Source organism: Mustela putorius, unplaced genomic scaffold (genome assembly GCF_011764305.1).
Source record: "Mustela putorius furo isolate JIRA1106 unplaced genomic scaffold, ASM1176430v1.1 tig00003898_pilon_pilon_pilon, whole genome shotgun sequence".
NCBI classification, from domain to species: Eukaryota; Metazoa; Chordata; class Mammalia; order Carnivora; family Mustelidae; genus Mustela; species Mustela putorius.
The window spans coordinates 20,259,208-20,378,646 of record NW_025422047.1 but is presented as its reverse complement, the minus strand read 5'-3'; the positions used below and the strand labels follow the sequence as shown (position 1 = coordinate 20,378,646).

The window sequence follows — 119,439 nt, the reverse complement described above, 5'->3', positions numbered from 1 at the left end:
CCACTGCTCAGGCCTCACTTTGTAACTTGGGGACACTCTCTGAGCTCCCTGTCCCTGGATACAGAATGAGGAGAGTACCGCTTTTTCTATCTTATCTGGACAGGAGAGGAGAAAAAGCTTGGATGTCTAAAGGTGCTCCAACTGGCCTAGCCGGTAGGCGTTTTATCACATACCTTGCATTGGAAGGGCCTCAAATAGCCAAATCCTCAATTTCGTGCCTTTAAGGTCTGATGCGGCAAAAGGGAGTGGGGAGGGGGGAGAGGGGGAGAGGGAGATTCCTCTAGGTAAATGAGTAGTTAAGACAGTTGGAAAATGCAGACTTGGAAAGGCTCTATACATTTGGTTTTTGCTTTATGCGGTATGCTTTTCTTTCCATTTTGTGAAACTGTCTTTGGTTACAAAGTGAACATATTGGAATTTTCCACAGCTTTTAATTTCAGGTGCAAGAAATGTATGTGCCCTATGTTTTCCCCATTACTCTGTGTATATATATCTAGTATCCCTCTCTTTCTCCCACCTCTGGACATAGTTGTTTTTAACAGTTAATTCTGTGCCTTGCCCAAACTGTAATTTACTAAATGCAGATGTGCTGCTGTACTGATAAACTACTGGAAAACAAAAAACAAAACAAAAAAACCCCAAACCCTTGAGTTTTCCAAGTTTAAACTTTCCCCTTGGCATCAGTGCTTACTTAGGGTTGCCATTGAGTAAGCCTGCCCCACCTAGAACATCAGCTCTTAGCACCTTTCCAAATACCTTTGCCATCTGCAAAAAGAGTCACACGCTGGACCAATTTTGTAAAATTATACTGCTTGGCATTCTGTCTGCCTGCCTCTCTGGGTCTCCTGGCTGCTTGTCTCTTTGACAGCCTATATTTCTACCGTTTCTCCCAAACATAATGCAGCACTCAAAGTGAAAATTATCATGCGAGATAAAAGGGAAGATGAAGTCATCCTGTCTGAATTCTCTTCACATGTCACATTAGCGCACGATGGCAGCAGCAAAAACAGAATTGTGAATCATATTTTTTAGTTTTGAATTAAAGATTCAAGACTGAAGTTCCCCCAGAAAGCTCAGATATTTGGTTGACACCCATCTCTACCCCACTTATGAGAAAAAACAGATAGAAATTCTCGTGTCTGAGCCTGCATGGTCTAGTATGTACCCCAACCCCCCCACCCCAGTCTTATGCAGGAGACCTGGAAATTAAAGTATAACTGATTACCTGACCAAGGACAATGTACTTACTGGGTATAACAGTGACTTTAGTTCCCGTCCCGAAGATTAAGTTGTTGCTTCCATAGTTGGACACACAGTGTGCTAAGTCATTACAAAAACCATTGCACCAAACACTTTAAAGTGTACTGTAAACCTCCCCCATTTCTTATGCCCCCCCCCCCCCCATGCAATGCTTCTATGGCTCAAAGCCACCAGGGACTCTTTGGTGCCTTTCCTGCTGGAGCAACTGAGAGAAACTGAGATAAAAGGCTGTAATTAGGAAAGGCTTGACATGTGAGGTCTGGCTTGATTTTTCTGCCAACTTTTCCTTTGGAGAGAACAGAAATCCTCTTTCTCTCTGTGGGTGCTGTCAGTGACCCCTCAGGTCCAAACCCAGTGATGAGTCTGGACTCCCCTGCTGTCTTGGTCATCTTTACTCCACCCCATATTTCAGTTTTCTCCCAAATCGTCTCATTTTCCTTCTCTAGCCTTCTGACCCATTTCCTCTCAGTTGACAGCTGTCCCCCCCCCCCCCCGCCCCGACTCCATTTGCAGTTCCCGTGGCCTGTGCCACAGAGGTCCGAATCCGAACGTCTCTGGTCAGTGCGGAAGTGAAGGGTGAGCGAGGGGACAGCCCGCTCCCCCTCCCCACCCTCCCAGGGATTTCAGGCTGGGGAAATAAAGACCTGTCAAGCCATAAATCTGTTCTTGGGGTGGAGGGGAGGGACTCTTAGCTGTGTTCCAGAGAAAGTATCCCCGGCGGCAGAGAAAGAGAGGAGCAGACTTTTGACAACTCTTGCTGGCATTTCAAGGCCTTGCTCAACACAATGGTGATGGAAAATTTTCTTTGACTTACTTGAAACGACCGTCAAACTTGTCCCTCTCCCAAAATAGAGCTTCTGGTTACCGGTGTTCCACTGTGATAGGAAGCTCAACAAAAACCGGGCAGATGAGAGAGCCCGCGCTCACACCTGGGGCCCTGCCCGGCTGGCCGGCCCTAGGAGCAGGCAGACTGGTGGGCAGACCATCTCTCTCCCTCGGCAGGCAGGCGTGGGAGCAAAGCTTTCCTGGAAAAGGAGCTTCAGGGCTTTGAGCAGCTGTGACCATGTATTGCTGGAGGGACTGAGCCCTCCAGAGAGGGGATTAGAGGAAAGGCTAATGTGCGTCTTGTGATGCTCGTTGTCTAATTAAAGGTGTAGGCCATTTGTTTTATGCCTGGGCATTTAAAAAATTCTTTTTCTTTAAAGATTTAATTTCTCTCCTGATGATCATATGATTTTGAAGTGAATTTTAATTAGGTCTCTTGATTACATCTTTTGAGTCAGGGAAAGATTTTATTTCTTGGTGAGATTTCGGGAACAATCCATTGTCTCCAGATTAGCTCAGCCTGAGGCTCTGATCATCTAGCTCCTTTCCAACCCTGCTTGTTTCCCTGTACACCCCAGTTATGCACAATCCATTGTCCATCCCTCCACCCCACCTTGTCCCCCATGTACAGTGAGGCTGTGTGGGGAGGACACAGCTTGGTGACATGTTTTTCAAATGGCCATTTGCAAGCCCCAAGCTCTGTATGCTAACTTTTAAGAACTAAAGCTACACCTGCCACTCTTCGACCTTCTTTGGTCTGACTAGAGTTAATATACCTGGATTCTCTGTGTGTGGCCCTCAGCCACCATGCCACCTGCATAGCCCTCTGAGGCACGTGATGACTAGCCCCACCAAACTCCACAGGCCAAGTCCCAAGGAGACTTACTTGGAATGACTGATAAGCTTGTCCCCTGCCCAAATGTCAGCTTGTTGTTAGAGCTTGTCACACAGCCACCCAACCCTTTGCAATAACTGGCAGGTGACTTACAGATCTCAGACCCCGATCTCGCTTTGCCACTTCAAAAGGCATCTCGGTATCTATGGGATGTGTGAGTGTGTGGCCGCAGTTAGGCCATATTCTGTAGGCAACAATAGGAAACTCGCTACCAATGCGTGCTTCTCCACCTTGGATTCCAATTTCTGACACGCTGCCGGTCTGAAAAAGCATCAGTGAGCTCTGGTCTCCTCCTCCCTTCTCTGTCACTGCCCCCTCCACAAAACACCCCAATCTGCATCTCATTTCCATCTCCAAGCTCTAGCCTGGTGACACCAGGTCCTCAGGCACCATCGATCTGCCTTCTCTGAGACAGCATACGTTCCCCAGCACACCGTGATTAGAAGACTGGAAATGCCAGGCTCTCAGAGGCTGAGACGTGGGCTCCTTGCTCCTTATCTCTGGTCAATATGTTGTCCTCATTTGTCTGGCTAATGAAGAGCTGACCTTTCTAAGTGGATGCGTTTTGCTGAGATGACAAGGGCCCGGAGGTTCACAGCCAAAGCAGAGCTCTGAAGGCAATTTGGGCCTTTCGGACCCTGTTGGCATATTTCAGACAAAAGCATCCCCAGCTCAAATGTCAACCTCTCGGCTTTGGCTCCCATACGTCTGGACTTGGAGAAACTCAACAAACCCTGGGCAGTTGGTCCAACAGACTCCCTACTCACTCGAACCAGGCTTCCTTGGGGGCATCTTGCTCATTCAGGTTGATCATACCAACCCGACCCTGTGCCTTAGAATAGCGCCGGCACATTCTAGCTCCAAACCCACCTGGCATGAACAGATGCTGCCACTCAGTGGAGCAGATAGCCTCGGGGCTGTCAGACCATCTTCCCTGCACATGCAAAGCAGGGGCTCTCTGCTTCCTAGTCTACACCTGCACAGAAAAACATGGTCTCTGCTCTCATCCCTTTGGCATGGGGGACCCTGCCCTGGATGGAAAGCCTGGGAAAACAGAGCACCTCGAAATACCAGTGGGAGTGCTGACATCCTTCCTGCTCTTGGACCCACCTCCCCATCCTAGTCTTATCAGGCCACCATGAAAGATATATCCCTACCTGGTTACCTCTCCCCCTTTCCGTCTCTCATGCCTTCCGTTTCTCATTTCTGAGCACCCACATGGCTCCAGACTCGCTTCACTCCATTTCTATTTCTAATGATTCCATTAGAATCCCTGCAAAAAAGACCCAAAAGGCCTAACGTGCAAAAATGCATGGGGGACACGGAGTGTGGGGTCTTTCCAGCTTGCCTGGCTTCACGGTTAGTCTCATCTCCCTCCTAAGTATCGGCTTCTCAGAGCTGTCACGCTTCTCCCTGCAGCAGGGAGTTTTACAGCCACTGACAGAAGGAACTTTATGAATCTCAAACAAAACAAAACAAAACAAAAAAACCCAACTCCCCCAACCAAAAAAACCCCAACAACAAAAAACCCCAACCAGTTAGAGATTTTCCTCTCTTCCCAGTGGGGTGCAACAGCAAACACACCAAAACCGAACCTTTCTATCTGCTCTAATTATCAGCAAGGATACAAGTCACCATGAGGAAAAAGGTATTAAGCCTTGTATCTGAAACTCTTTGGAATTAATTGTAATCCTTTGCCTGGTGGTTTCAGCGATAGGAATGGACACAGTGGCTGTGCAATTCTTTCCATTCTGTGTATTTCTCTCTCTCTCTCTTTTTGTAGTTTTGCATCTACAGTAGCAGTGGGAGACATTCAAAGAACATAGAGGGATTTGAAATAAGACTCAGATTCCCATTCAGTTTTCATTTTTTTCCTCTCCGCTTTCATTTAAAACCCATTCTAAGCTGAATGCCACGTACCTATTCAAACTCTGCTCTCAATTATCCCTCTCCACTGCGGAAGATGCCGGTGGGAATGGCTTCAGCTGCGCTAAGAAGAATTTAAGCTTGATACAAGGAAGAACTTCCTGACAGGAAGCAGTACTGAATGTTAGAATGAGTTACTCAGGGGTGTTGGCTGCAAAGGGTGAACTCCCCGCACTTTGTCCCTAAAGTTGGGCATCATCTCCAGAGAAGGCTCTGAAAGCAGTGAAGATTCTTTTCTACCTTTTCTGGCTCAAGGTCAACTTCACTCAACAGCAGGGATCAGATAGACCTGATAGCTCAGGCGCCAAAAGGGAATCTGTTAATACTGAGATTAAAGAAGGGACAGGACCTTGGAGGCCTCAAGATGACTTCAAGCAAGGTCTGGTGCCCACTCAATATACATTTCTCTCAAACCTGATACCAGGGGTGAAATGCCAGAATTTCCAGTATGCTGCTGGGTCCTGTTACACTTACTCGGATGGACAGTCAAGATGGTCCCTTTTCCAAATGTCAGCTTTCCAGAGCCACTGCTACCAGTATTAACACTGTAACAGAAGACTTTACAAAAACCCCAGGGGCAGATCTGAGGCTCGTAGACATCTTCCTCTTTAACTCTGGGGAAAAGAGACTCACCTACAGGTGACCCTGGACTGCGGGGCTCTTCCTCCCCACTGCGGACCAGAGGAAGCTTTCCATGTCTGGTCCTGGGACACTGGCCTGTTGGATCCCCTGAGGGCCCTACTCCCTCTCTCTCTCTCCATTTCCTCTGGATTCCATCCTGAGGCGTACTGATTTCTCATGTTCTGCATCTCTCTTTCTAAAGGTCTCATTTCCATTTTACTGCATCATTTTCGGGACAATTTCTCTGATCAATTTTCAAGACATGTCCTCCCCTCCCTTTGCGGTGTCACACATTTCTGATGACAATGAATTGATGATAAGGAGACAGGAGGAGAGTGTTCAGCATTGTGGAGGCTGACTAGAATTAGATGAGTTTTAGGCTTTGGCTCTATGGAACACTATCTCCCGAGCTCCCCTTTATGCCCCAGCGTGAGAAATGAAAATGACGGGCACATCTGAGACTTTCTTCACACATGCGGCTTCTCTGTCAGTCTTGAACCTGGGGAGATGTTAGTGGTATCTCACGGAAAGTTTACACTGAACTTTGTTATGGTGACGAACTCTCCTGGGGGCTGTTCTGGGGTTAGCAAAGAAGACCTCTGTCCCCAGAAGACCCTCAATCCCAGTCAAACTGGGACAGCTGATCGCCCTACTGTCCCACCAGAGGTGTCCCGACCTCACACAGAGCCCAGTGGCTGCAGTGGGGTCTCTGTCAGAAACAGGCTCTTGCATATTTACTTGGGGTTGCTATAAATTTCATCCTTTGACCAGACACGGCTTCCATGGCTGACCCTCACAAGCACAGGAAGACCAGGTGTCCCCCTGGCAGTGTGGTGGATGCCACAAAAGGTGTGAGGAGCCAGGTTGGGGCAGTGTCATTATCTGGTACGATGGTAACCAAACTCTATCCTCAAAGAAGATGGAAAACAAATATTTTAGCTCTGTAACTGCATTCAACTTTTTAAGTCTTTCAACAATTTTGACTGAATTTGTGCATCTGTCTAGTCATCTCTTCGAGCAACTAATTAGCAAGGGGGCAGAGATTTAGCTTGCTTACCAATATAGCAAGGGGGAGAGGAAAAGCTACTCTTTAGCTAAGACAGCAGGACAGCAGGTAGGAGTTCTAATGACCCTTCCCCACTCTCCCCTACTTTACAGCCTCACAGAGCTCCCCACACCCTACTTCAGCCGCCCTGGCAGCAGGACATGAGCAAAACAGAGGCCTGCCCTCAGCTGCGTCCTCAGACGGCGCCCAAGCATGGCTGGGGCAGTAATCTCTGCTCTGCTGATGGAAGGAAAACAGAATTCAATCACGCGTCTTTGGATTCCAGCTTTGTTGCCTTGTAGCCCGAGCACAGAAAGAGCGAGACACAAAAGATAAAACCTCCTGTCTGGTCTCCAGGCTGGACTGCCCACCCTCTGAAAAGGGACGTCCTTGAGTCTCCCGGGATGTTCATACGAATCCCCTCCGAGCCTTAATTAGATAGGACCTCAGAGACTCCCGAAGGCATGGGATTTAACAATATCATGTATTATTCATTGTTTCTGTTGTTGTAGGCATGAGCTGGTTTTGTCCCTGCTGAGCAAGGCACTTCTGCGCCTGACAACTTCATGGCTAACCACACTGCGGGTTCCTTAGGCCGGGTCTATCCCAGAACATGCCATGCTGTCTCCGACCAGAGTATGTTAACTCCTTCAGTGCTGTGCACCTTGGATCACTGAATTATTTACACCTCCCCGAACTGGTCGAATTTTCAAGAACTTTCACCAGGCTGCGTTTGGCAACATGTCTTTCCCAGCGCTGTGTCATCTCCTTATCCCAGAAAGCAGAACAGAATCAATGACCCTCAGCAACAGCTTATGTCAAGAGGAGACTGGGGCCCTTCAATAGGTTTTCCCCATTTCCACGTTGCCCCAGTTTTATTACAAGTCAGCCTTCCCAGCACTAGTGCCTCGCACCACTGTCAGCAGCCCACCAGAAACACAGATTTTCAAGTAGCAACCACAGTTCCTTACCTTTCTATGTAGCATTTGAAACTTTTCCAACTACTTACACACACATTACTACTGTTACATAAAGGATGGGCGTATATTTGATGGTGAGAACTTATTGTTCTGTTCTCATGACTCAGGGGACAAATGAATTCCCCCCGCTCTCCTCTGCTGAACTAAGTAAAGTGGCAGCCTCATCAGTAATCTGCGTAACGGAGAGAAAAGTGGGGTTAAATGTTCTGAGTTAACCAGACATTTCCACCCACCGAGACTTCACTGACTGGTCTGGGGACTGAGAACTGCTCCTTTACAGGAGGTGAACTAGAGGTAAAGGTAGAAAAGAAATCTGCCTGTAGAATTTCCTGCATTTGTTAATGAAATCACAGAGTCCCATTATTTCAGGAGATAAATGTAAGGATTTTAGTATCTACGTCAGGAAGATTTATTTTGGTCTACTGAATTTGCATCGTCTCGATATGCCAATTTCCTCTGTATTTTTTGGCAAACATTTCCTGGCTTTAGCGGAATCCCTCAGGATCCTGTATTCAATTTTTCTCCCTGTACCAATAATCTCCTTTAAGATGGATGATAGGAATGCTTTGGGCTGGAGGTAATTTAGTCTTTGTACAATGGAGTGCTAATCTCTCTGATGGGAATCCTATCGTCCCAACACAACATGAGATGTAGAAGATAATCTGGGATTTTTTTTTTGGAGGGGGGAGTGGACAAGTAATTTAAATCCAAAGAAAGAAAGGTTTTGATCTGCCCACCGCACTCCCCCTCTCTACCAGTCCCTTCAAACTTACTTGGATTCACCGTTAAGAGAGTTCCTTCTCCAAAAGTGAGTTTGTAGGTGTCACTTCCTCACTGTCAGGGAAGGCTTTACAAAAACAGGAATAGGGTTGCTCTTTGCAGAAGGGCCCTGGGGCTCAGAATGGTCTTGATCCCTCAACCCTGCGCTAAAACTACACGTTACTGGACAATAAGCCCAGTAGTGGGCTGCTGCAGGCAGAGCCGGACCTCCATGGGGCAGTGAGCCCCGAAAAATATATGCATTGCTTATTTTTAATTTTTTAAATTGCTTTTCTTTTTCTGACAAAGGCGCTGCCTTAGTTTGGGTAATCTGTTTCTTTTCCTTCTTCCTTCATGGTCTCCCCCCAACCTGGCAGTCACATAGTTTCTACTCTATTGTACTTTGGGGCTGTTTTCTCTACTTTTTATTGAAATTGCTCACATTAACTCATTAGATTCTGGTTTACTTGAAACCAATTTGCTAAAGGGAAGGGGAGTCAAGGAGTTTTTCCAGGGACAAATTTGAAGGAAGCAGTCTGAGGGTTTTCTGGTCGTTCCTGGCTTGCTTCCCTGGGATGGGCTAGGCTAAACCAGTGGATGTGAGCTCTGCCAGCCGGGAGCGCCCACAGGCCTGGCCTGAAAAGGAGAGGGCACCGCGTAGCTTCACCTTTCATACTCACTGGGACTGACAGTCAGCCTGGTCCCCTGGCCGAACACCAAATTCTCGCTGCTGCTCCCAGTCACACCACAGCAGACGGCTTTACATAAACTGCACACAGGGCCCCTGCCCCCTTGAGGAGGACACCTGATTTGCTTTTCCTAGCACCCCAGCTGCTGCCGACAGTGGCCAGAGTCTAACTAAAAAACCAGACAAGCTTTGGGGCAGAGTTTCCTTGAGGCTGCCTGTGCTCTCCTTGACGAAGTCTCCTCTAGCCTCCTTTGTAGACATGTACCAGATATTTAATCTCTTTGCCAGTCAAATATTTAACGTCTTTCTTTCTACTTCATAGAATTTTAACATTTTTGTTTTAACCTTTCCTTCTGCCTTTACAGAGCTCCCCCTAAAAACAGCTGGATTAAAAGGATCTTTGAAAACAGAATACGCTAGGTCTCCTGAGTGAAGTCAAGCTGGCTTCCTCCTTAAAATTTCTGGTTTGCATCCTAGGGCCCGATCGCCTGGGACCTAATCCATCGGCTTAAGACAGGAAAGGTTAGGAGGCGAGGCAGGAAATCCAGGGGAAATCCTGCCCTGTGAGTCCTTCTTGTCTCTGCACAATTACTTGGACTCCCTTCTGCCCTCATTCCCTACCCCCCCACCCTCCCCCCACCCCCGCCTCGGGGCAGGACACTGCCAGCACTTGCCACCTCCAGGGAGCCCTCCTCAAGATGGGTTTTAGCAGAAACCCACCCATGTGCCATTTAGTCTGAAATCAGACAGGGTTTCTTCCTTTGCCTGTGGAAATCTGTTGAAAAACAACTTCCAATTTTGCAAAGCGAAGAGGATTACCTCTTGTTTGCCTCTGTCCTCCTCCTCCTCCCCACTCCTCTTCAATAGTTTTTAAACTATTTACAGAAACATCCCCTTTGGGGTTAGAGAAATGTGGCAAGTTTCTAAACTCTTTATCTTTTTTTTTCTTGCTATCTATTTACCGCAGTCATATATTTACAATCTAAATTTACATTTCATTTCCATTTGCAGGAGAATCTAATGCACTTGCCTATTACTTCCAGAACACTGTGTGTAATGATAAACTCTATCGAAATAAACCAATTCATGAGGAGTTTTTAGGGCTGGAGGTTGACATTTCTCTCTTCCTAGGACAGCTCTTATTATTTCTCCGGGCGAACCTAAGATCAGGGCAGTCCAGCCAAGTGAGCAACTGGGCTTGTGGGGTTGATGTGCTTATGTCTAAATAACTATCTACTGATCATTGCTCCTTGGGATTAATTTGGATTTTCTTTTTAATCTAGTTCCAAAATGCCAGCTTCCAATCTTTTTAGCTCTGAGAATTTCTCTGACAGGCAAAGCTTAAGGTAAATCTCCTGGATGTTTTTTTGAATCTCAACCAATATTTCATCTCTGTACACATCACAAATAAAGGAACCAAAAGAAGGATGAATGTAACACCTTTGGGAGAAAATTTATAACAGTTCTCTGGGAGAGATGAGATTATAAGTAAAGATGGAATTGTGTATGCTTTTTCTAATGATCAATTCTAATATCTGGGGGGGGGGTGTTCTAAATATCCAAACGAGTTTGGAAATATAGCTGCTGGTGCACCTGCCCTTTGGGCTCTCATTAGCGACTGGACACATAGGTCAGCATGGAAACAACTTTCTTATTTTTTAAAATCTTACGTTGTTTGATGCATAAGGGACTTAAGGAAGGTCCTCTGGAGCTTATGTAATACTCGCTAGCGCCTCCTGATTCTAGCTTTTCTATGGTAGATAATAATTGGACCACGGAAGTAGAGGTTTTGTTTTCCAATACTCATTGGGTAGTTGGAATCTCTTAGGAATTGTAAACAAAACTTAGCCTCAAAAAATTGTCTGGAATGAGCTTCTTTTGTAAATGGAGACTCTCTCAGGAGTCTCCAGTCTTCAACTACATTCAAGTTAATTGAATTAGGTTTGTTTTGAGAATGGTGGGCACTCCAAATATCCTGGTGGGTATTGCAAGCTGGAGAAAAGGGCCGTTATGACATTTAGATTAGGGAGAGCTTCTCTTCTATTTCCAAGCTCAGCTGCTAGTTTTTCACTGAGGGGCACAGAGACAAGTGGGTGTCCAAAGGGGCTCAACAAAGGCAGGGAGGAAAACGTCCCAGTTGGAAACACAGTGCCTAACAGCGCCTTGAGGCATGTTTCCAGATGTTTATGATCTTTCTAATTTGAATATTTGCTTTCACTCTTACCCTTTCCCTAAATATCAGCTTGCCATCAGTATTGACACCAGAAAATCTGACATGGCTTTACCCAAATAGCTGGGCTCCAAAATTTGGAGAGTTACAAAGATTAGAAGATTCTTTTCCTAGTAGCATGGACAAAGAGGCCTTGGGAAGACAGGGCAGATAATGCGAGAGAGGTTGTTGGCGTTGGTTGTACCCATAGGGCTGCATCTCACTGTCTCCTTTTGGGTCAGGTTGCATTGTACAGTGCCATTGTTAAGTAGTTTGATTTGTTTTGTCTTTCTAGAGAATCTCCTCTCTTTCTTTCTAGATGCTTTCTGCCCCTACACACTAAAACCTTGAGTCCAGTTCCATTTGTTAGACACACAACTCCAACAATAACAATAGCAAGCTCAACATTTCCAAGTTTTTAAAGATGTGGAAGAAGAAAGGTCCTAAAAGGGCTCCATTGGAGGCTGTCCTTGTCATCTTTGTCACCAGAAAGACACAGGGCACCAAGCCCCTGAAGATACTAAGAACTGGGCCAGTAATTCAGTAATTTTCCCCTGAATTTCTAAGGAAATGTTTAAACATAAGTCATCTTTAAAACATACCTGGTTGAACATTCACAGTTGTTCCTTTTCCAAATATCCGCTTATTGCTGCTTCCCACACAGTGACACGCGACCCTACAAAAACTCAGTTGCTCATCACCCCCTTGCTATCTGCTCAAATGTTTACTTGTCACCCAAGACTCCCCCTGATAAAGCCAGCTCTTTAGAGTGAGGGTCTGATGGCAGAGGTTGGGGACCCCTGAGGCATTCCCATTCCTTTTCCTGGAAGTGTGCAGACATCCCCGCACAGCACCCCTGCTTTGGTAGAACAGGGGTAGAGAGGACCTCCCCCATTTCACAGAGGAAGAACACAGAAGCTCTGAGAGTTCACTGATTTCTCAGAGTTCCTGGGAAATCCCACCATTTCTAATAAGCAAGTAAGCCTTCTCTCAGAACGACTCCTTAGTTTAGTGACCCACAGGCACCCTCATTGCCATCTGTGAGCTGCACCAGTCCAGGCAGCAAGCGGCCGCGTCCCGCACGGGGTAGGTAAACACCGGTGGTTGTTTGGACTGGATTCCCTCAACGGACTGCTGTGGTTTGGGCTTAGGTTATAAAACAGAATGGAGAATTTAGGAAGCGGGGTTCCAGAGAGCAGTTTGGAAGCATTCGTTATTCAGACTTAACATGACTTTACTGGCAGTTTTATTTCTTTTCCAAAGAAGAGTTTTTCAGATCCGCCCCGAGGAACACCCCCACAGACCTCTTTACAAACACTGCCAAAGCCCTTACATGGGGCGCTGGGAACAGGGGCCCCTCCCGCTCTCCCAGGGGCGGCACAAAGGCAGAGATACAATGCAGCGCGATTATACAATTGTATGGGTTATTCCTGAAAGGGAGAGGAACCCGTGGAAAAAATGAATCACTCTCTACCTAGCAGCCAGCTAGATGGCTTGTCATTAATTAATTGCTTATTCTAGCTGGCCGACAGTTGCAGTTAATTTGAAATAGCTCTGGCTTTGGGGACCAGGGCAAGGTCCTTAACGTGCCATGCCTCAGTTTCCCTGTCTGTAAAGTGGGGGAGAATAATAACTGCGGGGTGATATTGTTGTGGGGATTAGGATATGTAGGTAGGTCGTGATGATGGTCCTGTTGATGGATCACTGGCTTTACGTGCTGAGAGCATGCTTCCCTGGGCATTATTTTAGCAATGTTAGAGACCAGACATCAGTGACTCCCCGCCTGCCCAAATAGCCCCTCCACTCCCCAACTAGTGAAACATTTAGCACTGGAATCTGAGTGCCAAGAATGACATTCTAGGCCTTCTTTCTCACTGAATCAGTTTAAGCAAGTTATTCAACCTTTCTGTGTTTCTATAAAAACATAAGATATAAAAATATAAAAAGTTCTCTTCTAGAAAATGAGGGTAATAATAGCACCTAACCCACAGAGCCGGGATAAGGGCTGAATGTGCTAATGAGTGGAGAGCACGCAGCCCATCGCCTAACACATAGTAAGCAAGGAAGAAATCATTATTTTTTCTCCCCAGAAGGCAAACACATGTCAACAGCCTCCTTTCGCAATGACCTATAAAATGACCTGTCTTCCTCTGACGGATGGACCAGCAGGGCTTTGAAGGGCAACAGAGGAGCCGCTGGGCAGTTTGATAAAGGGTTAATGATTTTGTGAGAACTTAGGAAAAGCTGCATGAGCGCACCTTCACGGTTGGACCGTTTCCGGGGACGTGGAGAGGGCAGCCTTTAGCCAGACAGGATTAGATTATGAGCAGAGATGGGCCAAAAAGCCCTTTCTTCATTAGTTGGAGTCAAAAGGATCTCAAAGCACATTTGAGAAGAGGATTCAATGCTCCTCCACTTACCAAGATGCACTGTGAGCTGAGTTCCCTTCCCAAACGTCAGCTTAGAACCACTGGTTTGTTGAACACCATGATGAGGGGCTTTGCGAAAACCTGTGTAACTTAATAATGAACCCAGCTTTGCAGAGTTTCCCAGGAATTGCTTACTAACTTCTTCAACTTTAGCTCTAAGACAGGATAGGGTGACAGTCTATTTCTTTCTGGTAGTCCAGGGGCTGAGGGCTATATCCAGAGATAGGCTTGCCACTTTAAGACACCAGAAGGGTTAGCCAGCCTATGCTGTGCACATATTCTGTGGTCCGAAGCAGTTGCCTTGATGGGTGCAATGTCTCATAGAATAAAAACGCCCACTGGGAAAGAAATGAGCTCTGCAGTATTTTTAGGTAGTGTTCGATGGTCATGGTCATTGTCTGAAGACAAGACCAGCATTTTCATTTTGACTTTTTCAGTCCCTGCCCCAGTCTGCAGAAGGCTGAACCTTTCCCCAAATATCAAGTTCGGCTATTGTTCCTACTTCACCTGAAATAGACACCGATGATTTTTATCTCCCTTTGGCAGTTTGGGGTTCTGTTTTGAAGTTCATTAAGTCTTGGACAAAGAATGTCTGGGGTGCAAAAGGGAGCTGCTATGGCCAAAGACCAAGGTGTTTTTTTCTCTCTTGGGTCAGGCCGGGTGAGAGCTATGAGCCGTCTTGGCTTTGCCCTGGACCAGGCTCAGCTGTGTGACCTTGGGCAAGTTTGCAACCTCTCTGAGTTTCCCTGTCCTCATTTGCAAAATTCAAGAAGTGACTTACGTGGTCTTTAAGGGCTTTCTGAGCGAATGGTTTTTGATTTGAGTCTCTGGATTTATCTAAAAATGCTGTGCAATCCTCCCCCCATTACAAGGGTGTCTAGTCCTCCTCCCCACTTCCTAAACAAAATAAATAAGCAAGGTAAGTATCTACTTATTACATAGAGAAATAGCGTTTTCCAGGCCTCCCATCTACTTTAACATTTAATCTTTTTGGAAGTTTATAGTCAGGAGTTTGGAACTGAATCCTCAGGGGAGAAGTATTCTTTCTTTGGAGCTCCCAGATAATTCAGAAACCAAACCAAATAAACCGACACCTTTGGCGCAAAGCTTGTACTTACTAAGTTTCACTCTCACTGCAGTCCCGGTTCCAAATATAAATTTCCTCTTTCCTTTCTTCCCACAGGAGCTGACGACTTTACATAAACTCCAGGCTCCTGCTTCCCCACAGCAAAGGTGGTTTGATCTTTACAGCCTTTTCCCACAGGATAATGGAATTCATCACCTAGCCAAGAGTTTCAGTTTTCTGGGTACTGAGGGGTTTCGGTGCTAACACTGGGTCTGAAATGGAGGTACTTACTCACACTGACAATGGACTGAATCCCCTTCCCCTTGTGGGGTTTCTTAGCATCCTTACACAGTGCCCAGGCCCTTTACCAAAAGTCCCTCCTTAGTGCTAGGTTGCCACTTCCTATTCTCAGACCTGCCTCTAGTGTAATCAGAGGCACCATATATAATGAGGTCATTTAGGGTTGCCCTGTCCTGCTCATGCAGCCCAGGACGCGGGCTGTGAGGAGAGCAGGACCAAGCCTGTTAGGATGGCCCAAAGCTCTTCTCTGGCTTCACGGGCAGCTGGGATCTCCCTATCCTCAACACCTAGCAGGCTGTTCTTTCTTGCCCACCCCAGAACTGCCTGGTTGTTCACTGATGGTTCTGACCTAGAGCTGGGAAGGAGACCCCCATGGGCATCAAGTATGGGAGGGAGGCCAGGCCCCTTCTTTCATGATCAGAAAGACAGAAAATTAGGGAGCCTAATTTCAGAAATGTACAATTCTTAAAAAACTTTCCTCCCAAAGACTTTATAGATCAGCTCAAGATGGCTTACAACTGGGAAAGTAAGCCTGCCCTAGAAAATAATGAAATCATGATCAGAAAGACAGAAAATTAGGGAGCCTAATTTCAGAAATGTACAATTCTTAAAAAACTTTCCTCCCAAAGACTTTATAGATCAGCTCAAGATGGCTTACAACTGGGAAAGTAAGCCTGCCCTAGAAAATAATGAAATACATGCTAAAGCCTATCAGAAAATAACATTTTTGATTACCTCGTGTTTTAGATTTTCCATGCTGTTGTACACATTTTTAAATTTTTTCTTCTGAAGCTCAGCTTCTTACTCAGGTCCACATTCAACCATGCCTGGGTCTCAAAAGTGAATCTGTTGTCACCGGTCATCCAGCCTCTGGCCCATTGATAAAACCCCCTCCTCCCTTAGGGCATTGATCACGTCTTCTCAGAAACGGGCCCAGATGATCCCTGGGAAAAACTCTGGGCACTTAATAAATGTTCGTTAAATTGAATTGTATTAAACATTCATCTTTTGTTCCTAGTCCTCGAGGAACACTTGACTATCTCTCTGACAATTTTCAGATGAAAAAAAATTAATTCTGCCAGATATTACTTGCTGAGTTTCATGATTCTTTTTAGTCTTGGTTCTAAATGTCAGTTTCCTATTAACCCCATTCCCACAGGGGTGAGCACCTTTACAAAAACCAGAAGCATCAGCATGGTTGAAAGGCATGTGGCATCAACTTTGTTCTGTTTCCTCGCTAGACTGAGATGCCTGTCTGTCCCCTGCAGGTGCCCCATCTTCCCTGGGGAAGGTCTGCCCTGCTTCCCTCTTTCAGAGCAGACACAGAAGAGAGCAGAGTAGATTTCAGGGATGAAGATGATAAATAAGATATCAAAATGTTATCACACTATGCAAAGATGCCTCTTTCTTCTTCTTCTTCTTTTTTTTTTTTTTTTGGCCAAATTGATGTTTCTTCCAAAGGCTGTTTTCAGCACTTTCTGTCTCCCAGATGCAATAATAACCAGATTCCAAGTTGGCATCTGGGCCTGAACCTCCAGGCTCTGATGAATCACACATATTGAATCAAGAAATTGTGTTACTCCCCAGTGAAGAAGCCTGCTTTGCTTTTTCCTCCTCGCTGGGCAATGAGGACCTCAAGCAACATGCATGGGAGGACTATAAACTAGTAACTCTCCTAGGTCAGCTCTGTGGCTTCATATTAGAATCCTAGGGTGTGAGACCTGAAAGGGAGCTTAATGACCTCCTGGGCCAATGCCCTCATTTCAAAGATGGAGAAGCGGAAGTCCTGAGAGATAAATTTGCTCAAGGTCATGTAGGTAGGTCAAGGCAGAGCTAGGGCTAAAACTCAGGACTCCTGAGTCCCAGTGCTGCGTCTGCTGCTCCCTTCCTGTGATTCAGGAGCATAAGGATCTCCCCTAGGAATTCTGTGGCCAGCGCAGGTATGGTTATCCCTGTTAAACAGTCGGTAAGCCATACAAACAAGGCAGTTGATTTTGGTGCATAGTTTATAATTTCAAGAAAGAGAGAGAGCATCATAACTCATTAATTTTTTTTTTTTTTAAATTTCTTAGGCTGCAGGCACCAGCAATTGCTAGTAGGGGAAATGGTCCGTGAGATTCCAGGGAAGCCAAAGGGAAGACAGAGATTTAAAAATTTGTTCTTTACCAAAAGGCTAATCCAACAGAAAGTTGGCTCTGATTATCCTTTCTCTGTGGGACTCATTACAGGAATGACATCTAGAGCAAGGTGGCAAACACGAAACCGTGTGGTGTTGCCTCCTGCTCCTGCTCCCATGACATATCTTGCTAATAGACACATCACTCTTTATCTCTGAATCTGTATGTGGCCTCACAGTCCTTCTGAACAGTGTTCCAGAAAGCCACTATTGTGACCAGTCACATAGAACCTGTTCAGCCTCCTCGCCCTGGGGAGTGATTGCTGAAAAGACCCTATAGAAGTCTTGTGAAACCTGGCTGACAAGAGTCAGGTCCCACACCGCCCCATCCCAAAAGGGGTCACTGACCTAGTTGGACCAAGACCGTTCTTCTCACAGGAGGCTCCAGACATGGCAACAGCAGCGCCACAGAAGTTTCGCTTCTTCCTCGCAGCTCTCCTTCAAACGCTGGCTTTGGGGCTCTTCACACCAGTTCTTGCCCAAAGGGCCTTCAGCAAGATCCTTCCCAAAACAGAGGTCCTGGGAGGTCCCCCTGCCTGGGGGTGAACGGCATCTGTGGGACCTCATTCCCTGTCTGACATACTTCCCGTTTTCCATCAGCCCAGGTCTGTCCTGGGGGGGCTTGGAATAGAATGTGGTACAGAGAAAAAGTGATGGAAAAACCCTTTTTCTCTAGACCATTCAGCTCCCATCACCACACATTCAGATGTCTCTAAGCGTTTCCTTTTGATCACGTTTCTATTCTTTCATAAAAAGAGATACATTTGTCCATATCCACCCAAGAACATTTCCCCATGGCCTCTACTGCAGCATTACACTTTTTGTTGACAAGAAAATGCCCATGTACCCTCTTAGGGTACCGTCTTATATCCTTATAGAGGTCCTCTTTGAGTGACTGGGGAGGATAGGCCACCAGAGAAACAGCTGCAGCTCGGGGGGTTGAAGGCGAAACGGGAACAGAAGCAGCAGCTTTGACTTAAGTTGTGAACAAAGAATATTTTCCTCCCCTGACCTGTTTTCCGTCACCATCCCCAATGACCTATTTATGGAGATAGGCTAATTAGAGCAGCAGAGGGCGCTGCAAGGTCAAAAACAGAGCCGCCCACCTAGGCAGAAGCGGGGAGAAAAGTCTTTTTTTGAAGGACTGCAGTGACCAAGAGCCAAGCTGTGGGACAAGAATGGCCTTGTCTACCAAATCCCGCCAGGGACCTCGCCAAGTCCAAGGGCTGCTCTGGAGGTGTGGTTTCAGGCTAATGAAAGGCAGTCTGGGGCACTCATGAGGCCTTGGGGAGCTGCTCAGGCTGCAGGCATCATAGGTTTAAAGGGGCTGCGATAGAGAAATTCAAGGGTGAGAAGTCTGGAATAGGTCATTACATTCTGAGAGTCTCTCTTCTCCTGAAACGTTGGGGGTCACTTGACTGTACTCAGTTGCGCATTGTGGTCTCTCATGAAGAAGCCTGTTGCAAAATTTAGAAAACATACAAGCAGGCTTGGAAGGTTCATTTCTCAGGCTCCCACTGATCTTAAGGATTTGGGAAGAGCCCCGTGGTCTTAGGGCTCAGGAGGGCACGGAGCTCTATGACATGCTTGCAAAATGGGCAAAAAATTAAAGATATGGGTCACTTTTTTTTTTTTGACCATTAATTGGTACAATGTGACTTTCACCAGATTTCACAACTTTTTTTTTAGATTTATTCAGCATCTTTTCTCTAAATATTTTTGAGGTGAATAAATCTCTCAGGAGTTATATTTATCAGTCCATTTAGCAAACATTGCAAGAGCGACAACAAAGCTAATTCCAGATCATTTACCGGCGTCTTGCATACATTATTTCATTTAATATTCCAGCAGTCCTGTGAAAAAGCTAGTACTGTCACCTCCATTTTACAGAGGGAGAAATTGAGGCTTGGAAGGGTTAGGTCACACTTAAGGTCATGGAACAAAGAAATGCTGGAGCTGAGTGAACCCAGGCACCTGCCTCCAGAACCCCACTTCTCTCTTGTTTTTTTCATTAAAAATGAAAAAAAAATTCTCTTACAGCTTTGTTGAGAAATAATGGATATAGCACTGTGTACATTTAAGGTGTACAGCCTTTGATTTGATGTTTTCACATGTTGCAAGATGGTCACCAACACAGTGTGAGCTTGTACCTCTAGCACGTGACATAATCACCATGACTTTTTTTGTGGTGGGAACATTTATGATCTTTTTAAAAATTTTTAAGATTTTATTTGTTTATTTGAGTGGGAGAGAGAGAGCAAGAGCAAGGGGGGAGGGATGGGGGAGAGAGAAAATCTTCAGCAGACTCCATGTTGAGTGAGGAGCCCGATGAGGGGCTCGATCCTGGGACCTGAGATCATGACCAGAGCCGAAATCAAGAGTAGGATGCTTAACCAACTGCACCATGCTGGTGCCCTGAGAGAACACTGAAGGTCTATTTCCTTAGCAACTTTCAAGTATATAATACAATGGTATCAACTATAATCACCAGGCTTTACATGAGATTCCCAGAACTTGTTCATCTTCTAACTGGCAATTTGTACCCGGGGGCCAGCATCTTGCCCTGTCTCCTGCCCCGACCCCGGGTGACAACCACTCTACTTTGTTTCTGTGACAGAAGCTCATTCTTCATCATGACACTGCACTGCTGTTCCAAGAAGTGCCCTTCCTGGAGGGAGGCCTTCAAAGACTGTTGGGAGGACAGCCTGGTGGGGAGAGTCATGACTACACCACCCCAAGGAGGTCTCAGAGTCTGAATGTTCTGGGAGAAGCATTAGGGCATGGGGCGTCCCTCTGTGGGAGGGTGTCTGAAACCGTCTTCTCTGTTGTTGGCTGTGGTCAGGGGGAATAGACCTTGGGCAGCCGGAAGACAAGGAGCAGCTAAATTTGAAAATTGCTACTGTCTAAATTAGGAAGGGAACACTCAGCTCTCTTTTAAATATCAAGGCTGCTGACACCTTTAGGGCAGGGACAGACCCCAGAATCTGGGTGGGGCCTGGCAGAGCTCATGGACCTGGGAGACTTGGAGGCTCTGAGGTAGTCCTCTGCCAGCAGAGGGCTGGGTTCCTGTGGAGGGGACCCCAGCCAGCAGGGGGCAGTGCTGGCCAGGGCAGCGTGGTCACTGAACCATCCTCATACCCCTTCCTGGGGTGTGGGGGGGGGCGGACTGGGGATGCTCATGGTGGGGGACTTGGGGCTGCCCAGTGTTTGCTTTCTTCAGGCCTGGGGTTGCCAGATCGAATACAGGGTGACCAGTGATCAAGCCCTGCATTGGGCTCCTCACTCCTCACTTATCTGAAATTTACAACAATTTTTTTTTTTTTTTTATCACTAAAAGTTCTTTTGAAACCGAACTTAATTGGGTGTCCTGCAAACTGATCCACGTCAATGGTGAGTTTTTAAGTGAAGAATACTGCATTCCTTTATCCCACAAATGTTTACTGATCGATTATTATCCTAGGCGCTGAGGGTATATCAGTGACCAACTGGGAAGGTCTTTGCCCTCATGGAACTGGCATTATGGGGTGTGTGTGTGTGCGTGTGTATGAGGGACGTGAGGTTGGACAGGAGGCAGCAGGAGGACCATTTGAAGGGTGTTACAGGCCCAGGAAAGGGGTCCAGCTGCCACCATCTGATTTATACCCTCGCAAACCCTTCCACAAACACTCCTGAGTTTGGGGCAGTGAGGGAGTCAGTCTTCTCTTTCTCAGGGCAGTGCTTTCCCGCCACTGTTATGTCCTAGCCTATAGAGAACAAGCCATTTGTCTGGCGTGTGGCTGGAAGGGCCGGTTCCAGGGCCTCCCAACCGGCACTGGCCCAGTAAGCTTGGAACCCAGTCACAGCAGCTCCGCCTGTGGAAAGTTCTGCTTTGGGGGAACATCTGCCAGCTGGAGCCCTGTGTGGGCTGCAAGGGGCCTCCTGAAAGATGGAAAGTCACACTGTGTGACATGCAGGAAGCACTCTGGGGCAGGGGGTGTGGGGGGAAGGCAGGGTGTGCATCCAGGCATCAGAGATAGATTTCTAGAATTCAGGGCTGGGAGAGATTTTAGAATCGATCTTATTCAATCCTCTTCCCTCCCTCCTTCCATGGAGGACTAAGAGATAAGATGAACAGCATTTCTTGGGCACAAGTGTGGCTCTGCCAGGTGCTGGGGGACCTGCGCCTGGTCCCCAGTCTGGGCCCGAGTATACAGGCAGGGCGGAAAGCCTCTCATATAGCAGGTGGATGTCTAAGCATGTGATCCTTGGGCTTGCAGGTTCTAGTTCTCTGTGTATGTGTTTAATTAATTCATCTTCTTTGTGTTTTACAGGAGGATTCCTTCAAGATGGATGGAGGACCAAAAGAACAATAACAACAGTTTCTTGGGCGAAGCAGTTGCTGGCAGAGCTAGAGCTCATTCAGTCACATGACCCTCCCGGTGCCTGCCTGCTCGCATTCCCTCCCACCTTCTTCCTCAGAAGCCCTAAGATGGTCTCAGAGACCTCAGGGGCCCCAGTTTATTCTCCAGCCTCGGCCCTGATAGGAGGCGAAGATGATTTTTATTGTGGGCTTTAGCTTTTTGCTTTCCTGTGAGTACACTCACTTGTGTACCTTCCTCATAGCCTACCACCCTGTTTCCCTTTCTCTCACTTTCAGCGCCTGTCCTGTTTCTCTGTATACTTGGTTTTCTAGTTATTCTCCTCCTCTTGCCTCTGCCCACGGAGTTCCCTCCGGATGGGCCCATGTGGGACCCAGTGCCTGTGGAGTGCGGGATCTCACTATATCCTCTTTCTTCTCTTCACAGACAAGAGCGTGCTGTGTGACCAAGTGACCCAGAGCCCCCCAGACCAGATAGTGGCCAGTGGCAGTAGCGTGAAGCTGTTCTGTACCTATTACACTTCAGAATCAAACCCTGATTTGTACTGGTACCGCATATGGCCAGATCACTCCTTTCAGTTTATCCTTTACCGGGATAAAACTCTATCCCACAATGCAGATTTTACTGGGGGTCGGTTTTCTGTGCTGCACAATCCGTCCCAGAGAACCTTCCACTTGGTGATCTTCCTGGTGGAGCCTGAAGACAGCGCCACTTACTTCTGTGCCTTGAACCCCCCACAGTGTCTCAGGTGCCCAGGAAGTCTGAACATAAACCCCGGGCACAGCCCCCTCTAGCTACCTCTCAGGGCAGCTCATGTCCCCAGACATGCGATCCTTCTTCCCAGTTATTTTGTGCTCTGGCCTGGCCTGGCCTTCAGAGGTGCCCCAGGGGGTCTGCTGAATAATAAAAAGCCAGCTTTCCCCCCCCCCCCCCCCCCCCCCCCCCCCCCCCCCCCCCCCCCCCCCCCCCCCCCCCCCCCCCCCCCCCCCCCCGGCTTCAGATGGAGCAGAGCACCTCCCCCCTTCTGACTCAGTGGGCCCTGGTGGTGGCAGAGGGGGAGAGAGATGTCTGAAGAATTCTCATCTTTGCGTCCCCAGTGCCCAGCTCTCTCATGCCTCACAGAGCAGGGCTGACAAGTACGTGCTGTGAGTCCTGTGAAGATACTAGAATGGGGCATGTGAAAGGCCAGGCTAGGGAGAGCTCATCAGGAGGGTCTTTATTTTAGTCTCCATCATTTATCCCTTATTGTGATTCATTCTGTTTTCTTTTGAAGACTCAAAATTAGACACAAAGTTACTTAAAAAATTTCCCAATTCACCTTTTTTTCCTGCGCCTTCTTGTATAGTTACCTTATTTTTCTCGAATGCTCTTTGACACCACCATTTTATTTACTTTATTTGGAGAACATTTTTCTTTCACTGGAGAGCCTTGAGATACTCCCAGCAGGTTGTCTGTGATTCCCAGAACACCAGCTTCAAAGCCCCTGAGTCTGGAGCTCAGGAGTGTCTCCAAGGAAGACCATCATCTTCAGGGAAAGCCAAGTACGTGATGTCAAAATAGAAAAGCCCCAAGCCCCGGGAGCGGGTCCCTCTTTCCTTCATTTCTGTTGAATTCTCTGCCTTAAAACAATGAGTAGAGTTGGGAGACGTAACCTAGGAGAGGGTAGAAGCCTTAGCTATTGCAGCACTGGAGCCCAGAGACATGAGGGACATTCATTCCCAAGGTCAGAGAGAGCTGGTTAATGACAAAGCCAAGGGCAGGTGCCACATTTTAGGGCTCTCCCTCTCAGGGGTGCCCCAGCAGGCTTTACTTCAGCTGTTTACTTCAAAACAGGTGGGTGAAAGACAGTCACTAGAGAGAAGAACATAGAGAGCATGGGTGAGGGAGCCAATGGCAGTGGGCAGCTGACTCAGCCTTCGGGGTCTCTGTTCTGCCCATGACTGAGTGTGTGCAGCCGTCTTCTGGAGGACTCCCTCAGGGTTGCTGTGGGCTTAAATGAGGTGCTGTATGTGGAAGCTCTAGGAAACTAGAATCTGCAGGATGATGCTCCCCAGACCTGAAGACAGCCATGATCCCATGCCCGGCTCCTGCCAATTATCTTTTCTGGAGGCTCCTTTTGGTGGAGGAAATTTGAGATCCTGTGATAAACTAGGATTTTTTTTTTTCTTCACCAAAGTGGATCAGAGGGTGGCTCATTTGTATGCTAAACAGAGGACAACCCTGAAGTCCAGTCCAGCTGAAATCAAATCAACACCTTGTCCTTGCCTTGGGGGTGCTCTCCCTGGTGGAGCCTGAAGACAGCGCCATTCTACTCCAGTAGAATGAACTTCGGGCTGGTGCTCTTGATAATGTGGTTCAGCCCACAGCCCCGTCCTTGCCTCAGTGCATGACTTCAGACAAGGTATGTTACCTTTTCCGGAGGGCATATTTTTTCCATCTAAAAAATGAGGGTGTGATCTTTTTGTTCTTGGCCACTCACAGAAACATGCTGTCCCAGGTAACAGATGGGAATGTTTTGGAAGGAGGTGTTCTTTCCACAGACTAGGGGATGTTGTGTGGAGCCTTTTTAATGGTTTTCCCTGCATGCACCTGCTTATCCACCTAGACAGTCCCACACCCACTGAATCAGAGTGCTACTGCGTCTTTCTTCACTCTGGGCCATGAAAACATAACCTGGCAGTCTGCAGACGGCGATGGCAGGGGGAATTAGTGAGGGTGGCTTTTTCATTTGTGACCTCACAAACCCCCAGTTGGTACCCTACATAGTGTCCTCGGTGCTGAGGAAACCACAGTACTGGGGAGCAGGGGCTCTGCTGCCTGGGCGGATGCACTTGGAAGAAGCTGTAGCTTTGTTGAGGTGGGAGTGGTGCAGCTTATAGGCCACAGAAAGGTCATTGCTGTGAAAAGCAGCGACAGCTGGAAACCCAGGTTAGGGTCCCCAAGGCGGGAGCCTTGTTGTCTCTGAAGAAAACCTGGTTTGGTAGCAGCCATTTATACAAGGCTGCAGGAGGTCGACTTGAATCACCAAGAAGTCAGCAGGTCTGGGGCTCAGGAAGCCACAGCATGACCTATAAGCTCAGTTTGGCTTCTTTTTGCCTAACAGAGAGTTCGCAGCACCCCCCTTACTCCCTGCGGTGGTGTGTTGTGAGTAAAGCTAGAGGCAAGGCACACTCAATGCACTTTAATAAATGCAACAGAGAACAACACCGAATGGCAGAAAACCATCAACAACACGGGGCAGGCAAGAATCATCGTCCCCTGACCTCACATTCCCTGTGCACAGACTGGCAGGCAAACCCCTCGAAAGATAATCTTTTTACAGCCGAAATTGAAGGGTCTCATTCCTCTTCCCTCCCTCCAGAAACACTTGCACAATTCGCTGCTTGAAAGCAGGCCCACATCTTACTTATCTTTGTACCCTCGGCACAGTGCCCGGAAAATAGAGAGAGTTAATTCGCGTTTGTTAAATCAGTTAATAGAAATAAGTGCATTTTCTCTGTATTTTACTCTGATCTTTGCTAATAGCTCAGAGAGCATTTGGATGAGGTTTTAGAAACCCCACCAGCTGCATGGGAATTCAAATGTGATTTTGTTTGTAAAGTACTGGGAAAAGCAGAAAGGGCTTTTGTGGCTGGAAATGCCAGCTTGGGGCAAATCTAGTGCTGGGCTGGGCAGAGCCATCTGCTCTCCGACCCCCAAGGTCTATTTTCCTCAGAGACCATGGAGCTGGGAAGCCTTGGCTCCCACTCTCTACTTCCTAAGGCAAAGAAAGTCAAAGGAACAAAACACCTTTCCCCAAGCATATTAGTTGTAGAAAAGAAAAAAAGAAAATGAGTCCTATATCTCTTTAGAAAGCAGCATATAGAGCTGTTAGGAGAATAATAACCTCCCTAACTCCCCAGAACTTTTGTCTTTCCACTCAGCTGGGAAATGAGCTGGGTTTGTGTCTCTGAAGGAAACCTGGTTTGGTAGCAGCCATTTATACAAGGCTGCAGGAGGTCGACTTGAATCACCAAGAAGTCAGAAGCTTAGGAGACAGCAACCCTGTAGGCTTTTATGAAGACGTAACGTGAGAGTCTCATAATGGAGTCTTCTCATGCCGGTCAGCCTGCAAGTGAAGGACAGTTGTCAGAGTGTCATAGATCATAGACCACCAGGGCTGAGAGGAATCATGGTCCTCGTGTCATCTGGGGCTGGCCAGCACTTTCCAAGGTTATATCCTTGCAGATGTCACTAATCTCTTGTAGCCTGGTTCCCTTCTGCACATGGCCATAATGCAGTCAGTCAGTATTAACCCATCAATGTTGGCATAAGCCATGGAACCCATTTGCTCTCCTCAGTCATAGCTCCTTTGTTTTATGGACACAAATACTCAGGCCCAAAGAGGTGGAGCCAACAGGCTAGGGTAGCAGAGTGTTAGGGACAAGGTCAGGGTGAAAACCCACATCTTTTTTGATTCCTAGTGTCGGGTTCTTTCTAGATAGTCACACCGCCTAGAACCAGTCACCTATTTGGAAGTGACTGGACATTGTTTTCAGGTTGGGTTGGATCAGTCTGACATTCAAAATCCACAGTTGTCCTTAGATCAGGAGTTGGGACTGAGGAGTGTTTGGGGGAGCTGGGAAGGGGCTTTGTAGGCAAACCTAGGCCCCAGTTTGAACTTCGTGTCTGAGATTACCTGAAGAAGGAATATAAGTAGCAGGCAAATAATGTCTCAGCTGTGACTCCATATGCAGCGTGAGTAGCTAGCACTGGGATGGTCACTACTAATAGGGGTGGAGGTTCATCCCAAAGATGGGCTGGTCTACACATTGGAGTCCTGTGATAAAGGAATGGGAGCTGGCATCCCTTTTGTCTAGGCAAAGGCAGGTTCTGGGAATTCTTTGGGCAAAGCTTTACTGACGGCCTTGCCTATAACCCTTGGCCCCTTGGCCAGATAAACAAAATAGTAAATAAAGAAAACTATTTCTCCTTATTTAGCTCTGTAATTTTTTTTAGCTTCTGGGATGGAGGTGGGGATTATTGGCTGGTATCACATTATACTACATAATGCATTTGAGTCTGGCTCTGAAACAAGAGTCAAGCCTCTGAAACAAGAGGATAACAGGAGACGGGGCGTTATGATGAGTATCTGAGGAGGCCCACCTTATTAAATCATAATATGTCCCTATGTGGTTTTCTCTTCCCAAGGCTTCTTGGCCCATTACATTCCTAAACTCCTTTTCTCCCTGTGTAGCATAGTTCATGTAGGGGTAGGAATAAGATATAGCCAATTCTTCTTACCTTAAAAGAAAAATAACTTGGCAGTCAAGAGAAAATTGATGGCAAGACTCTTGGCAAACACCATTCGGAGCCCCAGCACTGTGAGGGACAGCATGTTCACCTTCCCGGCTGTGAACTGTGAGCTCCGGTGAACTGTGGTTGAACAAGAGTAAAGACGGTGGCTTTAGCAAGAGATTAAGTTCCCTTCCAGAGACTGAGCCCACAACACTGCCAAGCAGCCCGCCCCCATCACCAGCATTCTGCCTGGTCTACAAGTCCAGCTCGCTGCCCTCTGGGACCCCCTGCTGCTGCTCACTCCCAGCCAGGCAAGCTCTGCTGAGAGACTCATAGGGAACCTACTGGGCTTGGGTGTGGTTTTTGTTTTCTTTTGAAAGATGGTGACTTTTGGCCCCATCTGACAATGACAGAATTTGCTTTAACCCTCAGTTCTGAAGTTAGCCCTTGGTTACAACTAACCTTCGCGCCCATAGAGGTTCTCTGAAGTTTGCTCCATGCTTCCAGGTTCTGTTGGTTTTACGTTATCTAGAACAAACAGCAGTGGTCAGGGATTTACCGGTAACCGAGAGGTTCAAAGGATTTCAGGTTTTAAAAGTGGAGGAGACTCTAAGTAAGCAAACTGAGGACCGGGGGTATGACTTGGTTAAGTTCAGACAGCTGTTCACATAGCCAGCATTCTTCCCATTCTGGATTTTGTTTTGTTTTGTTACACTGTGAGTGCCACAATCAGGTATGCCTCTAATCTGTAGGAAGAACTAGGATTCTCAATCCCATGATAGGCCAGCCTGCCCCCTTGTTTTGGTATTCACACTGGATTAGACTGTACATAAATTTTTAACCCAGGGTCTAGTAGGAGGACAGTCATCAGTACAAAGTAGACAGTGGTTGATGAAGAAGAAGTGGGGGTGGGGGTGAAATAAGCTGGGCTTTATCTCAGGTTCCAGCTTGGGGATGCAGAGTTCAAATCCAAGTCAATGATGGGCCTAGTTGGGCCTCAGCCTTGTTTCCTGCGTGATGCCATATTGACAGTGATCGGTCAAGAGTTTAAATCTCCAGCTTCCCTTTCCCTTAACGCTTCATCCCTACAATTCCAACCCCTTGAAGCTAGATATGACCTACCTGAAGGACTTTTCTTTGGTTCAAAGTCAGTGGAGCGCACGGTTTCATTGTTGTGTTCAACCGAACAGGTCACTGAATTGGAATCCTCATACCGACCCAGCTTGACAGCGCTGTACTTCCCACTGGGAGAGACGACGATAGCAGGGTCAAATTCTACTATAGTCTTGGGTGCTTCAAGCTTTATGTCTATTTCCTTAGGGTAGAAATCTTTCACCAGACAAGCAACAGTGGAGCCATTTTTCATGGTGAAAACGAATGGTTTGGCAGGAGGCTGGCTTCCTGTAAATATAATCAATTTATTTTGGAAGATGGTTATCCACAAGTGTGGGAGTTAAACAATGGTGTTTACTTCAATTCCGTTGGGGACAAACATTATAATCTAGACAATCGTGCATCCTGTGAGTGACCTGGGGTTCTTAGTGCTCCCATCAAAGTGTGGCCAAGGGAAGTGGAAATGAAAGGCAGTCAGTTTGACTTCTAGGTAGGAGTTGCTAAGTGACACAGCTGAAGCTGAGATGGAAAAGAACAACTACAAAGAAGTTTCTAGATCGTCTGAGTTTCAGTTATCTATATTTTATTCATCAATCCTCTGGACAATCACAGTCAGGCTGAGTAGCTGTCTGCATCGTTGGTTTACTTTAAATGTGTCAGCCCTTGGAGTGAGAGCAGGCTGGGTGCTTGTTCTTGGCATTGTGTCAATCAAAAACACAAGTCTGAGAAGGACTAGCTGACTGGTTCAAATACTCTGAGGATGGTAGTGATGGGATCACTTCAGGGTCTCATCTCCATTTTACAGATCAGAAAGGATAACCGCTGAAGTTAAGGAGTACATCTCTGTGCCTTTAGGTGGATACTTATTCTTTTGTAAGGGACTATCCTGCAGTTTGTTTTGAGTCTTTAATCAGAAATGACAACTGTCATTCCCAGGAAGTCCTTATAGACATAAAACCAGTTTGAACCCCGTTCTTGTTTTATTCTAAGTGAAGCTGTGGAATGTTGGTCTCCATTATTTTATGTGCCCCTGGTCTCCTCTTACATTCACGCCTCACCCTGAGCTCTATGATCTACTTGCCATTCTGTACCCGCATCATTTTCTTTCCTTGAAACTGAAAGTTTTAAAGCTTTGAGGGCGGGGGAGTAATGATTCTTTCCCATCATGACTTACTGAAGTTTCTGAATTATGATAAATTTTGGCCATGGAAACATGGATTCTTAGGCTATCTTTGATAACTGTTTTTGTTTGTTTAAAGATTTTAATTTTTTGAGAGAGAAACCACAGAGAGAGTGAGAGGGTGCATGGTGGGGGGGGGCAGAAGGAGAAGGAGACTCCCCGCTGAGCAGGGATCCTGACATGAGGCTTGATTCCAGGACCCAGGCACTTAACTGACTGAGCCACCCAGGTGCCCTGATCTTCAAGTAACTGTTAAAAAAGAAGTGGGTGGGAGGAGGCAACTGAAAATGCCTGAAATCAGGAGAGACAACCAGTCTCTGAATGATGATCTAGATATATTTCCAACTACAAGTTTAACTGCTAATTTTCAATATTAATTGCTGTGTGACTACAGCTCTTATATCAAAAACTTAGGTGATTTTTGGGACACCTGAGTGGCTCAGTCCTTTAAGTGTCTGACTCTTCATTTCTGCTCAGGTCATGATCTTATGATGGTGAGACGGAGCCCTGCCTGGGGCTCTGCACTCAGTACAGAGTCTGCTTAAAGTTCTTTCCTTCTCCCTCTTGTTCCCCTTTCCCTCCACTGCTCACACTCTCTTTCTCTCAAAAACAGAACAGAACAAAACAAAGCAAACCTTAGGTGAGTTTTTAAAACCTGTGATATCAAATTAAGAATGTTGAATTCCAGTGTGCTTTTATTTACTATGATCTACAATCAAGACACAAGGTAGTGCTAAATGAGAAGTCTTTGTAATGAGGGAGTAAATGCAATGATTTTTCTAATGTTCAGTCCTGAATTTGGATTCGGGCTTTAGCTGTAAAGCTCACGGTAATAGAGCTATAACCAAATTAATTGGTTGTATCTGGTTGGGATGGAGTGTTTGCTAGTCTGGAAGCTCCTGCTGGTCACCATTTTGTAAATGGACCATGGCCAGTCACAGCTTCCCTAGGGAATCAGCTGTTCAGAGAAACACCCCCATCACTAGCATCAAGATTCTCTACTTTATTCTCTGCCTGGAGTTCAGCTGAAAAACTGGATTCTGTTTCAGGCACTCAGGGCAGGAAACTCATTCCTAAGAATCTGGTTCCTTACACTTTTGGATTTAGGTCTAGACAAGAGAGGGGCTGGGGATTTTTTTCAAGGGGCTCTTCTGGAACCTGATTTCAACCTATGTGAGAAAACTTTCTTTGTTTTGCTTTCCAGCATCAGGGAAGCCACTGATAACAGACGCTGATAACTCTGGCAGTAACGGCTTGAAAAACCACACGTTCTGCTCGTTCACCTGTCTTCAGACTTGTGACATTTCTTGCTCACTCTACTGACCTTGGTGACATGTTGTCTGGTTGTGTTTCAAGGGAGTTATGAGGTACAGCGAAAGGAAACTAGTCCATTAAAAAAGAAACGATGAAACAAAACAAAATAATCCTATCTCCTTGGTTACCTAAGAGTTTGACCCAATCCTAGCCTGATTTACTTGGATAATTAAGGCTTGCTTGGGATTTTAAGTCAGTCGTCAATGTTCACTCTGGGCTAGAGAGACCTGGTTTAAATAATTTGAACAATGTAATATAGCTGACAAGACAAACGTCTGCAGAAGGTAATACCCTTGTGATATTGAGCTCTTAATGTCAATGTTAGCATTTCAGATGACTCATAATGCATTCATTTGGCAAAACGTTTTTCTCAGACTCTTTTTCTCATTGAATACCTACCTACTGGAAACAATTTTTTGAAATTAAATTTTTTTTTTCTAATCTATTCTTTGGTATCATGGTAACAACAACAACAAAAAGGTTATCTGACTGAATTAAAATTTAAAAAAATGGAATGCATTTTTTCGTACTGTTGCTATATGTAACCTATATTTTATATTTTATATTTATATTTTATATTTAACTTATTTATATATTTATATAAATATTTTATATTTATATATTTATATTTATTTAACTTAAACCAAACTCTGGAGTTGGGTAAAATTTGTACTATTATAGTCCAAAATTGAAAGATTTAATTGTTTATTTTTTGAGTTTTCCAGTCTTTCTTCTTGGCCCACTAATATAAATTCATTTCATCGTGGGTTCCAGAGCGCTATTTGTTCGAACAATTGCTGTTTTCTTTCAGGCTTTCTCTTTTTATGAGTACTGACTCAATGCTAGAGTTATGTGCTGGTCAACAATACCAGAAGAAGTATATCCCTTTCCTGAATAGTCTTTCTTAAGTTCTATGTGTGGAAATCATCTATGTTTTAGATTCGCACAGAGAGTCCTACTGGCTCCCTAAGAATTGTACCACCTGTAACAAATGTCACTCACAATTTCAAGGATCTCTGGCAATATGAGATTTAACTTGAACACTGAAATACAACTTGGCTCTACCTGATTACTCTGACCTGGTAAACCACCTCTCTCCTTTGAATCTTCTAAGCTATAGGACATTTGTCTGCAGGCTGCAATGAGGCATGTATACTAGTCATCTTAGCCAAAGAGATGGGTTAGAATGAAAGAACCCTCTGGAGATTTTGGGCCAAAGCATCCCTGCATATCCCTTACCTCCTCATATGCTCCAACAATTACTAAAATTTTTCTGGTCTTTTTGGCTGCTTTGAAGATTTCAGAAATAAGTGGGGGCTGTAGTTTTTTTTCTTTTCCTTTTTTTTTTTTTTTTTTTGAAGTAGGCTGCATACCCAGCATGGAGCCCAATGGGGGCTTGAATTCACCACCCTGAGATCAAGAACTGAGCTGAGAGCAAGAGTCAGATGCTTGACTGACTGAGCCACCTAGGCGCCCCAAGGCTATAGTTTTAACATATGCTTTTTCAGAACAAAACTAGTTACAGAGCTACTTCAGTGACAGCCTGGTGACTTTACTCTGGCCTACCCCCACACCTGGGGTGCTCCATCTAGTTCTACTTTCCCAAGGAATGTAAACTGGATGGCAGCCCCAGTGCCAGGACTCAGTTTATCCCCAGAAATAGAGGGGAAAAAAGGCAACTCACGTGGCTCCACGAAGAGTCTGGTGCCAGCTCCAAAAAACATCTGTCGAGTATCCCAGGAGCACATTGCAATGCTGCCTCACAATTAACCAGCCTCGGGCTGGCCCTAGGGCCCCGGTGAGCACATCTGTGCCCTGCCTCCCCAGCCGGGGTCTCAGCCTAGAGACCCCACAACTCTGAGAACTACAAAGGTGCCCTTGATGAGATCAAGGGGCTGAGTGCACAGCGTCTCAGTTCCTTTTGAAGCTAATAATAGTTTGGTGGATGAGGTTGTGAGCCCAGAATCTCAGCCAGGAAGCATTGGGACAGGGACTGGGCTGACATAGAGGGAGAGAAGAAGGTGACAGGTACAGGTAGCTGCCTTCAAGATGGTAAATTTAACTTCCAGTTTATTGGAAGGCCTGCCCAAGAAGAACATGATAGCTTGGGAACAGGGATGGGGTACTGACTGGTGACATTTCTTACAACAAGTGTCAGGCTGAAGAGGGCTTAGACACAGGTCTCGTTCTCATATTCTGGTTCCTTCTCTTGGGTCACAAATTCTGCTTTTTTATTAGAAACCTAATTTCTTCCCCATCACTCAGACTGAGTCTCACAATAATAAGGAATCTGTCTCCTAATTCCCTGAGCCCAGGAAAAGGCATTCTAAGGATCCAAGGGTTGAACAAGAAGTTGGTAGCCAACAGGGAGCCCAGTAGTGCCATGGGTCATGGATGTGGGTCAGGGAAGCCACTGCTTGCTTTGGACTGTTTTGTTTTCATTTTATAATTTATCCTGTCTCTGGATCCAGATGCAAGCTTCAGGAGGATACAATAATCATGTGAGATAGAATTTTAAGACCATATGGATTACTCTGTCTCATCACCAGAAATCAAGAGTCTAGGGCTAGAGCCAAAGGGAATGACAGTTGGATAGGGCCATTATTTGCTGTCAAAACTTTAAGGATTGAGGGCTTGACTTGAAATTCTCACTTTCCCTACCTGAGCTTCATGTAATCATATTACACTCCATCATGGCAGGAAGAAAAAACTAAAGAAGTAAATGGAGTATTGCTGAAGAGCACGGGTCAGCGTCCCAGCAGAGGGGCTAAGCATCACTTTCATCTCTTTCCTTCTTCCCTAAGGCTCCCAAAGGCACAGCCTCAGAGATTTGATTCTAACACTGCAGATAATTCTGAATTTCAAGTGGAAATGATTTAAAGGGAAAATGAAACACAATACTTTGTGCTCAGATTCAATTTGCCCAACATCGATCAGACTGCAATCAGCTACAACACGATTATTTCCCTCTTTCTTTCTAGTCTCTCTCCTTTCAGAGACAACTCCTCAAATTTCACTAGTTCCCTGGAAGCAACAGGCAATCAAGAACCCCTGTGAGATTATGTTTCCTTCTGAGTGGCAGGTGCCATGTTGACACTACTGGATGCTTTCAGGACTGTCCACCTTGCTCCATTCACGTAACTTTCCACTTCTTTATTTCCTCTGAGATAAAATTTAACCATGTAAGGGGCAATGCCTGCAATTATAAAAGCTTCTGAAAAACTACTGTTCTCTGGGCTGGTCCCAGTGACTGACTGTCGGTAGTCACCCAAACTACTTGAATATCACCCCTGGATCTCCAAGCCCTGGAACAGATTATCAGTGGACAATATCCTTAGGAGAGCACCATTACTTCTTTATTGTCCTGAAGTTGGTGGCTGTGATTACATTGGATGTAGTCTCCTGAATTCTACATTCAATGTAGAGTCCTTGAATTCAGGGCTGACAGAAGAGGTGAGCCCATTAACTGCTCTTGGCTGACCCAGACCAGGATGGGGTGTTGGGGATCGACACAAGGGCAAGGTTGGCTTTTATCATCTGAGGGAGAAAAGACTATTTTGATCTAACTCCTTCCTTAATAATATTTTTCTTCTTTTTAACCATCTCTCTTCTTACACCATGGCTAGGACTCTCTGTCCTCATAAACAGTGGAAGATTCTCCTCACCTAGAGCTTGCCTTTTCCCTGTTCCCAGTGAGGGAGGGGACCAAAAGCTTGACCAAGGGCTTAGTTCAGGCCATTGTAGAAGGCTTACTGCTATAAATCTTCAGAACTGAGTTTCCATGCATATATAGAATATTTTCCTAAGAGAAACCTAATGAATTTGTCCTCATACTTTACCTTGACTCTCTGGAACAACAAAACAGTGGGTTTCCAGTTTGGAACTTCCTGACTTCCCAAGAAGTTCCATTCATTCAGGATTAGGCTACAAGTCCAGAGGAATATATGCTCTGAGGTAAAATGCATAACCTACTTGGTTCCACGATGAGTCAAGTTCCTCTTCCAAAGACAAGTTGTGCTTCATTACACCACCTCACACATCATTACGAAAAACCTCACTACCTATTTGCCCTCTTCATCGTCCATGTTTGGAAGGAGTGGGGAGAGCAGAATGAGTATAGCTGGAGACATAAAACTCTGTAGCAGTTTCTGAGGTCTAAACATTATATTCTGGCAGCTTGTTTGATATGTGTTATCTTCTGAGTATTGGCATTTAGGGAAGTCCCTAGTTTTTCTGCTATTACCTCCTCAACCCGTCATCACTTACCCTCAAAACTTGCTTCACAATTATATTTTCCCAAGGGAGAAAGGAATCATTTTGGCTTTGCTAACAAATTTGCTGACAAATGGCTATTGTTAGTGGAAACATAACTATGAGGCTCAAGTCAATCATAAAGGACTATGCCTCAGTTAGAGGTAAAAGAACACGATGGTTGGAGGAAGAGCCATTGATACAAAATATTGGAGGCCACCCAAATGGTCATAATAATCATAGATGACTACCATTTGTATAAGTATTTTGCTACTTACAAATGCCTTGTGTTTATACCACTTCAGCAAACATTTTTGCAACAAACTTCACGAGATGATATTATTAGATGCTTCTTACAGACAAAGTCACTGAAGCTAAGTATGGTTAAGGTAGTGAGTGGCTGGGCTGGGCCTTACTCCAAGGTCTCCAGACTCTAGTTTCCACACATAGAACCCAAGTAATAGATGATAGGACTGGGAGGAGCCTTAGCACTCTTTGACACTTGTCAAAACCTCTGTGATGACACACATGTGACTTGGCAAGTGGGTTGAGTTAATGGATCCATAAGAACATAAGGACAGTTTTGACTCCTTTTCCAGTACCTTAAAAAAAAAAAAATCAAATCACAGGGAGGAGCCTGGGTGGCTCAGTCGGTTAAGCATCTGCCTTCAGCTCAGGTCATGATGCCAGGGTAATCACTGCTCATTTAGGAGCCCGCTTCTCCCTCTGCTCCTCCTCCGACTTGAGCACACACATACTCTCTCTCTGCTTCTCTCTCAAACAAGTAATAAAATCTTAAAAAAAAATAAAATCACAGAATTCTTACTGGGTCATAAGACACTCACAGCATTGGACTTCTTTACTTTTCCTACTAAATCTTCCCTAAGAATTGGTCTTAGATGGTAATCAGAATCATCATGTGCTAAAGCTGGAAGACACCTTAGAAACCCCTTGGCTTACCTAGAGGGAAACTAAAGTTCAGTGAAGTCAAGTCAGAGAGCTTGTCAGTCAAAGATAAGGACTGGATCTTGGTCTTTGAACTCTTGGTCTGACATTCTCACCATCATACTTCCCATTTGCTAGATGTATTTAGTGCAGGTCTGATTATGACCTGGATCTGTAAATGGCGAATGCACAGGTGCTAAGTTGGTTATCTAAAGTTAGTCAGGTGGAAGGAAGACAACACATATTCTCCAGGAAAGATAGTGGGTCACCAGGATCACTGCAACACATACTTCACGCTGGACCTTATCAGAGACTGAGTCCCTGCTCCTCAAACCATTCCTTGCCAAATTACATGTTGGCTAGATCTTTTCAAGTGTTTCCCAAGCTGGTGACTTGGGAAAGTATTTAACAAAGATAATCACTAAACCTGTTGTCACAAGAAGGAGAAAGGAGTCACTTATATGGTTCCACCTCCAGATAGGTTCCTTTGCCAAAGACCAGGGGATCATTTGTGCTGGACAGCACAGCCGATAGACCTCATCTAAAAACTGCCTTGCTTTCTCTTTGGGCAATCCTGGAGCCAGTTGCCAAGTCACGTGATAACTATTGGATGGTATTTCTGTCTCATCTCGACTAACCTCTTTGCTCTTCAGACTTGGGGGCTATCCTTCAGGACCAAAGCAGGAGGTGATTCCTTTGTTAAATAGAAATCTGAGCCTTTGCCACGTTACAGTCTGAATGAGAGAGAATGAACTCGCACGCTGAATGAGAGAGACCGGAAATGAATTTCTTAGTTTGATCCTGAAGGAAGAAAGGTGGAACACTGGTCATAGAGTAGTGGGTCTCAGTGAGGTGGCACAAAGATCTAGTGAGTTAAAACCCCCCACTCATTCCTCATTTTAGCAGAATTCCATTTCATGTCCAGTCAGAGCTTTGCATCGTTGTCCAGCATTGTGCAACAGCCAGACTTCTTAGTATAAAATAGAATTAGAGTCTTCAGTGCATTTTAATAACATACTCATGAATATCACATTGTAACATGCTTTCAATGATCTACTCACCCTTAAAAGTGACAGTTAAATTAGCCTCTGTCATCTGTAAAAATCAGAGTCTGTAAGCTTGCCCATGTCACTTATGAGAACCAGGGAGAGAGTATACATTTTCAGATCCGTTTACAGTCCATAAAGGACTGGAGATCATACTTCGAAAATCACTCAAATGGAAAGTGGGTCTCAGTAATAGAAAGATATCAGAAGACCTGAAATCTAGCTGGACCCTATTGCTCACTGGGTGTGTAATCTTAGCCAATTTCAGGGAGCCTCATTTGCCTTCTTTATAAAATGAGGATAATATCTTCTATATTGGGGGTTCCTAAGATGAAATGAGAGGGTATACATAAAGCACTCTGTAAACTAGAAAGCCTTGGTGGAATGATTGGAATGTTCATTAATGTTAGACTCAGAGAAGATACATTTTACTTGAAGCAAGGGGTGTAATTTCCCCAAGCACAGAGCTTCCCAGGGGCAGGCAGGTAGGGAAAGGTCACCAAGAGAGAACAGAATTCTATTTCTTTGGATCTTAAGATGACAGTGCTCACTTTTTAGGAGTGTGGGTGAGGCCAGGAATCCAAGTTTCTGTCTCCCTTGGTCTTTTCTCAAGGTCAGTTGTGACCTCCATTGCATTCTCCAATCTTCCCTTCCCAGTCCCAGGAAGGACTGGAGTCCTAATGGTGGCCCATGAACTGCCCCCTTCCCAGGCCTATTACCAACCTGACCTCATTTTCAAATTCTCTCCCTGTCACTTCCACTTTCCTCCAGTCACACAGGCCTCCTCACTCGCATCACCGACCTAGAGGTGCTCTTCCTCCAGATATCAGCACCTGGCTCACTCTGTCACCTCCTCAGGTCTCTGCTCAAATGTCACCTTTCCAGGAAGGCTATCTGTGTGACTCCTCTGTTAAAAACTGCACACCACTCCCTTCTCTCATCTTTTACATTCACTTCCCGCTTTATTTCCTTCATGGGCTGTATTACCACCCAAAATACTATATATTTTATTTATTTATTTGGTTTACCATCTGTCTTTAGCCATTAGAGTGAAAGCTCCAGTAAGGCATGAATTTTTGTCTGCTTTGTTCATGCTGATTCGCTCAGCAGCAAGAAGAGAGCCCGGCGACAGGGACAGGGACTTGTCACAGGTTGGGGAGCTAGGATGCTAGGATGAGGCTTTGCCTCTGCAGGTTCCTAGTAGGCTTTTATTTCTGTTTCCCTTTGCCTTATGCCACAACTGATCATCCATCCATCCATCCATTCATTCAATAGACATTTATTTAGTGCCTTCACTATCTTTGTGGATACAGTGAGGAATGACTCAGAGTCCTTGCCCTCAGGGAACAAAGGAGACAGATGGTCAATGAGCATCTGAAAGTTTTGGGTGGATAGGAGCATATAGAATTAAAACAGGGTAAGGGGACTATAGGAGCTGGTTGGGGAAGGCGTCACTAGAAGTGACATTGAGTAAAGACCTGGAGAAGGAATGGGAGAGAGCTTTGTGAGTCCCTGGGAGAAAGTGGTACCAGGCAAAGACACTGTAGACCACAGGCTCCATTCTGAAACTGATACTTGCCAGAGGGGCGGGGTGGGGAAAGGGCAAATGGGGAAAGGGAAAGAGGAGATACAGGTTTCCAGTTACAGAATAAATAAGCTGTAGCATAGGATAAAGGCATAACAGAGGGAATATAGTCAATGATATTGTAATAGTGTTGTACAGGGACAGATGGTAGCCATGCTTCTGGTGAGCATAGCGTAATGTATAAACTTGTTCAGTCGCTATGTTGTACACCTGAAACTAATGTCACATTGTGTGTCAGCTACACTCAGATTTTAAAAAAATACACTCAGTTCTGGGAGATGTTCATCGTGAGTGAGAGGGAATGCCAAAGACAGGAATGAGAAAGTTATCTCTTGGTAACGCATTGATGAGCCTGGGATTTTCTGGACTCCTTTTTCTCAGGATGATCATTTGGTCATTACCTGGATCTTTCTGAGTATAGGGACCCTCGAGTCCAGGGGTATAGTGTGGGGAATGGGCCTTGCCTGGAGAATACCTCTTTGGGTAACTGGTTTTGGTATGGTGGGGCAGAAGTGCTTCCCTTGGTGAAGGATGGTGGTGGTGAAGATGGTGGTGGGAAGGGAAACAGCCTAACGGTGACCTCAGACTCTGCTGGCGGCTTGGAAAGGAGCCCAGTGTAGAGGGTGGGAGGGGAGGGAGCTGGGCCATGGGAGAAAAGCCTCCACAGGTGCTTCAATCAAACTGGAGTCTCCACAGAAAAGAAACGTCCTTAAGTGCACAGGTGTTGGAATCAGACAGATGATACACATTTTGCCTTTCCTAAGCTCTGTGATCTTGGAGAACCTGCCCTCCACCTGTGAACAGGTGGGTCATAGTTCAGCATGGTCATTGTGAGAAGTGCATAAAATGACATTCATTAATAACGAATGTGCCTCGTCCAGTGGCCTGATACACAGTAGACACCCAGAAAGTGGTAGTTGACATAGTGATGACATATAAAAATACAAGTTGTTCCAAGTGTATCTCAAGAAGATGCTCCTGACAACCATGTGTCTTTTCTAAGCTCCTGTCATTGTCATGGTCAGTAGCACACATTTACATTGTGGCTCTTTAGTCCATGCTTTTTGGTCCTGTTCTCTGGTTCTGTTTTATGAAGTTAAGTGGCATCCCCAGGTTTTCTCTATCCAGAGGGCTGAAAGTTTGATGGATTTGGGGCTGTGGGTTTGTGTAGACCTACTGTTAGCTTTGTGCTACCCAGGAGGTAAGGACTGGTGAAATAAGGACTCAAAAGGAGCATCCAACGGAAAGGAAGCTTCAGAAGGAAGTAGGCTTCTGAGAATATAAAGGCTCTGGGTTTGCGGTGAGGCCTCTTCAATGCCATACTAGTTGGCTAAAAAAGAAAACACCATTCAAAGATATTCTTGGTCCTTCTCTCTCTGGGTGCCCCTTATCTTTTCATTTCAAAGTTTGATGGAACGTATCAGCTCAGTGTTTCTCAAACATCAATTAATCACATCTCTGGATTTTTTTTTTTGGTCATATAATTTGCCTAATAGTTTTATTTAAATTTGTTCACTTTTTAATTTAAAATATAATTAAAAGGAAACTTTAAGTCACATGGGTTTGACAAACTAGTTGCCACTATTTTGATATCCATTAAAAGATAACACAATTAAAATGAAAAGTAAGTCTATATACCATATAGAATCAGGGGTTGTACATCAACACTTAGGGAAACACTGGATCATAGCCTCAGGAAACAGAAGGACGTCATTTATTAGGAAGAATGTGGTGAACAAAGGGAGACTAGAGAAATCAGTCACTAACTTCACAGAGAATGTGGATAAACTCTTATTTTAGTGAGAAATTTTGATGCCAATGAGGTGTAAGGACAAGGGGCTGAAGTAGTTGAATCTTCAAACCTTTTTTTTTTTTTTTTTTGGCAGAGAGAGAGATGCAGTGAGAGAGGGAACACAAGCAGGGAGAGTGGGAGAGGGAGAAGCAGGCTCCCCGCTTAGTGGGAGCCTGATATGGGGCTAGATCCCAGGGTCCTGGGATCATGACCTGAGCCCAAGGCAGAAGCTTAACGACTGAGCCACCTAGGCGCTCTGAATCTTCAAACTTTTGCTATGATTTTTTTTTCTTGTTTTTTAAAATTAGAATTTGTCTGCTCTGACCATGCTAGCACAGCTTTGGATCTCTATCTCTTTCTGGATGCAAAGCCTTACCTTGCTTCTCCCTATAGTGTGTGTATGTGGTCTGGGAATGGCCAGCCTGCTCTCCTTCCTTTTTTTTTTTTTTTTTTTTGAGTATTTATTTCTTTATTTTTAGAGAGAGGAGGAGGGGAGAGAGCGAGCGAGAGCATACGAGCATGGGGATGGGCAGATAGAGAAAGAGAATCCTGAAGTAGACTCCATGCTGACCACAGAGCCCGACACGGGGCTGGATCTCATGACCCTGAGATCATGACCTGAGCCGAAATCAAGGGGCAGCTGCTTAACCAACCGAACCACCCAGGTGCCCCTTGCTCTCCTTCTTTTCCCTCCTCTGCCCTCAATGGTTCCCCTCCTGCACCTCATCCACCTCCGCATTTTTTTGAGAGGAGCCCGCCCCATCACATTGTCCCTCTCTGTAACCTATGCTTACCTCGGACAACACAAGCTGAATGCCAGGCACCAGGCCAGAGTGTGCGGTCACTTGTCCAGTAGCCCCCTCGGCAGATTTGGGACCACTGACCCCACTGTTAGACTTCCCTAGGACCTTTGGAATGGCGTTTTATATTTGTTTTTCACCTTTGCTGGCTTAATATTAATATCCACTATCTAACTGGAAGCTACTGCCAAATAGAGACTGCATCTTTTTTTAAAGCAAGACAAGGTTGGATTCAAATGTCACTTATATGACACAAAAAGATGCCTTCTGTGTTGAGTGCAATCCTTTGACAACTTTAGCACTGATTCTTTTATAACAGTTAATTAGTGAGTGGCACCAGATCTTCTTAGTGAGGAAGACGAACACCATGAGTCCTTAGGGGATTAGTCCTGTCTGCTTCCTACAGGATTAAAGCATTTCTTAGTTGGAAACATTACACATTCACTTTGTTCTGCTTGGAATCTGGTCTCACTGGGAACCAGAATGTTCCCACTTCCTCACTAGTAACCTAGCTTCCATTTGTAGCTCAATCAATTAGAAGCAGATGCCTGGTTCCTTTTTTTCTGAAGAGAAAGGTAGCAGCACCAGTGACCACCTTCTGGCCTCACCTTCTATGGCCACCGAGCTCGCTTGCTCTCTCTCTCTCTCTCTCATTCTCAGCCTGAAGAAGGTCAGAATTATTTATATCTGGAGAACTTTGATAGAATCACAGACTCAGATCAGCCTTTTTCCCTATCACTTCTCTCCTAGGGGAGTTAAACCAATGAATCTGGTCTCTATAGTCTGGCAGGAATCCCACAGATTAGGCAGTTTTTTTCTCAGTTTCTCCAGAGCTGTGTGGGTTCTTTCACAGCCCAGACTCTTTCTATCTCTTCTGTTTTTTAAAGATTTTATTTATTTATTTTAGAGAGAGAGTGAGCACGAGTCCAGGGCAGAGGCAGAGGGAGAAGCAGGGTCCCCTGCTGAGTAGAGAGCTGGCATGGGGCTTGATCCCAGGACCCTGAGATCATGACCGGAGCTGAAGGCAGAAGCTTAATCAACTGAGCCACCCTAGTGCCCCCAGACTCTATTTTTTTTTTTTTTCCCAGACAAACCTCCTCCTAACTCCTAACGAGGGGACTAACCATAGTTCACCTCTTCCCTCCTTGACACTATTTTGGTGCTATTACTACCCATCACATTTCCTGATATTTCTGCCCCCCGTAAATGGAGGAGCCTCTAAACTCGAAAAATAAAGAAATGAATTACTTACGTGCTTCCACGGTGAGGCGAGTTCCTTTTCCAAAGAAGAGCTTGTTTGTATCACAGCAATTGAGGCCATTCCAAAAACCTCAGCAGCCCTCCTTGGGAGCTCCTCCTCCTATCACCTTTAGGATGGGAGGGTCTTTAGGGCTCAGCTCTTAGAAAGATGCCCCTCATTGCTTATTCAATGGGTTTATGATGATTTAATCAATCGCGGTGGTTGGGGGGCGGGTGTTTGCCTTGGGGAGGCTGTTGACTGAGGGGCAGGTAGGAGCCTGTATTCCTACAGCGACCATTTCTAATATAGTATGCTTCACGACGTCCTCTGAATTGTTGCTTTCTCTTGTTTTAGATTGCTCTCCCTTGTAGACCCACCCCTAACTCTCAGTCTTGGAAAACCAGCGTTAAGAGGATGGATCTTGGATTCCTGACTGTTCCAGAGTCAAGGCCTTCACATTCCCCAGTGCTACTTTAAGGACAGACAGGGTCTGGCATAACAAGGGGTGAGGGACCAGCGTGAAGCCCTCATGAGCTGCCAGGGATTTATGGTACAGTCAGCACTGGAATGAACAGCTATGGCTGGCGATTGCCTAAAAACAAGTCAATCTCTCTTTGAATTTGTCTTCTTCAACTGCAAAGCCGAGCACTCAGGCAGATCTCTCTAGGGACTTGGATTCAGAAATTCCATATGAGATGGCTCATATAACTCTTACCATAGAATCAACATGAACCAGGACATGTTCTGAAGAGACACCCTTTTTGTGTTCCCCACATGCGGATGCGGGAACATGTTGAAAAGCCAGTTTCATCCGGGGGAGTGAGAGGTCAGCAGCTGGGGGTCCCTTCTGGTCCAGTCAACTTCCTGGTGTCCTTCCTGAGTCCCTGAGTAAAGAGGGGTGGCTCCCCGATGTGCTCATCCCCTGGGGCTTGGCAGCCAGGCTGAGGATTTCCCAGGGAAATGCTCTGCAGTTTTTGTATGGGTCTCTGTGGCTTTTGTAGCACTGTGGGTATCCCACCGATCACAGTGCTTCAGAGCTTTACAAAAACCTCCCCTGGTTTCACTCTATGTGGCCTCTGAGCACCCCTGGGGCCTGATGTTTGCTTCAAGTCAGGCTGGCAAGATGAAAGGGTTTTGGCTGCCTGCGGGGTGGGGGGTGGGGGTGCAGGCAGGCTTGCCTGGTTGCTTCTGTCTCAGGCTTTTCTGCCTTGTTGGCTGGATCTGCCCTGGAGTTTGAGACCAGAATGTTCATTCAGAAGTCATCACGTCCGTTCCCATCTGTGTTTTCTGGCCAGTCTCCTCTCAGATGGTTTCCCATCGAGGAATCGGTCAGACTTCTGGATGTCTCAAAGGGATTCTACATGCTGTGGGTTGGGCAGAAGATGTCTGTGGTCGGTGAGACTTCTGTGACCTGCTAAGCCTTCCATTCACTTCTGCCTGCCCCACTTTACACCTGAATAGTGTTATATAGTTGACAGAGGGCTATCATGTAAATTTAAAATTTCATCCTCTCCATTGACTCTCTGGTTGCTAAATCCAGGGCCAGTGGGCCATATGGTGCTTTGTGTGATGCCGAAAAGGCAACCACAAATGCAGGGCAAATGCAGAGGCAGCCCCTCGGGCTGGTTCAAGCTTGGCAAACAGATGGCACCTTTGTGTGCTTTATAAAAGCCACCCCTTTCTCCAGCTGATGCAGCCCCGCACCAGGGCCTTGGCTCGGCTGGCAGGGCGAGAGCTGAATTTAGCCTTGCTTGTCCCTTCAGCTGAGTGTCCTTGTGCAAGGCGGGGCCCATACCACAAGATACGGCTACACTGGCCCAATTCAGTGGATACTTGTTATTTATATTCTTGTCTGACCTCTGGGTTTTGACAAGTTATTCCCTTTTTGAAAACTCCTCTGGGGCCCTCTACACACTAGTCCTGGTTTGCCTGTGATCTCTGTGTCTATCACTGTGAAAACAAAGTGGCATTATTAAATTATAAACATTTAAGGAAAGTGTGCATTTTGCTGCTGTTGCTATCAAAAGGGACCAAGATTTTATTTTTTTTATTTATTAAATATTTTATTTACTTATTTGACAGAGAGAGAGAGAGACAGCGAGGGCAGGACCGCAAGAAGGGGGAGTGGGAGACTGAGAAGCAGGCTTCCCACTGAGTAAGGAGCCTGACAGGGCTCATTCCCAGGACCCTGGGATCATGACCCCAGCCGAAGGCAGATGCTTAACGACTAAGCCACCCAGGTGCCCCAGGACCAAGATTTTAAAAATGTTTATTTTTGCACTCTCTCTAGAAGATCTTATGCAAATCCATGGCTTGATGAAGTCATCACAATTCTGCTTATAATCTTTGTGACAACTCCTTCCCACCCTACATACGGTTGCATTCCTGTTCCATAAGTTCCAAGCAACTTCATCTTCATATACAGAGTCCAACATTCTTTTGTTGAAAAACAAAACAAAACCAAACAAGCCCCACTGCCAAGAAAACCCCAACCCCCCCCAAAACCAAAAACCAAAGAGTGAAGAGGAAAAAAAAGAAAAGAAGAAATGTTATGCTCTCAGTATATATTTTTAAAGATTTTATTTATTATTTGATGGAGAGAGACACAGGGAGATAGGGAACACAAGCAGGGGGAGTGGGAGAGGGAGAAGCAAGCTTCCTGCAGAGCAGAGAGCCTGATGTGGGGCTCAATCCCAGGACTCTGGGATAATGACCTGAGCCAAAGGCAGATGCTTAACCACCAAGGCACCCAGGTGCCCCTCTCTCAGTATTAATGTAATGGGATGGCTTTGGACAGAAAGCAAGGAAATGTGGGTCTCATGGGGAAGGCCAGATGAGAACAAGGAATTACAGCCTGAACTCTTGAGTAGAACTGGTTTTAGGTGGCAGGGTTTGAAACCGCAGGAGGTGGGTGGTTAACTGTGTGGGATCGTGAATTAAGATACTTGTTAATCCGCCTGAGACCCACTGACCCCTTCCCAGTGCTGGTGTAGGCTTTCCCAAGCAACTACTAAAAGCTGGTTTGAATAGAACTAGTTATAGGAAACAAAAAGTTGGGGATGGAAAAGTAGGAAACTTAGGAGTAATATCAAAACCTAAACCAGGCAACCTTCTGGGTCTGGGGCAGTGAATCTTACAATCCCCTGGCTGTGGTAGAGAGATCTGGGGTAATGAATCCTGATGAGAATGTGCCTGTGTGGCTTCCACCTCTTCACTCCCTCCCTACAACAGAAGTGTGTGCTCAGGTACTTTACCCCATGACTCTGCAAGTCCTACTACAAGCAGAGTATACATCCCATTGTGTTGACTTTGGGGCTTGGCCCTGCTTGGACTGATAGAACATGGCTGGAAGTGACAGCATGCGAGGCTCCAAGAGAAGTCCCATCATGGATTTTCACCAGCACTATTAAACCGCTTTCTTCTGCGATGAGACCAGTGTGCTCTGCGAAGTCACTGCTGCTTCATTCTGGGTCCTAAAAAGAAGACATGCTGGGAAGAGCTGAATCCAACTCACATCTTGAAGTCAGGTCCAGCTGGACTGCAGAACAGTGAGCAAAAGCAATATATGTTGGTTGTTGTAAGCAACTGGCGATTCGGGATTGTTACAGATCATCATCACAGTGGAAATAGCTAATTAATACAGATGCCAAGCCTTAGGGGGGATCTTGGCTATGAAATTACATGCTTGAAATTATTGGAAGCTCCCCATTCTCTTCAGGATGAAATGGTATGGAACACAGGCTTTTGTCTATACATCTTGTACTTTTCACTTGCTCCCTTGAACTCAGCTGCCCTGAACAACTTGCTTCCTGAAAGCTCCATGTCCTTTTATACCTCTTTGCCTTTGCTATGTGATTGCTTTTGCCTGAAAAGCCCAGCTCTTCTTCGGGTCCCCAATTTGGATCTTACCCACTTCCTTATCTCTTATTCATTTTCTGGCCTGAGCTTTGCTGGTGAATTCTCTGATAACAGAAGACCGCACTGTGTTATACCCACCCTTTCCCTCCGTTTCCCTGCAACAGAGGTGTGCAGAAGAGAGTTCATCAAAATCATTTTTCTCTCTTTCAATAGGTAGAGACCCTTGAGAGAAGGGATTTGTCTGGTTCATCTCTGTATATCTCCGGAGCCTCAGTGAGTGCTCAGAAAGTGTCTTCTGAATCCATGCTAAGGATGAAACAACTCACGTTCAGAGAGGATAAGTGAGGAAGTGACACAGCCATGGCCAGAACCTACACATTCCTGACTCCGGGTCCCTTGCTCTCTCGCTGGCACCAGCCTGCCTTATGGAGTACTACTTAGGCTTGTGTAGTGGAGCCTAGCAACATTCCTTGTAAGCAAGTTGATTTTTAACATTAGCCCGAGCTAAGTATCATCGGGAAGGTAAATTTGTTGTGATTTGCTGCACACCGTGAAATATATTCTAAAGTCACAGAGAAACGAGTTTCACCTGGTCTACATTCAAATCACATTCTTTTCCACTCATGTGAGTCATCAAGGATCACTTGTGTCTCTGTCTCTGGAGAGGAAGCCTGGAAGGTCAGAGCTGGGGAGACCTCAGTGATCATTAATATTCACTTCCTTGGGTGTTCAGGTGCAAGTGTCTAGAAAGACCCAGAGAGGCTTCATAACTTCTCCAAGAGACCTAGTTTCAAAGAAGCATGCAAGAAATCAAATACCCCAGTGCCTAGTCCTGTGTTATTTTTTGGCACAGTAGGCAGATACCTGGCTTTTTTTGATTTTTGTTTTGGCATTGATCATTTGAAAGTATCTCAGTCCCATAGCTGACCTCCTTCCCTGAAGTGGCCAGAGACTGCTGGACAACCTGTCATTTTCTTTTTCTCTGTGGTGTCACGGTGTCGTATGAGACGCTTTTATGTGGGAAAGGGGAGGAACAGACACAGTGTGGGTGTATCTTAAAGTTCAGCTCTTTCTGGAAGGATGCTGAGCCCCATTCTCTGTGCTGGGCAACCTCATTCTCAGGGTGGGGGTAGGCGGGGTGTGTGTAGAACAGAAGAATTGGAAACTGTGTAGAAACTGGGCTTCCATGGTATTATCCAGTCCCAGCTAAGACCAGGTCCCATGCTTAGAGACTCTTAGAGACACTTTGAGAAAACTCATGGGAAACCAAGGCAAAAATGAAGTAAGTGTTGGTCAGGGCATCCTGCAGGTTGGAAATATTTGGGATTGTGGACTTTGAACTAGCTTTATTTATTTCTACCCCAGTGTATTGACATGTATTCTGAGGGTTATAGACAAACTGCAGGGAATTCAAAGGAGAATATCAGGCTGTTGAAGGTACTTTATATCCCCTACAGGAAGGAACTGCTAGAAAACATGGGGAAGTGTAGACGGAAGGAAGGGAGATACTGGGGGTGTTTGATCATATTCAAGTATCTGTCAGGGCAGAGCTGGCTTATTAGAAGGCAGCTGGATTCTCAGGTGTACTTAGGCATTCCATCTATTCCAATATGCTGGTTTGGTTAAAAGATATGAGAAAACTCTGGCCTTACATGTATACGTAGTTTGAAAAGTGATGTTAGTTGCCATGTGGAATCTGAAACCATATTAATGAACTTCTCATATTCTGTTTGATTAAAATCCATTGGTCTAGCTTGCATTTCAGTATATGTGCTGCGGAAGCAAGCACAGTCTAGCTAGCATTTCAGGCAAAACTTTCGCCCAGGCATGGTTTTGTAACATTAGCCTTTGTTTATTTGGGAGATAATTGGTTCAAGGATTTAGGCAACTTCCACACATTGACACATTTCATTATACAGTATCAAACTATCATAGTTGTTAGTGTCACCATCAGTATCTTTAAATTAGAAAAGTATTTAAACATTGGGCCATTCAGCTCATGGTGACAGATAGAATTTTTCCTAAACTCTACCTTTTACCTAAAAGCTTAGATTTTTATCATTAGCAACAACTTTCAGTTGTTCATCTTGATGTGACAGGCTCAGTTCATTCGTTTTCAAGAAGATGCCTACCAAATACTCAAGTCTGAATAACCACAGTTTATCTGTCAGTTATATTTTCAAGCAAAAGTGATGTTCCATGGAAAAAGTGGCTAGTTCAGCTTGCAATTCAACCTATTGCACAAATGTTTTCCCTTGAGATAACTATCATAATTTAGAACACAGGAGAAGTTTTTTTTTATGTGTACTCCCTCTTTTGTCACAGAATACTAAAAAGACACACATACAAGAGATGAGATTTAATAAAATTAATAGTTTTCCTGCTTTGTCAATGTTTTGGACTAAATTATGTGCCCTTACCCCCTCCCCCCATTCATATGTTGAAGTCCTCTCTCCCATTACCTCAGAGTGACTGTCTTTAGAGATAGGATTTTTAAAGGTATGATTAAACTAGAAAGAGGCCAGTTGCATTGGATTAGGATGGATCCTTAGGGTGGACCCTAATCCAGTCTAACTGGCATCCTTATAAGAAAAGGAAATCTGGACACACAAAGAGAAGAGACAGCACAGTGCTATGAATACACAGAGGAAAGACCCTGTGAGGACATGACAAGAAACTGGCCATCTATAAGCCAAGAGAAGAGGTCTCCAGAGGAACCAGCTCTGCAGGCACCTTGGTCTTGGACTTTTAGCCTCAGAACTACAAGAAAATAGATTTCTGTTGTTTGAATCATATTGTATGTGATATTTTACTATGGCAGCCCCAGCAAACTAATAGAGACAAAAATGCTTTAAAGTAACACTGACTTTTCCCCCCTGCAGAGACACGATGGTAAAGAACACAATGACAACTAATACAGAACTGATGCTCCTGCCTGGATCCATCCTGAGGGGTCAGCAGTTTCACCTCGCATTGCTTTTGCAGCATCAGGATAAATAGCAACACAATGAAAAAGGCAAGTATTACTGTGAAAATAGTTCTAACATCATGGATGCCTTGAAAAGGTCTTGCAGACCCTGGGAGCTGCTTACTGTTCTACATCTGTATTTGTGCTGCCAAAGCTGCAGTGGCAGCTGGAAGGCCTGAGCTTTCTCTCTGGTTCCAGCACTCTCGACTTGTGATTAGCAGATCAGTTGTAACAGATGCTTCAACTAATCAATGAATCTGACCATCACAATGGTCAGAAGCTGTGAGCAGCAGGCTCTAGTTCTGTAAAAATGATAAAGGTGACTCAGATACTTTGGTTGGATTCTCTAGAGTCAAGGACCATGGATCGTAGGCCATCTTGCCACTGGTGTCTTCATCATGGTAATCTGGGGATCAGATGCTGGATCCAGGATGATTGTACTTTGGTGGGAGAGGGACGGCTCAGTGAAGATGGAGAGTCTGCCTGCATTGATTTCAGTGTCCATCCAACATTTCTGTGGCTGTTTCAGGCTTTCCATTATAAATAATGTTCACTTATTTAACTGGCATGTGGTTGGGGCGGTAACTTGAGTGTCTGGCAAAACCACAAAGAGAAGGAATAGAGCAACACGGCTTGCCAGGTTAATGGGTCAAATGATATACTTAGCAACTGGACAGTGATGAAAAGAGGAAAGGATTTTAACAGAGAGTCATATAAGGTATGGAAAAGTCTAGGAAAGTTCCTTCTTTTAGAGACCTCTGGCATCCCCTGATTTTTGTCAAAACCTTTTCTTACCTCCTCTAGGATGCTCACCCAACTGCAGGAGAAGCAAGCTTGAGAATCAATTGACTGGAGTTCATTGGTACGTCTGTAGAAGTTGGGAAGTGCCCCTCCCCCAAGACGAAGACTTGATCCTGTGCTATCATCATTTTCTCTGATCTGGAAAGGCAGTTTTTTTTTTTTTTTTTTTTTTTTTTTAAGGATTATTTATTTGAAAGAGAGAGAGAGATAGAGAGAGAGAGCAGGTTGAAGGGGCAGAGGGAGATGGAGAAAGACTCTCAAACAGATGCCCCATTGAGCCCAGAGCCAAACATGGGCTTAATCCCATGCCCTTGAGATTATGACCTGAGCTGAAATCAAGATTCTGATACCCAGCACACTGAGGCACCCAGGCACCCCAAGGCAGTGATTTTTGATACCTCACTTGTGCCTATGTCTCAAATAAGAATAATTCAAAATGTGCAACTTCACCATTAAGTGGTTTTCTTATTTATTTTACCTATGTAGCAGCAAGAGAGTTCTTTGTTGTTTTAAAAATGTGCCGTATGGGGGTGGGAAGCTGAGGGGGAAAAGTACGCCATATGAACATACCATTTTAATTCTCCAGCTTCAGGAAGTTCTTTGGGCAGAGTAGTATTCTTTAAGGAGGTATGCTAATTTTCTAGGATAAGAAACATACTGCATTTCACTTTTCCCCTATTTAAACACGCTGCAGACTTCTTGGTCACTTGAAAATAAAAATGCTAAAAAACATTTTATTATAAATTTTTGAACTATACAAAAAGGAGATTAATAGAATCAATATCTATAGGCTCAATCACCTGGATTAACAGTGATTAATATTTGTTGTATTTCTTATTTATTTTGGTCAAGTATGTATGCATTTATTTATTTATTTATTATTACCATTATTTTAATGATTTTATTTATTTGACAGACAGAGATCACAAGTAGGAAGAGAGACAGGAAGAGAGAGAGAGAGGAGGAAGCAGGCAGGCTCCCTGCTGAGCAGAGAGCCCGATGTGGGGCTCAATCCCAGGACCCTGAGATCATGACCTGAGCCGAAGGCAGAGGCTTTAACCCACTGAGCCAGCCAGGCGCCCCGTTATTATTATTTTCTAATTGACATATAATGTATTATTTGCCCCAGGGGTACAGGTCTGTGAATCATCAGGCTTACACATTTCACAGCACTCATATTTTGGTCAAGTATTTAAAAATAAATTATAAACATCATGACAATTCATTTTTTAAAAAGGTTTATCTACTTATCCATCTATCTATTATTTATTTAGTGAGCATCTCAAGTGGACTGCGTGCTGAGGGTAGAGCCTGATTCAGGCCTTGCTCTCATGACCCTGAGATCATGACCTGAGAATCAAGATGCTTAACCGACTGAGCCGCCCAGATGCTCCCCAAGACTATACATTCTTAAACATTTCAGGATGCATTTTTTAAAAGTATTTTCCTGCATAAATATAATACCACTTCCCACCTAACAAAGTTAACAATTCCCTAAAAACCATTTAGTTGCTGGTCAGTGATCAAGTTTTCCCAATTCTTCCCCAAATGTCTTCTACTGATGGTTTTTAAAAACAGGAATCCAGGGGCGCCTGGGTGGTGCAGTGGCTTAAGCCTCTGCCTTTAGCTCAGGTCATGATCTCAGGGTCCTGGGATCAAGCCCCACATTGGGCTCTCTGCTTGGCAGGGAGCCTGCTTTCCCCTCTCTCTCTGCCTATTGTGATCTCTCTCTGTCAAATAAATAAATAAAATCTTAAGAAGAAGAACAACAACACAGGAATCTAGTTAAAGATTATTTCATTTGGTGCTAAAGCTTCTATGTTTCTTTAATATGAGGCAATCCTCCTCTGTGCTTTTTTTCTTCTTCTCATAACGTTGATTATTGAAGGGATAGGGCTTATTGTCCTGTAGAATATTTCAACTTTGGGATTTGTCTTGTTGTTTCTTTGTGGAATTCTTTAACTTGTTCTTCTAGGTCCCTTGTTTCCTTTTAGAACTAAAGGTTGGCTTAGGCTTAGTGAATTTACAGATTTGGGGCAGGACTACTGTGTGGTGAGGCTGAATCTTGTATATTGCATCATGCCAAGATGGACATAATGACTGAATGAGGCGAAGATCGATCCCTAGGATAAGACGGTGACAGAAAAATCTATCTTTTGTAAAGTTACATATTCCCATTGCAACCAGCAAGTAACCTGAGACTTTCAAGGGTTTTGGAACTTTATTTATTTATTTTTTTGTTTGAAATATTTCTTTCTGCGTGATTTCTTGCGTGAAGCAGCAGACTCATCCTATTTCTTCTTTCTGTAGCTATGAATGTCTCCAGTCTTCTATACCAGAAAGAAATGTTAAAATTCATCATTCTATGCTGAAAAATTAATATCTAAAAGAGTTTATGCTTTTAGAAAATAAGTAAAAGTAAGAATTTCATTTAAGTGTTATCTTGGTGAACTGTTTATATTCCCTGAAAATGGGCTCTTCTGATTTTATTTGGATTGAGTTGATGTATTCTATCCTTTAAGCCATAAGCCTCGTTATTGTGCACAACCTGGGAGGAAGCCTGGGTCTAATTTTATTCCCCCTATGCAATGCTTTTGCTCTTCTAGACATAAAAAGAGCAATTGGGCTTGATGGGCTAACTGGTGATTATAATCCCAGGATGAAGGGATTAATCCTGTGCTCTTGGATCAAACATACGCGGGGTCAAGAGAAGAGCAAAGAAGAGCCCAGGACTGGTAAACTCTCAGATCTACAGTATTAACGTTGACTGATTTTCTGAAGTGAAAAGAAATATCACTTAGTTCCCAGGAAATATTTTTCAAAAACACACAGTTTCAGTGGGTAGGGATACATTGTGCCTTGGCAAATATTGCTTAGTTCCCAGGAAATATTTTTCAAAAAAACACAGTTTCAGTGGGTAGGGATACATTGTGCCTTTGCTCGGCAATGAGGAAACTGTTTGGTGGCATTTCGTCACAGAAGGAGATTCCTTGACTCAGAAATAATATTCCCAGTTGTGGTAGATCTTTCACTAGCTTCAAAGACCAACTCAGGATTCATCTCCAGGAGCTTTTCCCAGCTGACTCTACCTGCAAAATTTCCCCTGCCACCATCTGTTTACTTACTTGTGACTTTCTGAAAATTCCGGTTTTATTCATGAAGAATCTATATTCTCCACCACATCCCTGGGCCATTTGTCCAGGACGGCCTGACAGCGGCCTTCTTGCCATCTCTATTCCCTCATTCTCCAGTTTTCGCATTTGAACAAGACACATGAACTGTTAGGATTTGGGGATTTGGTGTCAGAGGTTCATTTTGTGGATTTCTTTCTGGTTATTTAAAAAACAAAACAAAAAAAGGACTCTATAAGCATGTCATGTTCCAACCAGATGAAATTCAATTCACAACAATCACTTCCCAAGCACTTGCTTTGTTTTGTACTAGGCACTGATTTGTTTGAAGGGAGGAATTTTGTAAATTAGACAGACATGGGTGCACCTAGATCATCACTGACAAGTGTGCCACCCAATAGCCAGGTTCATGGCCATTGTTACTTCCATTCTCTTTACTCCTTCTATGATATTCTCTTTGATGCTGCCACAAGGATATTTAATAAATGTTGTTAAAATGTGTGGTTGGAATTATTTATTACTGATGACTGTGGTGATTCTTGCCCACATTCTGGAACAACTGCAGTAGGTGATATGGAGTAAATCCTTAAAGAAGGGAGTCAGGGGCAAGCTCATATATTAGTTTCTCCCAGAAACACTCAGAAAATTCCTTCTGATGCTGAGACATACATAGAAGATTACAACTGGGTATTTTTGAATAAAGGCTTAAAGCTCTTCAACCTCTGTGGTAGTCCGTCACAGTGAAACACAGCAATACAAAAACTCTCTTCTTTCTTCCTCCCTTTTCTTGGCACTTTGCCACCCAGAATAGAAATTTCCTTTCACCAGTGCTGTAATTGTGGTTAATTGCTGTAAAACTCAGAGGCACAAAATTATTACAGTCACAAAAATCAGTAAGTAAAATACTAAGAACCCAGAAAAAAAGCAGACAAAGAACAAATAAAGAAAGTTAGCCACTGGTTAACAAACTTGGAAAAATGTATTAATCTTCTAGTAATAGAAAATGCAAATAAAGTGTTAACAAGCCATTTTTTCCCTCTGACAGAGAGTTGAACAATTACAGAAAAGGTGATGTTCCCAATACTGGTAAATGTTGGTACTGATATAAATTGTTATTTTTTATTGGAAGCCAGTTACTTAATATCAAGAGAGTGAAAATATGCATACTAGTTTGAAGAAATATTTCCACTTTGAGGAATTCACTGAGGGAAAATGTTATGTATGTTTGAATGTAAAGTGAGGTTTCTTAACCTCAGAGAAGAGAGAGTCCCTTATATTTGATTCCTTAAACAATTATAAAAGGCAGTATTACAATGCTTTTACACAATTTTATTTTGTATGGCTGATTACAGTTCAGAGAAGACACATTAACTGGAATGATCTCAGTTAATGCTAGTTCATGGCTACTTACAAAAATCAACAGCTGAGATTGCGAAAAAGATGAGTGAGTAATTTAACAAGGACTTAGTAATTATTCTTGCGAGTGTGCCTTCGAAACTGCAAGTGTTGAATATTGGTTAAATGTCTATTGTTTCACAGTCTTTTAAAGTAAATGTTTTGTTGTGGAGACCATGAATATTTGCTTACAGGATAAATGAGAAGACAACATTTCTAATGTTTTGTGAATAGGTATTTTGGTTCAAAAATGTTTCAGTGATAGTTTCATATTCAATGACAAAATCATACATAGTCTCATATGAATCCATGGGTTCCTAATGTGCTATAATTCAAACAACTTAGACACAAGTGGGGTTGATATACTCTGGAAAAATATTTGAAGATTAAAAGAAGCAGCTCTACTGAGGACAAATATATTGATTTGAGATGCTTGTGAAGAATTTGAATAAAATTTTTGAGTTATGAGGATGGAAAAGAACAATATTTCCAAATGAATCTATTTCATATAATATGTGATTTTAAATATGTACATGTAACTAAATTAGAACATCAAACATTTTATTTATTTATTTATTTTAAAGATTTTATTTATTTATTTGACAGAGGGAGAGAGATCACAAGCAGGCAGAGAGGCAGGCAGAGAGAGAGGGGGAAGCAGGCTCCCTGCTGAGCAGAGAGCCCGAGCCTGACATGGGGCTCCATCCCAGGACCCTGGGATCATGACTTGAGCTGAAGGCAGAGGCTTAACCCACTGAGCCACCGAGGTCCCCCAGAACATTAAACTTTTTAAAGTAGAATTTGACAATTTCAGCTATAACCCTAAAGGTTTATATATCCAAGTTGGCTAAAAACCTTTATTTTGAATCTTCTAAATGAGAAAAATGGAGACTACTTCAGATTTGTAAATAAAATTTTTTATGTATTTTTTTTCTCATATACATATATGTTAACTTTAAATAATGAAAAAAATATACAGATATGGTCATCACAACATTTTATTATTAGGAAAAATGTAGTAGCCCTCTAAATTCTCAATTATAAGAGACCTGATTAAGTAGATAGTAGTATGTTCCTAGACATAATATTAATGTAGTTCAGTAAAAATGCTAATTAGGAAAGGGAACTAATAGCATAAGGAATTGATTACATAATATTAAGAAAGAGAAATGTGTATATGGAGTATGATTACTTTTACAGAGTAATAATCTATACATTGAAAAAGAAAACTGGGAAGGAATATACCAACATAATAGCTGTGGTTGCTTTTTGATTGTGGTCCTGATTTTCTTTCAATGTAGACTTCTGTCAGGAATTCTAGGGAGGAAAAAGAGCTCAGACCATTAAGTTCTAACCCAACCAGATTGTAAACAACCTTTCTAGTGTGGGCATCCACCTGAACCCACTCTCTGACTAGGATGCTTGTTTCCCTGCTGAATGGCTGTCAACTACTACAAAGCTATTCCCTCTATTGACATATATATATGTATTTTTCCTCTTCGCCCCAATTCTGGGTTCTGCTGCATGCTTTTCTGCATGGGCAGGTTGATGTTTGCTGTGTGCACCAGCTGGACCTCTTCTCCGGGGAAGACTCCAGACTTTCCTTGAATGATCCACATTAAGCCTCCCAGTGGAGAACAAACTTCCATCTTTCATTGGGCAATGTTTCTGAAGTTTGAAAATTTCACCATGGTTGTCTTAGTCTTTAGCTTACAGCAATTATCCTATTATCCCCTTTAACATACAATGCTTCCTCCATTCCACTCCAACCTGAGAAGAACTCAGCCTCCATCTAAATTTTGTCACTCACTAAATTAGTGTGAATTGGTTTCAGTTCATTTCTTGACAGCAGGTTTTGATGGGAATAGAGCGAAACCATATGAAGAATGTGATGGGCAGACGCGCCCAAGGAAAAGGCACAGAAAGAAGAGAATGGGGCAGCCATGGAAGACCTACATTATACTTTGCAGAGGGCTGCCAGGAGCAGTCTCTCTTAGCTACCACCAAGACAAGCTTGTCACCAAGTCTTATCAACAAGACTCTTATCACAAAGACTCCTAGCTATCAATCCAAGACTTCGGATTATTCTGAGCACAGCTAAGCACTTTTGGGGGCGTGGTGGATTCTGTAGGATTCAAGGCTTCTGCATTTCTCGAATTCTCATATTTTCTTTCAGCGACCCTATGAAAATACATATCTTAATACTGACCTTTATATTTTTGGGGGAAGATCCAGGTTAATTATCAATTCAAATGATAAATACTCTTGAGTCAACAATAGTATATGTCTTTTGTTTTTTTCCTTGCACTTTGTCCCTGTCCTTTTTATTTTTCTTAGCTTTACTAAATGGTGCAGAGTAGGAACCATTTCCTGATGTAAAAAAGTAGTAAAAGAAATCTACAGACTTAGGGAAAACCAGGGTACAATCTCATATAGACAGTTGCAGTACGATGAAAAGATCTTGCAAATCTTGGCACCAACCAGTAATGATACTCTGATTGGCAGAATTCCATTCCTATTGTCTTGCATGTGGACAGAGGAAAGGTCCTACTGCTCATGGCTCTGAATACCTATACAGAGAGAAATCACCATGTGGGGGCTGGAGAGAGAGAGATCGGCAAGGCCAATGGTATAGGAAGGCATTATGTCAAAGTTTTGGATAGATTTGCAGGTTTTCCTTAAGTCTATATGAATTGTAATGCCTACTTTCCAATGATCCCCTAAACTCAGTATTCTTAAATCTTAGTAAACTCAATATTCTTAATTCCCAACAGGATGCATTAAATCCATAAAGATGCTCAGGAGAAAGTCTCCCAGTCTGTTTTTGAGCAGGTGCTAGATGATTGATGGGAACAAGAGTATGGGAATTTCTAAGAAGCTGATTCTCATACCCTGTCCCGGGTAGTTGGCGGTTGCAACTAGCATCTGTTGTGAACTGGCCCAAAGCCAGCGGCTTTTGTTCTCTGAATTGGAAAGGAACTCAAAAGTGGGGTGTTAGGGGTATAGGGAACCACAGGATGTGGATGTTCAGGGTCTCTGATGCCTCATAAGGAAAATGCATCTGTTGGATTAAACAGCTGGTAGAAGACTGAGTCAGCAGTGGACATGAGCAGTTTCTTAGCACCAGGTCACACCCGTCCCACTGCTTTCCACCTCTTTCCCTTAGAACATGGGCTTGTCTAGGTTTATTAGCCAGTCTTTATAGTCAGTTCTGACTATTGGGATCAGTGTGAGCATATGAACAATGCTGAACAAAGAGATCATTCCTCCAGATGTGATGGAGACCAGATGGCTTGGGGTGTGGAAATCAAAGAGCCACAGCAGAACCATCCTACCCCCTCCTGGCAAACAATCTAACAAGAGAAAGTCACTGTAGGAAGAAAGTTTCTCTATTATTTTTCTTATTAAAATAGAGGTTAGTGAATCTCGGTGCAAAATCATCTCCCCATCCTTTACAATCAATCTGCACTGATTGTTGAGTTAATTAGTATATGTAAGATAGATCTTCAGTTTTCATCACTGAATTCTCTATGAGCAGAAACAATGTACAGAAGCTAGGAAAATACATCCAAATGGAATATAAGGTGATTAGAACGCTGCTTTACACATAGCCTTCGGAGTCTTCGCATCAGAGAGAGAGGAAGATGTTACTCTGGAGTCAGATTCACTTGCTTTAGCTTGAGCCTCCAGACTAACACAAGACCATGATGACTTCTTCCAATTTTCTCTGGGTGGACTACATCTGTTGTAAATACACAATAGAAGGTATAATATTAGGAAGACAAATGCAGACCAGAGAGTTGGAGATGTCAAAAGTGACAATGCTTCTTTCTTCCAATGAAAGCAAATGATCTGGACAGCTCCTATTACAGTCCACAGAACTGGTGCATTTAAGCCTTTGCCCTGGAGTTTCATAGGACCCATATATCCTGTAGAATCTAAGATTTAGTTTTGAGCTTTTATAGGAAATGATATGTAAAAAGCCCACACTTTTCCTTTGATCTGTGTGGCAAATTACAGTGATAAAGTAGCTGGTCCAGGATTTAGGTAGAAACTGCCAAGTCTTTCTAAGTTAGGCATCTTCAAGAGTTATAATGTCAATGGAGTTCAGGCTCTGTCCCCAAATGCTGCTTCAGGGACAGATCTCTGAGAAAAACGCCCCCAAGTGGCTCAAGGTGGAGCTAACTTTCCAGAACTACAGGTATGGGTGCATGGGGGTAGGGGTAGGAGGTAGAAGGTGGGGAATGTAAGGCCGTTAGGGTTGAGAAGGAGGAAGGAGAGTTAGAAGGGACCTGGTTTGCCTCATTTCTCTGTTGAGATGCAAATGATCTGGGAACAATTATTGCGGGGGATGTAAGGCTCTGGGCGAGGGAGCTGTAAGGAAAAACTGAGGGATGGAAAGTTTGTAGAGCATCAACACTTTTATAAGCAGATTTCAAAGAGGAAAGTGTGATGTTATAAAGAGGAAGCTGAAGGATCAAGCTTAGAGAAAGATATTTAGAAATCAATGCTGCAGAAGACATTAAGTGAATAATTGGTATGGAACAAGAACGCTGAGAACATTTTTTTACTAATGTACTTTCTCAAGGTAGTCCAAGCATGAACTCTTTGCTCCAGGTAACTGCCTGGGTTAACAGAGAAATGAGAGAGAAAATCTGTCCATAGAGATTTCTGAAGAAATTCAGAAACCTAAGTTGTATACTGACCTTCTGAAGGAAATAAGGATGCCCAGGAAAGCCCTTTGAGAGTTAGCTTCAGAAGGGAAATACTAGAAAATACAAATAAGACCAGAGCATTTACAGAAAAAGAGAAAATTTCATGCATAGAGAATGGTCAGATTTAGCCTAGTTTGGAACATGTACTCTTCCATCAGAATATTGGTAACAACATTTCAGTAAACTTGGGTCTGGATGCCTTGTGTGAGTTCAATCAGGGAGACACAGGGGACAATTCTTTGTTTAGCAGAACCTCTTAGCCCAGAAACACATTGAGATGTCTTATGTTTTCTAGGTCTATTGTTTGTGAAGGCTGTTCAGGGCTGTTAGTACATCTGAGGGACTTGCCTTTTTCACCATGTGTATGTATGATGTGGGACACTCTGTGTTGGAGACACAGATGACTTATTTGCAAGCCTTGCCTAAGACCTAATTAATATCAGTACTTCAAGTAGCTTACAATTGGATTCTATGGCTATGACATAGGAATATAGACTTCCTGGTCTTTTTCTTACTGACTCAAAATATAATCAGATAATCCTCTGTCTGGTTACTTGGGAGCCAAGTTACTTTCTTCCAGAAACATTCTAAAGAGTTCCTTTAGAAAATCTAGGAAAGTGTAAGTCTAAAGACAAGCTATAGCCTGAAGCCCAGGCTGCTGACTTGAGCACAGATGGGAGAATGTTAACAGCCAAGAAATATGAGGTCTTTGGCTCCTTTCCCAGAACTGCCAGGCTAAGACCTTGGCAGAGACTCAACAGGAAACTGAACTCTATTTGCATATCCTTTTATACATGGGAGATTAAAAGCTTCAACCTTGAGTGATCACAGTTTTTGAGAATCATGATGAGGCATTAAAGAGAAGGAGGAGTGTCTCAAGGGAGGTGAGCTGGAGGCGAAGCAAGGTAGGTGTGAGGTTAGCAATGACTTTCAATCCCCTTTGATTAACCATGAGTGTATTTCATTTTGTTCTTTTTTAAAATTTCTACCCTTATGGGGTCACATAAAGGAATCAGCTAGGCAGAAATCTGTGCTTCCCGATCTTGGGAATCTGTCAAATTTGATCTCTTTTGTCCGAAGGTTTCTTCCTTCTCTCTCTTGCTGGATGGGGACCTACAATTTGGTGGTGGTCATGCTGAAAGTACCGTAGAGATCAAATATAAACTCTTTATTGTGGTGATGAGAATCTGAGGCTTGAAGAGGTTAACTGAATTATCTAAATTTATATGAAAAGAAGTAAGAATTCTGACTCCCATTTTATTTTTTTTAATAGGCTGCTAGCTCTTCAGGTGGATGTTTCCCCAGATCTCAGACAACTTCTTACCAGCATGTGATTTGGCACAGGGTACCCTTCACTATCTTCTCCTGTCAGAACATGCATTTCTGGCAAGAAGAACAGCTTTGATTCCTGAGCTTTTCTTTCCAGCTCCTCTGGATAAGTTCCCTGTGTTTCTTTAACAGAAGAAGACAGAGCATGGAAATGGGAATAGAGGATATTTATCATTGGGATTCATTTAGGGGAACTGGTTTTCTTGGCCAAGTACTATAGTGGAAACTTACTCCATATAGACAGCATAGATAGCATGATGACGGAGAAATGTAACCCATCACAGTTTAATTACCCCGCTTCATTTGTTCCTTTGTAAGGATGGGAAAAGACTCTCGATTCTTAAAAAAGTACGTTAAATCTACTCTAAGACTGAGGATGCCCTGCAGGAGAGTCTACTCAAGGCTGGATAAACAAAGTTTTCTGAAAACTGAGAATTTAGTGACCAGATATCTGCAAAAGAAGGAGCACTGATAAGAAGTTTCAGACACGGACCTCGTACTGCCTCATAAATGATGACTCATGCATTTGCCAGAAAGGACCACCACAAGGAAGGTCAGCCCAGGCAGATAGCCCAGGCTGGGGACTGGCTTCCACGCCACACGCAGAGGCTATCAGTCCTGGGGGCAACATGTGAGGGTAGAATTGTGAGTCCCTAATAGGAAACGTTTCTACCCTCCTTGTATAGCTTCCTTTTACAGAGGAAAGCCTACTACAGTCAGAAAAGACTCTGGGAAGGTACTGGGCCCACTTTTTTGCCCACAGATGTTATTTAAGAATTCACTTTTAAAATAAGAAATCACTTTAGTCCAGGAAACGGAGACTCCTGAGTTGTGCGGCACAGTACCTTTGGAGCAAGGTTTCCTGGGCTTGAGTCCAAGCTCAGCCACTCACCAGCAGCCTGACCTTGAGCAAAGTCTTACCCCTTCCTTGCTTTAGTGCCTTCATATGTAAAATAAGGATAATAAGGGCAATGAGTTGTTGTGAAGATTAAACAAATTAAAACCTGTACACTATGCTGAACAGTGACTTGCATATCAAAAAGTACTGCATGACGGTATACTATCAATTTTTATTACCGGTACCTCATTACAGTTGTTGGTGATTTTCAGTTCAAGGAGATCCTCATTTTTAACTTCTTTTTGCTGAAATCTCAGAATGTTTTATCTTTTTCTCAGCTCCTAGGAAATGAGGACAACTGACGATAGAGTCATAGAGGGGAAGAACTGGAAGGGACCTCAGGCTGCACCAGTTCCAGCTCCTTCACCTTCTAGAAGTGACGCTGGGGAAGCAAAGTGATGGGGTCAAGTACTCAAGTAGTCATAGGGCACAACTAGGTTTTGAACACGGTTTCTAGTCTAGTAGGTTTCTCTTCCATTGTCTAATAACTCTTCACATGCCACAGTTCAACACTGTTTAATTTTTCTAAGATTTACTCGGATTAACTCAGGAACATGCCAGTCCTGTGCCAATCCCATAACACCTCATTGGTTCTTTCTTTCTTTCTTTCTTTCTTTCTTTCTTTCTTTCTTTCTTTATCTGTCTGTCTGTCTATCTATTTATTTATTTATTTATTTTCAGCATAACAGTATTCATTGTTTTTGCACCACACCCAGTGCTGCATGCAATCCGTGCCCTCTCTAATACCCACCACCTGGTTCCCCCAACCTCCCACCCCCTGCCCCTTCAAACCCCTCAGATTGTTTTTCAGAGTCCGTAGTCTCTCATGGTTCACCTCCCCTTCCAATTTCCCTCAACTCCCTTCTCCTCTCCGTCTCTCCTTGTCCTCCATGCTATTTGTTATGCTCCACAAATAAGTGAAACCATATGATAATTGACTCTCTCTGCTTGACTTATTTCACTCAGCATAATCTCTTCCAGTCCCGTCCATGTTGCTACAAAAGTTGGGTATTCATCCTTTCTGATGGAGGCATAAAACTCCATAATGTATACGGACCACATCTTCCTTATCCATTCGTCCGTTGAAGGGCATCTTGGTTCTTTCCACAGTTTGGCGACCATGGCCATTGCTGCTATAAACATTGGGGTACAGATGGCCCTTCTTTTCACTACATCTGTATCTTTTGAGGAGATTCCTCAAGAAATTAAAAATAGAGTTTCCCTATGACCCTGCTATTGGTTTTCTCTTTCTAAACATCATTATCCTAGTGTTGGCTCTCATTTATTTTGGAAAAAAAAATAAAAGAGGGGAGAATTTGTGTCTGAATTGAAAGCAGGCTCTGGCCATTGATTCACCAATTCCTCAGCAGAGAGGATCAGAGGCATTGCCTGGGGACAAAGGACAGGGAGTAAGGAGCTGGGGCCCTAAGGAGTGAGGCTTACCTAGGTTGAGACGAGTGAGAGGAAGCCAAGCCTTCCTTCTTTATGCTGCAAACTTGCTGTGCACTCAGTATGATGCTAGGCACCCACAGGAATGCAAAAGGACCCAGGGCAGGGGTGGAGATTTCAAGGAGTTTATTTAGAAAGACGTAGAAAGCAAAGGTAGAACTGAAGTCAAGCCCTTTGGAATTCTTTGAGGGGTCTTTTCTCCCACAACACAGAAGAGACTTCCTACTCTTCCATCTGCAAGGGCTATACAGTGCTCACCTTGGCTGGGAGGAGAAAGATTTTCTAGCTGACAGGAGAGGAGATTAGCACATCAGGGAGTGGACTGGAAATACAGGGGTGCTTTCCTGTGGTAACCAGGGGTCAGAGTGTGGTGGAAGGAGTACTTGACCAGGAGTTGGGACACCTGCACTCAGCTGGCTATGTGATGGTTGTAAGTCACTTAATTTCTCCATTCCTCAGTTTCTACTTCTTCAACTAAAGAGGTTGAACCAGGAGGTGGTTAGAGTTTCATACTGTTCTAATGTGTGTGTGTGTGTTCTGTGGGCCCAGGGGAGGAGGGTGTGGGTAGCAGCAGGGCTAAAGGGCTGAGGAGGAAGAATATCCTTCACATGAACTTAATGGTTGGTTTCTGGCTGTGAACTCAAAAGACTGTCAAGTTGATTCTTCCTAGGGAGGCATATAATTGCTGTGCCATTGCTCTGATTTCAATTTATAGTGCCAGTTACACTGGCCCCTTTGTGGTTCTTTGTGTCCTTATTTATAAACTCAGTGTATGAAAAAAAAAAACAAATAAAAACCCTTCTGTCTTTCATTAGATGACTGAGACAGTTAATCCTCCATCCATCCCTCATGATTATAATATGCGGTATGCAAACACTTCAAGTCTTTATGCATGAGGAGCCTTCGATGTGACAGAACTTTTTTTGATAGCGCAGACTTGGACTGTGTTTCCTTGGTGTTGTCCCCGTGGGTGTTGATTTTCCTTCTCACTGCCTCTAAGTAATGTTGCTCACTTCTGTCAGGTGGCGCATGAAGATGGAAACCAACTCTGGGGCCAATCCTGAGACTTGTGGTCCCAGCAGACCCAGAAGCCCTCAAGGGTGAATCCCAAAAGCTTTGAGGGAAATAGTAAAGATACTCCACCTTTCTCCACAGTTACTCCAAATCCCCCAGGTTTACCTGTGGCTGGCTTCCTGGAGATGAGGAAAAACCAAGAACCTCATTGAGGTGAACACTTGTTTTATTTAGCTTCTCTGTCTATTGGGATGGTTTTTTGGAAGGCACGTTGATCTGCAAGTATAGATGAGGCTGCAGATCTTCTCCTGGGGATGTTGGTGTAGGGTCCTCTTGGGTGCCTTCAAGAGAAATGCATCATTGGATTTGTGTATTTTCTTTTTATGATTGGGAGGAGACACTCACCAACCAAAGGATGTGGTCACATAAGGGAGAGAAGGCAAACAGAAGGAAAAAAAAGGTCCCATATTCCATTTGCCAATAATCCAGTTCCGCCATTTTCCTTTTCTATGTTTTCTAAGTTTTGATCTTTTCAGGATTGCTTCCTCTCCACTTTGTGCTATTTAATGGAATTCTATCACTTGGTCTTGAAAAATGAAAGTCTGAACTGTTAGTGAGAGAACTCTTAACAAGTAAGAAGGAAAGGCTGTTGCCTATTCCCCCAGGCTACCGAAAAGCTGGTACTATTATGGGTCACAAACCTGGACATGAAAATATCATTTCTGGGGTACCTGAGTGGCTCAGTCATGAATCATCTGCCTTTAGCTCAGGTCACGTTCCCAGGGTCCTGGGATTGAGCCCCCCTCCCCCATTGGGCTCCTCGCTCTGTGGGAAGCCTGCTTCTCCCTCTCCCACTCCCCCTGCTTGTGTTCCCTCTCTTGCTATCTCTTTCTCTGTTAAATGAGTAAATAAAATATTTAAAAAAATAAATAAATTATCACTTCTAGCCAAAAAGTCTGGCAAACACTCAGACTCCAAATACTACTCTCCTGGCTCTCCCTGGGGCTTTTGTTGAAATGTGAGCTTCTCACTGCAGCCTTTCTTGACCACCTGATTTAAAGCAGTTATCTCTCCCCATATCCTTGGAAACACCTTCTCTCTCTTCCTGTGAGTCTTCTCCATGACAACTGCCACCACCTAACAAATCTCTTCTCTTCTTTGGTGTTTATTTTCACTAAAAGAAACTTAAGACCGTCTGATTAAGAAACTTAAGACCGTCTCGGTATATCTAGATGAGTCTGTGGCACATAGTAGGTACTTAAGTACAATAAATTGTTATTTAGGAAACAGATGAATGTCATCACATTCTATGAAAGCAACTTTAGTCTCCCAAACTGGATTTTGTATCGGTCTTCCTTCTTAATAATCTGTTGCCCTAGTAATATATTTATACTGACATTTCTTTCTCTGAAGGTTATAAATACTCATGAGGCTTTGCCTTTAAGCCAGAAAAAAATAACTTAAATTTCCCTATTCTCCCACATGGATGCGGGTAAATAAAAAACGTATGGCTATTAGATTTCTTATTTAAACACAGAGTTTGAGAAGCTGCTGTCTTGTTGAAATTACTGCCAGCAATTGTGTTTTGGCTTGATTTCTTTTGTCCTCTCATCAGATCTTTTTCCTATTGAGTCCTGCATGCTTGGGGGTACAGGCTCTTCACCCTCCCTTCCCCCCACCCCAGGCTGACTACTGTTTTGGAAGTCCTTGAGCGTCCAGAGAATTCCTTCAGGAGTTGATACCCATTACTGTATACTGTTATCAATCACAATGCATATGTTGTGTGTGAATTGCTAAAAAAAATAAGACCCCTGGGGATTCTGCATTCCTGAAGAGTAACAAAATCATCTGGCGGGTAGTAGTTGTGATGGAGGTAGAGGGGACAGGGAATTAGGAACTGGTCTTTTGTTTTGGAAGATAGGTTACTGTGGCTTTTAGTTACAAAATGCTAAACTTTCCCTGCAGGTCCTACTGGAAAGAAAGTTTACAAAATTCCTTTGTGAAATCAAGTAGAAGTGTTCAGTGTTTACCCGTTCAAGACTCAAGGCCTGCGGCTTTAGGGTTAAAAGGGAAAAAAGAAAAAAAGGTGTCAAAGGAGAAAGCCTGCCATGCTCTCTCTTTTATCCCTCTCATGGGGGATGTTCAAGGAACAGAGGAGCCTTAATGTGCACGCTCCAAAACTAAGTTATTTGGCGTTCTAGATGACTATTATCAACCCCTCAGAAAATCTTATTACAGTTTATAGCACTTTGTTAGTGGACACACGAGGCTTGGAAAAAGTATGTCAGGAGGCAGAGTTAGCAGTAGGCCTGTGAACGATTATGCCCCTAGCCTCCAGCACAGCCCAGGAACATAGTGCCCACTCACTCACTCTGCGTTTATGGAGTACCTGTTCTGTGCCAGACTTAAATCTAAGTGCTGGAGTGAAGGCACTGAACAAAACAGACAACAAACATCCCTGCCACCATGGATCTTACATTCCAGCAGAGAATGAAACAAATAAATAAGTGAGAAAAATACACAACCCCTTAAATGGTGACAAATGCTGCGAGTACACGTAAGCAGAGAGGACAGGTGGTATTTGCAGGAGGAATGAATGAGGTGTTCTGACAAAAACAATTACAGATGTCGAATCCTCTCACTGCCACTCATATTTGGGGGCAGTACATTGAAAGGAAGAGTAGGAAAGAAGCCTCCAGTCTGGAGTCTCTTCAGTTTGCTAGCCTGGAAGAGGAAGAGTCATCAGACAGCACTTCCTGTCTGAGACCCTCCCTAAAGAACTTCCTGTCTGAGACCCCTACAGCAGGCTGAAGCCCTCCCTAAAGCCTTTATTCACTGAAGGGCTTAATGGCTTCAGTTTGCTCATTTTGAATGCTGAGAACTGGAAATGACAGATCTTGAGCCCTTTTGCTCTCTTCCTATGAGGGATCACAAGTAAAAAAAAAAAAAAAAAAGGAAGAGACAAACTCAGGTACATCGCTGTGCAGTGGAGATATCCATGGATGGTAAAGTTAGCCGTCCCATGGATCTGCCAGAGATCCATAGAATTTCTGAAGTTCTTTTCGCATTAGCCCCAGACCCTGGTAGCTGCTATTCCAGGTAGGCCCCGAGAAGGAAAGGAGAAGGCAGGGAGTATGTTATCACCCCAGAAACTCTAAGGGAGTCCAATAAGACATTACATTTGACAAACATCAGAGGGGAGGAAAAAATATATGGGTCCATTTCCTGTGTTGTGGCCTGGGAGGAAAGCTGCTGATCTAGGGGTGGAGCTCAGGAGTATAAGTGGCAGGCGGTTGTAGCTGTCCTCCTTCAGCCAGGAGGGTGAGGTATCACTGGAGACCAGCTTGGAAGCTGAAATTACAACTGGAGTTTTAAAGCAAGGGAGCAAGAGATGGGAGGTAGAAGGCGTTAGATACCCCTGTCCCCATCCCTTCTTCTGAGGACTGGACAAGGAGAGACGTCTGTAGCACCAGATGACTGGACATCACACGTCTTTTCCCAGCCATTCTTTAACTCAGATATTGTTAATAGGTGATGTATTTCATCAGTAGATCTTCCAGCCCCTACCCCAGTGCCAGCACCATCAGCCTTCAACTCAGACCTGGATCCTGGCTCTGCTTCTGTGACCTTAGGTCAGTCACCTGGGCTCTATGAGGCTCAGTATTCCCATCTGTAAAACACAACTGACAGTAATGATCTCACAGACTGATGGAAGGATTAAGGGAATCCACACCTGCAAAGTGGCTGCCTATCATTGGCCCTCAGTAATTGCATTTGCTCTCTCCTTGATGATCCCATTTTATCATTTATTCTTATGAAATGTAACTACTGAGAAGCTACTACATGTAGTGTACTTTACTTTCTATCCTTAACTTTTTACAACAATACAGTGAAGTTGGAAAACATTATCTGCATTTCAAAGATAAAGAGTTACAGATGATTTTAGAAGACAGTGTGAAGCGTATGCCAGGATCACAAAATCTCAGAATTAGAAAACACTGGAGAAGTCATGTGGGACTGCTGCTGCATTGTCCCAGTTTCTTGACAAGTGGTCACAGATCATCAGTTTGAATAGGTCTCGTGGTGAGGGCACAAGCCTCTGTTGTTCCTTATTTCTGACACACCCTGGAGACTGCCTCCTCTATGGTACCTGCCCTGCTCTGAATTAGAGACTGTGTCCTCGAGAGGACTCCACAGTCAGAAACCTGTCATCCTCCCCGACTAGAGGGGGTACTTTGGGCAAGTGTTTTAGCTTTTCTGTCCTCATTTGAACAATAGGGATAATAATAGAAAATGCACCATAGTTGTTGAGAGGATTAAATCATAACACATGTAAAGTACTCAGTAGCACCTGATGTACAGTAAGATTCGACAGATATTAGCGCTTAGTACAGCTAACTGCAGGTTTATGGATCAGTCCACATAGTTTTTCTCCTCTTCCTCCAAGACAGTCTTCCTAGTGTCTGTCAGGAGGACCCATTGGGTCTCTTCCTAGGAATTCATCTTACAGGCCTTATAAAACCATGGTTCCAAAACTTTGACACCATCTGTGAAACTAGCTTCCAAATGTCATTCTTTTCCAAAGTCATGATTTCAAACTGTAAGAAGAATTGTACCCTTTTAGTCTTGGAGATGCACTCCACCTTCCTGCCTACTGTTAATTCAAACAAAAATAACTGGAAATGAGTAGCAGGCAGTGGGCTTGATGAGTTGTGACAGGGCCTGTGTGGTAACACAGATGCATGCTAGGAAGGTTGGGTGCAAGCTCCTTTCTCAGAATGTGGGGCTCAGAATGCCTGACCTAGATCAGGATCCAGGAACTTGATTTTATCCAAGGGCAGAGTCAATACCCAGAGCCTTGCTGACCATTCAGCTAAAGATGCAACCCAACAGGGAGAGGTGGATGCCAGGCCCAGGTCTGTGTTGAAATCAAGACACTAGGACAGAATGAGTGGATGGGAGTGGAGATTGAAAAGGAGAGATTCCCTAAAGGGTTGGAATGTAGGTGTTTGGGGAGATAAATGATGAGAGCTCATGGAGTAATGGCTAAAATACACAGAATGATTACACTTTATCACTATATATAGTGTTTTTATATATTTTATATTCATATATGTGGGTTTATAGCTATCTAATCATATGTCTCTGTGTCTCTATCTCTCTGTCTCCCTGTCTGTCTCTCTCCCTCCCTTCCTCTCTCTCTCTCTCTATATATATATATATATCTATATATTTCAGGCAGAATCATGAACAATGGGGGGATTGTGAAGACCCTTGGTGGAACAGTGAGAGGCCCTGACTGAAATTTACTGTGTGTGTTTAGTAAACACTTGTCAGCCTCCTTATAATTCTGCAGAGGGCAGTATCTTTGATTAGAAGCGTTAGTTGGAGAAAGTTTTCCCTAGACATTGACTGAAGTAGTCCAAGGAAGCTTTTAAAAAATTGTATTTTTTAAATTAAAAAGTATTTTTATAACTTTATCAAATTATACTTGACATGCAATAAACCACACATATTTGCAGTGCACAGTCTGATGAATTTTGAGATCCCTGTACATGCACGAGACCATCACCTCAATCAACTTGCCGATCATATCTATCATCACCCGAAGTTCCCATGAGGTGTTTCATAAGGTGAGTTGTAGTTTTCTTTGATGACGCAGAAAGGAAGGCCTTAGGTTTAGGCTTAGCATAGGCTGTCCATCACCTAAATCTGGAAAAGTACATTGTTCAAGATTAAAGTAGAGTTTAAATTAAGCTGTTTGAAGGAGGAGGAGGAAGTGCCAGTGGAAGAAAGTTGTCAATGTTTTGTCTCTAGCACACAGACAAGAGGAAGCGAAGAGATAGAGGTGCAAGGGAGGGCAAACGACATATCCACTGAGTAATCATGAAAACAATGTAAATGCTAGAGATGGAGTCTTGTCCTTCAAGTTGGACAAGATGATGAGTGGTGCAAACTGCTAATGGTGGAGGAAGGGAGAGGTCTTCCCAACTTCACAGCCTCCTTCTATAGCACAGCTAGATTTCTGGTGAATCTGGTTAGGGAGAAACAGGACATCACCTATTACTGTACTTTGGAAAGTGCCAAGCTCTAAGCACTTTGGGTGTGTGGTCAAATATTTTATGAAGCTCAAAAAAACCAAACCAAAACAAAACAAAAAAACCAAAAACCAAGACAAAAACAAAAAAACACCCCACTAAAAGTATAGGAGGGGCGCCTGGGTGGCTCAGCTGGTGAAGTGTGTGACTCTTGATTGCAGCTCAGGTCATGGTTTTGGGATTGTGGGATCCAGTCTAGGGTCAGGCTCTGGGCTCAGCGGGGAGTCTGCTTCTCTCATTCTCCCTCTGGCCCTCTTGCCATGTGTACACACACACTCTCTCTCTCGCAAATAAATAAGTAAGTCTTTAAAAAAGAGGAGTGTACAGGGAATGCTGCAATTCCTGACTTTGGCTTTATTTCTCCTCTCTCCTGCATGCTGTCCCCTGGTCACACCCCACTGGGAGTGAACTGTCTGAACACTGCGGGTGTAAGTAAATAGGCAGGCCAAGAGTGACTGAGCCTAAAGGAAAGGCAAGGAATGCTAGCCTTATCTGGCCCCCATTTCTTAAATGATTTCTTCAAGAGACAATCACAGTCTTGTTGGAACTGCCATTCTATGTAGACCATCATGGTTTTGAGCTACTCAGAAGTGGACCTGCAGCATGGCGGGATCACCGGTGCAGTAGGAAGAGCCTTTTTCTTTCTCTGAGACTTCAAGGATCTCAAGTAGAGCCTGGTTGTTGGAAGCATCAATTTCATTTTAGAACCTGTCCTGAAAACCAGGGTAATAGATGGTCCTTCATGACATCTGAAAGTCATTGTGTTCTTCCAAGTCTTCCTGTGCCAGTTGATACGGTAGTCAGTGATGGTTTCTCCTTCCATGGAGCCCTGGAGGATAGCAGTTCCCTCTGCCGCCAGACACACATAGTCACTACTAGGTCTGGCACCAATGTAACAGCAGACCTGACTCTTGAGAGAAAAGACACGAGAGGGGATCCATGAGATTGGGGCCTGAGATCTCCGTGGAAGGGTCACTGAACCTGAGTGTGAGGACCTGGCAGCCGCCATGCCTCATTGTTGCTGAGTCTTGCTTAGTTGAGGTCCCAGTATCTGCCTCCCCTGTCCAGAAAAGGCTGAGATGGATGAGGGAATATACCCTCCACAGGATTCCCCCAGGGACAGCTCTGAAGCATGCCCTCTGCCTGGTCCTTCTTCTGAGTCAACTCTGGGATGCATTTGTGCCTGATAAAACCGGCCCCCATGGGCAGCTGCTTTGTTCCCCAGGAGGGACTTTGCCAATCACGGGAGGCTGGCAGAGCCTGTTGCCTGTTAATGGGATGACAAGGCTACCTTCAAGATCCATGATGTGGTCCAGATAGGTGAGAGGAGGTGAAGGCAGCTTATTTGATTGATGACAAGGTTTTTGCTTCTTGCCCTAGAAGTTAAGTTTGTTGCTATTTCTTCATTCTCATGTTAGATGTACATGTTGTCTGCTCTGTGGTGACATTAACAGTTAATTCCAAGAAGAATTATTGATATTTACAGCTATAATCAAAAGAACCAAAAACTAAGCAGATCAATATGGGACGTGCACAAGGACTGCAGGTGTTGCAATGACCGCTGTGTTTACTGCAAATTCCCTCCATGGGAAGTTGGATAAGGGTGATTCACCCAAGTGTAAAAGAGCAATCCAAATGAAGCACGGTCTCCACATTTGAGCCAGAGCTTCCCGATCTTTATTGGGCTCATCTATCTTCTACTCTGAAGAGTTCTTAGGTCACCTAAGCTGAATTACATGAAGCAAAATATCGTAAAAAACTTAAAACCACCACTCCATCCTAGTTTATGACCACCTACATGCATATATATACTTCAAAGGAGAGGAATGTGTGAATTCTTGGGAGTTACACTTTTGAATTTCAAGACCAGTAATCCACGAAATTTTGGAAGAAAACAGGTAAATTAATAATGGAAACTAAATGGTGCAGCCGAAGCTGAGAAGAGGGTCACTTGGTATGTGAGGAGGTCAGAGCAAAGGTGGCATCCAGCACCTGGCGGGGGCGGGGTGTGTGTGTGTGTGACATACATTCTCATGCTAGTAGAGGAGACACCCACCTAAGGTTTCTGTTTTCTCCAGTGTGATTGGAACCAGACTGGCCTGAGGAAATTCTGATAGAAGCAAAAGCTTAAGTTGGCTTGACCTCATGGTGGTTGCTCTTCCTATCCTGGATCATCTCATTACCCAATGGCCCACTTTACCCAGCATTCCTAGAGGACCATTACCAACTACTTAAGCTGGTCACATTCTTTGGAATTACACATTACACCATCACTACCTACCTGTAGGTTCTCTTTCTCTTCAGTTCCTTGAAAGTTGCCAACGAAGTCTCTGGACTTCCATACTTGATTCTTTTTATATCAGGTTGCCTAGCTCTTGGCACATCCTAGAAATCAGTCATTTTTACTAAGCACCAGACTCTCGGGATTCACTGATAAATGGCGGATGTGGTTCTCTCCTGGAGTTTTCTTTCTAACATGGGAGCCAATCATCACTTAATGATTTGCATAATAAATTCCTTTACTGCAGTTGTGATAAGCACTCTGTAGAAGCATAGGGATTATAAGAGCTTGTTACAAGGGCCAGGACCCGGTCAGGAGATCAGGGAAGACTTCCCTGAGGAAGTGACTTTAGAGCTGAGATTCAAAAACAGAAGTTGTCCAGGCTTGCTAGATAGTGTCTGTCCCTCTGGATCTACTCTACTTCATCCTTGAGGAGGCTGACCTGAATAGACAGCATTTGCCTAGTTCCTTGGCTCTCTGGCATACCATTTAGTTTGGCCAATGGGAGGCACCATCAGGAGACTGGAAAGAAGGAAAAGAGAGAGGTGTAGTGGTATCACCCCAGATCCCTTCCTGCCAGGACTGGCAGCGCCTGCCTTTTTCTGCAGGAGGCCACAGCTCCTCTCAGTCATTCCTCTGCAGCTGCAGGTGTCAGGAAAGGTTCCTCCTCTCCAGGCTTTGGTCCTAGGGTGGTAGTGGGCTTCTCTGTTGCCAGACCCAAGGGTGATTTATCATCCTTTTTTTTGGTTTCCCATAACCCAGCTGTGTTAGTTTTCTATGACTGCCTAAACAAAGTACCACCAATGGGATGCCTTAAACCAAGAGAAATTTATTGTCTCACAGTTCTGAGGGCTCAAGTTCTGAAATCAAGTTGTCAGCAGGGCCATGCTGCCTCTAAGACTTGTGGGGCCACCCTTCCTTGACTCTCCCTAGCTTCTGGAGGTTTGCCGGCATCTCTGGTGTTCCTTGGCTTGGCTCACAACTGCACAACTCCAGGCTCTGCCTTTGCGGTTGCATGGTGTTCTCTCTGTGTCTCTGTCTTTTCATGATGGTCTTTTCACAAAGACATCAGTCATTTTGGATTAGGAGGCTCATCTTACTCTGGTATGACCTTAACTTACTCCATTAATCTTAATTAATTATCTCCACTGCAATGATCCTATTTCCAAATAAGATCACTTTCTGGGTATTGGGGGTTGGGAATTCAACACTTTTTTTTTTTTAATATTTTATTTATTTTTTTGACACAGAGAGCACAAGTAGAGGGAGTGGCAGGCAGAGGGAGAGAAAGAAGCAGGCTTCCCTGAGCGGGACTCCATCCCAGGACCCTGAGATCATGACTTGAGCCGATGGCAGTTGCTTGACTCACTGAGCCTCCTGGACACCCCAATGTATCTTTTTTTGAGGGATACAATGAAATCCATAATAACTGTTAGCATCTTCTGAATGTCCCTTTTGTTAGATTTTTTTTTTCCCCCTAATCATGCCTTTGAGAGCGCCCTCTGTCTCCTGCTAGGACTCTGCCTGATGCACTAGGGATAGATGTATTTGTAGGGAAAAAACTTTCAAAATAAGAAATTAGGACACTAAAAAAAAAAAAAAAAAGAGAGAGAGAGAGAGAGAAAGCAAGCCCCAAGGCAGAAGGAAGTGCTGTGGGCTTAAAGCTGCATTAATATCAAAAGAACAGTTAGCAGGGCTCAAATAAGCCTGTCTTGCTAGGTAATTATTGTAGAACTATCCCAAATCATGCAAGAAGTTGTTCTGAAAAATCCCCAGAATGTGCTTATGTTTATGACTGTGATTTATATCTGCCACAGCTTAGGAGTAATTTTAAGAGCTTATTGTTAATGGACAAAAGCAACCTTCCTCTGGGCTTGGCTAGGACAGAGTTTGTATGAATAATAAATCAAAGCCAGAGGTAAAAAAACAGTAGGGTCAGGGAAGAGGTGATGCTCTGCCAGAAGCTTAGCACAGAGGGTGGCTAGAAGGCGTGCCCCACCCAGGTGGGGAGAGCCGGCACCTGCTGCGGACAGCCGCGCTTGGGGGCAGGGCAGGAATAAGCTGGAACTTGAGCACAAATGAAGCATTTTCCACCTGGGGTGCCCAGATGGAAGGTGAAAAATGTGCCAGGGCCCAGACAGTGGACTCTGCCTTTCTCAGGCTCTGTGCATCCCATGTACCCTGTGCTCAGTCATTCTTTCTGTGTCAAGACCACCAATTAAGCCATAGCTTCGTGGGCCCTGGGAGTTGTCTCTTCTTTCACTACTTACCACGGTGAAAAAAAAAAAAAGAGATAGAGAGAGAGAGAGAAGTAAAAATAAAAATTAAGATACCTGAGACATTAACCATTTGTAGGAGAGGCAAAAAGAGTGCTTCAGGGACCTTCCCTATCTGCCCCCGCTGCCCCCATAATCTCCACCAGTCCTTCGTTCTTAAACATTTTTCTCAATCTTAGGTGCTATTAAAATACAGCCTCAAGGCAAGGTCCTGAGGCCTCTCCCAACCAGACAGATACCCCTCAGCCTCTCATTTGTAGAAGTTCTGAAGTCATCATTGTATATTATGCTTTATGATGTATGAATGCTGCCTTGCACTTGTTAATTGGTCTGTCTTTATCTCCTGTGTAATCTCTCTAAAGTGCCTGTTGAGCCCATACTGATTCTCAAAAATTCTATTTTTGAAGTGAAATGATTTCTTCTGCCCACAGGATGTCTGACCTGAAAGTGAATTGCTGTCTATACCATACAAGGAGAGCAAAGGAAGACCACTGAGGAGTGCATTCCCAACATGGCAGCCAATAAGAAGGAGCCCAGATCTTTGGGTTGTGGCTCCAAAGAAAGGCCATATCATCACAGGAACTTCTGCTCCCTTCAGCCTTACCAGACAGGGGAGGGTTGACAAAGGCACTGATGACCCAACATATAAATTGGCACTGGCACTTCCTGCTTCCCTGGTAGTGTAAGATGGCTAGAAATGGCTGTAAGGCTGAGGTCATTAATATTTCATGTTCAGGGCTGGGGTGCTGCCTGGGAGTCCCAGACAAATCAATTGCTAGATCACACGACAAAAGAGGAAGTTGTGTCTATTGCTCTCATGGAGAAAGAAGGAAGAATGAAAGGTTTGAAGGTGATAGTGATGAAGTTTTAGAATATAAGTGAGGTTCAGTGGAGTGGGGGGAGTGGGCAGAGCTGACAACCAAGAGAGGATTCTTGAGACATCTTTAGTGCAAAATGGTGGTTTATTTTTTTAAACATCAAGGGACAAATCTGACCCTTAGCATTTTTTTTAAAAAAGATTTTACTTATTTATTTGACAGTCAGAGATCACAAGTAGGCAGAGAGGCAGGCAGAGAGAGAGGGGGAAACAGGCTCCCCGCCGAGCAGAGAGCCCAATGCGGGGCTCAATCCCAGGACCCTGGGATCATGATCTGAGCCAAAGGCAGAGGCTTAATCCACTGAGCCACCATGGTGGTTTATTAAAGCACGGGGACGGGACCTGTGGACAGAAAGAGCTGCTGCCCCGGGGTTGTGAGGGGTGGCAGGTTCTGTGCGATGGGGTTGGGAGAGGTAAGGAAAAAGGGAGGTTTCAATAGAACTTTCATATGCTGAAGAAGACCTACAAGATACCGGATACCAGAGGCCTTGTCATTGTCAAGGTTGTTTTTCCCTTCTTAGCAAGGTAGTAACATTAAGATAGTTGGGAGATTCCTAAAGAATGTCACGTATGTCCTATCCAGAAGTGAGGGTGGGGGAAGGTTGCAGGGTGTCAGCTTTTGCTTTATCCCCAGCCAGCCTTCCGTTCCCTCATCAACAGGGACCTTTGCAAGACTTTGAATCCAAGCGATCCTTGAGTTTCTAATCCATTTCTCTGACTTGACACAGACAGTGGAAAACAGGCAGCTGGGTAACCCTACCCTGCTCAGGCAAGAGTCAGGCAGAATATGGTCTGGGTTGGACAGGTTCCAGAACTTGGGGATCCTCTTTTATCACTGTCCCCTCTAGCTCTCAAGAGACAGCTGTACTGTTATGGAGAGACCACTGGATTTAGGCTTGGAAGTTCTGGGTTTGCCTCTGACACCACAACTTACTTGCAAGTCACTTAACCTCTCTAGGCCTTGGTTTTCTGGGTGAAAAAGAAAGTGGGGATAATACTGCCTCCGCTGGCCATGAAATAATGGATGTAAATACACCTTGTGATTTATCTACAGTTGGACCTGCACTGGGGGTCAGCTGGTCAGTGTGGAAGGCCAGAGCTTTGGTTTGTGACTCTGGAGGCAGAGGGGCAGTACTGTGGGGGAGGGCAGCAAAATAATCCATCCCCTCCTCTCTTACTGGGACTTCAAGAATCTCCAGGGAGAACTGACATCTATTTGTAAAATCACTTTGGAGATCAGGGCCAAAGAATTCTCCTTGTTGGTATTACAAAGTTCAGGATGCCATCTTGGTTCCTCTTAAATCAGTAGATAGTGTAATTATTCATTTTTGCCCCCTGTGATTTTACACTGCAAAATTTTGCTTCCTCTAAAAGGAACAAACATCTCTTGCTACTTCAACAAGGCAGCAGGCTTGATTTCTGAAAAACAAAATTAAGGGAAAAGGAAGATAGGCGAAATTGAAGAACCACGTTGGAATATCAAGAGACTAACGTACAAGGATGGGATTACAGAGCCACCTTCCAATTTCAGTCCTTCCACAAACTCTACCAGGAGTAATTTCCTCAGGGAGCCATTTATTTATTCATCCAATTATTGGGCAAACATCCATCAGCTTCTCTGGTGTACTCAGGGTTGGGCTGGGCTCTCTGGGGGTGACAATGTTTCAGGCTCTGGGACTCACCTTGCTCAGGTCTACTATCCCAAGGCTCCATGGCTGCTTTTGCAGTCTGGCAGCAGGAGAAGAAGCAGGCAGATCCACTGTGTGGCTTCTCTTGAGGAGTGAAGTCCTTAGCTTCCAAAACCATCTTCTGGCCCTTTCTTCAACATCTCAGCCCCAAGTGGTTCAGTGTCACTCCTGTGTGCTCTCAGGCTTGCCTCAGGACAATGAGGAAATGAGCCTGAATCAGCATACGTTCTGGCCCCAGAGAACAGCTCTACCAGGGGTTAAGGCCACCTAGGGACTTTTTCTTTTACTGAAAATGGTGGCATCTCCCCGCTAGAGTGAGGCCAAGCTTCTGTCAGGGGAGATGTTATTTAGCTTTGGACAGTGTTGAATCCTTCTTTCTCCCCTATTTGTGGATGTCCCTTTTATTTTTCATGGCAATTTATTAATTTTGGATCTTTTGTTGATATACCAAGGGAGCTGCTTCCTAGGAAGGGAGATAGACTTTGCCACTGTGCCTGTCTTCCATGGGACGGGAGCCCATAACTGTAGCACAGAGTTTACTAGAAAATGCATTGGATTTAATTTTTAGTAGCTCTTAAGTGCCTACTGCTGTACTCTGCCCATATCAAGCATCCTATAAATGTTGATGCTGGACTGAAGAAAACACAAAACACACATAATGGGAAGATGGAATAAGTGGAGCGGGCAATGAAAATTAAATGGGAGAAAGCAGAGTTAAAGCATGAAAAAAAGTTTAATGGAGTATTATAGAATTATCTACTGAAAGGACAGAGTAGAACAAACTAAAAATAAAAGAGAATATAACAGCTTGGGTGAGAGGAATGTAGAGGTAGGGACAAGCTGGAGAAGTAATTAGGACAATTACTTCCATGCAGTGGTTCTCAATCTTGGCCACACATTGGGATCACCAGGGGCGGTTTAAAGAATACTGAAGCCAAGGTGCTACCCCCAGAGAGTCCGATTTAATTGATCTGGGGATGGGGTTTGGGCATCAGGATTTTGAAAATCTCCCTAGGCAATTCTGACGTGCAGCCAGGGTTGAAAACCATTGTGTAAGAGAACCATTTAGTCAAAGAATAAGCCTTGTAGTGCAGTCAAGGCTTATTAAAATGTGGTCTTCAGGAGACAAGGCAAAGCCTGTGACCAAGGGGGTCTGCCAGTCTTCTTGCCCTTTCTCCAGGATCAGCACAGACCCTCAACAGCTCTCTTCCCTGGTGATCGCTTGCCACCGGCCTCCTATGAATCAGAGGCCAGGAGGACCTGCTTACATTAGCAACAGCCATCTCCCTGCTTTCCTGATGGCCCTGCAGCAGTGCTGGGCACTTACTGGGTGCTTAGTAAATCTTTGCTAGGGACTATGTTCCTTGTCCTTCCAGGTCATATGCTGACTGAAAGGGGTTAAGTCTGTGGTTCTTGTTCCTCCTCTTAACCCCACCTTGACTTTTGAGATCCAAATTCTGCTCCACCCAGCTTCCTTCTCTGAGGCAGAATTCAGCCAGGGGACCCCATTCACTGTGATTCTTTACACCGGACAACAAATCACTGTGTGTGTGTGTGTGTGAGAGAGAGAGAGAGAGAGAGAGAGAGAGAGAGGAGATGGAATGCAGCCTGGAGCACACCAGACCCAGACTGTAAAGGGTTTTTGCTGTATTCCAACTTTGTGTTCTCTTTTCCTTCCCTCCCACCCTCCCTTCCTTGTTTTTGCCCTGAAATTCCTAGGCTCAGAGTGGACCATAGTCATCCAAGGAGCCCTGCCTTTAAGAGTGAAAATATGTCCAGTGTCCTGAAGTGGCCACCTGTGTTTGGAAGGGGTGAATTACCTTCTGCTTTCCTGGAATTGCTGATTTCACAGCAAAGATTTGCTGCCACACACAGAGAGCCATGGGCAGAATGTAAAGTTATTGCTGCCTCTGGAAATCCTCTTTGAAATCCCCTGCTCGTTGGAAGAACTGGGTGTAGGTGGGGGGTGCGTGGGTCTGGTGGTCCTCAGGTAGAACATGGAGAGGCCAGAACAGAGATTTTCATGCCGATAAGAGACTAATCTTATGCCTTTGTTGGTAGAAGTCTCTTTATTTAAAAACAAAACAAAACAAAACACCAAAATGAAACAATGATAATTCAGTCCTTCCATTCAACAATAGCCTAAAAGAGGAAAAAGGGGAAAATACTTAGATTGGGAGTAGATAGGCTTTTAGTTTAAAAGGGGCTAAATTGAAGCCCCTTCTCCTTTTTAGTAGTTCTCTGAACATTAGAAAAAGCACTCCCTGCTTTTCTCCTCTGAAATGGAGAAAAATGTTTTGCTTAAGGTTCTTGGTTGGGAGTAGGGCTGGAGGACAGGGCAAGGATAAGGAGAAGATAAATGCTTTTTTTATTCCTTTGGTGATAGAAGCTTATGAAAAAGTAGAATGTAGTTATTTTAGTGTTTACAGGGGGCTCAAACTCTGTGTTTCTGGAGCAATACAGTTGTGGAATTAAGATCTTATCATACAGATCGTGTATCTGCCAACCTGCCAGTTGTCCCCTAGAACATAACTGGACTCTCCCAGAACCCTAGAGAAATTCTCTGCTTGATCTTCCACAGGGAAGCAAATAAAGCCCCTTACCCTTCAATGAAAGGGAGAGGAGGGGAGTGAGATTCCTTATTCCTTATCTCTAGTGGGAGAGAATGAGATGACTCCATCCTCTGGGTTGAGTTTTGTTGCCAGAGGAAGGCAAATGACAACATGGCGGAGGCCTCACTTTCTTTTCCCTGGGAGAGGCATGTGGTGGGCCCAGGTGCCTAAGAGTTTGGTCCTCCGTGCCACTGGCTTCCACAGCCCCCAGTAGCAACTGGCAGACTCCATGGTTCTTGGTTCTTGTAGTTGAACATTTGGCCCAGACACCATTCCACAGTCACCTCCCAGTTCTTGGGCTCTGAGCTAACACAATTACTACTTTGCTTAGTTTTATCACAGGTTGGGAGGAAACAAAGAAATGAGCCTGAAGATGCAGAAAAGATGTCATCCAGATAATTTTCTTCTTATTTTGAGAGACTGAATTCTAAGTTTCAAGCGTGTGTATGGCTAGAACATGGCCTCTGCTCTCAAGAGACGGAGCTCACTGAGGAAACAATGGATGAGAAATGTGGTTCCATTCTCCAGTGCTCTGGGGAAGGCAGCTGTGTAGATACAAAGAAGTGGCCTCAAGGTGGCTTTGGGGGCTAGCATGAGAGACTTAACAAACCAATGAAATGGAAAAATTAGTATTTGAGTGGGTGGATGTTGGTCTAGCAGCTTGGGTCCCCATAGCCCTGTGCCCTCATCATGTCCCAGGATCCCAGCCCACTCTGCACCTGCCACTGCCCCATTGCCACACCCCAAGCCCCCCTTACTTTCTGGTTGGTTATTGGTGGCTTGTGGTGAGTCTTTGGTGGAAAGTGGAGATGGGTAGAGGGGCAAAGGCGGAGGTAAGTACGATATTGTTGATCACACTCATCTGGCTCATCACAGTTCCGGGGGGGTGTTTATGATCGCTGCGGCTCTGTTGGGGGCAGACCAGTTTGGGATGCGGGTGCTAGTACACACGAGCGTGGACGTGACATGGGAAAGTGCGGTGAACATGGGGCTGCGTGATGAACGCTCAGTATGAGTGAAAGCTAAGATTGTGGAGTAGCAAAACAAGCTCTCCGGCTGGCAAGGCTTTAACTGGCAAGCAGTCTGAGAGTTTGCCTGTGGGCATGATGGAGCAGCAACTATGTGAACTTGCAAAGTTACCAAAGGAGGGCACAGCGAGGCTGCTCCGAGTGGCAAATGACCTGCATCTATCAAATGGCTCTAGCATTACGAGGGACATCACGGTAGCTAAAGAGCGCACGGTATCAGTCTAAACCGACAGCAGTGTCCGGCTGTGGTGAGAAATCGGGGACGTAGGATAACCGAAGATGCATGGGGAATGGCATATGCCAAGAAGACAGACCTGAAGCGCACCAGGAAAGAGGATTTTTGCAAGACTCAGCTGATACTGATCTCTCACTGTCAGAATACTTTATTTTTAAAAGTACCAGCTCAAGTTCTGGATTGGTAACCCAGACACTGAGCAGAGGGTCACAGCTGCAGCATGCCAGGGAGGGAGCTGCTGCCTCTACTCCCAATCTGCTGTGTTTGTCTTGACTCCTAGTGTGGCCAGGGACCCAGCTGGACAGCACCCCAAACTCCCGTCGAAATCCTGAAGCCACCTCACCCCTTGTTAGTAAATATGAGTCTGTCCAGGGAAGGACCTCTTGTTAGTAAGTATGTGTTTATCTGGATAAGTGTGATGGGGAAAGGATGCTCCCAGAAAACAGAAGACCATCTAAAATGCTATGGCAAGGGGTGCCTGGGTAGCTCAGTAGGTTAAGCCTTTGCCTTCGGCTCAGGTCATGGTCTCAGGCTCCTGGGATTAAGCCCCGCATGGGGCTGTCTGCTCAGCAGGGATCCTGCTTCCCCTTCTCTCTCTGCCAGCCTCTCTGTCTATTTGTGATCTCTGTCTGTCAAATAAATAAACTCTTTTAAAAAGCAAGTAAAATGCTATTAAAAAAAAAAAGAAAAAAGCAAGCTGCGGCCATTGAAAAACATTTATTTTTGCAGAAAAGATGTAATCCAGACAATTTTCTTCTTATTTTGAGAGATTGAATTCTAAGTTTCAAGCGTGTGATTGTCACAGGCAAACAAGGACAGCCAAGACAAGAACCAGCAGCCTCTCTGTACACCCACAAAGTAGCTGTGCCACCAGGACTGTGTCCTATAATCAGGGCTGCCCTGTGTGGCCATTGGGGACCTCCTCTCACTTGTGCCAATCATCGAGTACAAAAAGGTTCTTGGCTTTTCTCTAGACAATGCTCAGTTTCCATCGGTCCTCTGTTCTTCCAAGGTGTATAAAACCGAGCTGCTTTCAAATGGTGGAAGGGGCCTTGGGAGAGGCTTGATAAAAACAGGATAAAAACTCAGATGAAGCTTCAGAGGGGCAGGTCCTGCATGCTATTGTTAGAGGTGCTGCGGAAATACCTTTCTGCAATGCAGGGGATCTTCTTCTCTCTCTTTGTCTTTTTTTTTTTTTTAGAGGTGGGGACAGATGGAGAGGGAGAGAGAGAGAATCTTAAGCAATCTTCACACTCAGCACAGAGCCAGACATGGACTCGATCTCACAACCCTGCGGTCATGACCTGAGCCAAAATCGAGCCAGATGCTTAACTGACTGAGCCACCCAGGTGGCTGGATGCGGGGGTGGGGGGGGGAGTGTCTTTGTCTGTGACCTCCTCTTTCGGCCTGATGTCTAAATTGAGGAGTCAGCATTATGTGGTTGAATCTGCTCTGGTTGGGTGGGAGAGTCTGGGGCAAGCTCTAGCTCTTTTCTTTTACCTTTTCATTTTAAAGTAAGGAGTGCATTCAAGTGGGGACTGTTGTGAAGAGTTAGTCATCCGTGGCTGTAAGATGCCAACATTGCCAGATGGGGTGCGGGATTGCAAGCAATTTATAAAACCTTTGCGGCCGTTTCTGCGACCACAAGGGATGATACTGGCTCAATTTAGCATTTTTGAATTTAAGTATTCCTCTCATGCCAATGTATGGAGCTGTATTCTCTCATCTGAGGTTGTTCATTTGGAAATACAGAAGGGTGAGGCATTATTTCTTGAAATAAAATATTCCCTTTCATTGCATCTGTGTCTCAGTGATCCCTAAAGCAGAAATTCAGTTCAAACATTAAATTCAATAATCAGATATTAAACACTTACTATGTGACACGCTCTGGAAACTGAACATGAAACAGACCCAGGATCCCTGCCCTCGAGGAGTTTATAAATTAGGAGGAGTGTAAAGGAAGTATCCAAACAATCCTGGAAGAAGAGAGAGCATGTGAAATGAGTCAAGAGAGGTAAGTGCTAAGGTGGTCCGACTGGGGGAGGTTATATCCTCAGAGGGGAGTTCTGCAACGGAGATATGAATCTGGGAGTCAGGAGCACATACATGGAGTTTAACGCGGTGAGGGTGAATGAGATCGTCATGGGTGGGGGGTGGGGGGTGGACAGACGGTGAGAGGGACCCAAGCAAGGGCCCTGGGTCCTCTGTGTACAGAAGCTAGCTGGGGGAGGAGGAACCAGCCAAGGAGAGCAGGAGGGAGAGGCCAGTGATGCAGAAGAAAATCTTGGAGGTGTGGCAATTCAGAAGCTATGCACAGGAGGCATTGCAAGAGGAAAGGGTGGACACCTGTGTCATCCACTGCACAGAGGGTCTCTGATCATTGGCTGTGTATGCCTGTGTGTTTTAGGTTTGTCTCCTCCTATACTGGTCAATCCATGAGGGCATGGCCTGTGTTTATGTTATTTTATTTTTAAAAAGATTTTATTTATTTATTTGACAGAGAGCACAAGTAGGCAGAGAGGCAGGCAGAGAGAGAGGGGGGAAGCAGACTTCCTGCTGAGCAGAGGAACAGGATGCGGGGCTAGATCCTAGGATCCTGGGATCATGACCTGAGCCGAAGGCAGAGGCTTTAACCCACTGAGCCACCCAGGCGCCCAGCCTGTGTTTATTTCGTTCACATTATGTACTCAGGGTTTGGCAGGGTACTTGGCATGGAGAAGGACTCAAGATGTGTTCGTTGCATAAAGGAAGGAAGACATCAAAGCCGGTCTGCAATAATTATACTTAGCTCAGTATGCAAAAGGTAGTATCTGAATGAGCGTTTTCAGATTTCTAACACAGAGTTTGACCTTAGCAGGAAACGAGAGCCTTATTCTGGGGGCCCGCACAGACGAGTTGGCCTTGTGCATATCCCCTTTCAACAACATTAGGTGTCCTTCAATCTGGCCACACAAATGAAGAAACAAGAATCCATCTGAGTGGTTCGCCCATAATCGTTTAGGGCAGTGTTAGTGACTAGAATCTCATGAGCTATTAATAATTGTGCTATTTTGGACAGAAATCTGTGATCCCAGTTTTGGGTTAAGTAAGTATCTTTACAGCAGGCATTGTCAGAACATTTAATCTGATAATAAAGAATTGTGAATGGTAAGAGAGAGCAATTAATATAGAGCACTTCCCCAACTTATTTGACCATGGAATCCTTTTTAATTGCTTCCCAATTGTTAACCTCTCAAGGGACAGTAATATTCTGAAGAACCATTTTGGCAAATGTTGCCCTAGGGCTTTGTAACAATTCTAAGAGGAAAAAAACCATATCACATTTCTTTTTAGTTGACAGGGGAGAGATTCCCTATACTGGATACAAATTATGTGGGTGGAGTCAAAAGGAATGGTAGGTTGATTACTGTTGTGAAGCAATTGATTCCCTCTTCCATGTGAGATTACCATTTCCTGATTGTTGCTGGTCTTGCATTAACTTCTGTGGGAAGGGTGTGAATCCCTGCCCTGCTGATATTGGTCTTGGCCATGGAAGGGCTTTGGGTGATGAATGTGAGTGGACATGATGACGATAATGATTGAACAGAAGCTTTAAGGAGCATCTGGGGTTTCTGCCAGCAGCTCTCTTGTTCTTTTTCCTCTGCCAGGAGGAAATCCCATACAGTGGATTATCTTTGAGCCTGGATTCTAGAATGGGAAGACACTGGGAGCAGAGCTTAGCAGACACCTCATAGCCACTGACTTGTAGTAAAAGCAGGAGCAAACAGTAAATATTCACAGTTTAAGCTACTAAAATATTGATGCTATTTGTTACCACACCAGAGTTGACTAATACAAAGAGGAAAATATGCAAGGCTGTTATAAATGTGACAGCTCTTTCTTTCCAGAGTTTCTAGAAGAGAGACAACTCCGGAGGAGAAGCAGAAAAGAGGTCTGTTGATAGCTAAATTTTTTCTACTTTACAGAAGAAAAGTTATACTCTTGTTCTGACTAAAAACAACTCTATGAATTGAAACAACTCAATCAACCAAGATCAAGATTTATAGATGTATATCTGAGAAGAAATCTCGATATTTCGAACTGAATGAAATCAAAGAGCACACAGAAGTGGACGTTCATGGCCAGTCCTGCTAGCATTATTTGTTCCCTGTAGAGCACATTACTTAGTTAATAGCCTCTCCAGATTTCCTAACAGTTGTCATCAGTGGGATGAGGAGGCAGCCAGTTGCCCAAAAGCAAATTCTGGGAAATCCCAGGTTTGGGAGGGCTCTTAAATAAGAACAAAAAGTTAAAGGGAGTGATGATCATTATCCAAGGAAACAACGGTCCTCTTTCCCTCTCCCTTCCTCTTTGCTTACTTCTTATCTTCTCAACCCATACCACCACCCTGGAGCTGTCTGTTTTGTGATGTGTACGGTGGCAGCATTTTGGAAATTTCTAGGCTTTCCTAGGCAGGGAATTTGCTACGTCTTTGGTTAAGGAGCCCCTGTGACATTAGCTTCCTCACAAAGAAGCTGATTGTGCCTAGCCCAAGATCAGTATTTTTCCATCAGTTTGTTTATTTACTCACTTAAATTGAGAACATAGTTGATGAAGAGCTGTGTGTGTGTGTGTGTGTGTGTGTGTGTGTGTAACGGTTAAGAATGCTCATCTTCCTACTGGATCATCTTAAAAATTCTCCAAATGTGCATTACCTCAGGGAAGCAAGTGTTTTCTCTGTGATGAGCTCCTGTCACCTCCTCTGAGAAGCCTTCCCCAGCTTCCAGCCATCACTGTCTTCTATGTTTCACAGGTGTTCACTCCTTCTTCCATTAATAATTCTCTGTTTGCATGTCTGTTTCTCCCACTGGAAAGAGCACCTTGAGGACAGGAATTGAGCTTTGGTGGTTTGTGGAACTCAGCATATGGCACAGCACCAGGAATATTATATGTGCTCAGTACATATTTGAGGGATGAGGCTATGCATCCCCATAATTACAGACTTGCATATTTTAATAATATAGCTGCTGAAAACATCCACACAAAATCCAAAACACCAAAAGGGCTCATCATAAGCCCAGTCACAGAGAAAATAACAATCATAGCGGCTCCTTTGATTTCCTCATAGCTGGCCAGTGTCTCTGGGTGGCTTTTGCTTACCTGTTCCAAATCCCCATGTGGTAACTGGCTCAAAAATATGCAGGACCCTTTGACCTCTCACTTGTCCTGTGTGCCCCAAAATGGGCTCCTTAGGATGTTAGACCACTAGAGCATGGGTAAAATCCTTAGTCTCTGAGAATGCTTGGCTTCTAACTCAGAGTGACTCTGGGGTCTCCAAGACCACTGAAAAGTGAGGAATATGCTAAGTGTTGGGACCTTACTGCAACCCAGAGTCCGTGAGGAGCACCAAATTTGGGGAAATCTTAAGATCCTGGAGTCCTTCATTTATTCATACAAATGCATTTATGTAATTTGTCAGGTTCAATGATTAGCAAAGGCAGATATAGTCCCTGATCTCTCAGAGCTTACAAACTAGAAAAATAGACATTAATAAAATTAATGAAATTATTACAAACTGATATATGAAAGCATATTTACTTTTTCTTTTTCTTTTCTTTTCTTTTTTTTTAATTCTCTGCCCCACCTCCCCTCTACCCTCACAGGCAGATTTTAAAAACCTCAAACAAACATCTGAACTTGCTGGGAGATATCAAGACATCTCTGAGGAATTGATGTATAAACTTTGATTCAAAGGTGAATAGAAGTTAAACAGGTGATGAAGAGATAGGAGAAGTGTTCCACAAGGAGGGAGTAATATAATGTGCAAAAGTGGGAGGGCACCTGTTCATTTCAGCAACTGGAAAAGGGTGTGTTTGACAGAAGCATGGGAAATGAAGGAGGAGGGGAAGAAGTATTTTTGGCGCTATAGGTGAGAAAAGGGGTCAGACTGTGCAGGGTTGTGGAGGCCACTTTGGGGATTTTGTATGGCCTTTTGCCTGTAAGCAATGGGAAGTCACTGAAGGATTTTGAAGCAGGGGTATAACATGGTATTTGTATGTTGAAAAAAATCACTCTGGTTGCTGTGGGGAGGACATACTTGAAGGTCCCAGAGGCCAGCTAACTCATTTGAAAGACTAATGAAATATTTCAAAGGAGAAAATGGAAGTTTGGACCAAGGGTGTTGGCAGCAGAAGATGGAGAGGGGAGGCTGGTTTGGAGATGGTGATGGTGATGTTATTCACCGAGATGGGCAACCTCAGGAAAGGACCATATTTGGAAAGAAGTTAAGTTGAAGTGACTTTGAGACATTTAGGTGGACACACTGAACAGTCATTTTACACATAGGTATTCATGCACTCACTCATATTTATTGATTCCCTACCACATGAGAGTCAGTATTGAGAATTGTGTGGAACAGAAAAATATACTGTGCTTGGAATCTCCTCTTGAGGACCTAAAGCTTATGAGACAGCCATGAGGAATTGTTAAAACTATTGGGTATAGAGAAATGAGGGCTTGGGAGGTTAGGTATGATACCTGTCTTTAAATATTTAAAAATATAAAGGTAGGGACTTAGTGTTGTTTCAGAAGGCACAAAAAATGCCAACATAGAAAGTTACAAGAAAACATCTCTTGTGACTTATTTATTTTATAATTGGAAATTTGGACCACTTTATGTCCTTTATCTATTTCTCCCATTCCCCTAGTCACCCCCCCCTTCTCTGATGGTGACCACACTTACTATGCTGAGCACTGAAAAATGTATAGAATTGTGAAATCAGTATGTTCTATACCCGAGACTAACATAATGTTTTATGTTAATTATACTTCAAAAAAAAAGTCATAGGAAAGCAGACCTCAATTTCTTATGAGATGATTTTTTAAAATAAGAACTGTCATTGAAAATATTTTAATTGAGTTTGGATGATCATTTATTCAATTATTATTTAATGAACATAAAAATTGAATAGCAGGATTCCTACTTGGCCTTTAAGATCCCTTCTGGCTTTCACATTCAATGGCTCTAATTTTCTGTTTAAAGCCCTAATTGTTCAGAATGAAGGTCACAGCTTGGATTTCCTTGAGCCCATTTCCTTACTTGGACCCTACTGTATGTTCCCTGGGCACTTTCAGGGTGCTGTAAACAGTACCTTCTTCAAGGTTGTGACCCCTGCAGAAAAATACAATGTGTGGTAGGAATCACCTTCCCTTCTTCTGCTGCCTGTGGCCTCCTCTAACGCAGAGGAAGAGGTATACCCTGATTCCCTTCTTTTCTCTTGCCAGTCACTCCATACCATGGTTCCCTGGTGCTGGGTGACCTGTTCATACATGTAGCTAGTTGATGGCATTGTTTCTAGACACAGGCTATCACCTTCTTGCTGCCTTTGAGCAATCATATCTTCCACTGCTAGTCACAGGCATGCCTAAGGACTCCTTTGCTAGGAAGCTTGGTGGAATTACCATGCCTATTACCACCCCCCTGACAGTTGAACTTAAAGACCTTTTACAGCCTAGACAGACACTCTCTGGGATTTCTCTTCACTTCTCCGAACTCTTTCAAGTGAGCCCTTTTTATGATGAATAAGAATCACAGAAAGCAGGATAACGGGGACAACAATAATACAATGTCAGTCAGCAATCAGTTGGCTTTACCAGTGCAGTGGGAAGAACATGGACAATATAAAAATATCACCTGACCCTCCCATCATTCGTTTGTCATTGGAATTTCTGCAGAAACACTTGGTCTGTGTTTATATTATGCTAGGGCCTTTGGTGGCCCTAGCCCTACCTCAGTCTGGAGCCCCAGGTAGTATATAAAAGATTTTCTCAATTACATGCTAGTACTCTCAGGGTGTTCTCCAGGTCTCTAATCTTAATTTATGTATGGTTTCCTTTTTCATTGTTTTGTGCTCAGACTCTTTCAGATCTTTGTTGGGCCGTCTGCTTGTTTTCTCCCAAGATGTCCTTCTTCCTTTGCTCTAGGCTGTTTTTCATGCTCACCCCATGCCTGTCTCAGGTTCTGAGATGCCCCACCCCAACGTGAATCAGAACTTCATGTTCTCATCTATCCTTAAGGAGGAATGGACAATTAGAGACACATGCACTCACTCTTGTCCCTTTTCTTCCCAATCAGACTTAATTAGACCCTAATGATTCATGTTCTTTTTTTCTGGTTTGATCTTGAGTTGAAGGTCTGTGGCACAAGGTTTTGGGTTACAGTGGATAATGTATGACGGTCATGTGGTGTGGTAAAAAGTACACTGGCTCTATAAATATTAATTCATTTCCTAATCTGCTTGTGGATGAATGAGAAATGATCATACCTGGAATTTATGTAATGCCTTCTTCCAAGGAGCGTACAAGGACATGATAGCACCTCAATGACTCAATGAGAATATTTATTATATTGGTAACATGAATAATCTGTAACCTGATTTGGGGATGACTGATTGCTTGTCGTGAGTCCCACACCTGGCTGCATATCAGCATCCCTTTAGGAGCTTCTTACAAATATGGAATTTTTTGGGTGGGATTTGGGAAAAACACATTTATATTTCTCCACCTCTATGAAATTTTCAATAATGATGGCTTTGCTAGACTGGTGCTTCTCAAACTTTAATATGCATATAACTCACCCAGAGAATCTTATTAAAATACAGATTCTGATTCACTAGATCCAGAGTGATGCATAAGATTCTGCATTGTGACGCAATTCCAAGTGATGCTGGTGCTGTCTATCCAGAGACCACACTTGAAATAGCAAAATCTTAGACTGGAGAGGGGAGGTGGAGAGGACTGGAGAGGGAGGTTGAATTACCTGGGAAACCAGAGGTCCATGCCTGCACCAATTTAATCAGAATCTCTGGGGATGTGTTCCAGACATTGGTATTTTTAAAGCATTTCCCCAGGCATTTAAAATATGCAATTGGAATTGAGAGCTATTGTTCAAGTGATGCCCCAACCACATCTAATATCCATTTCTTTGTAGTGAGAGCAGGAGAACCTGGGCACATCTTCCTTGTATCAAACTGAGAGTTTTGCTGCTTAAAGCAGAATTTCTGAAAGCATGTCCTTGAACCCACTTGCATCAGAATCACCTGGGCACTTGTCATAAATACATGTTCCCAGGCCTGCCCCCAGCTAACCTAAATAAGAATTTTTGAACTGGGGCTTAAAAGTATAATTAGAAACAATCTCTCCAGGTGCTTCCCATGCATCATGAAGTTTGAGAAATACGGGCTTATGAGATCCAATCCAATCTCTTTAGCCTTATAGGTCAGGGGTCTCTAAACAAGTTGGTCTCAACCAGATTTTTTGAGCCCTCCCTTTCCCTGTTCTACTGTGTTAATCTCCTGTGGTAGGCAGGTTCTAAGACAGCCCCCAGTGACCTCTCCTCCCTGGTATTCATGTTCTCGTGTAATCACCCTCTCCCTTTGAATGTGAACTGTACTTATGAGTTCACTTCTACTGAATAGAACATGGCAGAAACAACGAGATGTCACTTCCAAGATTAGGTTGCAAAAAGGCTGTGCATCTTGGAAGTCTTCTTTCCAAGTTTGTGCTCTAGGGAGGCAAGCTGCTATATTATAAGGAGCCCTACGGAGATGCTCATGTAAGGGTCACCAACTCCACTTGAGTGAGTTTGGAAATGGATCTTTCTCAGTCAGTGCTTGAGATGACTGCCATCCCCAGCTGACCTCTTTATTACACCTCATGAGAGACCCTAAGCTAAAGAACACAGCTAAGCTAAGTCCAACTAAGCCACTAAGCTACACCTGGATTCTTGACTTGAAACTGTGAGATAACGAATGTTCGAGCCTCTAAATTTTGTGGTAATAATAGAGCAATAAATAACTTGTACAGCCACTTTGAAATAACCCTCATCTTCCTTCCCATTTACCCAAACCCTACCTTTTTCAAGCCTTAGCTGTTCTAAGAAATTTTTCTCACAGTGATTGTCTTTTTATAAGTTCCTAGAGCACTACATATGAAGTCCATAGCACTCATTGTTAGGTAGTATGTGCTTTCTTGTATTTTTGTATTTGTTTATAATCTTTAATTGTAATTCTAATTCTGTCTCCAAAATAAATGTAGACATGCTGATGAGAACAGAACTTAGGCTAGAACGTGACTTACAACTATTTCTATTCCCATGACCTATCCCAATATCGTAAGTATAATAATTGCCCTATAAATGAATGTGTGATGAATATGATACTGCATTGGAAGGAATATTGAATAGAAAGGTATCAGGAGAGCTGTTGTTCTCACGAATCAATGTCTACTTTGCATCCTAATGCCCGAGTTGTAACTTAATGTGGAGAGAGGATTCCAGACCAGACACTTGAGCAGAAAAGCAAAGAGTTGGTTACTAGAGCCAACAGGGAGAAAGCACTCCCTTGATGATTATTTAATGTTTGTTTCTGTAAGCCCTCCTGCCTGTCAGTCTGCTCAGTGGGTTCCTCCATGCCTTGACTCCCTGTAGACTCAGATACTTTTGACACTTTTTGGCTCACCCATTTCAACGTGGGACTTGGGATCTTTATTATTATTATTATTTTATTCAGTTGATTCATGACCAACTCAGAAATCCCACATTGCCATAAGTATTTATCTCCAAGATCTCTCTTAGCAGCAGACATGAAGGCAATGGTGTTACCCCACCCTGGCCATCCCCGTGGGCCCCCAGGATTCTGCTATAGCTAAGGGATGATCTAAAACATTCTATACCTAAAATAGTTATGGAGCATTTCAGAAAATGACTCTATTCATCCTTCCTCACAGAGTTAAGAGTTAAAGCTATCCCTAATAGTTTTGGAAATGTTGATTAGGGTGGTAATAGAAAACCATCCTTGCTTTATCTAGTTTATGCACACGAGTGCTTTCGCAATAAAGACTCTGGAGTGAACTACAGCACTCATGATAGAAATTCTGTTCATCGCAGCCTGCCTCCACAATAAGAAAACCTCCTCCATGTGGAAGGTTGTTCATTTCAACCTTTTCTCAGAAGTCCCTGAGAGGCAGACGGAAGGGCCCCTTGGTCTCTTTGCATAAACCCTAATGAACGTTCTGCCCTCTTCGACTGATAAAGAAGCCCACTTTCAACCAACCACAAAGATAACGTCCTTTCCCCAACTTAGTTCTTATATCTCTTATCAGATATTGCTGTTGAGGCTGTCAGGTGGTCTCAGCTCGGATATGGTACACATTTTAACCACAGGTGGTCTCTAATTGGACCTGCCACTTTGGTTTGACCCAGAGTTTCTGAGGCGACCAGAAGCAGGACTGGAGCACTGTGGATATCGCACGCGCAGTAGTATGTCCCAGCATCTTCTGCTGCTGTTCTTTGAATGTCGAGTTGACTCTTTGAAGGGTTGGTATTTCCTTTAAAATTACTTCTTAAATCGTCATTAGTATTATTGCTTGGTCTGTATACTAAAGTCAGGGAGTTATCTTCATTCTTCTTATACCAGCTCACCTGATAGTTCTTTAAGTCCCCTCCCGTTACACTGCAGCGCAAGGTGGCAGGCTCCCCGACTTGAACAGTCAGGGTTTTGGCATCTGGTTCCAAAACGATATCCAATGAGACCTCTGAAAGCGAAAGCCCAGGTCGAGAGGCTGTGGGGAACACCCTTCATCACGTGGGGATGGGTGTCATAGCCGCCCCCCGAAACTCCTGATGGACCCCTCCCTCTGCTGTAAATCATTCCTGAAGCACATTTCCCCAAGAGTAAGGGGACCAGCAGCTCATCCTTACCGGCACAGAAGATGGCGAGGTGGAGGAGGGAATAGGTCCACAGCATGGCTTCTGGGAAGCAGCTGCGCAGTCTGCAGGTGCTCCCTGGCTGGCCCCGATCAGCCGCTGTCTGCCCCTGAGAGGTTCTGTCTGTTATCAAGGGGGGTGGGTGTTAGTCACTTCCTTAGAGAGAGGGGTGACATGCCTGCAAGGTCATGGGTTGGACTTTTTAATCCCACAAACCCCGTCTAATTAACTATGACAGGTCAGATTCTATTTGGGAGAAGAGGAGCTGAAAAAGACAAGTTTCTGTCTTCAAAACACTCAGTTTTGAGGGAGCAGCCCCCCCCCCCATCCTGGGACACGAAGAAGACTCTCTGCTGACTGGAGGGGGAGCTGTGAGAGTTGAGAATGCCTCTGGATGGCATTCCCCGGGAATGGCCCTGCATCATCAAGGTGCAACGGCTTGTGGGGAGCCGAACAGCCTGCGGGGCCTGGTAATTCTGTCCCCTTGTAGTTCCCGTTATGGGTCCCTTTACCTTTGGTCTCCTCCACCTGCTTCAGTCTTGGTGTTCCTCACCTGTTGCAAGCTATTACCATACTATTCCAAGAGGTCTCCCTGCTTCCAGACTCTCTCCGCTTTCACCCATGCTCCAAGCAGCCGTCATACCAATTTTTCTCCAGACCAGAGGACATTGGTCCTCTGCTGACTACTCTTTTAGTAGTGTTCCTGGCCTTTAGGGGACTATGAAAGTCCATCTCATGGCTCTAATGATCTCATGATCTGCTTTTTTGAAACTGGTCAAAAGGCCAGTTTCACTTTTGACCACTTGCACTCAGTACTCTAGCTGCACAAAGGCTACTTGCTGGTTCAAAGATGTATTACAGTCTTTATATTCTCAGTTTTTGCACTAGCTGCTCCTTTTTCCTGGAAAAACCAGACCTTTCTTCTTCCTTCCCCACCCCAACTTGAGGGAAGTGTCCCCTGGGTTCCCTGGCATTGTTGGGTCATGGCACTTACCACCTCTATTATAAATATCTGGTAATTTGTTTGTTTTCTGCGCTGGACTTTAAGATACTTTAGAACAGTGGCTGTATCTTATTTATGTTCTCATTCTCAGTGCCCAGCATGGGACTTGTCAACATTAGGAGATTTGCAGAGATTTGCTAGTCTAAGTGGGATTTCTGTATGGAGTTTCCGGACTCTCAAGGAACATTCTGGATTGCTCATCTAGTGAAGGATGGGATTAGGAAAAGATTTGCCAAAACCTGGGGGAAGGAGGTCTTCTATCCATTGTTGTAGGTGTAGGGAGAGGCGGGCCCTCTGCAGCAGCAGGATAGCTCCCACTTGGCTGGACCCTGTTTGTCATTGCAGTGGCCAACATTCTGATATTACCCACGAGTGGCTAGGTGGTATCACTACCCATGTCAACTACAGGCAAAAGGAGCACTGGCTTTGCAGGGCTAATGACTCTGATTTTTGAATCTTCCTTTGACACTTACCAGTAGCTGAGTAAGTTACATCCCCAAGTCTTGATTTCCTCATCGGCAAATAGGGTCATTGCAGTTACCTTCCCGAAGTGTGAAGTTGAAATGAGAGAAAACGTGTGAAACACTTACCCGGTGCCTGGCACACACTGGTAAGCCCAGGGCAGATGTTGGTTTTTTGTTTTTTTTTTTTAAAGATTTTATTTATTTATTTGACAGACTGAGATCACAAGTGGGCAGAGAGGCAGGCAGAGAGAGAGGAAGGGAAGCAGGCTCCCTGCTGAGCAGAGAGCCCGATGCGGGGCCTGATCCCAGGACTCTGGGATCATGATCTGAGCAGAGGCTTTAACCCACTGAGCCACCCAGGCACCCCCAGATGTTGGTTCTTTGCCACATCCCTTCTAATTTGCCATGCTTGGGATAGTGGCCTTAGTCATAGCTCTGTACCTGAGACATAGTCACCAAGGGAGACACAGCTTGTACTTTCAAGTGTGGCTCAAAACATTCTGCTGAAGGAAGGAGCTATGTTAGGACTTTGGGCCGTGCAGGTGGAGGAGGGTAATGGAGCTGGGTCACTCGCTTCTATGCCCTTAGGCAAAGGAGTCTGGGCCACTAAAGCTAGAGGCCAGTAAGAGTCAGAATCCTAGTCCTGGTGGTTTTTGTTGTTGTTGTTGTTTTGTTTTGTGTTTTTTGTGGGTTTTTTGTTTGTTTGCTTTTTCTTGTCTATCTGAGATAAAGAAAGAATAGGAAGACTTGAAGAAGCAAAAAGACCCCACGGTCAGATCAAATCAACCCACACTGACTCCTACGTTGGCGTGCCCAGTGTCATTCTCTCTGATGGTCTCTGCCACTCTTGGTCCTGTATATCAGGCATCTATCCATAGGATCACTGAAATCTTAGTGGGATAGAGTGCCAGAACTTCTGATCTTCTCTCTAATTGGACGTTTCAGGAGCTCCTTAGCCTTTCATTTGAGAACATGTCCATTCTTTCCCCATTCCCTTTGAGTTTTTCGGGAGAAAAAAAGAGAGAAATTGTAGTGAAATAAAGCTCTTTTCTTGTGTTATATAATCCTCATTAGCCTGCAAGCTCTCCCATAAAACTTTAGGGATAACAAAATCAGACCCTGATGTGTGGCCACCATTGCTCTCTGTCCAGGCACAGCAGTTATGGGCTGTCCACCCCGTTTCCACTTGCTATCTTTGCTCTTGGGTTCCTCTGCTCTGGCACCAGCTGGTCGGGCAAGCAACCAAGAACAGAGATGGAGGTGACTGAAGAGAGAAAACACCATTCCCATTGCCCTTGGCCAGGACCTCAGCAGTCCGGTGTCCTGGGTCGGCCTTCAGTAAGTAAGCGGTTCTCGGCCTGGCCGATTCGGACTCGGAATGCTCAGGTGGCTGGGATTGCTTTGTTTCTCAGATGTGTTTCAGCTGAAATGTCTGAGCCCCACTGGTTGTTTTAAAGCAAACATAAGATATTTTTGGAAATTAGTGAGGAATTTCAATGGATGTCAAGGAAAATCACAGTGTCATTTGTCTCTACAAAGATTTTGGCTGCCACCGTTCCATCTGCGGCTCGCTTCCCCAGCTGCACAGTGCTGAATGAAGCAGCTGTCACGCAGAGCAGCGCGGGGGCCAGCTGGGACTTTTCTGAGTTGTAATTCTGCTTCTGTTACTGACTTGGGACCTCGAGATGTAAATAAATAAACTTTTCCATATTTAGTCTCAGCTCAGTTCCTTGAAAATGTTTTCCTGGCTCCCATCTCTCATTGCATCCCGAAATCTCAAGATCCTCATTCCAATCCGTGCTTGCTGATCCTGGAACACGCCCGTCATCACTCTATAACTAAGTACCTCTCTTGCTCCCATGTGTGTCTCCTCTGGTTCCTCCGCCGGCCTGGAAGCCCTACTACAGTGTGAACTCCAGAATGGCAGAAAGTTTGCGGCATGTGACTCAGTAACCTTGGCCTCTGGCGGGGTGTCTGGCACATTGTAGATGCTTGATACATACTTTTGAATAAAAAAAAATGAACCATGCCAATTCTATACTGTGAGGCTTATCCATGCTTGACAAGCACTTGTTAATCTTCCTGCTCACCTTTTTTTCTCTGACTGTCCTTCGAGGATCACAGGGAGAGACCGTCTGGACATCTTCCAGTTAGGATGAGGTGGTCGGGACTCATCACTACCCAGAAGCTGGCCCTTGGGAAAGACTCTGCAGTCCACACATAGTTCTTTAATGACTGTTTTTCTTCTAGACTTTCTCTCTTTTTTGATAGTAGCGGGTTTTGTCAAGGAAGAAAGATAATTCCTCTCACAGAGACTCTTAACATGGCAGAATGAGAGACCTGGAATTATGGAATAGTTTTTCCACGGGCAGAGAGCCCTACAGGGCTACTAGAGTTGTAAGTGTCCTTTAGAAAACCTGGGTTCTCTGATTCAACATTCAGCAATTTTGCAGATGTGTCATCAATAACCCTGAGGTGCCCTGGAGAAGAGCAAGCCTAGGAGGAAAGTGACTTTGCTCCCTCCCCAGACATTCTCTGGCTCTGTGCCCATCCTGGCAGGGTGAAGACTTTGAAATCTGGTTCCCAAAGCCAAATTGTGCAAAGGGTTTTTCTCCAGTTCTTTATCCCAAGAAAGTCCTCCTGTTTTGTGTGATTCTGTGCCCTTAAATGCTGCTCTTGGGGGTCCCCAGTGCCGAGGAGCCCATATGTTGGCTGCAAATGAGAAAGCCAGCAAGACAGCAGGGGATTAGGGTTTCCATTGATGAATAAATACAGCATTTGAAGCAGTGGGAGATGTGCATCTTCAGAAGAGAAGATTGGGAAGACAGTCCCATTTACTCCCGGTTCTGAGCTCAGCAGGTCTCACCAAGGAGGTTCCCCGGATGGTTCCTTGAATAAGCTGAGTCCGATATGGATGTGTCTTTGTAGAGCCTATGCACTTTCAGAACCTTGGGATAATTTTCATTTGATAGTTTTTTAGGATGTCCTAAGGTCAGGTGTGCTTTGACTTAATTTGCAATGTTCTCGGAGGTGAGAAATTTTTCAGGTCAGGTAATATGCTTGTGATGTTGATGGAACCAATTCTTTATTTATAATTATGCTCATAAACTGCTTTAATTTTACTTTGGGCTCTACATTTGTAAATTATTCCACTATCCATTTAATAAGTGGGGGCCATGCTTGTATTTTAATATCTCATAAAGTCTCTATTTGCTTGTTTTATGAGGGTCAAGCAGAAATTACTTTCCTCTGGTTTTTATTTTTTTTTTCTATGTAAGAAGCCTTTAATAATTTATCAGCATCTAGTGAAAAAGGTCCTGAGGATCTTTTGAATTGTATTTCTCTCAATTTTCATTGATATTTCATTCCCACTTGCCCAAGAGATGGACTTCTTTTTTATCAACAAGCTCCTCAAGGCCTGACCCAGCGCAGTGGTAAGGACATGGCTGTGTTGGAAGAATTATTGTCACAATATCATCACCACCACCAACGAAGTAGCTGGTGCTGACTGAGTGCTTTCTGTGTGCCAAACATAGCTCTAAGAGCACGATGTGTAATGGTTCACTGAATTCTTGCAACAATTCTCTACAGTAATTATGATTACTATCATTAGAAGTTAAACATTTTTTTATTAAGCAATCTCTGTACCCAACATGGAGCTCGAATTCATGACCCCAAGATCAAGAGTTGCATGCTCCACCAATTGAACCAGCCAGGCACGCCTATTATCATTATTTCATAGATGAGGATAGCAAGGCATAAAATAGCTTGCCTAAGATCCTATACTTAGCAAGTCAGTAAATGGAAGATCTGGGATTCAAAACGTAAGAAGTCTGAATTTCAAGTCTGAATTTGAGCTCAGTCATTGGTATTATATTGTCTACTCTACATCTATCTAACTATCTATCTATCATTTATCTAAGCTCCCGGGCACATACATATGTATATTTAATATATTTTTTTCAGCTTTTTAGAAATGGTGGTAGGTTTTCAAGGGTCTGTGATTAAGATGTTGATTGTTGGCTTTGAATCTGTGTGTGCGTCGAATTCATTTGTCTCTCTGGGTATTGGGGACTATGCTTTTATTGGTCAGGTCAAAGATTCAAGTAGTTCCACAGTATTTAATTTTCACTGCTCATGGTTTAGCAAGATAAAAGTGAAGAGGTGCTACTCACTGAATATATTTTATTATTTGAGAGGTGCTTGTTTTCTATCTGTGTATCTCTGTAGCACTTAACATATTCACTTGTAAATCATAAGGGCCCCTTAGTTTTGAATGAGTGAATGAATTGAAGAATGAATGGGGGAAGTTCAAGATGACACTGAACACCTTCTGTCTTGTTGGATGACCGTCTGGATTTTTAGCATTGAACTTGCTTGAAGCTTATAGTTTTTGTTCAGGGTGATGCACAGTCTGTATCGTGGTGTCGGAGAGCACAGTAGTAAATGGCTCTGTCTCTTGGCTGCACATGTTTAATGGTTAAGGTACTGGAGGACAGCTCTCTGTTCACAGACAACTGGTAATGCTCCGATTCCATGGTGCCTTGAGATGTATGGTTGATATAGGTGAGCCTTTGGTTGGCTCTTTGCAGATACGAGTACACATAGTCATAATTCCCATCAAGAATATCATATTGGCATTGAAATGTCACATCTGTCCCAATCATGGCAGCTAGGTTGGAAGACTGTATAATTTCAGTCCTGTAGGAGCCATCTGGCAAAGGAAAAAGAATAGGAAATGAAGACTGAGAAGTGGGGGGAAATCGCACACACGTACCTGGGAGCCACTTACAGAGGAAGGGCAGCACAAGGCAGAGAAGCCAGAACACAGTGTGTCTGCGGTCCTTCTCTGTGCTGTTTACCATGAAGCCTACTTTGCATGCACAAGGCACTCGGGCCACCTTATCTGCAAGAGCCATGTGGCTGCTTCATTGCGGCAGCAATAAAGGAAAGAGGTCCTTGGGGGTGGTTGGTGCTTGCGCTATCGAAAGACACACTCAGATTCGTTCAAAGGCAGCAATCTAACAGGCTCTGGTAGAGGAGGCGCTGGTGTCCCTCCGCTGCTCCGCGCCTGTGTCTCCAGCATATGGTGCCGTTCTCTTATCAGCCCCAGGAGGCTGATTCTTTGAAAGGAAACAACCAGGGAGATAGTCTTTTGTTGAAAGACATTTGGGGGGTCACAGTCACTGGGGTCCTTATTCCTGAGTTTCAGCGATCTGACGTGCACATAAGAATGAGGGAAGGTAGAGACAGTCCGTTTTTTGAATGTCCTATGTCTTTTGTAGCCTACCTGGCAGCTTCTGCTTCTGGGACCCATGCCTCAGAAGCCAGACAGAGAGGAAGTAATCTGTTCATTTTTCATTAATCGATTAATCAAGCAAATGTTCATTTATTAGATAGTCATTGAGTGCCAATGGTATAAAAGCTTTCTGCTGAGCAGGGAGGCCACAATGGAGGCAGAAACCAGCCCAAGTTTCTGCCTCTGTGGAGTTAAAAGTCTGATGATGATGATGATGTTTAACTTCAGGTGAGAAAAGGAGATACAGCCCATCACATGATGTATATGAAGCTGGCCAGGGGCGGGGAAAGGGGCCTCTGGGGTCTGCCCAAGTGCAGGCAGGGCTTTCTCCCAGTCAACACAGTTGGTTGTGAGCTCACTGTGGAGGAGGCAGACTGCAGTTTTCCCGGGCGACCCACACCCCACCCAAGAGTCAGAGGGTTCCTTTTCCATTGACCTTCCCTTATCGCCATTTTCCTATCGAGAGATCATTCCATTTGTTGACGCTCCCAAGTCTTGGAGTTCCTGACTTAGCACTGTTATCGTTCTATTCTTGGAGCAGAATCAGCTTGGCTGCGATTGTTCAAGCTGTGAGGATAACTGCATCTCTTGTGTGATGGCTTCCTTTTCATCGTGTACACAATGACTGCAGAGCCAGGAAATTTTAATTTGGGATAAATAATAAGCTCTCTTTAGGGCCGATCTTATTTTGAGAGTCAGGGCTGATGGAGGTCAAGAATTCTTTTTTCTTTTATCGCCTTTATCCAAGCTTTTCCTCTCACCTCTGCTCCCATCTTACTTACCTCATCTTTTTACTTGTCTTTTTCCCAAGACATCTCATCCTTCTGCAAGATAGTCTCATGAGCAACTTTAAAGGCGTAATGGGACAAGGGACAAGGAAACAAGGAGACACTCATCCCAGAATGCCTGGACTCGGCGTGGCACAGAGGAGAGTTGGAGACAGCTGAGGACACACACACACACACACACACACACACACTCACAGAGGCATCTGGAGGTGGGGGCTGGTGGCATAGCAGTGGGTGTGCCTGTCAAGCAGGTGGTGTGAGTGGGTGGCCGGGGGTCCTCCAGAGGCACAACCATAGCAGCATGAATGATGTTTGGGAGCTGGTTGGGAAGATACATGTGTGCTCATGGTGACCGCAGACAATCTTACCAAAGATTCCTAGAGAGAAGGCTGTCCCTGGTGGTGGGGGAAACGTGACACCCAAAGCCATTTTACTGGAAAGGGGTTCTAACTTTTCAGGAGGAATGATACCTTAAGCCTTCATGTACTAAAAAGTAAAGAACTAATTTCTGATGGAAAGGCCATAGAACATGGGAACGAAAGAATATTCCAGCACACAACCAGGATACCAGGAAGAGGTAGTCTCTCCCTTCTGTTTCAGCCCTCTACATCATTCGTCCACGTTTGAAGTGTCTCCTGAATCTCTTTCCTCTTTCCAGGTCCTTATTTCCGATCCCTCTCATTGTCTACCTCACTTTTTACATTAACCTGATATCTGATCTCACTGCTGGAGCAATGTGAAAAATAAAACCCATCCATTATGAACCGGGGCTGCATGGCCCTGGAATTGTAAGAAGGGCCTATGGTTGCAAGGAAACTATCTCAGACACTTCTCCCCTAGGACAAGGTGTCAGAAGGTTGAGAATTCAGGAAAGATTATGAATTTTTCAAAATTACAAGCCTGCCATTAGTGTCAAATCTGGACATCAGTCCTAGTATCAAGGCCTTGGGCATCATCCACCTACCAGAGACCTGAATTTGGCAATGAGAGCCTGACATAGGTCTGTATTTGAATGCAGGAGCTAACCCTGGGGACCATCCTTCTCTTATGTATTGACTGTCAATCTCCTCTCTTCCAGAAATTTCCTTACATTGTTTCTTCCGGGTACAGAACTGAGACACTACTCTGGAGACCTGTCCCTTAATCACAGTGAAGGCATCTTGACAAAGTACATAGGCGAGGATACGCTTAACATACAGTCAACTCAACTCCCATGGACAGTGAGAGAAAAATGCTGTGTTGGAATGAATTGCTTTTTCCAGTATCTGTTTGCTCTCAGGAAAGGTATCCTTTGATTTACAGCATTTTTATGAGAAGGATGGGACCAGCCATATCCTCTGAGGACCTGTGAACTGGATAGTGAAATTTCGGTTAGAAATTTTCACAAAAGGGACAACTTACGATGGGAGGGCTTTTCTTTTTATTTTCCCTCATTTGGCTGGAGAACTGTTCCTTGAGAGCCCTTGGGGATGTTGGGGTTCCACTGGGAGAGCAGACACCCTAGGTGAAGTTTGGAGCACTCTTCTTTTGTGGGGAAAACTAGAATGAGGTTGAGAATGAATCTACTCACATCTGAAACAAATATCCTCTCATTGTAGCAGAGATGATGAAGTTATCACAGAACTAAATGCAGAGGTTAGACACTAAGATGGTAAGTGTTCGATTAAAAGTTAATTGGTGTCTTTCTAATTAGAATTAGGAGAAGATTTTCACCACCACCTTCCCAGTATGAATTTAATCAGGGCCATTGGTACCCCATATTCTAGGATCTAATAACACCATGTTTGTCCTGTAGGGCCATAAAGGCCAGACTCCACCTGAGAGAGTAGAGCGTGTTGGGGGAACTTCCCAGTAGGATATTACTTTTGCCACTGTCCCTCGACTCGGGGTAGGAAATGAGTTAGTCTCGGACTCTGAACTTGGAGATGTGGGGATATTTGCAGATTTTATTGGGGCACAGACTGGTCCCTGCCATGTGAAATCCCGTGTGGAGACAGGGAGGGTCTCATGTTTGGTTTTGGGGTCTCAAAATGTGCACTTCTTTCTCTTCTCACGCATGTAGCCGTGCTCTAAATGATCATGGAGCAGGCCGTGTCCACACAGACATGGGATCTATTGAGGGCCAGGTAGAGGGGAGAGTAGGCTGGAGATGAGCCTCAGGAGATGATCCCAGGTGGCCCGAGGAGGAGCTCTGGTTGAGGGGAATTGTCGAGCCCAATGGGGCCCCAGTGTGGGACAAAATCACCACAAATCCCCCCACGGAGAGAATGGCCACTCCATATTCTCACATTAGAGACTGCAGTTTCTGTGGGCTGGATATTAAGAAAACAATGTCTGTATTTTTTTTCATCTACAGCCTGGTGAGGGCTGAGGACACCCGGGTGACATAATGAAGGACTTCCTAAAAGTAAGAGATTGAAATTCTTGAGGTAGTATTTGAAATAACATCTGTACCACGACAACCCTGCTGTAATTAATAACCTGGCTATCCTTAGCTGTCTCCAGGACCAAGAATGCTCAGCGGCTAATTGATGGCTTCAACTTGAGATGTCATAAGAGCTGGAAAACAGCGGCAAATGTGAAAATGGCCCATTTCAATCGTGCACATGTACACATGCGTGCACGCATCCACTCTTTCAGCAAACCCTTATTGCCAAGTACCGTGTGTGCTGCCAAGAGCTTACACCTGAGTGGGTAGAGCAAGGTAAGGTTCTGCAACTCCTGTTCTAAAACACAGATTGTTCCTGGTTAATGACATGATGAGGTAAGTTTTCCTTTCAATCTCTTTCCCAGGGGATCGGGTCCCCTTGGGAGCCAAATCCACTTTCCATTGAACTGCCTTTTGTTCCTGGGACGCCAGGTGTGGGGAGCTGTTGTAATAGGCCTGGCTGTGTTACTGCTCTCTGGGTGCTCCAGTGGTCCTCGGTTTTGGCTTCCAACCAAAGTCTGCATCCGGCTCTGCCCCGGCCTGGTGGGGACAAAGATGGGGGCAAGCTCTTGAAGAGGTTTGGCTGGTCCAGCACTGCCCTCCAGTGGTCAAATATGGGCATTTGAGGAATGATGGATTCCTAGAGTGAGATGGGTGCCTGTGGATTAATGAGGGGGTCTCAGGACTGGCTCCCCGCCTGCCCCCCCCTCCGCCCCCGATGAGGCTGGCTAAGTAGGAACCAGAAGGCATAGCTGAGAAACTAAAGTGAGGACTAAGATTCAGCAATGACTGGGTCCCTGAATGGTATGCATAGAGAGAACCAGAAACAGAAGATGGAGTGGGTTTCTCAATTTGAGTTTTGTCAGAAGTAATTACTGGCTGACAAGACGACGGGACAGCCTCAGGGTTTAGTAAGTGTGGCGATGGTGATGGTGGGGGTGGTGGCCTCGAGCTGTCCCCCCTGTGCTCTCAATCCACCCTTGTCAAGGTTCTAGGAAGACTTTGACCTCGAATGAATTTCTTGAGATTGATGGGCCATGCAGGAAGGAGCATAAATCTTCTAAAAGGAAATCAGATGCAAATTTGTGTGTGATGAACTTGTGAGAAATTCAGTTTGTGAAGGGGTCTAGTCCGTAGACCTGGACAGCTAAGGATAGCCAGGTTATTAATTACAGCAGGGTTGTCGTGGTACAGATGTTATTTCAAATACTACCTCAAGAATTTCAATCTCTTACTCTTAGGAGTCCGTAGACCTGGACTCTGCTCTCAGCGCCCTTCTTGAGACTCAAGTGATCTTGCTCCGTCCTCCCATGTCAGTCATGTAGGAGGTACAGAAACTCGACTTTGGAGGGAAGTTTCTGGTTCTGAGCATCAGGAGGTCCTCCCCTCCATGCCATGTTGGGTCGATATTCCTGGAAGATGTCCAGCACAGCCAGACACCGTGCTGTCTCCCAGATCATGGATCTGTGGGTCAAGGCTGAAGTAGTCTTGGCGCCCAAGCTGGTCTTGGCAAAATCTGCAATTAGTAGAGCATTCACTTCCTTCTTTCTGCTTCATCCCAGTGTCCTTCACATATGTCATCTCTTCCCTTCGGAGGTGGGAAGCAATGGCATTTCAGCCCACCTGGCTCTATTTCTTCTGGTTGATCTATCGCCTGGCTTCTTGGACCTCCACACTTGAGATCTTCCCTGGCCCTTCCCTATTGCTCCTCTGCCCTGCTTCTCTGCAAATACAGAGGTATGGGTTAGAGAAACCACCCAACCAAGTTAAAAAGCAGTGGCTAGTTCAGGAGCTTAGTAACTGTAGCACAATACCTCAGTGGTCCAATGGCTTATAAAATGCTTATAAAATTGCTTATAAAAGGCAAGCATCGGAAGCTCTAAGGGAGAAGCCCCTGGTCTTTGTGGAACACACGCTCTTCAGACTGTGAATGGAGGGCAGGAAGGCTGAGAGCAGTGTGACAGGCAAAGACAGAATGTGGACTCCTGGGTTGTCAGAGTCTTGGGGGACATAAGCCGCAATACCTCTGTGCGCACTGCTGACTGGTTAAACAGAAGCTTTCTGAGGTCAGGAACTGCACCTTTCCTGCTCTCCGTCAGAACTCCAGAGCCTCAGACACAGTAAGCCCCTGAAGATAAATGGATTGCCCGACAGCACTGGGGTTAGGAGATGATGCATTAAAATCCAGCAATCTTGAATCCAAGTTTTTAAAATTCAGTTTTCCTTCCCTTTCCTTCTCTTTCCTTTTTTGTTTGTTTGTTTATTTGAAGCAGGGATAATAATATCTGCCCCCACCCCCACCCACTGGCCTCTGGGAGGCTCCAAGGAGCTGGTCCATGTGCAGCCCCGGGCATTGCACCTGGCACACGGTCAGTGCTCAGTTAGAGGAGGTGTTTTATTCTCCTACATGTGCATGTGCCGTTCTCTGTGGGTGCGTGAGAGTTTTCCAGTCAGAGCCCAAATTAAGTAGCAGAGAAAATCAGCTCCATGTCAGAAAACAACCATGTGCAGGCGTGGGGTTGAGCAGATTCCCTCCCTGGATACCCTTGGCTCCTTCTTTCTATAACTGGAAAGACTTTGCCCAAATATCCAGGAACCACCAGACTCTTGAAGCCTGTCCAGAGTGAGAGGACCCTTGGCTCCTATAAAAGCCCTTGCCTGCAAGAGGCCTGAGGTGGCCATGACTGACCCTCCCCTTTTGCTTTGAGCCCGGGTGCTTACTACACAGTCGGCATGGCTGGGTTTCCTGCTCTGGACAGTTGTGACTGACCTGGAGTCAGGAGCCGCCAATACAAGAGAGACTCGGAGGCTTTGTTTTTAATCATCGTTGAGAACCTATTAGGAGAACAAGGTGCCATGCGGCCACTCGAAAGGCTAAGTGTCTAGAAATGGCCATTACAGAGGCAAATCCTTCCGCTTGGCTGACGGGGGCCAGGTCTATGGCTTTTAAAGCAATCGGCGCAGATGCTGAGCGAGGGGGCACGTTCATTCTGCGCTCAATAAAACCAGTTTTATTCAGGGAAGTGAATTGTTATCCCCTCGGGAAGGGTGAAGGTATAAAAACAGGTTGTAATTCTTGGAGAATCTAATTCCTCTGTAGCTGGAGACGGAGCGAGGAAGAGTGAGAGAGAGAGTGGGAGAGAGGGCTGGATGAAAGGGAGCTCTGTGGTCTTGAGAAGTCCTGGGGTAATGAGGCAGCTTGGATTTCTCCTGGAGCTTCGCGATGGTGCCAGATGCGCCCAGGCCCTCTGTGCACCACCCCACAGAGCTCACGTCCAGAGTCCTCCTCCTCCCCGCTGTGGCTCTTCCTCATGTCTGGGAATACATCAAAGGAGGCTTGATATTCATAACTGCTGTGAGTCATTTTCACATGGAGCTGTGGGGAGCTGCCTTCAGCACGGCGCACTGCATTCAACCCTTTGTAGGAGCAGCTGAGCTGAACCAATCCCCCATTATGGGCGAGAGTAGCTTCCTCCTGGGAGACCTGGATTTGCCCCCAAACCCCTGGGCGGAATAGAATAGGTCTTTTTTTTGGTTGAGAAATAGTTATTAAAACGTCCTCCAGTCTTGCTTATGCATCTCCACTGCCCGTGGAGACAGCTCGGCGGGATCTCTTCCTCGAGAGCGTGGCCACCTCTAGACCCTGCTGTGAGTGTCAATAACATCAGCAATGTCCCCGACCCCGTTTCTCTTGCTCTGAGGACAGAGAACACCAACGGAGACTCCGACCACATTTCTTCCCAGCCCGAGGAGGAAATTCTACTTACTCCCAGTGAGCGTGGCTGTCATTGGAAAAAGCATCGTGTGTGACACTCTTCGAGGGCTGGCAGAGGCTTGTGAAATGAAAGTCACAGGATCGTAGAGCTGGAAGGGGCCTTGCTCATCATCCGATTCTAGCCCCTCACATCACAGATGAGAAAATGAGGCACTGAGGTTAAGGGCCTTGTCTGAGGTCACACAGAGAAGTGAGGATTTCTAGCATAGAGCCTTGTTTTCCAGAACAGGGAGGGAAATAGTGGCGGGTGAATCTTGCTATTACTTTTCCACTGGAGACTGTCACAGGTTGGAACCTATCGGCAAGGGATGGGGACCTGGAGACTTAAAGCTGTATCTCAACTTTATGCCTCAGTTTCTCTCTATGAAAAATGGCGGCATACAACCTTGGGTTGGGAGGGTGGGAGAATTAACTAAAGAATGGTCAGGCCAGAGTGGCCGGGGCTAGGGCCAAGTGTGGGGAGTGGGAAAGTGCATGGAATACGGAAACCAAATGGAGTAATATGTGCTTGCTCTCTGTCCTGGTCACAGTCTGTCAGGAGAAACCGCTCTGTCAGTGAAAATATTTCGTGGCTCAGCGGGACTGGACTGCTCACCTTTCTTTGGGGCCACATGGAAAAAGTGTTCCCCTATCTCTGTGCATTTGAATGCATTTTCATGATACCATACATCTTCAGTTCCACCAGAAAAGCAAGCAGGCCTTGCTCTTTAAAATGTCCTGAGCTCCCATTTCCATTTGGGGTTTGTGGTGAAAGGTCAGACTCCAGCGCTGTCTGGTGGTAATCGGTTTCTGAATAAATGAGGCCTCTGGGACTGCCAGGGAGACCAGCGAGCTGCCAAACCAGGCCTGGACTGAGTCTGGAGGCCACACAACGTTCCTTGGCAAGGTGGCCCCCGTAGGCTGGGCTGAGGGCGTTTACTGGAAACCCGTCCGGAACCTCCCCCCACCCCCCCGAGGGCTGATGCTGCGAGCCCAGAGGCCCACGTCCCTACATTAGTCTTCTCAACTGCTTTCTCCGGTTATTACCTTGTCAACAGTGGCATCCAAGACACAAAGGACGACTCTGCATGAGGATGCAGTGAATGACTAGTTAGGTGCCTCCTGTTTAATAACCAGAGAAATATTGCTGTGCGGCATCTCTCCATATGCTCTGGCATCTGTGTCTGGCATGTAAGGGACTCATTTTCTTCACATATCTCATTAAAGATGTAAAGCAAAATGGAGGGGCTGCAAACCTCACACCCCATGCCTCCCCCCAACACCCCAGCAGCCTGGAACTCACTTTTCTTACCCTCTGCTGCCATCTAGTGGCCACTGGCCCCTTCTCTGCATTGTCGTCTCCCTTGAGGTGCTGAAGGTCCTGGTGCCTGGGAAGTAGGAGTGAGGTTACATAAGCCACACAGCCATGGGTCTCTTTGGCTCCTTGTTGTTGCAGAGGGTCCCAAGACCACCTGGCACTGTCTCCTGGAGCCTCCCTCTGGCGAGAAGGCGTCTGTTTTTGTGTGTGTGTTTTTTACAAATTTATCTTCAAGACACTAAACGTTAAATCTTGAAAATCTGGCACATTAAACATGTCTTGCCGAAAGCCAATGTGAATTCTGGGACTCAGGGCAGACGGAGTCCCACCCCCGCCTTGCTGATATTTCCCCCAACATCTTGAGGAATCCCCAGAGACTGGGATGGAGAAAGTCACAGCGCCCCAGGGGAATTCCATGGGTCTTTTCAGCTGCAAGTCCTTTCAAGTGGAGGCTCGCTCCAGTGCTCCAGTCCGTGTCCCACACTCTCAAGTCAGGGTCTCAGGTCGCCAAGACCGACCTTGTTTGACAGTGGCTGCCTTGCCTGTGATAGCACCGAAGTGGGTTTTTAGCCGTTGCTCCTCAGCTTGGGTCTTGGGCGGGTATACTGGGATGAGTGTGTATCTGAGATGAGGGACCCAGGGCAACACACCACAACTCACAAGAAGAGTGAGCGGAGAGCAGACAGGGCACACGCCAGCTGCAGGGTTTCTGCACAGGGTGCAGGTGCCTGTGCATCACCGTGGGCTCCCGACATGAGAGGAGGGTGACTGCATCTCTGGGCTGGGGACTGGAACACAAAGAGTGATGTTGCTTTTTGTTGCCAAGCCAAGCAGCTAATGTCCTTTTCTTTCAGCCTTGGCACGTGTTCGTTAAGTTCATTAATTGATTCATTCTTCCCTACTACTCAGCTCTGGAATATGCAGCGAAGTAGACACAAACAGCAGTGTAGGACACAGTCTCAACCTTTCAGGAGCTTGTTATCTAGAGAAGGAAGGAAGAAGCAGTTAGAGCAGTACTGATGGATTCCCTAAATGAGGACAACATCTACCACAGGAAGTAGGGATTCCAAGAAGAGAGGGATGGCTGGTGGTTACCACAGTGGGGGAGCACATCATGGAGGTCATGATTCAAACTGCCCAAGGAATTGGGGCTGAGGCGGACATGCTCTCTCAGGTGTGGTCCACCTAGGTCCCCATAGCTAGGGACTCTGCTCCAGCGGCTGGCTACTCTCCCTGGATCAGAAGACACAGGGAGACTAAGGGGAATCTTCCAGGGCCCGCCCCCCGTTCATTGATCTGTAACAGATTTCTTCCCTTTCTTGACATTGCTGTTCATTCATTGGGTTTGAGTGTCCTTCATTTATTCATTCAGGAAACATATACTGTTCTAGCCTGAGGATTCTGGAAGGAAATCCACAAAAAGTTCTAAGTTTTCACACCAGCTTGCCACTGAACCAGATGAGATGAGCTAAAATCATTGTCACTTTTGTCCCCATCTTAGGTCACCTTGTTGAAGTACCGATTGGTTCTTTCTTGCTTTTAGGTTTCTGCCCATGTGGTCATCCCCTCTATTCTGCTCCCCCAAAAGCATTTCAGACAGAGATGCTGCTCAGCTCTGTGGCTGCCTGCTTTCACAATCCCGCCATACTCTGGTCTCTGGGGCTGACTCTGGGCCGGTTCGCAGGATTTCTGGTCAGCAGGATGGACAGCAAGGACACTTGATGTGTCATGGGGAAAGAAAGTCTAAAAATAAAGAAAGCACCCTTTGATTTAGTCTTGGTAAAGAATAAAAAAGACTCTAGTTTGCAATGGTGTTTGATATGCCTTGTGAGGAAAAAAATCCCATTATATCACATTTTCAAAAGTCTGTGCTGCTATGATAAAGATATTTACATTCCGCGACCACGGAGTTTGGTGAAAAGCGGCTGTTAAGAGACCAGGCAGTTGGGGGAAAGGTTTTATGTAATTTAAATTTACACAGGTTTAGCCTCTTCTTATGTTTACTGACAAGGAGCAAGAAGCTCTGATACCAACTCTCCAGGAACAGAACTTGTACTGCAAAGCGTTTGATGACAAGGAGCTCAAACAAGTATTGTATTGTTCATTTAATCCTCAGAATGTTTGTGTAAGAAATACAATTTGTTGAACCGGGTTGTAAATGAACTCACAAAACTTTTAGTACTTTAACTTTCTCTCCCTCTCTCTCTTCCTCTGTGCGTGTGTCTTCCCTTTAGTGGGAAAACCATAGACATCCTTTTCTGTGCCTCTCCCCTCCCCTGAAGCCTTGTTTTTCCTTTTAAGAAGCCTCACGAAATGAGGGGCTCTAGGAGATGTACCCTGGAGCCTCGTTTCTTTGCCAGTTGTGTGGTTGGAGGTCTATATTCAGGAGACAGAGACTGCTGGGCGAGAGTAGACAGCAAGTAATTCATGCTTCCCCGTCGGTGAGGAGCACAGTGGCTCTTTGACTTCATGGAGTCCTGAAGGTGGGCTGAGTTATCTTGGGGGTCTCCCCGCAGCCCTGCACAGGCAAACGGCCCTCCAGATGCCATCATCTCCTGGCTTTGGAACCAAAGTAAAACCAGTATGGGAGTCCCCATACCTCGGGTTCCCTCTTTTCTCATTTATGGAAATACCACAGCTCAGAAGAACAATTCTTTTCAGTTTCATGGAGTTGTGAGGGCAGCGTGTCACGTGACGCCTGGTGAGGATTAGTGGGGACCACGACCCTTACGCTGTCCTCCTCCCTTAACCTCCATCACGTCTTCTCTGGGAATATGTGAGTTTCACTGCAAACGCACAAACCAGCAAGTGGACAAGGGAGTTTGTCACTGAGTGTTTACTGTGTTTCTTCAACTTTACTATAGCACTGACTCCCTCAGCTCTCACAGCCAGGCGAGGTATGTGTGATATTCCTATCCGATGAGTGAGGTGACCATGGGCTGTTCAAGGAGTTCCCTAAAGTCTTAGAGCTAATGAGGCAGGTTCTGGAACCACAGGCAGCAAAGAGGAGAGGGTAGGTCCATTCTCCTCCTGCCTGCTCTGCCCGCCACTGTCTGTCAGAGGAAGGAGTGGTGTGGACATGGAAGACCCCTCGGCCTGTGGCCCTGGACCCCTACTCCTGAAACTTCCAGAATCACCCTGGCTGAGGAAGAGGATTTAGTCACTTTAGCCAACGCCCCCAGGTTCCTTTGTATGGTGGTGGTTGTAGCTGGGCAGGGAAGGATGCAGGGGACAGGCCAGTCACTAGCACAGTCCTCAGCAGCCCTCTGTCACGCTGAGTGTTCTTAGGGTCAGAACCAACCGGTGTCACAGCAGTTCCTTTACTCTGAGGAGGAGGGAAGAGGGCGAGGGAGATACCTAGTCTGACTGTGGCACTCTATCCTCTGAGAGTCTAGACCTGAGTGAGAAAATCAGTGGTGAGGTGACCACGTAGGTCTTTCTTATGGGGGACTGGGCAGCTCCAGTCTCTCCTGGGCTCCTCTGAAGTGGATGTAGGAATCCCCACCATCACAGGGGACCGTGAAGTGTTGGGGACTTCCATCCCTTTGGAGGAGGGAAGTGACAAAGTTGGCTGTGACCCCAGATTCCTTGGCCTCAGCCATACCCCAGGGACTCAGCAGGGCGTCTGCCCTTTGACAACAGGCTGTTTGGTTTTGGAACATGTCAGAAGAATTGACACGAATGTTTGTGAGGCTGGAAGGGGCCACACAAGTCATACTACAGATCAAGGCATCACCAGAACTAGGACAAGGGTGAACCCCCCCCCCCCAGCACAGAGGTACAGTGGGCTCCTGGCCTGAAACTGGTTTAAACCTTGCTCAAGGGGTGAAGACCACCTATGGAGCTAATCAAAGCTGTTTGCTCTGCTTTCTTCTGGAAGGAAGCTGGCTGTAGTCACTCAGTGGAATTTGATGTCCTTTGTGTAGAAATGTGGGGGTGGGTGGGTGAGGGGGTCACAGAGAGGTTTCCTCCCAGGCTCTGAAACTTCCAGAATCACCCTGGCTGAGGAAGAGTATTTAGTCACTTTAGCCAACGCCCCCAGGTTCCTTTGTATGGTGGTGGTTGTAGTTTTGTTTTGTTTTCACAGGATATGGGAATTACTAATTCAGTGAGATAAGCAGCTGTCTCTTTGGTGAGAAATCTCCTTTAATATCATGGCGTCACAAGTGCGTTATTGACGATTTAGTCCCTGTTCAAGTGTGGTTCTCTAGTGGGCTCATCTTCCTTCCGTTCAATGGCAAGACATCCTGCCTTCTTGACCTTTCCAGTCTGAATCAATGAGATGGTTCAGACTACTGTGAGACTACTGTGAAAGCGACAAAAAGTCATGCTTTCCTACCCAGGAAGTAACCTTATCACCAACATTGCAAACCAGCACGCTTCGGATGGGTGAGCAAGAAATTAAGCGCAAGAGTGACACGCCTGTTCCATTTCAGAGCCAACAAGGATTCTGGGAGAGGTCTGCTGAAGGTGGTGGCCGGCACCACCCTCCTACTCCTCTCCCTGACGGGTGGTGTGAATGCAGGAAAGGGAGAGATTCTTTCGTGAAGAATAACGGAACAAAAGTTAGATTTATTTACAATGCATTTTCTTTTCCATATCCATATCTGTAGATCAGGAAGCTGAAGCTCACATTGGTCGGTGGTTTGATAAGGGTCACACACCGTATAAGCAGTAGAGACAGTCAAAACCAGATTGTTCTGCTCTATCATATACCTTGCTTTCACTGAATTACAAACGAAATCTGATCCAGGCGGAATCCGCTCATGTTCTGCTTCTGACATGGGCGGCAGGGGAAGTAGCTCTTCTACTCTCAGAGGTTAAACTGTAACAGCACACTAATTCCCCTGAACAGAATATCAAGTATCTGTCATGAACTCATTGATCCAAAATGATCTTGAATCTATTTATTTCTGGTACTACCTTCTAGTGTTACAAATTAAATATATATTTGTATGGCTAGACCTCATTTATTGGTATGTTGATTTTAACCCAAACTTCCTTGTCTGACGTTCCAGCAATACTAGAGCATTATTTACTGAGGAAGTTTCTGTAAGATACTTCTTCAGGTAACAAATTTGCATTTTTAACCTGCACTCTGAATGACTAAACTCCAAAGGGTGACTGGTGGAGAGATTTCGAGTATTACAGTGAGGGGGTGGGGGCATAATCCTTTTAGTGGAGGAATTTTTATTTTCATTTTTTAAAATTTATTTATTTATTTATTTATTTAGCCATGTAACTAACTTACAGGTAAGGCCAGTCCCAACCTAAAATAAGGCATTGTGGAAAATTTGAAATGCAAATCACGCTTAGGTTTTGATGTTAGAGAAAACATCAAACCGACACAGCCGTGTTGTCCCTCTGGCCATTTCCTGGAACAACAGAGAAGCAGCGGAGGTGGGTGATGCTTGCTCTCCCGCCGCAGGCCCTGTGGATGGCGTGACTGTCAGAGCTCAGCATCTTCCCTTGGAGGAGAATTCCCTTCTGTGTAAGAAGTTCTTACAGAATTAATCCTCAAAAACCTTTGCTGGGCTTTACCAGATTGTTCTCTGGCAGATATTTCAGAAGGAGCCAGAGGCCTCTGATGAAACAGGAGACATCCATGGAGATGAAGAGGGCAGGAGGGTGTCGCATTCAGTGACGTCACTTACTTCAGGCCCAATGACTATGTGTGCTCCCGGCCTCCCATTACGTCATGGCTATTCCAGGGAGATGAGAGCTCACTCCCTCTACTGAAGGGAAATGAGCCTCTGGGCATATTCTAAGCGGAACCATGACCTACTCCATCGGAAATGAATTGGAAGATATCATACATTTACATGGGGGTTGTTCCTTTTTGGGATACTCATCACCAATGAGGTAGGTCACTAAGAAAATGCGATCTTAAGGGGAGCTGGACTTCTGAGGAAGTAGAAGCATGGGAGAGATTTTTGCTCCTGTTGTTTACCAGCCCTTCCCTGCTGTCTCCTCCCCCATTCTCCGTGGACATGTCTAGGATGAACCAGGGCAGGCATGCTGGAAGTCACTTACTGGGACCTCACTTTCTCTCTGGAGGTCAGGTGCAAGGACACACTTCTTGAAGACTCCTTGGCTCATGCTTTTCAACTGTATTTCCATCTGAAATCCACTTTGGCTAGGCAAATACCCCCTGGGCTTCTCTAGCTCTCTAACTTCTTCTTGCTAATGTAAAATAGGCTCATTGGAATGAATAAAGAGAATGGTACTGCTTTGGATCAACCACTAATGAGAACTTTCACTTTGTCATAAAGTAAATATTAAAGTTTTAAGAGATAGCTCAGGGACCAACCAATTATTTTAAAGTCCTTGCAGAAGGTCCAAAATTCCACACTGAGGAGCTATGTCCTCATTCAGGGCCAGGATTCTTGGATTCTCTAAACCCCGTCTCAAGGTGCCTCTGGGGGCCACCAAGACCGAGCTCCTCATAGACTCATAAGATGTTAGAGCCAGAAAATTTAGTCTTTGAGTCCCTTCCCTCCTCTTATGGATGGGAGACAGATCACAGAGTGCCAAGATCTCATGAGGAGCTTGGAGGCCTCATGATTAGAATGCAGGTTTGCTGCTGGGGCCAGTCAGGGGGTGACTACCCACTCTCCTCTTGTTGGGGAAAGGGCAGTGATTCTTCGATTGTCTGCACAAGAGGTTTTTTGTTTTGTTTTGTTTTTGTGGTTTTTGTTTGTTTATTCTAACAGTTTTTTGGATGATTTTTTTTTTTAATCCTGGAGAATGTCTTTGTCTTTTCTGCTTTTAGGGAGTGTAAAGTGTTTAGCTATTAATAGCTATGTTATAGTGTATCAACTTGTAATCATAGCAGCAACAGATGTAGGTGCCCTTCATGTGCCCAATTTCACCAGCACTGAGGTGTGATTGTTAAAAAGATCCATATTATTTGGTACAAACGAGAGTTGTTTTCATTTTAATTTTTTGGCTCTAAGTGTGGTTGACTTTTTCAAATATTCATTAGCAATTTATATATAATTTTTGTGTCTAGTTTTCCCCTATATATTTATCAGGCTAATGTTTTCCTTATCCACTTATAGGAACTCTATTTTCTATATTAAGCATATTAGCATTTGGCTGTTGTGCAACTCATTTTTTTAAAAAAACTAATTTATTATCAATCTTTTAATTAAAACATTTTTGGACATTTAGAAATCCTTTGACTTTATGCAGTCAAATTTCTGTATTTGTATATATCCTGATAATTTTGTTTACTGCCTTTACTCTAGAAATTCCTTTTTCAGAGGGAGGGGACAAAATTTGGACGGAGGAAGAATAGCCTGGGTTGGGAGGAAAATTTGATTGGGACTTCTGATCAGAGGTTGATCATATTAACAGACTTCGGAGCCAGGTGTCTCTTTGCTGCAAAGGTGCACAGGAAGTCCCTTTAGGTGGCACATCCAGTACTATTTTTCTCAGTGTGATAAGGCTTCTGCCAGGATTGGGAAGGCAGAGAAACTGTAGGCTGATCATGAGAGACTGTAAAAGTTTGCCTAATTAAATTAATGTATAAAGAGAGGAGACAATAATGCCTCCCACTTCTGCAAGGAGAGTGCTTGAGGTTCCCCTTTGACTCTGGCATTATATCTCTAAGGAAAAAATAATTCACAGGAGGACAGTTGTCTGTACTGTCTAGAGGAGAGGGATGTTAAGATTGTGAATACCTGAGGCACCTGGGTGGCTCAGTGGGTTAAAACCTCTGCCTTCAGCTCAGGTCATGATCCCAGGGTCCTGGGATCAAGCCCCACATCTGGCTCTCTGCTCAGCCGGGAGCCTGCTTCCCCCCACCCCTCTCTGCCTGCCTCTCTGCCTACTTGTGATTTCTGTCTGTCAAATAAATAAATAAATCTTAAAAAAAAAAAGATTGTGAACACCTGTGGAATCCATTTGTTGGAGAGATGTTTTTGTTGGGAGGTTGGTTTTTCATGGTGATTTGTTGGAACTTTGGGGAAAGTTAACATCCCTTCTCCTAAGCCACAGAAACTCCCATGTTCTCAGCAAGCAAATTTGTGATCAATAATTTTGTTTCCAAGGTATTATAATGAACAAGGGAAGAAGTTCCTTGCATAGAGACTAAAAGTGCAAATCTATTGGCATTTGGGTTTAAGTCTGAATTGCATCCCTAGCTTAAGTTTGCCATTGGTGGGCTAATCACCTCTGGGTCTACTAAGACCATGCACTTTCTTAATCATATAAATTAAAAACCAATTTCTCAATGGCTATTCTGCCACAGAGAGATTCCTCTAGCCAACAGCAAACTTATCACTATCTCAAAAAGCCATTTGGAGAACAATTGCTTTCTGCTTCTTTGTTTTGTAAAATAAATATATTACAAATATATTTGTAATATAAATAAATAAATATAATAAAATAAGTGTAACATATTTATTTTACAAAACATAATGTGTTAAGATTGGGAAAAGATTCAGTAAAATCTGCTAGTTCTAATAAAGTTATCAAAAGGAACAGATATGGATGAAATGTATCTGGGTGCCAACTTGCAAACCTGTATCTTTTTACTATGCAATATTCAGGGTTTGCCTTATACAAAGTATTTTTATTAACATAAATGGCATCATTCTCTATATATTGTTCTGCAACTTCTTTCCCCACTCAATAATGCATTTTGAAGATCTTTTCCTCTTATATGTATAGATTCACTTCATTATTTTTAACTGTATGGAATACAGACTGATTATAATTTATTATACCACTTTTGTTATACAATTATGTCATGTCCAGCTTGTTATAACCCCAAATTGCTGCACCAAACTTTTTCATTTTTCCACATAAAATTAATATATATTTATTATAGTGAAAATTTAGAAAATATGAAAGAGTGAAAAGAAAATAGGTAGTCACCCAATAGGTAGAAAAGAAAAGAAAATAGGTAGCTCACCCTGTGAGCTCAGATATTCAGTACTCACTAAGAGATACTTTTCTAGAGATTAAAAAAAATCATAATTTGGTAATAACTAATTTTAACAATTCAGTTACATCATGCTGTTTTGAAATAAACAAGTTAAAAATTATGCCTTAAATATATTAAGATTTTAAGTTATTTAAATTTCTGATTAAATGATTTAGAGAGCAGAGTACTTATGAATTTTATATGTTAGTGACACTATTCTATTTTTGTTAAGTTTTTAATACCTTTTTTGAATAGCGTTCTTTTTGTAGAGACAAAATTATCATTACTTTTAAGTCATTTCCTAGACCCATATGGAAATTATAATAGTAATATGGATTATTCTAAAATTGGACTTAAAGTTTTTTTATATTTTGTGTTTATCATTTATGGAAGTTTTACGAGTCTTCATATTTTTATGAGAATTAAGAATGTGTTTTCAATAGAGTGATAGCTTAAAACATGCAGTTGAACAGCATAAATTATATGTAATTTAAGTAGTATGATATAAAAATTAATAACCCATGGTTTATGAGCAAAATTTGTAATATTGGGTTTTCACACAATTTAAATGAAGATTTGTGTAATTTCAGTTGGCAAGCCAAAAGAATTATAAATTACTTTTACTCCTGCCACATGGTGGCGTCACTTTGGCTTGTAGTGGAAACACCTGGACATTCTTCATTAGCACGCTGTGTTCTACCTTTTGCTTCATGATGACATCTATAAGAGAGATTGGTTACTTTTTTGCTGTTATTTTTAATCGTCACAGAAAATTTCTAAAGGTACTTTATGTCTCGTTATATTAGCGTTGGTACCAAAATTCATCCTGCAAAGTGTGCATCTAAACACATTAACTTTTTTTTTTGGGGGGGGGGGAAGGGGAGAGGGAGAGAGAAAATCTTAGGCAGGCTCCATGCCCATCCATGATGGGCTCCATCTCAGGACACTGAGATCATGACCTGAGCTGAAATCAAGAGTTGGTCACTTAACCATCTGAGCCACCCAGGTGCCCCATAATTTTTTTTTTAATCCATAACTTTTAAACAGATTTTTAAATCTGCTTAAATACTTTGGCACCACGAGGAAGGCCAAATGACTGCTTTGATATGTTTTATTATTAATTTAAAGAAGACCAATTGCTGGGGCGCCTGGGTGGCTCTGTGGGTTGAGGCCTCTGCCTTCAGCTCAGGTCATGATTCCAGGGTCCTGGGATCAAGCCCCGCATCGGGCTCCCTGCTCAGCCGTGAGCCTGCTTCCCCCTCTCACTCTTTGCCTGACTCTCTGCCTACTTGTGATCTCTGTCTGTCAAATAAATAAATAAAATCTTAAAAAAAATAGTAAAAAATAAAGAAGATCAATTGCTATTATAGATAATGCTAAGAAAATAAAGAGCAGCATCAAAACAGAAACGTGTTATGAATTTGTATATATATGGGCTCTGTAAACCAATTCCTCATTTTCCCTGATTGGGAAATCAATCCTGAATTATGCAAGACTGTAAGGAATATATATTTCTTATAAAATACAACTGAACTAAGTTGGGGCTTATCTTAATAATGATTTTAGAAGCAAATACTGCCACAAGACTCCAATGCTGTCCATTGCTTTTTTAGTAATATTAACACAAAATGAAGGTCAAATGATGTCTGGTGATTTCAATAGAAAATAATTACAAGAAAGTGGGATCCTCACAAGCTGCATGCCGTAAACATGAAAAACTCGATGTATGATCAATAGTGTGTTCACTATTCGTGTGGCTGTGCTGTGTGGAACTCATCTATTGTGTAAGCCTTTTTACTGCAATTGACTAACCATAGGTATCGTAGTAGTAATTTAGTAAGGAATGTTTCATTAAAAGTTAAAAATATTTCTTACAATATTGTGCTGTTCATGCAGAATAAATTAATTGGATCATCCAGTGACTGGAGTAACGATTCAATATGAATTTATTTTTGGACAAAGAAAAAATAACAATGATGAAAATCATGCACAAAATCAGAAGAAGCAAGTTGATAAGACCCAATACCACATATATATATATTTTTAAATCTATTCAGTTCAAAATTGAAGATTTAGTTTTATTTAAAAAAATTTTTTTAAAGATTATGTATTTGAAGGAGAGAATGAGAGCGAGAGCGAGAGCGAGAGCGAGAGAGAGAGAGAGAAGGAGTAGGGGGAGGGGCAGAAGCAGGGAGCCGGATGTGGGATTTGAGCCCTAGACCCTGGGATCATGACCTGAGCCAAAGGCTCAGGTGCTTAACCGACTGAGCCACCAAGCACCCCCATGATTTAGTTTTAGTAAAACTTAATGCTGTATATTAAAATAAAATAAAATCTTTAAAGTTTTATTGGTTCTGAAGTTTTGTACATGTTTAACTTATGTTTTTTTATTGTTGGCATAAGAGCGACGAGCACGTAGAGTTTAAACACCATTTTATGTTTCTACATGTTTACATAATATTATGTTCAAAGTAGTGCAGTTAACACTGGGGTCTGTGAAAACGATTTCTCCTTTAAAGGAGATATATCTGCCTCCAGTTCAGAGACATCACTGGCAGGTTGGGAACTCTGAGGCTCCTTTTGCAGATATTTTCGTCTCTGTTCTCTGGTGCTACCACTGCAGCCAGAGCACCTGGCAGATGAGGTTGAGGCTCGCATCATAGCCCTTAGTTGCAGGAGGCAAGTGCTGGGGAGCACTGGGTAACTGTTACACACAGGTAGGGAGCCAATACTCTGAGCTGGGAATCATGATGTGCAAGGAGAGGTCAGCATTTTTCCTGAGCTGTGTTAGAAATCTTCTGCTTCATTTCTCTCTTTCTGCCTTTTGACGAGGTCCTGCCCGAATCACTGACAAGCAGGCACTGCCTGTGGAAAACAGTTTAGAGCAAAGTTCTTTATAATTTAGAATTTATGGGACCCAAAGGACTCTGTTTGCTCTGCCTTTGGTATTCCCCTCCATTTGGAAGACTGAGTCTGA

At 44.4% G+C, this 119,439-nt stretch overlaps 2 long non-coding RNA genes and 2 gene segments (V, D, J or C); 3 read left to right on the top strand and 1 right to left on the bottom strand.

Annotated features, from left to right (window-relative positions):
* Positions 1 to 19,526: 19,526 nt before the first annotated feature.
* Positions 19,527 to 22,441, top strand: LOC101671122. The segment is given in 3 exon segments: positions 19,527 to 20,569; positions 21,490 to 21,748; positions 21,964 to 22,441. Coding segments are annotated over 2 exon segments (405 nt in total).
* Positions 22,442 to 22,534: 93 nt separating this feature from the next.
* Positions 22,535 to 30,933, top strand: LOC106006085. Its single transcript, XR_001179957.2, has 3 exons — positions 22,535 to 23,078; positions 23,714 to 23,938; positions 30,312 to 30,933. It is a non-coding gene; the product is annotated as an uncharacterized LOC106006085 (long non-coding RNA).
* LOC101670626 lies at positions 24,704 to 92,531 on the bottom strand. The segment is given in 8 exon segments: positions 24,704 to 25,645; positions 26,821 to 26,952; positions 27,277 to 27,342; positions 27,937 to 28,215; positions 42,093 to 42,170; positions 70,359 to 70,478; positions 92,140 to 92,304; positions 92,471 to 92,531. Coding segments are annotated over 7 exon segments (885 nt in total).
* Positions 59,769 to 61,392, top strand: LOC123388335. Its single transcript, XR_006602894.1, has 2 exons — positions 59,769 to 59,853; positions 60,222 to 61,392. It is a non-coding gene; the product is annotated as an uncharacterized LOC123388335 (long non-coding RNA).
* Positions 92,532 to 119,439: the final 26,908 nt, after the last annotated feature.